Genomic DNA, 103,634 nt, shown 5'->3' with positions numbered 1-103,634 from the left:
AATAAATAACAAATGTCTCGTCGTTTTTAGATATGTTAATAAAGAATTCTTACATATTTTATCTTTAAGTCAACTTGTGCTATTTAATACTGTCTATGATAAAGCATAACTAATCATAGTTAACAGGATATATTGATTTGTTTATCTTGGTATATTGTGCACTATTTAGTCTAAGGTTTTCCTAAATCTTTCTCAAAGTTTACACCTTGAGTCAACACCAGGCCTGACCTCCCCACTAATCGTCCCTTCACCACCTCATACCTGTGCATTTCCACTAGAGCGACCCTGATTTCTCCCAGTACGAGCAGGCCATTCCACTCTCCGCCTCTACTTTCCTGTCATGTTTCTATCTGCCAAGGCTGGTGCATCACAATGGACGCCTGTGCCTGCTGACCTTCTCCCTCACACAGCACCCCCCCCACCCAGCTGAGCGGGAAGCGGCGTCTCTGCCAGCCTAATAAATACAAAAACAAATTGCAGCAGGTCAGAAGTATGCAGCGTGGGCCGGAGCTGTTAATGTAATGAACTTGGCTTCGTGGAAATACGAGGCAATTAAACTCCCACGGTGCCTCCCTCTGGCCCAGACAGACAGACCGAAGGTGGGGCGCTAGAGACCCAGGAGGGAGACAGAGAAAGAGAGAGAGAAAGAGAGCCAGAGAGCGAGAAAACGAGGGGGGAGAGAGAGAATAGAGCCATTTAACAGGCTCACAGGAGTAGGAAGTGTGCAGGCTGTGATTGAGCTTAAACACCAATTAGTCATGAGGCTGTCTCGTCCGGAGGTCACGTTGGGCCCACAGGAGCACCGTCCGACCATCGCTCACCCTCCTGCTGTTTGTTTTGCTTGTTTGCCGCCCTGATTGGCCTGATTGCTGACTGATTGCCAGCCGGGTTTAGGTCGTTCAGAAGGGGAGAGAGAAACAGGAAGACGGCGTTTAGTGTCACATGTTGTACCTACAACTCAATGTCTGATCGTGTATTTTTCCAACAGTAGTCTGGTGATTCTTCTTACAAACAGACAAATTGTACTGGAATCAATCTTTTACCGTCTGTTGAAAGAAAAACTCTTTACACTGCTTTCTCAGTTACTGTTAAATGGTATTCTGGGACATGCAGGACTTCACTTTCTTAAGTACAGGGGACTAGGTTGAGGCAAGGTGAAAGAAAGTTTACTAACTTTCACTGATTCAAAAAAATTATATAATCTATTGAACATATATATATATATATATACATAGGAGTATTTATTATAGTATGTATTTACACTATCCAGAAATGAAGCCAAAATATCCTGGATACAAACACTGCCATCTTTCACCGATGACGTAATTTGGAGTGTCATGTCGTCCAATCTTTATATCCAGAAAATGATTTCTAGCCAGAAGCCAGTTAGCTTAGCTTACATGCTGTAAAGAGTGGTAAGAGAGGAAAACAGCTAGCATAGCTTTATATTAGCTTTGCCTGACAGAGCAACTAAATCAGCATGTTTACCAAAACATTAGACTATTCATTTAACATGTTTTTCGATCGACATGAGATCACAACTGGACAACACAAACAACCGGATGACACAAGCAGAGAAACTCTCATGTAGACCTGAATCAAATGTGAGATGTTGATCTGGTCCAATCAGGAAGGCCTGATCCCACGGCTTTGGCCACATCTGGTTTGTAATTGGACGTGCTGCTGTAAGGATGATGCAGAGGGTTGAATGGGCTGTTGAAGGCTTTGTTGTCCTCCATCCAGCCAGCTGGAGGAGGTTTATGAGGGAAGTCCAATATCTGCTGCCGGCCCATCCCAGCGTGGCTACTGCAGCGTGGCATCTGCCTCCTGAGCCACGCGGCCTGAGTTATTCTATATCACTCTCTCTCTTCTGTGTGCTGTCTTTGTTTGTTATGAATATAAATATTGGCTGGCATTTGCCAGATGTACAAGAGAGGGAGAAAGGAGGAGGGGCTAAATGATTGAAATTCTGGTGAACCCTCAGGAAGTAATCAGAACTAGGACACACAGGAGAGAGGGGCGCATGGTTTCCGTCTTCTTCTTCTATTTGCACCTGAGCTGAGTTTTGTGTGAAATGAGACGGTCTCTCTGCCACATGGCCCACTCTTCTTTATTGGTCTCTGTGGATATATCAGTCCTGGTCCACAGCTTATCGATGTCGCCGCTTTCGAAATATCAGCACGGGGCATTAACCCAATCTCCCTGCACAACACAAAACATCTGTGCTGCTGGTTGTCATAAAGCCGGCTGACCACCTCAGTGAGAAACTGCGCTCATGAAAGCTCTTTGGTTTGAGGGAGCTCAAAACATCTGCCGTCTTTGAAGCTACCAGGAAGCCGTGCTCTCACTCAGCACTGATAACACTCAGGCCTTACAGCCAGAAACTCACATCCATCTGCTTGCTGCAAGCAGGAAATGAAGAAAATGTGATGAAATGAGTGTGGAAAGCAAAGAGTGTGAAGTTAGAACCAGTGCACAATGTGGCGTCTAAACAGGGCTTGCATCAACTGTGGACTAAGAGTGATGACTTAGTTTATATGTTACACCACACGCTGGATAAATGTAGAGCAGATGGCAGATATGAGGTTGCATCTCTTTCAGATGATAGTTAAAATAGCAACAGGTGGTAGAGATTTTTTCTTCGTCTTTATTTTTTAAGTTTTTCTAAATGTTGTCAGAGACATTTCCCTATGCTGTTTGGATTGAGCCACTTCAAGCTACGTAAAAACCTGTGTTTATCATGATGCTTTTGTTCCTGTGTTATTTTGTCTACAAGCCACACAAAGCCATCGATTGAAGTTGGGGCACATTAAGCTGCATGTGCCGTTTCATGTGCACAATTGGAATTAGAGTGGAAACCAGCTGGTTCAAAGGAGCGTGGCGCCAGTTGAGCTTTGGTGTGTATCCTTCATAAACTCCACAAAAACAATATATTACATATACTGAGGATGATAATACAGGGAATATTAAAAAAGATCCAGGAATGCTGTCTTTAGTACAGTAAGCCTAACTCACTCCACATTTATACCCTTATGATGTAAAGTGGCTAAGTTATTTTTTACGTTTAAATTGAAGTCAGATTCCCAGTGTGGCAGTGGTCAGCGCTGTCGCCTCACAGCAAGAAGGTTCCTGGTTCGGCTGCGGTCTTTCTGTGTGGAGTTTGCATGTTCTCCCCGAGTCAGGAGTCAGTGTGGGTTCTCTCCAGGTTCTCTGGCCTCCTCCCTCAGTCCAAAGACATGCAGATTGGGGGATGGTTGTTGTCTGTTAACCCTAACCCTGGGATACGCTGGCCACCTGTCAGGGGTGTACCCCGCCTGTCGCCCAATGTCATCTGGCATTGGCTCCAGCTCCCCTGCAACCGTTACAGGGTAAGCGGTGTAGATAATGGATGGATGGATGAAGTCCGATTTTGAGAGAGAAGAAATTGAGTCTTCGTTAAAGGCATTTGATGACCACAATTTGTGTCTTTAATAGATTCTGGAATCAGTAACATCACCAATGACAATCCCACAATATACACATCACTTCATCATTACAACAGGACATAATACAAACACTGTAAGAACAGAAATCACACTCCGTATACTGAAATCATCGTCTCTCCTCAGGAGATATGAGATGTATTTTGAAGTACAACACAGGCCAATGGTGACGCTCCCCTCTTCTTATGGCTGAATCCCAGATGAGAGTGCGATGAGGACCTGACAGCAGTCGATTCATCATCCCTCACAGGTCATCCATCACCAGCGGCAGGCGTCAAGCTGGGTGAAGGCTCCAGACTCGGCTCCGAGTGCCCCACTGGCTGCTCAGTCCAACATGTGCTTCAGAGAGCGTCCTGTAAGGCAGTGATTTATCCACACTGAGCAGTGTCCATGTGTGGAGGGGATACATCGGTAAAAACCGAAAATGGGCAGTGGTTATAGCGTATATATCTATTAAAGTCATCCCACAGGCAGAGAGGTGCAACGTGAATCCATGGCGACAAATCAGACAGTCACATTTTAAAGGACTGAATTTACTGGGTTATGATTCAGATTCAGTCGGATTATCTGATTTAACTAACTTTCATCTAAGAAATGAAAAAGACAGAAGAAGATAAAAATATGTTGGAAGCAGTAGAGGAGGTCTCAGCTGAGAAGCTTCTGTTCTCTTTCAGATATAAATTGCAGGGAACGGTTAAATTCATCAATACATGAGACCATCAATTTTGTTTTATTTATAACTGTCAGGTAATGTGGTCTCTCCTGGATATCATTCATCACCAAACTTTTTATGCAAAGTTCAGTAAATGTTCATCGATCAGTGTTAAAGTCTCCCCGGTTCTCTGCTGTCTGATCAGTTTGCTGCTTTTCAGAATGTATGTATGTATGTATGTATACGCAGTATGTGTGTGTGTCTCAGTCGTATTCCCACCTGTCTGACCATCCTTCCCTTTGATGCTTGGCAGTGGTGTGTCATCCAGATGTGGCGGCAAAGGAGCTAAGAGTTCACTTAGTCCCCGGGGATTTCCCCCCCTGAACCCCTCGCTGGGATGAGCAATATAGCCGACGTGTGTGTGTGTGTGTGTGTGTGTGTGTGCGTGTGTGCGTGTGTGCGTGTGTGCGTGCGTGCGTGCGTGCGTGCGTGCGTGCGTGCGTGCGTGCGTGCATCTTACAGCTTCTCCCTCTACCGCTCCTCATCCTTTCATTCTTCTTTTGACTCTCACTTCTATAGTTCTTCTTTCTAATCTCTGCGACTCCTTCATTTTACCTGCTGCTCCATTTCTAATTAGTAGTTGTGGTAAGATCTACTGTACTGGATTAAACCTTCAGGATTCTCTCCTGTCTGCATCACTTCACAGTGTCTTTCCTTCTATGTGAACTCATTAGCAGTAAAATCTTGCTTCCCCATTTTTCAATTTGTCCCCGTCTCATAGCAGGAGGAGCACAGATCTAATTAATATTATCCATATTACTCAGGACCCTGTATTGTGCTCACTATCTCACAGTTTGGCTCAATGAGAAATGTTCGTATCACTAGTTTCACCTGTTATTTTCCTGCTTTGGCAAATCTAAATGTCTGTTGTTGGTTGAATGACACAGAAAATGGTCTCATGAAATATACAAAATGCTTGTAATCCATCGCATTTACACAGAGTGGAGGAGCGAGCGTAATGAAAACCAACGTGCATGTGGCAGTTATGAGCCGAGCTGCAGACGACTCTATATGCTGGAGAAGCATGGGAAAGAAAAGAGTGAGAACTTTCACGTAGAGCCCTCCAGGCAGCATGTATCACCCACAATCCCTCTCTTTAACGGCTTACAGCAAAAAGCGCCCAAGCTTTCGGGAACACATGTGTCTATTTTCACTCAAGAGTCAACCACCACCACGCCCGTGTGTGTGTGTGTGTATTCTAGCTTGTATTTGAGTTACTTTTTCTCATTATATCTGGCAAACAATCGAGGGCAGCTGCAGAGAGGGTGCTCCGACGGTCACCGACGTTATTGATGCAACAAAAAAGTGCAGGACTGTAAAAACTGGAATTCTTCAGCAGCAGAAACAGGCCTTTAGCTACATGATCTGAGTCCTGTGTCAGCAAACCTTTACTGTGCCTAAAGTGCCCGTGAGCAACCAACATGAATCACACACTCTCACGTCTGCTGGGTAGGAAAAATAGATGCAGATAAACAGAGAAACAGGACATTACAAAGAATTGGGTGTAATTAAATGTGTATTTATATTTAGAGAGTAAAACAGAAATGATGCATAGTCTAAAAATCATCAGTGTCATTTTTTCATCGACGGCCATGCTGCTGCCATGCGCCTGAAGAGGCGAGCACTGGTTCGGACTGGAAACAGGATGTGGGCAGGAGAACTGGGCATCTGCCACATGCCATGGAGCCTCTGGAGCTCATTTGCATAGGTTATGTATGTGTGTGTCTGTGCGTGTTTGTATAAGAGTTTAGTTTGCATCTGGGTGTCCATGGAAATCCCTGTGTGCATGTGTGTCTGTGGTATTGTCAGTTTGTGTGTGCTCACTAATTTCGGTTCCATGCCCCTAATTAGTGAATTGCTTGTGTATAACAAGTGTTTATTGCGTGTCTGTGCGCACAAATGTGTGTCTGTGTATGCTGCCTCCCCCAGTTATTGCGTAGGATTCTTTTCCTGGCATTGCACCATGCATGGCATCCCCTCTGGCACTGTCTTCAGCCCACCCTGGAAAAGTCAAAGAGAGGCAGCCAGGCTGTCTGTCTCCTTCAGTCTGTCATCGGCCTCACCTCTCGATCTTTCCGCTCCGGCAGTGTGCGCCTCAAAATCTAAACACGACGACGGTTAGGACAGGAGCTACGTGCACTAAAACTATTTACCCAATCAAGTGCATGAATCTTACTCTGCAAGCGCCATAGGTCTTTTAACAAAAACAACCGTTCAGCAATGAATGGATAAAAAAAAAAAAACCACTGGTAGACTTGCAGAATATGATGTGAGATTTGACTTGGAATTGACTGTTGTGAGTTACATGAGATTTTAATTCTCAAGTTTTTCAAACTTTGATATTTACCTCCCGCCGAGGAGGTTAGGTTTTCTTCTGCTTGTTTGTTTGTCTGTTTGTGTCTTGGCAGGATTACACGAAACTACTGGACAGATTTGCAAAGCTTGGTGGAAGGATGTGGAACGGCTCAGGGAGGAACCCGCTCAATTTGTTTGTGGATCTGGATCAGGGGGCGGATCCAGGAACTTTTTTCTATCTTTCTCTAACATTGCGATACAGGGCGTTTTCCAACATTTTCGTTGATTTCTCTGAGAATAATTTATGGATCTTGATGAAAAAAATCAGGCAAAGACAAATCCAGATGTTGTGAATTTCAATGTGGTTTTATATTGGGAGTAGTGAAGGTATGCGCTCTACTGAGTTCCTAGTGGCTTGTATATATAGAGGGGACTTGATCTTAGCTACTTTATATAAAGTGAATAAACAAAACAACACTGCTGATGAATACATTTTTTACTTTATCTTATTTATCTGTCAGCACTTAAGGATCTGAAAGGATTGCTGAAGGAGTTGTGGCCTCAGGGTGTCCCCGTCACAGTTGTGATTTTCAGCTTTTAACAGCTCATATTTTACTCAAGCTTCTCATAAATGAGACCTAAAGCATATTTGTATATTTCCAGGCTATTTTCTTTTTTTTACATTGCATGGAGCTATAGTAGCTGCATATTGGGCTGTGGAGCCAGTTACCTTTGTTGCGTGTCTTTCTCCCATAATCATCACTCTGCTGTCAAATCCATCTGATAATCAGCAAAACACATTAGAAAAGAATTTCCCCTGGATGAAGGATTTGACTTGAGACCTAGTTTAACAAGATATAAGACTCGACCTGTCATATCCAGAGTTTTCCCACCACACTTTTAAAAAAGGCCGACCCCTCCAACATATGAAGTTGATGCCACTCTGGAATCAAGAAAATGTAAAAGCTTGGGACAATGTCAAAGTCAAAGGTATTTTCTTTCTGTAAACAAGGCCACATCATACAAAGTGTGTACATAGTGTGTGACATTGTGTATAAGCTCTAACATAAAAATGTGACACAAACCAAAACTCATTTCATGCAGTGAAACCATTTTGTGAAAGTTTGGTCTTAGTCACTGAAAATTAGGGTTTGATCCCAGTCGGTCACACTGCTTCTTAGCTTCAGTCTGGCTCAGTCTGCTGGAAACTCCAATCGCCTAAGACTAGTTTAAATAAACAAATAACTCCAGAGGGAAACTATGAGAATTACAGGCATTCATCAGCACCTTGACTTGAGTAATGAGCACCCATTACTGACTTGAAAGATAGCTTCTTTTGTGCTGAGACAGCATCACCTCATGATCCATGATTAATGTTGTCATGCCACATTCCGTTTTCATCTCGTGAAGCTTTGCTCTCAGAAGTGTTAATTAACGTTGTGCAGTTTTCAGAGTGGGTAGTGATTTCTTCCAGTCAGGTTATTATTTGTTAGCTTTGAGAAATTCCATCTCTGAGGTTTCTGCTCCAGTACAGTGGAGGTCAATAAAACTTGACTTGTGCCACTCAAAGTCTTGAAAAACTACTTTGAAATATGTCTGACGTTGCACCTAGAAAAAAATAGAACATAATAAACTATATAGTTGTTACACTGAACTTTTAAAATCAAATATTAGCCTCTTTAGACATTTAGCTCTTATGGTGCAACATTAGGGTTAGGGTTTGGGTGGGGTAAGGGTTATTTGGAGTTGTGTCGTTGTCCGCTTGTGCTATAATCCTTCTCCTTTTAGCTCTGTTTTTGGTCTCCACCGACGAGTGGAATATAACCTTCTCTGTCTGCTGCTTGGTGCTGGGCAGGTAGGTCACAGTAAAGCTTTTTCACTGAAGACAGCAGATATGGGATTGATGAGAGCAGTGAGAGTGAACCAGAAAAGTTCGAGTAAAGTTGAGCGTCGTAAAAACAAAAACTGTGAGCTGTTGCTGTAATATAGAAATATTGCTAATGCAGCTTTAAGCACCACAAACCAAATCCCACTCACCTTCCTTCATTGCATTGTGTTCGAGGCAGCAATCTCAGGGACAGATATCTCAAAACCTGCAGGTAAATAACACCTGACATCAGCATGGTTAGATTCCATTAGAAGACATTGAGAAAATGTGTCATTGTGTTGTTTAGGGTGTTTATCTGTCATTTTTGGGGGAGAAACTCTGCATCATTAGCCTCCTGTGCTCAGAAACAGTAAAAACCAAGCCTGGACAAAAAGACAGTGAAGTCAAATTTTCTGCAAGGAAATGATAGGTTGCAGTGATAAGCTGTGAGATATGAAACGGATGGATGGCTCCAGGAACATTGCAGTGGCTGCAGTTCTTGTCCCCCAAACTGCTTTTGTAAGATATGATCTAACTTCAAAGAGAACACGAGAGTTTAATTAATGAATGTTATGTCTGGACATGTAATACTCTTTGAAATACAGTCTAATCTTTGCTGCTGCCCTCTAATCATCTTAGATTTACAGCAGAGAGCAGTTGGAGCCCCGAGAGCCATGTTGCTATACCTCAGCAGGGACATCATAATGATGTCCCTGCTGAGTTCCTTTTCTTTTCTTTTCTTTTTTTTTTAACTTGTTGTCACTAAAGATGCTTTTAAACATACACTGATGTCCACACGTTCTCCCCAAAGTTTCTGGAGGGGCGCAATGTGAGAGTGCAAATGTCCAAGTCAGTTGCTCCAGACATTTTCCAGCACTTTTCCTGCCAGCTTTCAATTAAAATGTTCGGAAAATGTCTGAGCGAGCCCATGTGGGAATACAGCAGAAAAATTTCTATCTAACATCCGATGGGCGGAAAAAACAGAATAAAAGATTGCAAATATCTCAGAATGAGAAAGAGGAGTCATACACATAGAAGATGCCAACAAAGATCGTCAACTTGGAAACACAATGAGAGATGAGCATTTGGTCGAGGCCAGTGTCAATGTGCTGTAAACGAAAACATGTGATTTCCTCCTTTGAGTTTATATGTCTTGTCCTGAGTTCATTTCTGAAAACATATATTCTGTAGTATTTTAATAACACCAAACAAAGTTGAGTCACTTTCGTCCAGACGGGTTTTCGGAGAGACGGAGAGTGTGCGGCTGCAGAGTTTTTCGAGACACTTCAGCAGGACAGAAAATCTTTTTTGGACACACTTGTGGGGATAAGAATCTGTGACTTTCTGCTTACAGGACGCTCTCTGCTGGGCCTCCTGTCACTCTCTAGTGTCAGACTTAAAAGGCCAAGTCCAAAGCCGCTGCAACGTGCCTGCTGATGAAACACTCTTTGTTGACAGAGTGATTTTCTGTGTTGAACATATTGATGCCTGCTCTTTAGAGACAAGAGTGGATGTGACTTTGTGACATCTAACATTTAACATTTCTCTAACATTTACTTTTTCATATATTTCTGTGCTACAAAACGATTTTGTAAGAGGAATTAGATCTGAGTGATTTTTTTCTGGCGACATATAAATGACTTGGGCTTACAGGTGTTTGCTAGGACCCTTCCCGTGAACTACAATTATTCAAACCACCTTAGCAACCGTAGCTAGGCACAGCATGGTGGAAGTGGGGCTTTAGTAAGAGCAATATTGTAATTGTAATTGCAGAGCCCTTTTTAGGATTTAATAAAAGAATACTACGGCAAAAATGGACTAAACAGTGCATCTATCTGCTCGTTTGCAGCTCTGTCTTGCTCTTAAACAGATTTCAAAACATTTACACTCCAGCAACACTAACACATGTTTGCTGACCTCATGTTACAGACTGGTTCGTCTTTATCCTAAAAGCCTTTTGTCTTGTCATACTAAAACTAATCTAATCTTTGTAATTTTAAAACTAAACATACTTTTAGAAAATATGGACCAGAACTCTCTAATAAAATAGTCTGGTCTTCAGACTAACAAGAACAAAGCAGTTATTTATATCTCTGCCTTCATGGAGCATAAACTGACTTTTTACATGGAACATGCAGCTTTAGCTCGAGTATTTCAGCACATACACATTTACATGTATGTAACCAACTGCACATCTAAGACCATTTTTACGGGATTCTCCTCTTGAAACGGGCCGGTTGGAAACATTAAAGTGTCAACCAGTGACCGTGTTTTCAATCAAGTCTTATAGCTAACATTAGCTTAATTAGCTGTCGTTGTTACTTGCACAACTGATAGTTTCTGGCAAAAAATGTCTGCCTCTGTTTGGAATCAAGGACCAACTTGAGATATCAAATGGTAAATTTGTCAGTGTTATAGATTACGTATGTGCTGCTGTGCAAGAATGGATAGCTTGATCGTCACTAGGTACTTAGCAATCATCAAACCCACCTTATTTTGAAATAAAAGTACAAAATCAAATGTACTTTAATCAGAGGACACTGAAACCTTGCAGCTAGAAAAACGTTAATTACTTATTATTGCCATAAACTATCAGGTTAAATCTATTTTTGTTGTTTGATTGGTTCTCCACTCATCTCCTGCCGCGGCGCAGTGGACCATTAGTTCTGTAATGGCAGGTAAACATTTGAGACAATCACAAGGCAAACAGAGAAACACAATCGATGCCTCTCAGCCTCAAGAAATATGATCCTTCATCTGGACTCCATCAAAGCAGCCCAGCACCTCCATGAATGAGCGGAAAGACAGACAGTGTCCCTTTAAGGGATAACTCACAGAGGAAGAAGAAAAGCTGCAAAGAGGAAAGGAGAGGAGGTGTGTATGTGTACGTGTACATGTCAAACTGATAGACACTTGGGAGAGAGACAGAGAGAAAGAGAGGGAGAGGAGAAAGAAAGACAAAGACGGAGAGACACAACATTGCATTAGTCACTAAGAGCCATTCCTCGCTCGCTAAAGGCTAATGCAATTTCCACAATAAGAGTTTCTCAGCAGAGGCTGTAAAAAAACTAGAGAGGGAATGAAAGAAGAGAGGCAGGGAGGGAGAGAGGGAGGGAGGAGGGAGGGAGGAGGGAGAACTGGCAGCGCTGCTTCAGGCTCTCATATGGACAGTGGATCTCTTGGGACAACTGCCTAAAAGTCTCCCTCTGTCTCTACTGTTACTCCTGGCTGTGTGTGAGAGGCTGAGTGGGTCGCTGCTCTGCTGTGTCTCCAGAGTGATTTATCAGGTTTTCAGGGAGGGGAGGTAGGGAGAGGGGGGAGAGGAGGGAGACAACTCCGGTGGCAGGCAGGCAGCAGTTACCAGCCAGCTGGCTGGGTGTGTTAACTCCACATCTCCACATCTGACCTCTATGGGAACAGAGCAGCCTCCACTCCTCTCCTGGCAGGCTGTGGGAACGAGGAACAGGTCTTCATTTTTACCCCCCGAGCCCCGGGGAACCAACCCCCGGACAGAGCAGGACATGACAGGACACCTTTGGCACGAAGAGCCCAGTTGGAGACCTGGGCTCTGAGGATTGCGCTGCCGACTGACTCTTGGATCTGAGATGGCACAGTTGGCAGATTTTGGTTGATAGTCAGGAAGTCGTGCAGTTGTCCAGTCAGTCAGTAGGCAGTCAGATGGTTAGTCAGTCAGACAGTACATTGGTCTCTTGTGTCCTTCCCAAAGGGTCAACTCTGCCACTTTGTGCATATTCTCATCTGAACTCTGAGGTGACTCAGATCTACCGAGTAGCAACAGTGGACCTGTGGGCATGGTGAGTGGCAACCTCTCTCTCTTTATCCCTCTCTCTCACACACACACACACACACACACACACACATTCGCCTTTTTCTCCCATTTTCCCCTCATGTGAGTCATTTCATTTCCAAATTGTATTAGTTTCGCTATGTTGTGCCTCATCCCTTTCCAGTTTCAGGGGACAGACACAAGACGGCAGATTTGATCAAAACGTCAGGGGGATGTTATGGAGTTTATTGATTGATCCTTTGTTGACGGTAATGGGGAACAAAATGTTTGTCATCGCCCACAAAAGATATTTCACATGGGTGGTTTAATCTTGTTGTGTATGAGAGTCAAATGACAATTTTTTTTACACAAGGTTAATTTACAGGGAATTATATTATAGTAAAAAAAATGCTAAATCAATAAAAACTACACAAAAGTTGAACAAACCTCTATTTCATATTTGATTATGATCTTTGTGAACAGAAACCAGCATGTCTTAGGGACACCCACCCACACAAATGCATACACATGCACACACCTGCATGACTTTAGGCTGCTGTACCAGCACTTTTTCCCAGCAGACTCATGACTGTGGGTGGTTTTGTAGAGAGCCATAATCTCACCACTGTTTGGAAAAGGAGTTTGGTTTGATAAACTAACCCTAGTGTCAAGTGCACAGAACATTTCTGAACAAATAGTTCAAATATTTGAGCACGCTCCAAGGTTTTATCTGGGTCTGCTAAATCATTAAGTCGTTCTCGTGTGCAAGAAACATGGACAAGAAGTAAAAGGGTAAGGGTTAAGAGTTTCATACTTATGGGCAATAAACTGTGACAGCACCATATGGAGGATTTTATATACATGCATAAAACTGCATTCAGTGGTACTTTGGCACAATGAAACAACTGTGTAGTGTGAACGGGTCCATGAATGACAAACAGACCAATAATCCACATCCAACTCAGCAGCCCTTTTAGCTTTTACTGTATATGGTGCAGAAGCTAAAGAGGTGACTCTCTTAACTCTCATCAAATCCTCCAGTATCAAAGCATAAGCAGCCGTTTACAACGTGCAAAAAAAAGTCCAGCTCAGACAAGAAAAATAAATAATGTTTAATTAACTACTTTAGCATTCATGACCTGTTTATGTTTTCTCTGGAGTCAGTGGGATGGATTAAAGCTGACGAAAAGTAAATATTATATAAATGATATTTCTTCATAGGAAATCTGGCTCCATCATGTGTTGTTCCGTCTACTAAAAGTTTATGAATTATTAGCCATAAAGACTTAAAGTGTATAAAAGCTTTCTTTCTGTTACTTTCTTCGGGAGTCTATCTGCCCCTAGTGGCCAAATACCACATGATTCAGCTTTAAATCTCTTCCACAGTAGGTCTCTCCATCCGTGGCCCATGTTGACATGGGCGTTGTCTCCAATACAATGAACAGATGTGTGTTATTTGGGCTCGGCTGCTAATTTTTCCATCATCAATCATGTTTATGTGCGCGTGAGGTCGCGCATCATTGTGATTTCGTACCTTTGTGTTGCGTGTTCCCCTGCATAAGTGCACCTGTGTGACTCCACAGTAGCTTGTAGCAGTTGTATGTGTGTGTCACTGCCCTATGTGCAGCCACAAGGCCTCCTCATCCTCCTCCTCCTCCTCCTCCTCTTCCTCGCTCATGGTTTCCCTGCACTTTGTGTGTTCGCTGGTTCCCCTCTGATCAACTGCGGAGAGTTTAAGTGCACAGGACAGCATGGTTTCCCTCAGCTCTTTCAGCCCGGCCAATGCGTCTACCACAGAGAATTTCTGTCTGAGCCCTGGCAATTACAGCACATATCCAAATCCATCTTAGCCAGCGACCAAATGAAGGAGCCTTTGATAGGCCCCGGCTGATGCATATTTACTTTTTATGACCAACCAAGTAGTAAACAGCTTGCCTTGTTGGCGCAGGAGTGAAACTTTAAATATAGGCCTGTTCACACACAAACATGCGAATAAACACACGCACATGGATGAAAGCTCATAGACAGGAATAGGCAGACTTTTCATGGAATGAAATAAAGCACAAGATCATTTCTTCATCTGCCAAGTCAGTGAACACCAGTGACCCTGCCAGTCCTGTTGCCAGTCGTTGATTTCATAATCAGGTTTGTCGAGCTATGTCTGGTTGTTTTCCTTTCCGAGCTGCAGACACAGCAGCAGCAACAGCAGCAGCAGCAGTAGCCTCCGATTGAAGCCATGTGTGGTGGAAAAACAGGCCTCGGTTTGTGGAGAGATTGCATGCTTGGAGTGGGAGGGAGCCTGCCGGTTACAGAGGTCACAATCCAAACACGCAAACTCCTCCTTGTCCTTCTCACACGCCATGCTGACGAATGCATCTCAATAGACGGGTGAGGAATCTCTCCCCAACCTCCTTCCCTCCCTCCTCATCTTAAAAAATGAATTAACCGGTGAGATGTATCTCCGTCTTCTGCTGCAAGTATCATGTTTTGTTTTTAAACTTTAATTCTACAACTTGTATGTAATGCCTTTAAGAATAATACAGAGCAAATATAGGCAACCAAAAAAGGCCTTTCCTCCAAGGTGGTGCTTAAAACAAGGTGCTGACTAAATCGACAGGAACGCTGTGTTCAGGGTGTGCCACGGAATAAAAAGCGGTTGGTTTAGTCGAGTCTGGTATGAACATTTATTGGAGTCAGCACAGCGCTTATGCATCCCAGTGTCCTCAGATGAACCCTGCAGTGCTTTATGTTGTTGTGTCTGAGCGTATCTCCTCCATGCATCCGTATGTCATCCGAACCCACCGTCACACATGTACACTCTGTTATCAACTCTTCCATCTCTTTATACCTCATTTTAGCCTCTTTTGTGTTTGACTCTCTCGTTGCTCTCCACCTCCCGGTTCCTCGGGCTCTTGCTGAGAGTCTCCTCCTCTGAGTCAGACTGTTATCAGGATCGCCACAGCTATTAGCTAATAGCTCAGATAGTTGCTACTATCAGATTCAGAGATAGCCAATGCCAGGCTTTAATGCAGCTGTGCCATTTCCCCTCATGCATTATAATCGATCACGTTCCTGTCAGTGCTGGGATCCAGATCAGTTTTTCATCTCCTCATTGTTCCTAATAGAGGTGAGTCATTGCCTTCCGATAGGTAACAATCACAAAGTACTTTTTGAAAAATCTTAAATCCCTTTAGTTTCAGGTCTTATAATGTTTCACTTCTAAGAAAAGGTTCGCAATTATTGATTTGGCATGGAATTACATCCCCAACAAATTGCATTAATGCTATGCAAAGTGGATTATTGTTAATGGGGCATGTGAAAAAGCTGCTGCTTAGATGCCCACTTCGTTCATCAGTCACATGTGAGCGCTGCTTTATCGAGACTGAGGGATCTAATGAGCTAAATAATGAAGCCCAGACCCCACAAACACCGGTAATGACTTTTTAATGCTCATGGGGTCTTTAGCTACCTTCAAGAGGTGTGATTGGTGGAGACAGGTTCATGTTCTATCTCTGATCAAGTGTGGTCTATATGTGGGAAATGGTTGAAGATATTGTCTCTAGGCTATCTCCTCTTGTATAAGGGTGAGGGTGGGGGCTCCAAACAGACCGTACTGATTAAAGCTGCGATAGAAAGGGGAAGCTGTAATAATGGTGCACACTTTTGGACTATATTTCCTCAGAGGCATTCATGATGTTAAGCAGCACAAGTGCCACAGAAATAATTTTATGAAGACTGAAAAACAAAGCCTGGCTCCTGCCTGCGCAGCTGGCCATTTGGTATGTGAAGTGGGTGTGAATGCCAGATCGTCAGTTATGGAAAGTTACAGATATTGTTGGCTGCAGCCCCTCAGTTCTGACGTCAGAAAGGTATACAGAGAGGAGGAGAGGGTTCAGTTGCTGTTCAATGATTTGTCATGTGCTTATTCTGAGGCTGACACCTTAAAGATGGTGGGGTACTTGAAAAGAGCCTGGTCATACTACATCAGAACACAGCAGTATTTACAGCTGTTCCGAACAGCCACAGTCGAAGGTGGAGTGAAAAGCAGGCAGATATTCAGAGAGACGTCATATTGTTTGAATATGGGGATATGAGAAACATCGTCATGAGGCATTTCGAAGTAATTGATCTCATGAAAGGTGAAGATTTGCATCCAAACAAGCACTTGGGTTGGAGCATACTGCTGGAAAACATCAAAAACTTTCCTCCAAAGAGGTAAAAAGAGTTTCATATTTCATAAGAGCTTTAGACTTTAATTTTGCTAATGCATGTCGGATATTATGAGGGGCCACCGGGGACATTATTCAGAAATGCACATACACATATGAAACAAAAGTCCTTCACATATACTGAAAACCTCACACATACACAACAGAGACGCTCTCACAGCATCAGCTGAAGGTTTGGTTTCATGTGTGTTTACGCATGGTTACTCTGAATAATGTCCCTTACGGCCTCTCATAGTGTTTCACTCTTTCTCACGCTCAAACACATACATTCTCACACGCTTACATTTCGCTCCGTCTATACTTTCTCCCTCAGCCTCTCAACAGTTCCCCTGTGTTTTATGAGCAGGGTGACAAATCTCAGTGGCACCTACGTGTGAGATGCAGGGTGACGTCAATGCTCCTTGACTTGGTTCAGATGCAAATCTATGCGCTCGTGGCCACCGCCGCGTATAGCTCAACATCTCCTGTGCAAACACTGCCAACTGCCAAAAGAGGAATTACACGAGAAACCGCTTTTCAGCAAATGGTGTGTGGCTTTTGTCACCTTAGAAAGAAAAAGGAGGGAGAGCCGAGGAACATACGTGGATTTGTGTGTGAACATAACAATGTTAATAAAGATCATTTTGTGGCTACTTCTTAGCTTTTTTAGGATTACGCCACTTCTGCTTTGTGTTATTTTCACTTTTGCTCTGCTTCAGTCTTTTGCCCAACAAGCAGTTCCTCTTGGCTGCGTGAATGAGGTCATTCGATTCATCTGAGAGTGCAAACCATGCGCTTTCTAAATGCGGTGACTTGTTTGCACGTTTCGTCATGTGTACGAAAAAGTTTCACCGGGATGTATATTGTGTTCAAACTGGAGACGTGACAATATGCTTTCGCAAACCACAAACAAAGGACAATGAAAAAAGAGTCAAGTTGCTATGGATACATGGAAATTATGTCAAACGAGCACTTCGCCTCAAGTAGGTTAGTATAGATCGTTTTGTCCTGATGCTATAGACAGTTTTTTTAAAGTGAATCATTCCTTTTCAGTTTCCTCTGCAGTTGAGAACAAGGTTATATCTTCACCCATGTCTGTCTGTCTGTCTGTTTGTTGGTTTAGTCATTAGAGGTTTAATGCAAAAACGACCAAGCCAATTTCGACCAAACATTGTTTACTGTCTTTCACACTGTAACATATTGCATTTTTCAACCTTATAGGTACGAGATAGGCTTGGAAAGAATTAATCAAATTTAGGGGAAGATCTGGATCAGGGGGCAGATCCAAGAAAACATATTTTTTACTTTCTTCCACGTCTTTGTTGATTTCTCAGAGAATAATTCATGGATGTTGGTGAAAAAAACATCTTGACATGTTTAGGGGACTGATATTTATGAGAGTCAAATAAAAATCCAGTTCTAGTGAATTTAAATGTGGTTTCATAAGCGGACTGGTGGGCCTTGGCAGAGGTATGCAACAGAGAATTAAACTGCAATTTAATTGGAAATCCATTAAACTTCTCAAATGCGAGGATTCATATGTTAACATTATCTGATATTTTACAGAGGAAACAATCAAAAGATTCCTCCATAATCGAGATAAAATGTTACTTGCACTGCTTATTCAGCCTCTCTGGGTTTTTTTGAAAGATTTTTCTTGCATGTGTGACAACCTGACAATCAGATAACCAGTCACCAATCAGTCATTTATCACTATTGAGCCTCCACACCCTGCAGACAAACACTGACTACTCCCTTTTATTCGCTCTCACCATTTTCTTCTTTTGTTTCACACACAACTCACATCAGCTCAAGCATGCAAATGAAACAGCAAAACACACACACACACACACACTAACATGGGCACACACACACACATACACAAGCAGACCATCCCTCATTCCACTTTACTACAGCTGCTCCGTGAAGCACAACTTTACATTCCACGTCTCACAACCTAGACAAACATATTTATTCATGATTCCTGTGCAGGGAGGGGCGGACTGTTAACGCTGCCTGACAGGACAGGCATACTTTTCTGTCTGAAAGGACTGCTGTACAACATGTACTGTGGCTCTGCACATAAACGCCAGTGCTGACACCCGTTTCCTTTGTAAAATGATGCCCTGATGCCACTGAGCCCCCGTCAGCAGACGCTGTAATGTTTTTAATGTGCATGCAAGTGCAGACAAGAATACCTGTGTGACTTTGAACAGTCTCTGTGTATTTTCTTTGTAATTATCAAGATTTGAGCTAAATGCACTGATGGTGGTGCTTTCAGACGGGCTCTGTTCTCCCTGCTGTGATGATTATAGATCTGTACAGTTTGTCCTCATCTCTCCTTCCATAACTTCTTACTGACATTGGCACAGGAGTTACTTAATCGTTGGCATATGTGCTGTAAAAAATCAGGGGAGAAAAACAGCACCATCAACACACATGTTTTAATATTTGAAGAATTGTTTGTGAATTTGGGAAACCCACTTTTTTGCCTTATGGGAGATTTTACTCTTCTGTCTCATTGATAAACACACAACAAGCAGCTGGTGAGCTGAGCTTAGCACAAAGATTCGGACCAGAGAGAAATGAGCCACATAATCATAGCGTCCACAGTTCAATTCTAGCTGTGGCCCTTTTCTGCATCTCCCGTCTCGCCCTCCACTTGTTTCCGTTCTGCCTCCTCACAGTTGATTATCGAATAAAGGCACAAGACAAAACACTTTGTCTCGCGATCAAAAAAACATTAGCAATAAAATGTTATTTCTGTTTTTTGATTATTTGTATTCAAAAATGAGCAGTTCTCAGTCAACCAGAGGGGAGACCACAGGGAGTTCCATGCTTCCAGCTAAGTCACCGTCCAACACAGTTTTGTTCAGATTAAACAAACGAGATGTAGCTGATCTGGGTGTTTTAGAGCTGTGGGTAGAAGGATTTTGTTGCCTTTGGACGGGGCCAAGCTAGCTGTCTCCCTGTGTTTCCAGTCTTTGTGCTAAGCTAGATAGATAGATAGACTTAGGGATAAGCTAACTGGCTTCACATTTAAAGGACACATTTGAGCATTAGTCTTTTCATTTAACTCAGTGAAATTATTTCCAAAGAATGTCAAACTATACCTTTGTGCTCACAAATTATACACAACAACATTATATGCGTCTCTAGACATGATCCAATCATTTTGACTCTCAAATTAAGGGACAAATTAAGTATGAAAAGTGATCAGGGATAAACCTTTGAGCTCTAACTTCCTCCTCACTGCTCAACAGTCCTGTCATTATTTTTCTCCCACCTGGGTGGGCCTGAAAAACGGCACAAACAACAACAACAAAAGATAATAATACCCTTGGACCTTCTAATTTTACAAGGAGGAAGTTGTAAAAAAGAGCTGGACTTTGTTTTTCCTGCGTGACCAACCCAGCTGAATCACATCCTCTACAATGGGGAAAACAAATCCAAAAATTCTCTATGACCCGAAAAACCCCTCGTTTAATGGCAGTCAAAACAGAACCATGTCGAATCGTCATAGTTTGGTCATTATTTGCTTAAAAGAGCACAGATCTCCGTGTGGTGCCTGTTCTCCTCGGCTGACATTTCACTGTGAGAGTGTTACAGCAGCGGCGCTCAGTTTGCGCTGCTCTTGCCATTTCAAACAAGCAGTGGTTTCTTCCTGCCCCCAACTTGCGTTAAACAAACCGACCAGGTAGCTGGCTCTGCATGTTCCGACTAGACTCCACATCTGCTGCATCCTGCTGATCTGTGCAAGAGAGAAGTCTGCAGAGTCATTCCTCTTTGTCCCACCAATTTCTTTTCTTTGTCACAGAGATAAGTTGCATCATTTTTTATTCTAGCCTCACAGGAGTGGTTTAAAGGGTTTCATGAATTATTATCAGATCACTTCAAGCGTGAACGTATAGGGGTCCTGTTTGGACTCTCCATGGAGTAACGTGTCTCTCTTTCTTTGTCTCTCTTTCTTTCAGGTCACAGGTGCTCCGCAGCTGCGTGTGGAAGAAAGCATCTGGAGCGCAGGAGGATGTTGGAGAAGATACAGCGGGCAGGGAAGGGCAGAGAGGTGCGGAGCGGGATCCTGCCCCTGCCCCGGCTGTGGTGGGGAGGGTTCCTGGCACGGTGATTTGATGCACAAAGAGAAACAAAAATCACATTGCCAGGGATTTCCACTCCTTCACAGCTCAGCAGATGACCCGATTGCCTCATTATGTTTCCACTGGCGGATGTGTGGTTCTGATTTTTCTAGTTATCTGACACGGGATGTTGCTATGGAGTCAAAGAAATAAATATTGGTGGAGGTTAGACAGATATTGTGATCATCTCTCTCAGCAGACTTCAAGACGTCAACTTGTGGAATTAGATTGTCACACGTGAGACTGTCTCCCTTAAGAAATAGTCTAAAAGCATTTCAGGCTGCAGAGCTGTTAACGAGTAAATGTGAAGAGCCATAAAGATTTACAAGTTTTACCAGGCGGATCACTTTTCAGCTCTTGGATTTTAGATTTAAAAACCAAGGAGACGGTTTTCGATTTCATAAACGCTAGGATCCTCCACTGGCTGCACAGTGAAACCCAATATGAATGAGCCCTCTTGAAACTGAAGTAAACCCTAAGCATCGTAAGAGACTTTGCAACCAGCCAAACTTTACCACTGATCACGTAAAGGTCTGCGTGAGTCTCTGTTCCCTCAGAAAGCCAGCCACCCACTTGCTAAAGGCACAGAGCTTAGCTAATTGGTGAGCATTGATCCCTGCTATGTGTTGTTCACAGTGGCTAAGTTCAGTGCCTGAGGTGAAATAGTTGATTCGACGGTGGGGAATTTGTTTCAGTGAATGGAATGAACCTGATGATCTCGGATATGAAGAAAGGAGGAGGGAGGAGGAGATTAGGTAGCAAAAGAGCGAGTGACGCTGGGAGGTGAGAAGACAGACACCCGGGGGATCAAGGTCCTATATGGAATTAAACCTGTTCTGTGGACCGTACGCAGGTCTCGATTGTGCAACGTGGTCCAGACGTGAGGAGAGCTGTGTGTTTTTTATTGTGTGCCTGAAGCAACGACTGAGTTATCTTACCTTTTGCATCTGGCAAGAATCACTGTGTGCGTGTTTGAAAGCGTTTCACTGAGACAGTTTTACCGAGGTTTATTGTGGACTTATTAAATGCCACGAGTTGTGCTGAGATTTTAGGAATGTGGTGCTAAATGTCAAGCCTGTCCGAGCATGCCCGGCTGAGTCAGCTCAGGACCAGTGTGCCAGTACTCGGGTGCCACATGGCAGCCGGGACTTATGTGTTGAAGGCGTGGGTGCGATGAGAGTGTAGGCTAATGTTAGCAGCTACATCACGCTCTTCATTACCCTGCGCACCGACATAGCCGGGCAATCAGGATATTGTTTTCACCTCTGTGTGTGTGTGTGTGTGTGTGTGTGTGTGTGTGTGTGTGTGTGTGTGTGTGTGTGTGTGTGTGTGTGTGTGTGTGTGTGTGTGTGTGTGTGTGTGTGTGTGTGTGTGTGTGTGGACAAAATATCTCAACAACTCATGGGTGGATTTCCACCAAACTTGGATGGAATATTACTTGGGAGGGTATCACAAGATGATTTACTTTTGGAGCTAATCTGTCAAAGGTCACGGACCGCAACAGTAAAAAACATGGTCTGAAGAGAGACAATGAGGTTTATGCTGATCAGACATATATCCCCCAGCAATTGACATCATATCACAAAGAAGTCAGGAAGTGCATCATATTAAACGTATGTGGATAAAAAAATGATTTAGCTTCCTCTTGACGTCATCATGAAGTTAGTAAGTGACGTCAGTTAGTTTAGTGCTACCAATATGATTAGTAACACATGCTACAGTTTATTTAGAATAACTAATCATGTTGAATCTGTAATGCATATTAAAAGAATCAGTCCAATAGCCTACATCATACATGGGTCAGTCCAGGAAAGGCAGGCAGGCTAAACAGGTGTTGCAGCAGTAGCAAAAAGGAGGGACAGGGGTTAAAGTATGTTCTTACTCTGCATGTTACCATCTAATCTTTTGTTGGATTATAAAAATGCCGGGTGTCTCAGCTCGCACGCTGCCCCCCCACGCTGCCCCATGATCTCTGGGCTATGCCCTCCCGTGCCTACTGAACTGGTATCAGTGTTTAATCTGAAAACTGGCTCAGTTCAGCAGGAACAGGAGTGGAGTCCTCTTACTGGCAAGATCTGTCCCGTGTTACATCTCCAACCCGCAGTGAGCATGCAGCAAGGCAGCCCAGCCCAGATCTGGCATTTTGGTGTCGCCTCGTTCCTTTGACCACACCCAGAGATGCACGGGAAGTTAGCCTCGAGCCACTGGCCCTGGTGAAAAGTAAACGTGACCCATACAACCTGTCAGACGACAGCACTGAACCTTGAAGCGTATGTAAAGCAGAGCAGCTTGAGTGTAATCACTGTCCGTGTCTTTGATAAAGCATGAATGTTTCATAAGCAGATTTACATTTTCTTTGCGTATTAGGTCGGCCCTGGCGTCCCGAGCTGTTGAATACTGTCACTGATGCAGTCGATCTTTTTGTTCTGCTCAGCCTTCATGTTTATTTGAGCATTCTTCCATCGACAAGGCTGCAAACGCGTCTCTTACACTCTCACGCCCGTGTCTCTCTCTCTCTGACTCCTTCTGTCTGTGTGTGCTGTCAAAGGCCAGGCGGAGACTGGAGTTCATTGTGAGGTAATTCCAGTGAAATGTGCCTGTGTGTAATTGATGTCACCCAGCAGTCTCCATTATCTGTGATTGGGAATGTGCACAACGCTGCTTCCTCCCAACTCTCCAGATAATTTGCAGCCACCAAAGGAAAAAGCGCTTCATCTTGAAGATATTCATACCCACAGGAAAATGGAAGCTCGTTAGCAGATGTGATGAATCTGCTCTTATCCCGCTACTCCGCCGATCGTGGTTGACACCATAACATTATTTTTTATGTCTTTAGGAGATTACCAGCACTATAGTTAGAAATTTTTTTTTACATTGTGTCAGTGGTGTGATGTTGTCTTCAGGGCATTGTTCAGCCAGGTGTTACCGCTGACACATTAGCTATGAGTTATGTAAGCACTTAATCTGACTAAATGTTGCATGAGCTTTATTATTGTAAATGTCACTAAGTTTCCAACTACTTTCCTATCATGAGGAGCGTGATTTATTTTGATATTGCAGGTGCAACCAATGTTTCATTTAATCACTGAACTTACCACAATCTAATAAAATACACTTTGAATGAGTCTGAGAAGGAATTCAAGCATTTTTGTATCCAGTATCTCAAGATAACATCATTTAGAGGCGAACATGCTGCGACAGAAACGACCCAAGGTGGAGAAAGAAGCATTACAGGTAATGCAAATGTGAGAAGGTCCCTGTGGTGCTGAGAAAGTATTAAAAGATGGGTTTATAGCACAACATTTGCATATTGTTGTGATTTTTCAGTTGCCGTGTCTATTAGTCAAGGTCAACTGAGGAGACATGCAAACAGACTCAGTTTTTAATAAAATGGAATAACCCTTAAATGATAACATGCTGTTGTGGGCTGACAACATTCCAGCCCACAACAGATACAAAATGCCTAAAAACTGTAGTTTGGAGTTTAACAAATTTTGACATTGTGGTGACATGTTGACATGACTTAAAAGTTGAAAATAAAGTTTATAGACGATGCAACTGACCAATTAACTGAACTAGAACTCACTAGGCACTCAGAGCATGTCCCTCTGCCAAGGCCCAACTGTCCCATAACTTCGATCAATTTGCACCGAATATCAAACACTCAGAGATATCATGTTTCCCAATTTTTACCTCCGCCAACGAGCTTATGTTTGGGGTGGGGTATATGTGCCAAGAAAAAACAGGGGACATTTGGTGCCAATCTAGATAATGGTCCAGCTGTATCTCATGCGAAAAAGGGATGTGCTGGCAAAAGGGGCCCTTTTAGTTTTGATCATGTATTTTTTTGTTTAATCCTGCTGTCAAACAAGTCAACAGGGGTCAACACATAACCTCCTTAGTCGAGGTAACACAATTAAGTGTTTTAGAAAATTATACCCTGTATGGTAAATGAGGACATAGTCTCCAGAATCACTGCTACTTGTTGTCATTGCTGTAGCAGATACATTTGACTACAAAAGGTCAAATGTTCAAATTTCTACTTGGGTTATACTTGTTCCATCCAGCTGCAGGCTGCTGTTTCATGCAGTGAAATCAAAACCATGACAACACGCAGTCTCTGGTTTTCATGAAAACTCGCTGACACATCCAGCAGGCTGAGGCGGGTACCCAGACCAAAGCCTCCAGTTCTCCTTTTAGTCTCCATAGCGATGTCAATACCCCTTTCATCTTCAGGCCTCAAAGGCTGACCAGATTTCGTGATGTGGCGGCTTTATTGAGCCTGATCTGCTTTTGTTTCCCCCTCTGCCATTCAATCAGCATCCGTGCAGCTCTGGCCCCGTGGCTGTGAGCTCGCCTGCGTAATTTGGTTTAGAGCTGAGCAGGAACATCTGTTCTACAAAGCTTCGGCTCCTTCCGTTCCTCAGACCTCATGGAAAAATACCGAGGCCGGCGGTGAGACCGCTGCTGCAGCACCGGCCCACGAAACCTGCGAGTCACGACCTTGTGTCCAAACCCTTTCAAAAATAATCCGAGCAGGGACAGAAGAAGAGTGACGGCTCTTTGAAACACGGGGTTCAAATGTGTGAGGTGAACGCTTAATTGATTTCATATGTACAGTAAGGGGGTTTAAAACAAAGTGTTTCATTCAGTCGGCTCGCTCACATGGAACAGATTTATAATGTGAATACAGAGAACGTACTGTTACTACATTCAATATAATCAAGGGTCTGTCAATCTGTTTGACTGCACACAACTTTAAAAAATGGGGTCTGTTGGGAATTATACATACACACCATAATCATTTATATATATTTTTTATATATTTTGGGAAACATGCTTATTTGCTTTCTTGTCAAAGTGAGATAACAAGATCTAAAGCACAAGAACTGTATAAAAAGATGGACAATGTATAAATCAAGCCAAAATTCAAATGCTTCATTTGGAGTCAGTGCAATAGAAATCAGGGGATGCAGTCGAGGTCCAACCAATGTGTTCGACCGATCGGGAGCATCAAATAATGAATTCAAACCAAACTTATCTGAAAATGAACAATCGTGATAAATTTTTTGAAAAAACTGTTGCTCGTGACACGCTTTAGCTTCACTTTTGTGGAGCCATCATGTCGTCCATCTTTATACACAGCCAATGGTCATACTCAGTAGTTCAAAGATGGTGAACATAGGAAACATTAACAGGAACATGTCAAAACTGTGGCTGTGAACACGTAAGCACACTGACGTTAGCATTTAGCTTTGAGCACAAAACGCAGTACATTCTTCTAGAGCTGCTAGCATATACAGTTCTTAGCCTCGTTACCTGCAGAGGCCCTCTTAAAGAAAACCTGCGTCTTCACTTTGGAAACTTTTAAAAAACTAAAGCCGAATCATCAACCTCTTCCTGGAACATCTTTCCCAACACAATTAGTTAAGTGGTCACGGTGCTCAGCCAAAGCACAGCGAGAATGAGAGAGGGGATTAAGAAAAGAAAAAGAACAGGCTCCCATGCTGCACCACGTTTCCCAAGGTTGAGAAGGAAGTCACTGCAGACGGACGACATCCATCCCTCAAGAGAAAACTTGTAGTGGTGATAATTGTGTGCTATACAGTGAAAGAGGAAATAGAACATGTTGGTGGAAAATGTTATTGATATTTGAAATGGGTAATAACAGAATTTGTGCCGATGGTGTTTCCGCCTCCATCAGTTTATATCTTATAAACTCTGATCTCTTCTGTCCCACTGTCTATAATCTGATAAAGAGGAAGCAGCTGGGTCCAGAGATGGTGTAGATTTTCGGATGTACCCAAACTGGCATCGGAGTAAATGTCTCTTCTGTGAACCTCTGAACTATTGTTCTGATACAAAGAAGGAAAAATGCAGAATGAGGATAACTTGGTGATGCTTTCCCCACAATTAGGAAAAAACTGGACAGAATTAATTTCTCCATGTTGTTCCTTTGTTTTTCCACTTCAGCTTTTCTCCCCCATCTGTCTTCACTTTCAAAACACATTGAATGAATGAAGTAAAATGTCTGATTCAACAATAACAACAACTAGAACTACTATTACTACAACTACAGCTACTAATGCTACTGCTACTTCATGTTTTCACACGAAATGTGAAGCAAATTTTCGTGAGCAACGCAAGATAACACAACCCGCGATTATTCACCCATTCTCCTCAGGAAAAGAGGAGGATTTCCGTCTGAAGTGACTTAAATTTCTGCGTTATACCTGTTGTGGTTACGCCAGAGATTCCAGCGCCATCATGTGTGAGTCCACATGATCACACAGCACAGCACACAGCTCCCAGAGCTGCATTGAATGACGTTTCCAGCGCTACCAGAGGCCGACCAGTGGCCAGTTTAATGACCTGCTGGCTCTGGTGATATTTATTCTCAAAGCTGATTGGCTTTCCTAAAATCAAATCACACAAATGTTTTAACGTTTTTAATGTTAAAGTTACGTGAATTTCCAGACGATGGCGACTATCATGTTGAGTCCATTCATTTCACATATTTGCATTGAGTTAGTATGTAATCTCATGTTGCAAAAAATTTGTTTCCCATTTGGAGTGACCATAATGGTGTCACCAGGTGCCTGCGTGTATAGAGAGAATAATACGAACCGAGGTAGCTCCCTTACAACAGATGACTCCAAGACTATTGTAAAACTTTTTCTTTTACAATGTGTGTTTGAACGAGTTTAACACACAAATCCAACTTTTATTTGGTAAATCAGGATCAACCATGGAAGAGAGTAAGAACTTTCCACCAGAGTTTACTCGAATTCGTCAGCCAGGTGCAGTCACATGAGAAAGTAAAGGGTCTTATATGCAAATGTTTGATTTGTTCGTGTGGACATAAGGAGAGTACGCCTTTCCTGTTCTTTTGTTCTCCTTATTGGCTAGAACATGGAAAGTGGCAAGCACACTGATTGATTGGGTAAGAATGGAACCACAACATTTGTTCAGCCATTACCGATGTGTGAATGTGGAATGGGACGCTGTGAGTTTGCCAAATAAATGCAACGTTCTCGCGGGGAGTTCTTCCCAGGGAGCGAGTCGACGGTTTCAAGATAAAGAGTTTCCGGATGTTGTCAGTTCATGAAACGTCCTCTGTGTGTGAGTGAGAAAGACCAGATAACGACTCACTGACCCAACTCACACCTGGGGGTTACTGTCTGTGTTATATCAGCTGTGTTGTGGGAACACTGTCACTGCACATCCATGAATGTGCACAGCTGCCCAAACACGTGCACACTTGAAAACATACAATATAAATGCCAGCTGATGCACTGTTAGGCTGCATATATGTTAAACTATTCAATTATTCACACGCCAGGCTCTATTTCCTGTTATATTTAGAAGGAAATGGAAATGACAGCAGCAAATTATTAAAGTGCTTATAATGTAAGATGTCCAATATGCAAACAAAATGTATTTCCATTATATTAAATCCATTATGGCTATTATAAATGTTTCAGTTCTAGGAATCCATGAGCCATTATTTCTAAGCTATATACATTCGGCTATAGACTGCAGTGCAACAGATCATGCAAATGTTTTGTCAGAGAGACTGTCTCCGCCTCTCTTTACCAGGAGCTATAGGTGCAGCTGAAACCCAAACAGACTCTCTCTTTTGCAGTTTTCCGTTCCCATGTGATCTGCATGTATGTTCTTGATCTAGCCTGGGGTCTCCTCCTCCCGGTTTCACATGTCCTGTAAACCTCCAATGGATCAGATAGCATCCTGACTAGATGCCCGAACCACACCTATGAGAACGTGGGTCATATTGTAACTGGTCTGAAAACATGTTGACCTCTGCCCTGAAAGAGCAAAACCACCTTTCACGTCTCCAGAATGTAGGTTTCATACTCACACAACGTTTCAGTTTTACTCCACAATTAAGCTACTAAAATGTTATTATAACTCATGTCCTCATTTAAGTTTAGAACAAAAAACCTCCCTTTTCCTTAAAGACTTTTTTCGTTTCGCAGGCTGTTGTGTTACATCGCGTACTCGTGCAGCACACGTGTCATGGAATTGTCGCAGTGCTGATGGCAACATCTTTCACTCCCACGTGTAGGGGCTGTGCGCCTCACCCGTTGCCTTCCCCTTTCCTCAGACAGTACATCATTAACTGTCTGCTGAACACCTGGAGGCAAAGCCAGCGAGGTAATTATTGAGGGCATAGCGGCGTCTGCACGCAACCATCATTAACCCATCATACCTCATTTAGAGCGGAGAAAAGCCCTTGTTGTTGTAAGGGGAGAAGGGGAGAGAGCGACGTGGACTGGTGATCAGCCGCTGACATGTCAGATATGATACAACACATGTCTTCTGAGCCCTGAGCTAATAAAGCCTGGAATTCGCTGTTGCTTTTTCATCAGGCACTGGACCTGGAGATGTGCCAGGACGAAGGATGAGGGAGGCTTATCCCCTATACCGTAAAGATGCAGGAATTCATGAGAAGGGGAACTCACACAAACACACACACTCACAACCAGCAATGACTTGCTTGCTTCCCCAGCCACAAAAAACAGGAAAGGATTTTGAGGTGAGCCAACCACAGAAAACCTCACCTCTTAGAAAACTCATAAACGACTGCAGAGACCAGATTTAGTGTGTGTGTGTGTGTGTTTGTGTTTATTGGGAATGTTTGTATTTTAATGTGTGCACATGCATCTTAATGTGTGGACTTATGCATATGCATTTTTAGCTGAGTATGTATATGCACAAGATTTAAGTTGCTTCTGTGTCATGTGTAAATAAAGAATAAGTGTGTGTGTGTGTATGTGTGTGTACGCATTTTGTTTCATTTTCCAGCATCAACACAGACCTCTTCAGGACCAGTTGACGTCATGGGGACCAAAGCTCGGTCCTATTTAGACAAAATGTAATTACTGAGGTCCTGGGTCACAGTTAAGAAGTGAATGGTGGTTAGGTTAAGGTTAGTGTTAGGCATTAAATGGTCATGGTTAAGTTCAGGGATAAGGTTTAGGTTAGGCTGTCCACAATGTATATGTGTGTGTGTGTGTGTGTGTGTGTGTGTGTGTGTGTGTGTGTGTGTGTGTGTGTGTGTGTGTGTTTAATGGCAGCTAGAGTGCACGTGGCAGCTGTTTCACGTTAAAGTATGAAAGCTGATGTCTTCGTTTCTCACCTCTACACCTTATTTCCTCCTTCCCGTCGACAGTGACGAGCCCGTGCAGCTCACACGCGTCATGTACAGGAATGCCAATGTGACAGACTGCCAAGATAGTGGAGCCTCTCAAAAGTCATTATTGATAAGCAAGTGAATGGTTTTGTTTTTTTTCGCATCAGGATGACTTGCAGTCGTTGATTTGTTTGGGGCCAAGCTGAATTGTAAAGCAGGTCTGCCTGAACAGATTGAATTTGCTTTCATTGTTCTTTATTATTCATTATTCTTCGCTTTCACTGTAGAGTTGAAATCCCAGATTAACTTCTGTTGCACTTTCTTTTATACACTCATGTTTGTTTTCTTTGTTCACTGACCTTTCTGAAAAACTAAAACGTAACATCAGGTTTGCACGAGGACTCGATGGATCTGTTGTGTTATATGATACGGCCTTTTTTTACCTCTACTTAAATGAAAAAGTGCTAAAATCACAATGCACAAGCTGGTACAGTAGTGAATACAGTAAAATACTTTTTAAAAACCCCTTCATGAGATAATAGACTTCCTGCGGAGGCTAATGGGCCGAGGAGTGAATGGAGATTCAGTACTCTGGCTCTCAGGGACACGTTAAGGTATTTGAAACAATAATCTTCAAATTCTGGTTTAGGAAACTTCCACGTTGCTTAATCTCGTTTATCATCAGCGTGAAATTCACTCACATCACAAAACAGCAAAAACTCTTATCTGTGCCTCAACTGTAATTTGTAATAATCATTCATTTCAGCCATAACCTGTTATAATGCGTCACTCATTGTTAGAAAGCCTGGGATTTCCTTGTTGGTTTAATGTGGGTGAGGTTTAGTTGATAAACAGGTGATGTTGTGCACTTCTGAGCACCAATCAGCTTTGTCACTGTCAATCATATCTGATCATGCCACCACACCACCCTGCAACAAATGATCTGAGCTTTTGATTGGTGAAGATTGAAAACTTAAAGCTAACAAAACAAAAAAATAAACTGCCCACTGAATAATAACTTTGGATGCTTTTTTCTGAACTTTAACTTTGTTTAGTCTTGAATATTTAAGGGGCTTTGTGATGTAAAATGTCTATTCTTTAATGTATGATATGAGAACTGGGCCACTGCATCCGAGAGAGTAGAGACACTTATTACAGACACAGCGTATTATAGTATTGAGTTCTCACAGCCTGTACGACTGCACCTCGTGGCTGTGATCTATTGCATTGATAGTTTCATGAAATACGTAGTGAAACTTTCCATTTCCGCCTTTGCAGAGTGTCAGATCATTGGTGTTTTTCCCGCCTCTAATCTCAGCTCAAGACAAAAGAAGTTGTTCCAGTGTGCAGCAGCCGTACAGTACAGTAGCCTGTACACTCTACAATGCATACTATGTGCTCAGCCTTATCTATCTAGCCTGCCAGACAGTCATAATGAATTTATCAATTAGCTCAGACTGTGTGTACCCTTGGGGCTGCAGTCCCAGTCCTCACCTCCTTAAATCAGTCATCTTGTCAGAAAACCAGAGAGGGGAGCGTAGTCTGTGAAAGGCATTTTAAGAAATCTGTTGGGTGTTAGTCATAATTTCCCTCGAAACTATAGTGAGAACGATTTCATATTTTACTGAATCAGCATTAAACTGATGATGTTTTAGCAGAAATTGAAATACATCATTTAAATCTTTTGGAATGTGTCAAAAAAATTGATATGGTAATTATCCAGTATTTGTGGTTAATCTATATTAGCAGGCTGGGGAAATAATACATTATTTTGAATAATTTGATTCATCTGCAGGAGCCAGTCAGTGAGATGTCTCCCTCTAGAGGAGAGCTCAGGTACTACACCCTTCATGAAAACAGCACGCACTCGTACATACAGCAAAATAAACTTTATTCATATATTCATAACATAACTGTATACAGTCAAACATCAGGCTTGGTACAAACAGTTAAAATACAATGCATTAACGTATGTACATATTTTCCCAAACATTCCCATGTTAACTATTGTACAGATAACTATTCTTGTAAATAATCTGCCTTAAAATACATTTAAAAATATTGTCTTCTTGTAAAAGTAAAAAGTAAGTACAGTGCAATATCAGATCAATCCAGTAAATGTGGCAAATACATAGAAAAATACAAAAAATAATGCGAAAATCCTGTGAAACAATTGCAAACCTGAGGATAAATTCATATTTTTATTGGGTTTTCTGACAGTGCGTAAACATCGCTGCAACTACCTGTTGGCCCGGCAGTGAACATTCAAACCAAAACTCAGAGGAAACGGTTTGATCTGTGTCAGTGCACACAGGTTGTGTTCGCTTGGGAGGGGAGCACGTTGTGGTTTAACCACTTGAAACTGACAGGCAGCTGGTGGTGGAGCTCAGCCTGTATTTTTTTTGCATCCTGCGAGGCTTGCTTGGCGTTGGCGGTGGAGAGGCCACACTCAGATTCCTGACCTTGTTGAAGCTGTTCCTCAGACTGTCCCGCCTGCTCTCTGAGGTGCTGCTCGACTCCTTGGATATGAATGTGTCTGGGTGACAGAGGCCGGCCCTCAGGCAGCAGCAGCACAGCAGCTCGGCGATAGCCTTTCTCATGTCACTGCTGCCCAGGGCGTAGATGATGGGGTTCAGGCCAGAGTTCAGGACAGCCAGGGAGATGAAATAATCAGCGCTGAGCAGCAGTGCACATTTGCGGGAGACGCAGAAGAAATCCAACAGTAACAGCAGGAAGAGTGGCCCCCAGCAAAGCATAAAGACCCCAACAATAGTGATCACTGTTTTAAGCAGGGCTAAGGAGCGCTTGCGACTGCGTTGGGGGCCCAGCTGTGAACTCCTGTGCACGTGGCAGTAGATGGCACCATAGAGGACACCAATAGCCAAGAGGATAATGAAGAAGATGAAGAGAGCGAAAAAGATGTAGCTCTTGGAGTATAGAGGGAGGAGCGTGGAGCATTTGTCCAGGCTGCACACACAGTTCCAGCCGAGCAAGGGGAGGAAGCCAATCACCAACGCCAAAACCCAACAGAGTACCACCAAGCCGTAGATCCTATAGTAGGAATTCCTGGCTGACTTCTGGGGCAGCGGCTTCATCATGGCGGTGTAGCGCTCCACAGCAATCAGCAGCAAACTGAATATGGATGCTGCCAGGGCCACGAACAGCGTCCCTTCCCTGAAGAGCCACAGAGCAGGGCTGAGGCGGAAGGTCTTGCTGCCAGACATGCAGATGTTGACCAGGTAGGCAGCGCCTGTGAGGAGATCACTGAGTGTGATGTTGGCGATGCAGACGTAAACCCAGCGCCGGCTGCGGCGGATGCGGGAGATGACGGCCATCAGCACAAGGAGGTTCTCCAGGATGATGAAAATGCTGAAGCAGAAGAAGACGGCTTTGGAGACACTGATGTGGTTCACGGTGTTTGAGATGGTTCTGTTCTGCAGGCGGCCGGTGTGGTTGTAATGCCGCAGGATCACGTCGTTGAGGCCACTGGTGTCTGACATGGTGGCGTTGGAGAGGTGACTGGGCGAGTGGTACAGGTGGAGGCAGGAGGAGGGGGAGGTGAGGGAGGAGATGATGCTCATGGCAGTGGCTGGGATGGTCAAGATCAAGGCCTCAGGTGGGAGCAGGCTGAACTGAGCTGGTACGAGCTGCACAGGAATTAGTGTGAAACTCCTGCGATCCAGCAGGCTATATCACACTCTAACCACGGGAGCTCTACCTGTGCTCAACACACCTGAGGAGACAAAGGAAATAAGGATAAGAAACAAACTAAAATGGGACCTATATGAAAATCAAATCAACAGAAGGAAGTACTACTACTACTACTGTTTGTATACCCATAACGGTACAATTTAAAAGGCATGGTTTAAATGCCTCCCCCATGTGCCGCAGCACTCCACCTAGTTGTGGTTAACCGACACAGGATGAGTGAGCTGCTGCAGCGGGGGGCATTTAAATCACACTCTGAAGGAAATAAACATATGATAAGAACGCAAGAAAGGGGTTTCTTAAATTTCCCAGGCAGCAATGTTGACTGAATTACTGCACAATGATAAATAATTGCAAAATATCAAAACACATGTTAAGTTTCTTCTTTTTCCCCTTCAACTTTTTTTCTGTGTAATCAGTCTTAGTGAATCAAACAAAAAACGAGTTAAGAAATAAAAAGCATTCTTTCAAGGTTTATTGAGTTCTAAATAAAAGCAAAAGCTGGAAAAAATTATACATTTTCCTGCATCGAGCCACAAGAATCACAAGAATAAAGTGGAAATTCTCCAATCTGTTTAAAATTTGAAATATCTTTTTTCTATTCAATTTTGACACTTTTTCTAATGTTATTTTCTTATGCATGTGTCAATAAAATTCCAGGTGATTATCAGAGCTGGAGATTGAAGTGAGCTTTTTGTGGTGGAGAGAACTTACCGTTTCTGCTGCTGGTGATGCTCAGTGCACTTGTAGCTGACTGCAGATTTTTGCAGCACATGGGGAAGTAAGTAAGCCGGACAAGGTAGTGTCTCACCACACCCAAAACATGTTACACATCACACACACAGACACACACACACACACACACACATCAAGAGATTGCCATCGCTATGTTCCATCACCTCGAGAAGAGAAAAAGCAACTGTGACAGTTTCACAGTTACCATATCATTTTAGATTTTCAAAATCAGAGGTCAAATTTAATTCCATTCAGTTTAAATAGTGTATTGCCAAATCAAAACATACATTATCTTACATAGTAAGATCGAGACCTGACAATATCACAGAGAAATTGTTGTTTAGTGATTCTTTACTATTGCTCTGTGATCTTCAAATTGCTTTTAAATGTTTCTTATCATTTGCTTTTTTCCCTATTGTTTACCTTCAATGTTTCATGTAACTGTATTTTGCAGTTCATTATTATTATTAAGTTATTTCAGAAAATATTTTCTCATTGTACTTAAAGCCACCGTTTTCCATATTTGTTCTCGTGCATCATGTTTCCCAAGGATATCCTGCAGATGTTACTACCACTGCACATTAAATGTTATTTCTCAAGCTGCCCCATGATAACTCATACGGGAAACGCTCTGATGAAAGACACACACTAGGCCATGTGTAAATGTTATGTAAAAATAACATGACTCAACTTTTTTTAAGGATATGTGGCAAGGGTCTCCACTTGCACTTACAAGACCGTGGTCCCTCGCCAAGCCCCGAATTACAAAATCTTTAAATCAGAATTTATTTTTTCTCAATCTTTCTCAGAAAATACAAGAGAAAAACAGGAACCTCTGAGTGGTGCCCCTCCCTGCAGATAGAGGGTTTCACTTGTCTCATCGCACAGCTGTGGTTGTGGCTTTGGGTAAATAGGCAGGACACAGTCATAGTCAGTCCGTGCTCTTGTTGTCACCATGCATGGCACTCTTCACTTCCCAACATCTCCAACCATGTGCCAGCAGACCCTCACCACACGCCACAAGACAGGCGGTGTCACTGATGCCACGACCACTTTCACATCAACCAATAAACACACAACATACTGAGAACCAGCATATGGATCATCTTGCCAGAACCAGAAAGTGAGGCCAGACCCCGAAATCAAGAAACCACTTTTCAAATATGAGCAAAACCAGAGCTCGTAGCTGAACACATTGGCCCTTAGAGTGGAGTTTTCTAAGAGCTATGATTATATATTTAAAGCTTTCAGCCAAGTAGGATCTAATTGTATCGCTGTACTATAATTATCATTTATCAAATACTTCAAAAGCACCCTCGTGTGGTTTGAAAAAAGGTCAAATGAAACCTTTGAGAAAATATAACTGTGATCATGCCAATGCCCCAATGTTTTTATTGGAAAATATTGCTTTTCATGCTGATAGTAAATGCTGTTATTTTGGAAATAAGAAAAATGACAAGTGGTTATTATCTGTCTTCTTCCATCACATGTCCGTCACAAATATGTTTCTGTGGTTTTTCCCAGCAGTTTTCCATTCTGCGTGAGTCAGGAGCAACTCTTTGCATGTAAATTTACTACAATACAAAGGTTAAATAACTTCTAGGCACTTGACCCACATTGTGTGAAAATGTATTGAGGCATAACATTCATGTACGCCCACCATGAAACCAAGAAACTACTTTTAAACACCACTTCTCCTTTTTAGTCTTCAGACATAAAAGACAAGAAATTCATGCATCAATATTGATATTATGAGTCTTAAGACTTTTTTGTGAGTTTTGACCTGATATATTGAAAGTTTCATAAATCTTGGTGACACGCACCACGAGAGCTACTTCGTACAAATGTTCTCTGTGTAAAAAAAATTGTAGAGGGCGTTAGCAAGTCATCTTGTCACTCCAAGACCAAACAACCCCATCATGTTGCACACTTTGGTCTGTGACACATTTCAATGCATACCCGGCCTCTCAAAAATAGCAAATTGTGTTTCATCATGGCTTCGTAAAATATCAAAAGCTTCACTCTGGAGCATCATCAGGTTTCAGGAATATTGTGATCTGATTTGAGCAAAAACTGTGTTGGACTGCTGACATGTCAAAGTAAGAAATAGACAATTTTCCTGTTCCCAGTCAAGGCTTGAAGACATCTTTAGGTCAGGATATGTTCCCAATAGGGGGGAACATTTTTTTCCTAGTAGGTGGCGCTACGACCAAGAAAACACTTTGGCCTGTAGATGTCTTCATGCCTGGACTTTCATCAAACATGTGAAGTTTCAGAAAGATCTGATGATGTGAGGCAGAGTTACAGTTTCTTTGATCGTGGCATGTCGGCAAATTATCGTCTGGTTAATGCCGAAGGGAGACAGCTAAAATAACTAACCTGCAACAAGGACTTATCCAAAACATGAACTGAAAATGAACAGTTTGGAGCTCACATCACAACAAACTCCTGCCACACGAGGTGTCAACAACACCCTTGTCTGTTGAAAACGCCCTTTCTTTGAAAATTTGACTTCAAACAGATCCATGACCACAAAGTACGTATACTGAACCAAAAGAGTGGGTGTTTTTCACTTGATGAGGCCCTGCAGGTTTCTACTGTAATGGCTGTAAACAAGATTGTGCTTGTGCCTTCCAGTCAGTCCGGTGATATTATTGTTTCTACAGTAAATATCAACCAAATTTCTCTCACAACAATTTTTTTTAGATTTGCATGTAAACTCCACTCATAAAATCTGGAAAAGTTATAGATTACATATTATTCAAACAGATCAATTACACATCCACTGCATCATCAACCCTTTGACTTTGGACACAACCACTTGGTTCGTTGTTTATATGGGAAAATGTTGATAAGTGGAACTTTTTCAACATTTAGGTAAACAGCTCCAATCCTGATGTGGGTGTTTGACATGAACAAGGACACATATCAGAACTGTGAGATTACGGGATAATTCAGTCAAAAGGCAGAAAAAAGAAAAGGAAGTAATAGTATGACTGCTGGTCACAGCATAAACGTCTTTTACTATAGTGACACCCCCTGGCCTGGTTTGGTATTTCAACGGCAGCATTAAAGTCCCTTTTTTTTACCATTAGAAATGTACAACAATAATAATAATAATTATTATTATTACTTTTATTTAATTTTATATATTTAATTAAAAATTTTATATTCTATTTTATTTAAATTTGTTTGCTTTTGTAATATTTTGAGAATGGCTAGTAGGGAGCCTTTGACCGAAGCATTTCATTGCCAGCGACTGCTAAATGTAATTGTTTTGGACATTAAAATAAAGTCTTGAATCTTAATCTTGAATCTTGTTTAATAAATGTTAATTGTCCTTTCATCAGACTGTATTATTATTGCTGTTATGTTTATGGAAAAATGATTGCAGTTGCTGAATATGAACAACAGGGTGTAGCATTGTCAACTTTATCTGTTTAATTTGACCACATTTATTATTCTGTTCCTCTGCTCATTCAGTTTCTACCTCTGCAAGTCTTTTTGATGTACTTAAAAATGTTTTATTACCAATTAAATATAATCTTCTCGAAAGTAACCGGTAACTAAAGCAGCCAAAGAAATGTAGTGGGGTAGAAAGAACAGTATGTTCCTCTAGTAGAAGTATAAAGTACTGTATGAACACTTTTCGTCATGGTTTTTGTGGTCTTGTCTTCTGCCTGTGTGTTTATAATTTTGTACTGTTTTGGATGGATGCCTTCTCTTTTTATTGTTGCAAAACAAATCTACCTACGGGTACAAATAAAGTAACCTTAACCTTAACCTTAACCTTAAAATAGAATAACTCATGTAAAGTACAAGAAACTCAAAAGTGTACTTAAATGCTGAATTTTTTTTTATTGAAGTATGAATTTTTCTACAATATATGTCAGTTTCAATAGTATCATATACATGCTCTACATATAATGGAGTACAGAATGTAGACAGCTATACAACGTGAATATACACAAGCATACTGAATACTTTTGCAAAACCTACTTGAAAAATCTGGTTTAGCAGTTATCAGTGAAGATAAATAAGATAGGGTAAACACATGAGGTGGTGCATCTGTGGACATTTTTAATTGAAATATTACTGTTGTTTTTTTTTTACATTTGAAGAATCTGTCACCATTTACTTCAATTATATTGGATTTGGCTGCAACACTGTTTACCCCTGAAACTCCAAAAGTGTTTTGTTGACTCAACCACTTCACCCACCCTTCCATCGGCATAATGGTGAATGGATAATGAGTGAATTTTTTATTTTTGCGTGAACTATCCGTTTAAGACCTATAAAACAGCATTTAGCATCTTGACAATAAAATATATTGATGCATGAATTTCTTATCTTTTTTATACAGTATCTGAAGACTAAAAAGGAGAAGTTGTGTTTAAAAGTAGTTCCTTTGGTTTCACGGTGGGCGTACATGAATGTTATGCCTCATTAAATTTACACACAAGTGTCTAGAAGTTATTTCACCTTTTGTATTGTAGTAAATTTACATGCAAAGTCTTGCTGCTGAGTCACGCAGAATGGAAAACTGCTGAGAAAGAACCACAGACACATATTTGTGACGGACATATGATGGAAGAAGACGGATAATAACCACTTGTCATTTTTCTTATAACCAAAATATACCTCTACACCCAAATTAAAAGAAGATTTTCATATTTATTATCAATTACTTATGTCTTGGATGTTGATGTGACAACTTTTGAACTTCAAATGTTAAATAGAAAAACTCGGATTGGACGGGAATGAGGTGTAATACCATGAGCATGAAAAGCAATATTCCAATACTAATCCTCCCTCGGCATAGTGGTGAGCAGATCATGAGTGACTCTTCATCTTTTGGGGTGAACTATCCCTTTAAAAGCCAGAGGGCTTGGCGCCACCCCTTGCAGTGCCACCGCAGAGATTCCTGCAGGGGGCGCTGCTCTCTAAAGACGCCCCTCCAAATCAACAGGGTTCCTTCATTGTATAGAATCTGGCTTGTGCTCAACTTTTTTTTTTTTTTCCGCCGCTCACCACTGCTGCTGTTATTTCGGCAAAGAGAAAGGAAGTAAGGAGAGGCTAGCAGCTAGTTAGCCGCGGTGGAACATCACAGTCTGTCAGCGCCACAGACCGTTTCTCCTTTTATCACCTCACACGCTGGGGAAGGGGGGGTGGGGGTTTCCATGTGAAACAAGCGGACACGTTTTTTTTCCCCCCTCGGTTGGTTTTATTTTTTTATTCGTTTCTACTCGCTCCGGTTTCAAACTCTGAGCTTTGTCTGTGTGGGACTCCGGCGTCGTTAGCCTGCCTGGTACCGTCCCTGCTTCACCCCGAGAAGACGAAGAAGAAGAAGAAACACACCAAGAGAAAAAACCCGCGACTTTATATCTTCCATTAATTAGTCCAGGGTTCGGTGGAACCGCAGGGGGATGCAGTGGAGGATTACACCGAGACAATGAGACAACCAGCCGGGGAAGGTACGTCCAACACGGGGTTTGATTCACCGCGTCGCTTTGTTACCAGCTTGTTCTGTAAAGAGAAGTTAACGGCAGCCAGATGAATCTGTGAAAGTCACCTTGTTCATTATTGATGATAAAATACGTGTTTTACTCCCGCGGCTTCCAGGCAGTGTGTTGACAGAGCCGCAGTAGGAAGTTATTGTGAAGTAGCCAGTGACTGAATATCTCCTTCAGCCTTGTGTTAACTCCTCTCTTAGTGTTTTACTCCCATTTTTAAAAAAAAAAGACAAAATGGAGCCACTGGATCAAACCCTCATGCCTCCTGTGTGACTGTGGTTGTAACAGACATAGACAGCAGCAGCTCGTCTGTCTGGTCAGACACACACAGCAGTGGTCGCATCCAGTGTGTGAATGGGCTGAGAAATGTCGGCTGACTTGTTGCAGTGCACTGTTCCCCAGGCCCTGCTGCATAATGCTGGCTGCTCCAGACTCCACAGACCCCAACATAAATCCAACCAGAGACGACCTGTCAGGGCGAGACGATACGGCGATGTTACATCGAGATGAGAGAAAATTATAATTATCGCGATAAGCCGCTTTTGTAATTTGTTGCAAGTTCGAAGACAGATGTTTTCGCTCCTGAGTGAAGCTTGCGGTTTTAAACTCTTATGTACGAGGAGAGAATCACAAACACTTGACAAACAGCAGAGTATTTCATAAATCTCACATAGATCAATTATGTGTTATACCTCTTCACTGTGCAAAACGCAAAAGCAATATATTTATATACATTGGACTGAGAATTATATTGTGATCCTCGTCTTCAACTTTTTATTTGCACGGCATAGCTTAAATGTTGGCTTTCCCCCAAACTGAACTAACAGCTGCTTTGAAGATAACTGCCAAAAAAAACTTCATAAAGTGGCCAGTCTGGCTGAGTAATATCAGACTGCCTCTCCCTACTTTTCCTGCCATTGCACAGCAGTAATTGCTAGGAAGCAAAACTACTGCCACCTTAAAACATTGTTTTGTTTTATAGCTCCGAGCTCTAGTCTTGACCTCTAAATTGATCATGATATTGAGTAAATTCCAGGAGGGCAGGATGGCCATGAATGATGTCGACATAAACACGTTTATATCAGTCAATGGCGGAAGTATCGTGATACATGTCACTTTATTGTTTCTTGTAAGTTTAAAGATTGATTGTCTAACAGTTAAACATTTTACCAATCTGGGATCAATTATGTGTTGTACCTCCTCACTGTGCTTGCAAAATGCAAAAGAATTACATCGATATATATGTTGAACCATTGGTGTATTGCTATAATTATTGATATTATTCTATTGCCCAGCCCTACTATGATGCAAAACCTTTCTCACCATATCAATTTAGAGGTCTAGCATTAGAAGTATGAGGAAACCAGATCTCCTAGTTTTACTTCTTGACCTTTAAACTGATCATGATATTGAATATACTCCAGTGTCATTAAATATTAAGACATGGCAAATGTATTTAGAATCAGTTTTTTGTAGCAGCTTCCTCCATACAGTAGCACGTCAGCCAAACCCTAACAAAGTCCTCCTCACAAGCTGCAGAGCCAGGGCCTTGCTACATGACTAATGTCTGGGTGGTGGAAAAAAGTAATCATACATGGGAACATTAAAATTACACACATATGCAGTTCACTTAGAAGTTCCTCTCTCTGTTTCCCTCTTTCCATTTCTGTGATTTACTGTGGACTGAATACAGTTGTGCTCTTGCAGTGGCCTAACAAGTAAATTATTTCATCATGCTGCAATAATGTATTTACACTATTCTGTCGCACTAGCAGCTCCATGGCTCCGTCAGCCACATGTTGTGAAACAGGCCTTCAGGAATAGACTGAAAGAAGCTGTCAGGCTAGAGAGTAGGAGATTATGAATTTTACTCACTGAATTGTTAAGGGGGTACAGTTAATATATGGTCTGTATTTATCTTGTCACACAGTATATGTGGGGCATCAACAAGTTGTGGGCTGGAATAGATTTCATTTTATTTGCATTATTGTTTTATGAGCAAGTTACTAATTGAGTTTAGATTTTTACCTCTGTCACCCAAGTTGTTTTCATCAGTGTTTGTTTGTTGCTTAGTAAGATTACGCAAATCTACTGAACAGATTAGCAGGAAACTTGGTGGAAGGATGTGGTATAGGTCAGAAAAGAACCCATTAAATTGGGGGTGGATCCAGGAATTTAGATTTTACATTCATTAACATTGCAACATACAGAGTTTTTCAGCTTTTTCATTATTTTCTTGGAGAATAATTCATGGAACTCGGATTAAGAAAATTCAGGCATGTTGAAGGTACTGATACTTATGAGTGTGTGTAATTTGGTGCATATCCAAATAAAAATCGGGATCTAGTGAATTTAAATGTGGTTTCTTACTGTCAGACTGTTGGGCCTTGGCAGAGGTGTGCACTCTCTGAATAGCATTCTAGTTTTATTTGGAAAAAATGGTAATAAACTGCCATTGGTGGTTTAAACGTTGGGTCAAGCAAGTTGTAGCCCTGCAAATAACAATAACAAGACAGTCTGTGACAGTCTTTTCTGATTTCTAACTTATAAAGCCTCTACATTCATTATTTATTCATGAATTAATTTAATTGACAATATATGACCATGTATATTTAGCATTTATTAATTTAACAGTCAATAATAAAGCATCATAGAGCATTACTGTTGAGAAACTGTGTGTAATGTTATCAGTGACAATAATGGTAAGTTATAAAAAAATAATAACCATCTTCTTCAGTTGTAATGTATAAGGAGGGTGACAAAGGAGGTGTGTGGGGCTGTTTGGGTGCACGGCACCTGTATGCCTGGTTTACGCAGACACTGTGCTCTGGATCAAGCATCAGCATATTCAATACAATCAAGTTCCCCATCTGTCATATTCAAAATCTAATTAACATCCCAATCCCTCAGAGAAAGCCTGAGTGTCAAATCTCCATATATTAAAAAGCTTTCAGACTCACAGTTTCAATTATAGTAGCTACTGAGAAGTTTATGGTAGCAAGAGCAGCCAGGTGACTGATTACAGATGTTATTCAGATATGAACACATAATGCTTATGTGGATGGCATTCAAATTGGCTGTTTTATTAAGAAAAATGTGTGTTTCCACCCATTGGACAGACCTGGCCTTATACTTTCAAATTATTGCACAGGTAACAGAAATCCCTTTAAATCATGTTGCAGCACAATCCATTTGACCCCATAGGTCCGTGAAGTGCCTATAAACACTCAAGCAGTCCACAGACAGGCTCTCTGCCATGTTTGAAAGAAAAGGGCCATATGGCCCCCTGCTAATGGTTTGTACTCTGCGAGCCCCACTGCAGAGCTGACAGTGTTGGAGGACGAGAGGGGGGAGGGGAAGGAAGGAAGACCAATTACATCCTCAGGTCAGCCTTGAGTTGTAATTGGTATACACGTCTTGGTGCATGCATTTGTGTGAAACTGCAGATGAAAAGATAATTGGCTCAATCATGAGCTGTGCCAGAGAGACATCCAAGGGTTTCCTCAGACCAGGCTTTAATATTCTGCTTCATTGTGTTCATTATCAGCCACTGAACTTTACATTGTGTGTCTTTATATTCTTAACATACAACACTATAGATATTATAATGTTAACAATTGTAAAAATCTTTTTTTTAAAGTCTTGGCTGCAGGGCTGTTGTTTTTTTGTTTAAAAAATATAGATATTTAGGTCTGTTGTCACTTTGCATTAACCTGAACCATATTAGAGGAACTGCTGTTGTTTCCTAACATGCTTGTAAGAAAAAATGTTCTCTGCTGTTAGCTCAATCGTATTTTTAAAGGTGTTATGAAATTGCTTAGGCTTAATTTTGCATTGCTGCCATCGTGCTATGTGTCGTGTGGTTAGATTCATATAGGCGTTTTATTTTTAGCTGATGACTTAAGCAGTGTGGTGTTGATCCTTGCGTTGCAGATAGCAAAAGCTACTTTGTGGGGGTTGCAATTGCTCTGACAGCAGTTCTGCTTAGTGTCCATCTTAACTCATGTATTTTCTGGGGGAAATTGTGCTGGGGTTTTCTACATTTCTATAAAATGTCTTGTTTTATCATTGAAGATGGAATGCAGGTCAAATTAGCATGTGTAAAATCTCCGTTTTCGAATGTTGAAATCACAAAATTGGTGCAGAAATTAATCTGATTGACTAGTTTGAAATCTAAAGATGTTGAGTTTGTGACCATGTTCATGCGCGTCCAGAATTACGCTGTTCTTGAGTTACTGTGTGCGAGGAAACGGTGACAGGAGAACAGGTTGAGTTATGATGCACACTGGCAGCCCAGTGAGTCCCTGAGCTGCATGCGTTCTCTATGTGCAGCTGGTGAACTGGGCTAAGATGATGTAGGCTACCTGTGGAATGACGCAGACACCTGCAGTCCCATGCCTCTGCAGAACAGCTTTGCTACTTTACATAAACCACCTAACTTAACTATCTTGAGGCAAATACAATGCCATTTCTCATTACTGATCTAAATGTCATAGGTTTTTGAAGATTTTAGTGTTATGTTGTAGAATATTAAGTCATTCTACATTACTTAAAAACTGTGGGGCTTTTAATGTTATTGACTAAGTGTGAGGTTGTTTGCTGCTTCATAGATAGTGAATGGCTCATTGCCAAAAGCCAAGCCCAAGAAGAGTCAAACATGTAGAGCCTTGTGCTTCTATTTACCTGTGGGCTCATCAGGAATATGTCTGTTTCAGTCTGTTACTTACACTGCTGAGGAATCCCCGGATGGGCTGGGATACGTGTCATTCTGCCTTTTGTTAAGCTGTGGGCCGGTTCATGTGAGATATTAATAAAATGTCAGGACAGCAGAATCCAAGATCCGATATCGCTCAGCCATTGAAAGAGCTGCATCTTCATATTCCCACATGGCAGATGTTGACAGCTGATTTGTTTTGGCAGCAAAGGGTAAAAACTGCACAATTCTTATCAAAGTTACCCATTGAGTCTGTAAATCAATCTGGGTGTACGAACACAGAAGGGATGAATGGAAAGAAGGTCAGAGAGGATAATGGGACACCAGTATGTGAGCATATGAGTGTCCTTTTTGTGTACATATAGTGGGTCAGTTCTTAGTCTCATAATGTGACAGGAATGCTCCAGGGACTGCCTTTCTGTGGCAAAAGACAGGGAGAGAAAAAAATGGCCCTGCATTCTGCAGAAAGCTGCTAAATGAGCTTTGCAGTGTGGATTTGCAGTGACCTGTATTTCGTCGAGACTGGACCCGATGGAGAAAGTCTGCGTTACCATGAGGAGAGGCATAGAGAGGGAGAGTGGTGGGGTTTAAAAGTCCTCAATTCCACAAACTCCTTGGTAACTTCCAGTGTGGCGAGCAGAATTTATGGGCTTTATAAATAGACCCAGCTGTAATGATAGGGTATAAGTGAAGAAAAGGCAGTTCTACTGTTTAGGGATGGCCTACTTGCATCGCATTTGTTTGTTGCGTCGTAGTCTTCACTCGGCCGTCATTGCAGTTTCTGAACAGGATAATTGGGATCAAAGCTTGATTGTGATAATTATGATTGCACCAAACCTGCCTGTTCAGATTTTGATTATAGGCACAGTGATAAGCCAGAATATACAAGCAAAGAATTTTCCATCCACTGAAATGAAAAGTGGTCTGTCAACGTCACCAAGACACATTTTCACCCACTCTCAGGCAGCTCGAGCTCACTGGTTTCATATGGCATTAATGTACCATGTTACATCTCTATTAGTAACCCTCAGCAGTGTTTGCATTATCAGGCTGTCATGTGATCAAATGTATGGACAGGAGTGTGAAGGGAGAGACCCCAACAATTGTCCAGTTTTACCAGATGTACTTTATCTCAACAGCCCTGGTTTTCAAAAGGTTTCCAGCCTTTTGTCTCTTTAAAAGTTAATGTTGAAAGAATAGTTTGGCATCAGATGGTGTGAGTTACTCTACGCTGGTGACCCTGATGCTTGGGTTTTAACTCTGGCAGTGACTCCGGTGGTTGGAGATGTCCCAGTGAGAGCCTCCAACATGGCAGCCAAAAATGAAAAGCAGCCGCACACCAGGGACACAAAAACAGTTCAGCTAAAACAACACAAAGAAAACGTCCATAGTAGATGATGACATCTTTCTACGGTTTGATTCTCTACATGGACACATCTGTAAAAACTACTTCCTGACATTTACTATGTTAGATGCATTAATATCACAACTGGTGAACAACTTAGAAACCTTTTGCAAGAAGTATAGAATCTAATCTGTGCTTAAAACTGAGTTAAACAATTGTGCTGAAGCCTTTTGTCACTTGCTATTCACAACGTCAGCCACAGTGGTCAGTGTGTGTATCTCTATGTATGTTACACCTTTTCCACTGAGGCAGTTCAAGGGCTGGCTCGGACATTTTGCCCAGTCTCGAACCAGTTCCATTTGTTTCCACAGCCAAATAACTGGATCTTAGGCAGGAAAACTGGTTCGACTCAGGGACCAACACCCCCTGGTCTACAAGAAAGAACTGCTTGTGTCGTGTGTAGTCTGCAAAGAATGCTTTTAACAAAGTGAACCAACATGGTTGAAAAGAGACACTGTAGTCCACCATTGTTGATGTTGTTCGTTAAGGCGGGGTTAGTGCTGCTGGGAAATCAGAGACGTACGAGTAACATACAGTGACATAATGCCGTGGCTCTAGCCCTTGGAAAAGCAAACTGGTTCTTAAAAGTTTAGCAAGTTGAGCCAACTCTAAACCAGCCCTAGCACTAGGTTCACCCTGGTCAAAAAGGGCTAGTGTGTGTGGATGCAGATCGACTAGCTCATGGCTGTGGTGAGTGCCATAACCTCCCCCTCCATCCTCTCTGCGGACACTTCTCCTGCCCTTGGCTCTGGATTATGGGCAGAGAGAAGGCACACCCTGAGGCTCTATTTGCTGTTGCAGTGCACCATTGCTCAGCTCTGAGGGCGACAAAACCTTATGATAAGGCATCACTCAGTAGGTTGACTTTATCATCGTTAACTACCTAAACATCCATCATCGTGACGTCCATGCCATTGTTAGGAAACACAATCTATCCATAATGCTAAGGAATTTTGTTAATAAACTGGCCATAAGAATATTGGGTCTGTTTGTTGACTAAACTTGCTTGAATGTTGACATATTTAAAACACTTCCTCAAACAAGCTGTTTGAAGAAACCCTAAACTTAATAACTTCATCTGATTTATTTTACACTTTAGTCAAACCAGATGTTCCACAATTTCCATGTTTAATTGTAAATTCCTGAAATGGCATATAGCTGAGATCATATTAGTGAATTTAAAGCTTTGCAGTTCTTCAATACTTACAAAAAAAAACTCCTGCCTGTATGACAGAGATACATTGACATTGCATGATGATTATCTAATTACTAGTGAAATTATAGTACTAGCTGTTATCTCTATTTGTGTTTCCTTATTGAAACACCCTAACCCTTTATTTACATGTCCCATTCATATTTTGGAGATGCAAGTACAGAAGAGAAAATAGTGAAGTCCCTATAACGGTCTCTATAAAGGGAATTTAACATTACCCACACAATACCATCCTCCAAGTTTTAAAGGTGTCTGTGTATTGACACAGAAAAGAAACAGACTCCAGCGCCCCTCCTTACTCGCTGCCTTTGAATTGACAGAGGAAAAAATGAATAACCTCAGTCAAACAAGCTGGTAGAGATGACAAACCATTCCCAATACATGTGCCAGGGCGGAGGCAAGCCACTGTGTTACCGAGGTCACTGGATGGCACAGTTTGAAGCACATGATGCTTGTTCTTGTGATTAGTCGAAGATGTGTATTCAAGTATTTTATTGTGCTTTTTGTCTATTATACCAATTAAAAATGTAGTTCATAACATAGTTACTGTGACGACAAGGTAAATCACGTTCTTAGAACAAAGTATGGTGTTTACTCTGCTCACATTATTGCCTTGATCATGGTTTGATCTAGTTATTTGTGTTAAGGAAGTTTTTTAATGTTTTGCCCCACGATCCTCTGTGACCAATCTTGGTTGTCTTTGTGAGAACAATGGCACATGATATATATATATATATATATACATTTTTCTGTTTGACTGGATTTATGTGGGCCTTTAACATATGCTTCCAGTCTGAATATATATATATATATATATATAAAGTAAAATACATGTGTTTTTAGGTATTTTGTGTTCAGAATTGGTGTTGAACTCTTTGTGCCGATTGGAACTCAGTCTCACCACTGGATACCTGAAAGGCTGTGGAGGGTGACAAGAAAAGTGAAATATCAAAGCACAGAGGAGAACAGATGAGGGAGGCACAGATGGGGAGAGAGGTGGAATGAAAGAGAGATGGAGCAGGAACAGTAGACCTTGGCTGTCAGCTCTCTGTTGGCTCGGCTCGGCTCTGCTCTGTTTGTTTTTACTCTATTTTTACCGAGCAGTCCGACTCCATGATGAACGACTCCATATGTAAGTTACATTTCATCTGAAAAAGTCATCCAGGATTTCTGGCACAGGTGAGAGAGGGGGAGTGTTGACAGATCTCATGTGATCTTTACGAAAGAAAAGAAAGGGATCAGAGGGAAAAAAATCTATCATTAGTATTTTCTTTTTGTATCTTAACCATCATTGGTTTAATTCTTTCTCCTGTTATTGTCCAGTCCACTTTGAACCAGTGTGGACGGGTAGATTTAGAAAAAGGTTGTTGGAGGTCTACATGAACAGATTATCCTAAGATGCTTACCATCCACACGTATGTGTGAACATTTTTCAGGCCAGCCAAACATCATCAGGACGCACCGCAGGAAAGATGCTCAATAGATTAATCTAGCTGCACTGCACACTGTATAATCTATTGTACATTACATTATGCCATTTCTCTTTAGTTATTTGTTTTTCATTACACATCTGTCATCACAAGCTCTTTATAGTTTTCCCTCCTGCTGTTATTTGTCCTGTTTTTAGGTTCAAACTGAGGTCACAGTATTTATTAAATGTAGGCTGAGTAATCTTATGAACTGCAATTTTTCTCAGTGAGTCGAACATATTAAGACACCCACAACAAAACTTGGCCACAGCAGAGAAGAGATGCTTTAGTCTGTGTTTGACAGTTTAAATCTCAGTTTCCTCTTGCTACCTGTGTTGCAGGATTTTGATATCAAGACATAAGCATTGTAACCAGGACTTTTTTATTTTGTCAGGAACAAAGAAAAGTGTGGCATGTATAACTGGTCGCAGGGGTAAGAGATTTTAAATAGCTATGAACTATTCTACTAGACTATTCTGGTGCTACAATGGAGTCATGTGTCTGGACAAGTGTTTTTTTGAGTAGGGTAGCCCACATGAGTGAGCGTGTACAATAATCCCCTCTGTGTGCCTCCTTCCCCTTGCTTCCTTTTCTCCTCTTCCTGATTTCTGCCTGCAGCTGCCCCACATCTCCAGATGGCGTCCTGTATGTTTGTGTGTTTGCACGTGGAGTTTATCCTGCTGAATAGGAAGGAAGTGTTTCCTTAACTGGAGATCATCCTTTAATCATCTTTTTTTTAATGATTGCATTTACAGTCGATTGACACAAAAGGAGATTATCCTTTAATCATCTATCTTTAAAGTGATTGCATGTACAGTGGATGGACACAACATGAATGTCTGCACAATACAACACAGTACAGTAATCACTGCCCCAAAGATTCAAAAATTTATCTTTTGCATCATTTGGAAAAGCCTACTAGCATTATCTACAGAGATAAAATGTTAAAAATAAAATCAATTTATAACTAAAACTACATTTTGTTTATGGAGCTGCTGGAAATGTTGGGAAACAACAAGAAAATGGGATATTAATGCTATTCATGTTTTCATTACACCCTATTTGTTTATTGCGGCCCTAAACTAGTCTATTAATCCAACATGGTTTAGATGACTGGTCCAGAAAGCTCTCCGGAATCTACTGTCACCACCAACCAGTGAGGAATCCCAAAGCAGCCAATCAGACTGAGCAGAGACTTCTGGGTTGCATTAAGTCAGACATGCTAAGGCCTCACTGGTCTGGTGTATTTCATGTGGACACTGCTGCTTTGAATCTAGAGTTTCAGCACATCACACTGATTAAAAACATAAAGTTTTCTATACCGTCTTGGTTGCTATGCTTCGTCTTATCCCTGCGTTAACCTCTGGAAGAAAGAACCTTGAGATTTGAATCTGTGCAATGCAGACGTTAAAGGTTGGATTCTTTTGGGGGGGAATTTGCATGTCCTGTATTTGCATGTCGGTTGCAACAGAGCAAACTGAAGGAGATAAGATTGGTTTAAATACAAAGCATTCATATTATTGTGTGATACACTCACATCTGTTTTGTTGGCATCTCTGCTCTGCTCACTGGGGGTATTTCCTCTGGTTTGACTGACTGTGTGACTGTTTAGTAAAGTGACATTATATGCAAATCCAAAACACCAGCGCATTGTTTTTCATGGGAAGCAGACTTTCCTCAAGTCTAAGCTTCTCCTCTCCTCAGTGTGGCCTGGCATCTGGACTGTGTTAAAGCAGCAGTGCCAAATGTTTGGCAGGGGGGGAGCAGAAGGGGGTGACTAGCAGGGGGTCGAAAGAGAGGCATTGGAGGGTAGCATTAGGGGAGATCCTGTGAAAGACAGTGGAATGGAGGGGAAAAGGGGCACAGTTAAGGATGCAGTTAAAAACAAAGCGCTACAAAGCAGAGGCAGACGGGTGGTGAGACACGGGGGAGTAGTGTAAGGCTGTACCCAGGCCTCTTAGATTACTGACCTGCAGTGAAACGTACATGAAGTGGGAGTTCATAAAGCTGTTTCTGAAACTAATGTAGGATCGCCTCAAGCAACAGCCGAACACACTGACACACAGGGGGGCCTTAGAGGAGTAATACAGCCACGATTTCATGTTGTTTTAAATTAGTCTGTCCACTCTGTTTGCAGCTAGCTCCAGCTGTTGTGGTTCTCCCCTCTCGCTTGACTGGGAATGATCTGCGTGTGATACGGGGTCATACCTACCTCCGAGGGATGTGAAATGAACAGCAATCGGCTTCTGTTTGTCAATACTTGAGCCAGACACATGATATTTGCAGTGGAGGATCAATGCAGTGCCATCAGATGACCATGGTGTTATTGATTACCACTGTCCCTCGCAGTCATGGTTATTTAATGTGACAGTTGGACGGCTAGCTTTAGTTTAGTTGTGGTTTGGAAGTCTAAGCAGTCACAGTCAGGGCTTTGATCAGAATCACATATCCTGATATAGCTTAGGTCATTTCATATCCACATAAGGATTCATATGACAATACAGCACGTTTTTTGTGTAAATTAAATTAATAGATGGCTATAAATAGATATAAAATGATCATGTTAGTCGCAAAAACAGACATTATCTCCCATCATCTTTGTCTTGTCATATGGTGAACTGTGGGCAAAAGCCTCCATGTCTCAGTTTGGGCTTTGTTTTGAGCACTTTATTAGATCTGTGGCTCTCATCAGTGCACACACGAGATCGATCTGTGTCACATTCGCTCTCCTCCACTCTCCAACAAAATGAGTAATGGAGCATAATTTGAAAGAATAGGTGTTTTTTGATTGTTACATTATGGAAAATATACAGCCCATGTCAATGTGATAGGGAGTTATCAAAAAAGAATCCATCACAGTCCATCTTAAATTTACCATCTATTACCTATAATATCTAACTCTGCATTTTATGTTCCATTTCTAGCAGGTTACTTGTAGAAGAGAACGTGACTCTGAGCATGAGCTTGAGCTCCATGTTGAATAAATAGGGTAATATCAACAAGTCAAAGACTGGATCCCCGTGACTCCTCCTTTTATCCTCCGCTTTAGATGGAGGCAGCAGATGCTCCTCAGCTCTGGTTTTATTGTTTGTGGTCGGCCAGCCTGGGAGCTGACTCAAAGACGGGGGAGGAGATGAGCTTTTAGTACCTTTTTTTTTTTTTTTTTTCCTTTTTTTCCTTCACTTTCTCCTCATAGTTCTCTATCTGCGTTTGTCTTATTGAGCCCAGTTGGTGTCTGCTGGATGAGTTAATTCCCTGATTGAGGTTTTGGTCGCCGTCAACAAAAGGCTGCATCTTTCAATAGGCCACATGGCTGGAGTAGGAGGGCTCTGATCCTTTCACAGATGTTTTGGGTGCATCTGCACTTCCTATAGAGCCTCAACCCTGAGGCTGATTTACCATCAGCAGCAACAGGAGCAATCTCTCTCTCACACAAGTCCTGAGTGCATTTATGAATACCTAAGAGAATACACACACCACACATGCATGGTCTGAAATCTACACACAGACAGACAAACACACTCATGCACACAGTGAATCTGTACTTCCCTTGCTTCTGCCTCTCATTGTGCCCAGAGGACAATGCAGCCTGCTCTGGCAAAGAGCCAGTCCCTCTCATCTCCATTAGGTCATGTAGAGAGAGTTGTAGTGGTGATGGATACTTCAGTGGCCCCAGCTCCCCTCTCCGCAGGGAGAGAAAAGGAGCTGGGCCTCTATGGATTTGCCGCCATGCACACAGATGTACCCTGGAGAGGCTGTAGATGGACCTGGGTATTTTTGAAATGTTTGAAATCCAGTTAAAAAACTAAATGATTACATTTAACTTGAAGACAGATGTTCAAATGATTACCCTCCCCAGCCACACAAAGCCTTTGGCTGGTCCATCATTACAAACACATGTTGTTGGAACAAGTGTAGTGTAAACCCACAGAGTCTATTTACATTTTAATCAAGCTCACCAAAGATATCAGAATTATAAAAAAATTTATTGCATCTGATAAATCAATTTATTAAAAAGAAAATGCTTCATCAAAGCCCTGGAATGACCTATATAGGACACATGTGGAAAACATTTATCTAACATTGAGGCTATTTGAGGAAGAAAATGATTGGTAACTTTTGTACTGTAGTCTTTTTAGATTTGTAACTACATTTTCACAGTTACTAATGTCTACACAAAAATAACTCGCACAGGGACCTAGTTTGCCTCCATCCACTGTCTTTTAAGATCTTTTAGCCAGTGTGCTTTTTGAAACCTTTCACACCGTATATTCGTTCACTCTGAGAGACCTTAGAGCAAGTGCAAGCCCTAACCAATCAAATTACGATAATGCGATGGAGGAGGATGAGGCATCTGGTGAACCTTGTGTGTGTCCCTCTGGTTGCGGATCATATTTCCTGTGTACTTCTTTTAAGCATTGCATTGATAGCAAGTAAAGTACATTAGTAAGACCTCATAATACCTCATGTCCTAAGCATGAAACTGTGATTTTTGTCATTATGGTGATCTTCCCGGCACCAACGGTCGGGCACATCCACCGTCAAGTTTTAAAGCAACCCATCTGGTGAGGTCAGCATTACTGACTCTTTATCTCCTTGCCTATTTCCCCTTTTTTTCCCTCACTGTATATGACTTGGTAATTAACATAATCCTTTTAATAATACAGGGAACCTTTATTTGTCTTTGTCATTTGAAGTTAGTTAAGTCGTTAGCTATGAGAGGGACGTTATTTAGTTAAGTTTTTTAATCAATGTAAAGAACTTCCGATGTTGTCCGTAAATGTGATTGAGAATGTCTGACTCCATAACGGATTGTAACACTCATTGTCATGTGAGTTACTAGTTAATTCCATGATGGGAGCTGCTTGTAGCCCTGACTCACCAGATTTAGTCCTGTGATGCTGAAGAGGGAATGATGGGAGTCACCATATCTTGGGTCCACACACACTGCTGACATCATAACTTGTTTCCTTTTGATTCACTTCTTTCTATGTGTGTGTGTGTGTGTGTGTGTGTGTGGGTGTGGGTAGGTGTGTGTATTGGAGTGTGAGACGTAGAGTTGACATCAGTGAGAAGCGCAGAGAGACAAATCCTGTTGAACTTTGTTGACCTTGTATGCGTCACTGGGTCATTCACTTCCTGTAAGATCCCAGAGTCAGCCGGTGAAGTTTCAGCACTGACTGGCTGCTCTGTTTACACACTGCATGATATATGAGTGTGAGTATGTGCCAGTCTTGGGAGGTCCATTAGGAGGAAAATTTACTGTGTGTAACCACAGACGTAGAAAATAATACTCAAGGCTTACACTCATTTTAAGTGAGATGATAAACACTACAACAACTGGCCATATAAAGGCAAAACATTTCTTTTCTCTATCCACTAATTGGCACTGTAGACTTAGTTTTGCTCCTCCTCTTCCTGCTTCTTCTATGGGTGGAGCTATTTCTTTGAAGGTGGTCGGGGGAGACAGACCTGGCTGGCTTCATTCACTGTCAGTGACCATCTATCATTTTAGCTTAGGTTATATGAAATTATACTTTTTTTTTTGACAGTGAAGTATTAACTGTGTGTGTGCATTTGATCAGAGATTGGGTACAGCATTGCCCTTTCAAAATGATGCCCGCCAGATTTAAAGCATATCAAAATGGGCCATCATTCCCTGTTGACACCCTAGATTATTGAAATATTGAGCCTCACACAAGAACATCTCTAATAGTTCCCCTGTGGCAGAGGATTGAAAATCAGAGGAGCAGCCCACACACAAACACGTGTGGCCTTAGAGACAACAAGTGGTGATAAATAAAATTTCTGTTGTGCTGATTGAGCTGAGCAACGTGTCTACATCTTTGAAATGGTGTGAAAACTTTATATTACTATTATTGTTGCAAAAATTATCATGTCACAAGTAGAGCTGGATTGGAATAGAGACGGTCGACAACTCATTACATCAAGTGCAGAGGTCGACTTCAAATGTTTGTGTTTGTTAGATGTGTGTAATTTGGCGACAGTGGATACTAGCAATTGCTATCTATAGCCAGAGCATTAGCAGCTCATGTTCTTACAGTACCAACCAAATCACCACGTTAGTCATAGTAATTAAAGATTTATACAGTACAAATACCTGTCAGGCATTTTACGGTACACCATGAAACCTGTAACTATTTCATCCCCACTTTCATTTATGTTGTTGATGACTGTAATATGGAATTAACTTACAGAACGCCTCTTCTCCTTGGCTGGATAATGAGGGGTTAGTTGGGATGAGTCCTTTTTTAAAAAAATGGTTTTAGGTGCTTGTTAATGGCTCGTCCTGGCCACGAGGTAAAGAGTCCCTCTCTACCCCTACCTGCAGTCCTGTGCTACCAAGTCTACCCATCCACCCCCAATAAGCAGCTAAAGTGCCAGGCTTAGCCTACGCAAAGCAGACAACCCTAGTTCTTATCTGTGGAATGCCGGGCATCCTCACAGAGGATCTCCTCTGCACGCAGGAAGCTGTATTATCTCAAAGCCTCCGCCTCCTTTGATTGTCCCTGGGGACCTCTCTCTCTTCTGTCTCACTTTTAGATGTTTACATTTCTCTTGGCTGCCTCTCCCTCTGTCTTCCTCTCTTTTTCTTTGTACAATTTTTCTCTCTGTCACCACCTTTTCGCTCTCTGCACAGCCACATATATTCAAATGAAATGATTTATATCATGTACACAGATGCCGTAGCTTTATATTTGCTCTTTTCAAACAAGTCGAGAGAGCAGCTTGGGAGTTAAAAGGGACAGATTTAAACCAGACAGAGCTCATGATGGAGGATAATGATGATGCCGTCTTTTGTGGTCTCTTCAGTTTTGCATGCCTTGGCATTTTACAGGCTTGCATGTTTTTGGGACTGTGGTCAGCTCGCCTGGCAAAGATACAAGCTCATGTGTCTCAAGTTGCTCTATTTTTCCTCTAATTCTCTACCGTGACCTAAATTATTCCAGAGTTGGCTATGTCAAGATATCTTTCTTGTGCAGTTCAGTATTTGATCCATTTTTAGTATAGAGGGTTCTGTGTCATTAAGCATGTGTTAAACAACTATTTCCTGTTATTGCCTTTTTAAATAAATATTTACTAACAGAAGATTAACAAGATTGATGATGATGAGATTGATGGTAACACGAGTAAATGGGTCAATTAAAATGAATCCAGATATATTGCTTGACCAACCAGTTACTAGCAGCACTAACTGGTTTGGTTTGATATCTCTTGATTGTTGTTTGTGATTGTGTCATGTAACTCTTTCCTCTTCAAAAGTTCCCATGAAGACGCAGTAGAGTAAGACACAAGACGCTATCTCTTCAACCATAAAATTCACACAGTTGAAAGGAGCCGAGGCCTTATCAATTTGTGAATGGTTACTTATGATAACTGTGCTGAGCTCATGAGTTATATCAGTCATTGGGAAATTTCAGTGAAAATAAACCCGAAATGGAGAACTTGGTTTCATAACGCATGCAAATGTGACACACTCTTCTCCCTCGGCCTGCTTATTTTGGGCATATCTCAGAGTATAACATGTCTTATTATTCAGGTTGAGAAAATAAACTGTCTTTGCTTGAATGATAGAAGTGATAAACTGTAGGCTCAAAGGACCCGTCCTTGGATCGGGTTACCAAAGCAATGCAGTCTGTCTGCCATACAGTGATTTAAACCAGGTTCCTGTTTCTCCAAGGATGGCTTACAGTTTACACAGCATGCAATGCTGATGCAAAGCCACGCTATGTGATCCATCATTAGACCAAACTTTACCCAGCTGCTGTCTGTGTGACTCACACACAACTATAGAACTGTATTAAGGTTTTTTACAGACAGCATTAACCTGGATCATATTCCTCTGGCTGTGCTCCTAAGATTGAATCAGTTCAGAAATACCTCAGCACTTCACTTCAAAGCGTCGACTTTAACCTCAATCAGAGGTGTCGCTCAGGCTTTCTGTTTGACAGTGATGATGTGAAAATGTCATCAGTCTGGCAAAATAATCTGACACTGTCAGTAAATTGAGTTTGGGGTTAACTTGTAGGTATATGAAGAAGTAAGATTGTATGATTATTTGAGTGGAAATTACAGAGTAGTGTTGGCCCTATATAGTTTTGCACTGCTACTGCACAGTAGATTGTGGTGTGGAAAGCTGCTTTACTGCCTGGAAACAACTGCTCTCTTTCAAGAGTTGGTTTTATGAGACGAGAACACGGACGTGTAATGTCACTAGAACTAAGTTATGCTTTGAAATCTTTATCTTAAACTTTAACAGAAGAGCATGTAAAAGTTCTGACTAGAGCCTGGCAGATTTATCAGTTGATTGATAAAAATCAGGTGATATGAGCCTTTCACAGACATATCAGTATCAGCGTTTATGTTTGCTGAATAAACAATGTAGAAAAGATGTGCTATCATGTTTACATTTTACTAAACAAATGTATATTTTCTTATATTATCTTTTTATTTACAGTTATTTAGAATAAAGTTTAGGATTGAACTGTAAAATATAAAGCCTCAATAACATTTCTTTCTCATAAGGGTTTCATAATGACATCTTTAGAATAATCTTTTAGCATAAATATATTGGTATCCAAAATTGTTTACTCTTTAGTATCAGCCCCAATAATTCATATTGGTCAGGACAATGTTGTCTCCAGTCAGTTTTATGGCATCGATGGCAGTCTTGTGATTCATCAGCAAGACGTTTGTCCTTTAGTTTCTTTAGAGTTTGGTACGTCCTGAAGGCGGCTTCACCTCAGAGAGGAAATCGTTGATATCCGTAGTAAGGACTGAACAAATCTCTTCTGTGTTCTCAGTTAATGGTCTGCTCTGATGCTACAAGACCTTTTGTGTGGGTCGTTTGCGAGGAGAGAAAATTAAGTTATCCATGGATAAGTTGTTGTGGTGAAGAGTTCTACGTCAAACATCACTGTAGGCGTCATTAAACCACTGTGGTTTACCATAAGTTGCTATCATTGAGCGGAAGGGTTCAATTTCTGTGCAGAATCTTCAGCTGCGACGTCAGTTTCAGTGGCGACGGTTCTGCACACGTGAGGTGATAACAGTTTGCAGCAGTGTTATTAAATGCAAGTCATCGCCACCACTGATGCAGATGTCTGAGTCCTGTACCCAGGATTATGTGCTTTCTAGAGCAACAGGAATACAACTCTGTTTTTTATTTTGAAATGGAAATTTTTTTTTTATGTCTCTGACCTAGTCTGATGACTGATGTTTATTTTTAGATGCAAGAAAACAGCATAAACTGGAAATTTGCTGCATTTAACAATTGACTTTCTCTCATTCAAATATCATCCAGTTGAAGTTTGTTTTTATCATCTTAAAATGTTTCATTGTAAATGTCATAATGTGGTGCTACTTTTTATTTTAACATTCTTGCTTCGAAATTTTTGTTTCATGTCTTCCTCTGGGCACATGTCACTGTTAGCAGCTGTTTTAGCATCAGCTGAGGAAAGTTTAGCCTCCCTATGTATTCAACTAAGATTAAAATGTTGAGATATTTATGGGTTGGGCACGATTTGACTGCAGACAGACAAATTAAACCCTGTCTTGTGTGTGTTGAGTGATTATTCTCCATGTTACAATACAGATACTGTTTTTCTGTGTTATTTAGCTTTTTGTTATCATTTAATCTCACTGATCAGACACAGTTTGGTCAGCTCTTTCATCACAACCGTTAAAATGAAATCATTACTGTACCAGTGGTTTGCAGAATTAAAGGTTATATATATGATATTCACTGAAAATAGATGTTGCACTAGCACCAGCTTCTCCGACCAAAACAAAAGCTAATCTGCAACATCTCCCTCCTCTCTTTGAGAGTCTGAGCATCTATGTGAAATGCTTTTGTGATAATATTATGTTTTAAAACTTATTTTAAGGCTGTGCGAAGTCTTGCAGCCCTGAGGACAGCACACTCCCCCAACGGGCTTGCATTGCAGCTAGGTAGCATGTCAAGTGTCAACAGTTTTAAGATGCAATACGTAGCCCCTATATTGTATAAAAATAAGTCGAAGCTGGGTTTTTGGCTTAACAGCACTGTGGTGGTCAGGTGAAAGGTGTGTGCAGTGTCCGTGTGCTCTAAAAGACGTTACCATATGGAAAAATTGTGTCAATAGTGTCATTTTAACGTGACTTGAGATAGAAGTTGGAGCCATCTTGGGTTATAAATGTCGGGTGGGGCAACAGTTTCATAGGGATGGACTCATATGCACGAACATGAATGTGTACCCGGACTGGTTACCAAAATAAACAATAAAGAGGGTCGGATATCAACACACACAGTGTGACCTAATTCTGTTCTCAGGATGCATTTACTCCACTATATCTACACATACATAGTAGTTGGCTGTTACATTAATGTTTAAAATGGAATATAGAATCATTTGCAGTTAAATAATAATATTTGACAGATCAATACAAGTCTATTTTGTGTAATAAGCAATTTTATTCTGTAAATAAATAGTAGACCCATATATGGATGTCCCTTGATACACGTCTTTTTTCAAATGATAATTTAAAGCCTAAATGGTAACCAGGGCAGTAGTTAACCAAAGGAAATTGTGGCTGACTGAAATTATACCTTCTACTCGACTAATTGATTGGTGTTATCTCTCCATTTACTAAATCAACCACAGTGCCCCATCCACTCCACCTGCTTGCCTAGTCAGTATAAATTAATCATAAATTCACATATATAGCATTTAATTGCAGTTGACAGATCATTCTAACGTGTCTTGTTGGTTGTTGTTGGTATGCAAAAAGCTCTATGCAAAGTTTCAACTGTTGGGTCATCAGCAAAATGAAGTCATACCAACAACGACCTAAACATTTTGTTAATTAGTTTGGAGCAGAATCTGGGTAAACGTTTAGTAAATGTTATAAATTGAAACATTTTAAAGTTCTGAACTCAAAATGAGAGTTTTGTCATACCAGGGCATCTAGACAAACCAATTAACCAGTGGAACAGGAGGCTACATTTGTTAACCTCACACTTCTCACAACATGGTGCTTGATTTCTCACCTTACATTCTGTGGTTTCTCACTCAATTCCTCTTCTGAAACAATTCATCTGTGATTGGTAAATGTTAGACACACTCTCAGTTTGTGTTGGAGTATATTTCTGACATTTCCCAGATCCACATAAATGTAACATCTGTTTATGATAAATCACTCGTTAGAAGGAAAGAGGCTTAGTAGAGTACATAACCTGATAGGAAACTGGCCTCAAAAATGATGTGTTGCCTATTTTTGAGGCCTGTGTCATATAAACTTTTACATTTACTTGTTTGGCCTCACCCATATCTCTCTTGAAGAGTTGCATAATGTGCCAAACCTAAAACTCAGTGTATCAGATTCCAAGGATGAGATTTCTGTTTGGTTTGAGACTTTGTTTAAAAGTCAACTATTTTGTTTGCGTTTTAAAATGGTTGCTCGGACCGGCAATGACACATTGTTTGGGCATTTGTTTAGGCTCTCAGGAAGCTGTAATGCTTTATATTGGAAACCTCTCTCTGTTTAAGATTTTTTTACTGGATTTCTACTGGCAATACACCAGTGCTGAGAGTTTAGTTGAATAGATAATGGGTGGCTTGAAAGTCACTCTTCACTCTTTTATTGACTTTTTTAGTTATAAACTCACTTTTGTCTCTATTATGGTCCAGTGTCAATATTCATACTTGTCAGACTGTTAATGGTTATCAAACAACCTGTAATTTCCAGGTGCTGCGTGGTGAGAGGGAGACATTGGGTGCGGCATGCTGAGGCCACTCCCCCTGGCTCAGGATGAGTGTCAGAGATGGCGCTGCCACCATGGCAACGATCGCAGGTGGAGGAGGAGGGGGGAATGGGCCAGCTAACCTTAACGATCACGATGACCGCTCGTACCTGCTCCAGATTTACCCTCGACTGACTGCCCAGCCCTCCAACTGCTGCAACCTCAGGTGAGTGTTCCACAATGTTACTGCTAAAGAACTGGTTTTATTTTCATCTAAAACTAATTTTCTGTATTATTTCATAAAAAACAACAACATTTAGTATTGATCAGACTGTAAATTCTTCTATCAATTAATCAGAGTGCAGAAGGATGCAACAGCAGCCTCTGTGATCACGGATGCTGCCACTGTGCTGGGGCTGGACCCTGGTCGTCTGTATGTGCTGGCGGAGGTGAAGGAATGTGGTGGCGAGGAGTGGGTGCTGGAGGCCGGAGACCAGCCAGTACAGAGGTTTCTGCTGTGGCCTCGGAAAGCCCAAGAGCAACACCATCAGAGACTCGGCTTTTACTTCTTACTGCAGGTAGAGTTGAAAGAACACACTTCACTTTTCTGTCAACCAGTGGATGTAAACCACTGAGAAAAATCCTCTCACTGCCAGACTGTTCCTCTTTGACATTTTAGTAATTTTCAGTGAGAAACAACAAACAAGTTTAACACATTGTCACCCGTTATTTTTATCTACTTCATAAAGATAGTGTGTCAACAGTAAACAACCCATTTTTCTTTTCTTTTCTCTGACCCAGGAGAGGAACCATGATGGTACTATTCATTATGTCCACCTCCCTACTGTGACCAAGGAGCAGGAGGTACAGCGGCTAGCTGCCAGGGGTTTCCTGCCACCCCCACAGGATGACTTTGCAGACCTCTGCAACCTGCCCGCCCTCAATGAGGACAGGATATTAAATAACCTGCGCACACGTTTTTACAAGAAAAAGATCTACACTTATGCAGGCAGCATCCTGATCGCCATCAACCCCTTCAAGTTCTTGCCAATCTACAACCCTAAGTATGTCAAGATGTACGAGAACCACCAGCTGGGTAAATTGGAGCCTCATATTTTTGCTATCGCAGACGTGGCATACTATGCCATGCTCAGGAAGAGAGTCAACCAGTGCATCGTCATCTCTGGGGAAAGTGGCTCAGGCAAGACCCAGAGTACCAACTTCCTGATCCACTGTCTGACCGCACTCAGCCAGAAGGGTTATGCCAGTGGGGTGGAGAGGACCATACTGGGGGCTGGACCAGTCTTGGAGGTAAGACGTGAGATGACAGATGTGCTAACGTCTGTGGTATAAAAGATGGTGTTGGTCTTGTATAAGGGCAAAACAAAACAAAGAATGAAACAAGTGTGTGGTGATTCTCCATGAGCTCTGAGCGTTTCATCCGTTTGACTCATCAGTCACATGGAAATCATCTCATATCACGTGTATCAAATATTTAGTATCCCAGAGTTATTTACGTTTTTGCTATTCATGCTATTCATGCTTGGTGTCCATTCTGCAGTAGCTTCAGTCAGGTGTGAAAAGTATCAGTGTTTTGAATAAACCAGATCTAACAATGACAGCTATTCACCAACTGACTCATCATATTCACACACACACACACACACACACACACACACACACACACACACACACACACACACACACACACACACACACACACACACACACACACACACACACACACACACACACACACACACACACACACACACACACAGGATGTATGTGTAGTGTAATCATAAAAATCATATAAAGGTATCAAAGCCCGTTCTGCAAAGAGCAAATGTATTTTCAGTGACTTAATGGCTCTTTAGCTCAGGGGCTGAGGTTATGGGCCATAAGGAAACGAGTACAGTGTAAAACCCTTTAGCATTAAGACTATGGTGTACTCAGAAAGAAGAAATGAAAAAGAGGATGGGAAGTTGCACCATAAACCTTTTCATGTGGCCTCTTGTCTTTGAAAACGCTGTGTGGGAATCTAGAGGAGACAGGGTTGTTTGTTTGTTCTCCGTGTCTCTGTAGTTTAGAGCAAACAGTGATGTTTATGAACTTATACTTCCAATCAACGCGCTAATCTTTGCCTTGTTGGCTAAATGTTCTTGGAACAATATTTTCTAGATTCTGTTTGAAAAACATAAATGTCATTTGGAGCTGTTGTTGAACAAACACTGGTGTTTCTTTGTTGCCGCATTGGTCAGGTGACTGCGCTTCTCTTCCTGCTTTGAGAAAATACAAGCTTGTACTGACTTGTTCTCTACAACCGCTGACAGGACAGAGTAAACCAAAGCTACAGACAAACTGAGACGGTAAACCTTGTGTCAGTTAAAGAGACAGGCGCTGTGGGGGAAATGTAATAGATTTTTCTATGATATTATTCTCACTGCAGTGTTAAGGCCAGCTGGCTGTTAATGTAGGTGCTCATTTTGCAGACTGTGAACAGGCAGACGCCGGCAGTCTGATCGTCTGAGTCAGACAGGCTGTTGACGTTGCTTAGTTGTCTGATTAATCACGGTGACTGTCTCAATGGTGCACAGGGTAAGGCAGCGCTAATCAGACTAATCACACCAACAGAATAAACATCTTTTCTCACTTACGACTTAACATTGAAAACACACATTTCACATTATGTCAAAACATCATAAACTGTAGGGCTGCAACTAACATTTAGAAATTACCAAAATCAATATCTTCTTATTGTTCTCTCAATTAAACAATCAATTACTTTGTCTATAGATTGTGTATTATCACGTATATAGTTTTGTCAATTAAATGTAATAAATGTTCATATTTTACAAGCTAGAACTTATTACAACTTACATTATTCAACTTTGATTATTTGTCCCTTATGCAGCACACAGTGAAACCGTCAGGGTTAATTAAAAACAGACAAAACAAATATGGGCAGACAAGAAGACCACTGTTGTTTGTTTGTTTGTTTGTTTGTTTGTTTATATTTTCAGCAGGATTATGCAAAAAGTGCTTCACTGATCTGCACCAAACTTGATAGAGGGATCTGGCTGGGTAGAACCCATTAAGCCAGTTAAAGGAGCGTTTTTTACGATTTTTCTCTTTCTCTCAGCATTTCATGTCAATAATGTTTGGATCTTGATGTTAAAAGCTAATATTTATGTTGCTGAGAATTGACAATTTGACAATTACATTACTTCCATTTTCTTTGTATTTTTCTATTGTTAGAGCTACACAGACCTGGAGGACTGTTTGGCTTTGGCGGTGGTATAAAAGCTCCACAGACTGGCATTTTAGTTTAACAAGTAATGGTTGCATCATGAGAAGTCAGTTATTACACTGCATTGTTTTGTACTTTAGTTTAATCCCTGAGCTGTGTTGCAAAAACAGAGTTGACTTTGTTTTGTTAATTTTTTTTGTCCCTGTAATGAAAAACAAGGTCTCCTCTACTTTCACATATGGAAGAATTTACCTCAGACTTCAAGCAGGGTTATTATTGTGAAGTAATTTTCAGCTTTCAACATCCCTCCCCCTCTCTTATAAGGAACAGTCCATTGTGAGAGTAGTTTCAAAATGTACTCATACAATGCATATCTTCAACACTGGACAATTAGACTGCCCTGCAGTTGTTGCTCAGATGAATTAAGCATAATGTTTTGTGTGTGTGTTGGTAGTGTACTGGGTGGCATGAAAGTGTGCGACCCCAGGCTGCACAATCATCTGACCATCATGTAGACAAAAAGCAGAAATGCCTGTACTAGTTTCAGTTCTACAGCCTTCCTTGGAGTGGAGAACTAATTACTCTCAGGCTGATCTGGAAGTAAATCTCCACATATTTTTCTGTTTTATTCACAGTAATGTAGCTAAGAATAGACCTTATAGCCAGGAAAGCCGTGAGAGGAATGTGGTTTATTCAAAGTACAAAATGTTTTGGAAAAGTGAAAAACCCCTGATCCGTAAAAGTTCACTGGAACACTCAATACTATCTAATAAAAAAATAAGGAAACAGAAGTTTGATAGAAACTGGCCACATTTAGTTGTATTACTGACAATAATACAGGGAGGGCAGCTACAGTAAGTTGCACCCATTGTGTATCCATCCATCCATCGTCTGTCATTTCCCTAGCAACTCCACACTCGCTGACTCAGTACTGCACCTTTCATTCACTGAACTGCTGCTCCCTTCACATGCATGTGAATAAGCACCTTCTGAAAGCATCGGTCCCTTGATGTGTGTCACTCTGTCAGTCCTCAGTTCTGGGTGGCTGATGGAGGGAGGCAGGGGGAAGTGAAGGAGAGATTTTCCTCTCCATCAGCAGAGTTCTGGTCCCTTTGGCAGACGCACTGCCACTCTGGTTTTCTCTCCCAGAATTGTGTGTGTGTGTGTGTTTTGCGTGTGTAGTGCGTGTATGTGTCAGCCCAGTCCAGAGCTGTGGTTGAAGGGGCAGACAGGGAGACGGGTTTAGGTTTGCTGGCCTGGTCAGTTGAGGAAGTGGAGACACGATTCCATGTCTGACCCGACTGTCAATCATCCTGGCTGCTGAACAGATGTACGATTCAGCTCTGAGTATCACAGCATCCACATGTCATCAGACAAGTTTAAGGAAGCTATTTCTTTTTCCACAATGTTATGTGCTAAGAGACCCTCCTAGATCGTAGTTGTTAAAAAAAGACTTGTTTGACAACCACCCCCAGCTCCTGCAGCACGCTCTTAAGATGGCTGACATGAAACAAAAGTTCCTTTTACAGAGGAAGCAATAACTCCTCTAAAACTATGTTCCCTGCAGTTTCTCTCCTCTCAAAAAGTCTACCTCTGGTGGTTGTTTCCTGACAACTTCCAGTCCAGACGTTATATATGGAGCGTAGATTTCTATTTTTAGACAGGTTTACTGAAGTTGAGCTGTTTTACTTTGTAGTTTATTCTTTTTGTCTTGGAAGCTTATCAGGTTACAGTGGTGGAAAATGCAAAGTGTGTGTGTGTGTGTGTGTGGATCCTGAAGCTATAGGGGAGGTCTTCAGGCCCGGGTCACATTTTGAGGAGATGAGCTCATCGTGTGTGGTGCCGGACTCTGGCTGTGGGCTGTGTTGCTGGCAGAGTGAATGGTCCCAACCTGAAACCATATGGGAAAGCCTTTGCCCTACTTTAGGGCTTTGCTGCAGTTTGAACAAATGGGCTTCTACCCGGCTAAAAATGACGATTTCACTTGTGAACTGGTCAAACTGGTTGATCATCTTTTACATGTTGTTTTTTTTTGGTGTCTCCGTTTTCATTTAACCAGGCTGTGAAGCCCATTTATTCTTTATGTCAGCAAGGTCCTCCTCGGTGAGAGAGCTGACACATGGGAGGCAACATATTAGAGTTGTGTCTGTAGTCCGGAAATTCAGATCAAGTTTTCCCTGTTACTGTGTATTTATAAGACAACTGTTTGACTAACATTTCCTTGATTCATTCCTGCTCTGAAAACTAAAATTTAACAATTTTAACTAAAAGAGAGAAATCAACAGCAGAACAAGCCGGAAATTATTTAGAAAATACTGCCCTGGTCTTTGGAGCAAATAAAAGCAAATCATCAGAAGACCTGAGTAGCTTGTTTCTAAAGTATCGGTTGTCATTGTGAATCATACGGCCTTGTACTATGACCTATTTCTAACAAGACAGGAAGTAGTTTTAGCCAGACACCTCTGACACACCTTTCTTGCTCATAAGCATTTAATGTTTGGTATGATGCAAGTCATGACTTATTTTTCATTTCTTTCTCATTTGCTTTCAAGGTCAATGTTTCCATTGATGTTATTGACTTAAGTGGTGAAGAAGAGCCAAAAATAGCAAGACTGATGTTAACATTTTTGTACAACTGTATCTCACAGTAAAGTCAAAGTTTTCACTGAGATAAACTTGACTTAGTAACTACAATATAACCTCCTAGTTGTTGCATATTTATGTTAAACCTCTCTTGCTTAGTTCCCCGTCTCCTCCATTCCATCATGTCTCACAACTTCAGACAGGAAGTTCCTATCATCCGGAACCCTCTTTAACAGGAAGCGCCTACGACACGGGAAGTAGCAGCAGCAGTTCTCGCTGCCCCTAGCTCAGAGCCTCGAGGGGCGTGGAGAGACCCAAGTATTGTATTGTTTTTCAGGAAGTGCAGAGGAGTAACTGGCCATTCTGTCTGCTGATCCATTGTTTATCTCTTAGTTATGGGTTGCACCGCTTTATTCCTCAGCTATATTTGGTCAGGCTGGGTGGCATTGTGAGTCTTGGGAAAAGCTGGCATTACTGGGTTTAAGTTGCTGCATCATGCGCACGCGTCATTCATCTCAAACACACACACACACAGACAAAGTTCTTACTGTAATCATATCATGCAGAATCATATTAAAGAGTAGAACATGCTGTTCCTTACAGGCTGAATACAGCTTACATGTAGCAGCATGCTGCAGGCCACTTCAGGGTCTAATAATGGTACCGTGACCACACCACAAGCTGGAGTTTGATGTGGGACCCATCTAGACATGGGTGGAGCAGCTTGAAATGGCTCCAATCTGGTAAAACACCAGACCACAAGAGGAGCAAAACTGGTGCCTGAAAACTTAATCTCCTGGTTGTGTTTCTTTTACTCTATTGTGAATCTTGTTCTTCTGCTTGTAACTGTGATGAAGCTAATGTTAGTGCATGGAAGCGTTTGACCTGATTTTCTGCCTTTGCTTATAATGGCTGTCATCTGTTACAATCAACTACTGCATACTGAATCAATTACAATTTTTTCCCCTCGCAACCAACATTGCCACCACTGTATTTCCACTATGCAGTTGTCATGCAACACAAGTTAGTTTGTTTCCACTGAAGTTGATAATGGCTTTGCCGTTATTACCTCCACCAAGGAGGTTATGTTTCTGTCCGGGGTTGGTTGTTCAATTGTCTGTCTGTTAGTTTGCAGAATACTGAAAAACTACTGGATGGATTGCTAGGGAACTTCGTGTAAGAATGTGATATGGGTCAGGAAATAACCAATTTAAGTTTAGTGCAGATCCAGGAATTTTCTTTTCTTTCTGTACCATCATGATCAACATCTTTATTGATTTCTAATAGAAAAACTCTAACAAATTAGGCATGTTGAGAGGACTGGTGTGTGTGTGTGTGTGTGTGTGTGTGTGTGTGTGTGTGTGTGTGTGTGTGTGTGTGTGTGTGTGTGTGTGTGTGTGTGTGTGTGTGTGTGTGTGTGTGTGTGTGTGTGTGTGTGTGTGTGTGTGTGTGTGTGTGTGCAATTTGGTGCAGATCCAAATAAACATCTGGATCTAGTGAACTTAAATGTGGTCTCATAAGGGGATTGTTAGCCCTTTTATTTGATTATCTTCTCTTTGTAAATGTGTAGTTTGTCTAGGTATGTCATTATCAGTTAGTCAGCATGAAACTCAGTGATGTTCAGTGTAAATATGCTGTATTACAGTGAAAAGCAGCAAATCCTTCACGTTTGCGATGCTTGAACAAAATTGTTTGATTTATTATTTAAGTAATAAACAGTTAAAATACTGCCATATCATTCTGTTGAACACAATAAAGAATATAGAAATATTAGTTTCTGATCTTCATGCAGTAAATTCATGAAATGCTTCAGTATGACCATATCATCAGAACATTCAACATTTTGAATCTAAGCACCAGCCCCTTTAAGCACTGTTGATGCCATTATTGTACCTCAAAGAATCAATTCTTTGTTAACAATTCAGTTGAGTTAAGCTCAAGGGGTTTAAGTGTAGTCGGTGGGATATAGTGGCAGCTTGAAGCATGGCCAAGCATAGAAGAGGAACTGTGTAGAGACGCAGTTGCATTCATTCACTGCCAACATCATGTGATCTCACCAAAGCATTTTTTCACATTCAGGACAACAACAAACAGTGATTATTTTGTCACTAAATACCATTGATGTTTGGCCTCAACATTACAGCTAGGGTGATTATATAGCTCATTACCCTCCTGCAGGGGTTCACCGGTTTATCCTGTAATTAAACAGCATATCAATATATTGGCCTTAAGGACCATGATTTATTTTAGTTGTCTGTGTTAAAAGTGTCTGCCACTGAACGAGTGAGCATGTCCATGTGAAGGTTTGATGAGTTTTCTATGCTGGCCTGCTGTTGTCCTCTGTGAATGTGGGAACCGTTTTTTGGCAGTTGGACTATTGAGTCCTTTTGTGAGTGTATCCCTGCTGTAGTGAGGTGTCGGTGTCGAAGCCTTGGCAGAGCCTGTGGAAAAGTTTAACTGAAGCTCTTTTGAGCACCACTTTTAAAGGATGCAGCAAAACCTCCATGTTAAAGTAGTAAGACCAAGTACAAGCAAAAGTCGAGTTTGAATCTGCATCCATTTGCACACACTGAAACTTCTTTTTTCATCAGGAACCATGAAGTATTCTCTGAGAAATCAATGAAAATATTTTTAAATATGCAAGATTACGCAAATTAAAAAAAAGTGTCAAATATTTCCTGGTCCCTGCCCCCTGATCCGAATCTGCACTGGAATTTAATGGCTTCTTCTACGACCCATATTGCATCCGTTCACCAAGTTTCATGATAATCTGTTCTGTAGGTTTCCTGGTATCCTGCTTACTGACAAACAAACAAACAAACGCTGTAAACATAACCTCCTAGGTGTAGTTAACTAAAAAGAGTATGGGGACAAGTGTGACGACCCACGAGGCACAAAAACTTGTTTCTGTGGAGACTCGACAGCAAATTTAATTTGTTGTTTGCTTGAACATCTTATCTTGTGTACACCATAACACTGTTCCCTTTCACATGTTCTTTTATTTGTTCCTGTTTGTGCAAGGCCTAACATTTAATGTCATTTTAAAGTATATAATTTATACTTTCACATCTCTGCCCCACTTGCTTGTTGAGACACACAACTCGTAAACTCCACTGTTCTCAAGACACTCCCGTGTGTGTGTGTGTGTGTGTGTGTGTGTGTGTGTGTGTGTGTGTGTGTGTGTGTGTGTGTGTGTGTGTGTGTGTGTGTGTGTGTGTGTGTGTGTGTGTGTGTGTGTGTGTGTGTGTGTGTGTGTGTGTGTAAGGAGGATATGATATTTATTCTTGTACGTCTGGCTCTGTTGAAGTAGAAATATTTGAGGGAGCAGGCTGCCAGAGGTGACAGCTCACCACTGAAAGGAATCAGTTAAAACAGTGTCGGACGTCATGAAATGGTCCCTAGCTATTCATACTCGCAGCATGCACACACTGCAGAATGCTAAACCACCCTGCTGTCTGTTTGTGACCTATCTCTCTCTTCTTCTTTACTTCTCACTCTTTCTTCACTCTTTTTCTTCCATAGCTACCCGTTACAGCACCCGTATTTCATAAGAATGCAGATCAGACCACGTTTCTCGCAGGACATGGTTTGGCAAGCTGTCGCTCCGTTTCCTCATACCTGCTGAGCCTTCCAGCCAATTAGATCACTCACCAATGGGCATGTTCGAATACGAATGATGCAGTGACATGTTTAGCATTCCCTCCATGCTACAGTGGTCTGGGCTTTGCAGAGATTTCCAAGGGTTTTGTTTTCTTGGCTGCAATGTTTGTTTAGTAAAGATGATCAAGACAGTACTGGGCACTGTGGGCAGCACTGAGCAGTGAGGCTCTCTGGAGAAAGAGCACCAAAACACGCTTTACTGAGCCTCAAAGCTGGAACAGTGATGGCTTTGTACCCTTTAAGCACATTTGATATATTTAGAATAAATCTACAGTTTTACACATTATGTACCTACATGCTAATGACAAAACTTTACATACACATAGAATAATTTGTGATATATACACACAGAGTAAAAAAAACGAGCGAGCAAGACATCCCAGAAAATGAGAGGGTGGGTAGGAGCCTTGTCTGAGCAAGTCCAAGTCAACTGAAGATAAAATATTCTGTTCTCTGATAAGAAAAAAATAGTATCTCTTTCATCAAGAACAGCTCTTGCCTCATACTTCCCTGAAATACTATCTGATAATGACATTTTGTTTGTACACAGAGAAAATAAAGGTTAGTTGTTATATTGGTGCAAATTGGTAAAGAGTAAAGAAAAGTTTTAGTAATACAAGAAAATGTATGTAAATCTAGGAAGCCAGGCATGCTGGAGCCGAGGAATTGAAAATAGGTCAACAGTCCGTCCTAAGGAATCTCAATCAGACCCTGTGTGTGTGTGTTTGTGCCCCCTAACTCTAATCATGCCCAACACCACTGTATCAAATTCACCCTGCAACTGCTTTTGGTAGACTCAATCTCCTATTTAACATGCACTGAATCAACTTCCCCTGTGGTGGCCTTTTGTTGAGTGTCTGTGTGTGTGTGTATCTGTCTTTCTGTAACCATGGGAGCATGTGCATCATGAAGGGGGGGGGGAAGAGTGCTATTCTGTTACCGTATCAGTGCAATAAACCCCTGGCTGGGTTAGCATGAGCCTGAGGCCTGGAGAGTAACCCTGGTCCTCTCTGTCTGCTATACAGAGAACGGCTGTCCCAACCTCATTTATCATCACTGACCTATGCTCTCTGTCTCTCTCTCTCTGTCTCTCTGCTCTTTCTCTGTGCTATCTCTCTCTCTCTGTGTCTATTTCCCTCTCTCTATCTCTCTATCTCTCTATAGCTCTCTCTCTCTCCTACTCTCACACACACACACACACACACACACACACACACACACACTGATCAAGAGAATGAGGGGGAAAGGGTCTTCAAGGAGTGAAAAGAAAGAGATGGATGGCAAGAGAGTGAGAGGAGGGCAAGAGGGGACAACGAGTTGCAGATGCTCACTCCCCCTAAAACCCCAAAGACACACACACACACACGGTCCCACCCCCTTCTGTGGTCTCAGCTGCTGTTTAAAAACAAGATTTAACCCCTGCACTATCCAGTTTCTTTGTTACCATGGTGATTTGTTGCTGTTGTTGACTCCAGTAAGGGTGCTGAAAGATCTGCTGACTCAAAGGTGCACTCAGTTTTGTTGTTGCACCTCCATGTTAGGTTTGAAACTCGGCACATTTCACAGTTGGTTTTCAAAACATCAATAGTGACCAAGGCTTAAAAATCAAGCCTGATGCGATGCTCCGAAATCATTAGCGGCTTTTATTCTACGTGTGTCTTCATCTAAATCATTTTGATTGATATGGTAAAAATATCAAGAGGTAAAACAGCTGTGGTAACTTTGCATTAGTCTGGATAAGTTGTTGATTTGTATCTGTGTATGTTTTTGACTTAATCCCTTAAATTTAACATGTGTTTGTGTCCTTTGTTGTTTTTGCTAGGCCTTTGGAAATGCCAAGACGGCACACAACAACAACTCCAGCCGCTTTGGTAAATTTATCCAGGTTAACTATCTGGAGAGTGGAGTGGTCCGAGGGTGAGTAATTAAAACCGGCTCCGTGTGTGTTTGTTTGTGTCTTTGCAATTAACTACTTTCGAATTACCATGCACAAACCTTAAATGTTTTATGTTCTGTATCTTCCTCCTTTTGCTCGTCATCACGGTTGTCTACCTCTATAATCTCTTCCTCTTTGCTCTTGTTACTGCTGGTCATGTGGTTCCTCATCTGTGCAGTGTGTGTTTATGTTTGTGTGGGCACCGAAACTTTCAACCACTAGCATGTCCTTCCTTTTTCTCAGCATTCAAACTCTGGTTAGTAGCTGCATCAAAGTCTGGTTGGCTGTGTCACTTCCTCAGTTCCTCATCAAGAGAGCGGAACAGCTGCTCAGAATAATGTCTTAAAAAAGACGACATGTTATAGAAGGGTCAGGAGAAGAATGGCTGTGGAGAACATTCTATACGCTATGTGGACTATAGACAGACAGGATGAGATTTTTCACACGGGTGTATATGCTGAAGTTTCACTCTATAAATAAAATATGATTTGAAGTGTGCAAATGCCTGTGGTGACAGCTGCTAAGCTCCACAGTAAGTGGGCATCCCCGACCTGATTATCCCCTGATGGCACCAGGTCACATTGTGCTCTATTGATTTTCTTACCCTGAGAATGGTTTGTAAACCAATCCTGAGAGTGTCTCTTTGGTGGTTGGGGCTTTTCTGTGCTACAGACTAGTTCCTCCCTGAATAACAGAGTGTGACTATGAAACTTAAGTTTAAAATTCTAGCTAATTTAGCTTCTTGCTAAGGCTAGTTTTAACTTATAAGCCTGTCACATTGTCATGTGTTTCTGTCCCAGTGTCAGTGCTTGTAACGTGGCTGCGTCATGTGATGCACAAAAATGTCACTAAGATTAAAAGACCATGTCTGAAAATAAATAATAATTATTCATGTTGATGATGCATTGTGTTAGATCCCCATTTCTTATTTCATGGACCATTGGAAATTTTCGTGGTAAGGCATAATAGTGATAACTATATTTATTTGTAATTATCTTATCTTTATCCATAACAATAATTATTGTTACTTCCATTAATGTTATTATTCGGTCAACCTTAAAGTGAACTCGCTTAGATCAGTAGTTCCCAAATGAGGAAAACATTTTTTTTGTTGAAAAAGCATAATTATTACAAAAGACAAAAGCTAGTACTTACATTTACAACAGTGCAAATAACCATGCAAATAAAAAACATATCTGCTTTCCACGTACCTTTTGTACTCACATGACCCTTCAGGTGGTTATGACTGATTAGTGGCAGTATCAGTTGCAGCAGATCAGTTTACAGCAACACAGGAAACGTTTGCACTAGGTCTTTTTTTTGTTGTTGCAAACTAGCTTAAATCAATATCCTTTGTGTCCTTCAACCAGCTCCTGTAATAATGTGGCTTGTATGTCCCTTTCACTGTTATTTCTGGGAATGGTAGTTGGGAACGTCTCACTTGGACAAGGAAATATTAAAAACTAAAACACCTCACATAGTTACCTCCAGGTTACGTGTTCGAGAAAACCTCTGCTTCACACCAGTAAAGTATTCAGAGGATCACGACAGCCCTGCTCTGTAGACTTAACAAAGACTGCCTGTCTATCTTTCCATCTCCAGTGGCAGCCATTCAGACAGTCAATAGAGGAGATTAACAAAGGGAAGGCTGCTGTTCCACTCTGCTCTGCTTTCTGAGCAGACCCACTCACTGACAGACGGGATGTTTTTATGCTCTCTCTCTCTCACACTGACTCTCTGTGCGACTAATCCTTCCTCACTGGGACTGAGTGTAATGGAGCAGGACCATGACAAGCAACTCCCACTTTAGTGGAGGTGTAAAAAGGAGCTGGTGTATGAGTGACAGATGCCTGAGAGCTAACGTACTGTATGTGTATGTTACTGTTCTCTAATCAGCTCGTATAAATAAAAAGCCAGCCTTACTTTTAGGTTAATATCACATTTACATATTGTTTCCTGTCGTGGCCCTTTGAGTTAATCAGGTATCCATCTTGTTGCTCAGAATCCATTGAGAACGACCTTCAAAAACATATGTATACTGTATATCATGATTTAAATATAAAATTCCTCCCACATGTACAAAAAACTCAAAGGAAACTGGTTCAAATTCCTTGTTTGGACGTTTTTCAAGAAGATGCAACATCAAGCAATACATGTTCTTATGGCTGATGTTTCTGTGGCTTTCTAAAAGCCTTTGATACAACTGATGTCTGATGCGATATGTTCAAAAAGTATTATCAGCTTAATATGAATTCTTGCCAGTCACTCAGGACATGCCAAAAGGCTGTGTCCTGTCTAAACATCGAATACATTTTCACCATAGCCAAGGAGGATATTTTTCCATTGGGGTTTGTCTGTTTCTAAGTTACTTTGCAGGATTGAGAATTGTGGTGGGGTGGGGGCATGAGCCAAGGAAGAATAATCCAGTGGATCCAGGATTTTTTATTTCTTTAAAATGGTGAGATAGGGCGTTAGCCTTGGTAGAGGTATGCACTCTACGATCACCCTTCTAGTTAAACATATTTTGAACTTATTCTGTTAAAGATTAATCGTAACTATTCTTATGTTAAGATCAAATGGTATTTATTTGCGTATCTGTGGTCTTAGTCAACTAAAACAAATCTCAACATCGTTAATTGACTTCATAACAGTGAAAATTAAAAATGGCCACCAGTGGATCAGTACAGTAGATGCACAGTACGTCTATAGTTGAGGCATCAGTTTTAGCAGATGGACACCGCAACCTTTCTCACAGCACAGTTCTATTCTTAGTGTATCATGACGACTGGCGTCAGTGTTGTATTTGCTTGGCTATAGAAAAAAACAACTGTGACTGATTTGCAGTCTGATTTAGACCACCTAATGACCTTGGCCTGGTGCAGTGGGTAAATACAGCTACTTTTAAAACGGCAACTCTCATGACTGCAGAGGTCTGACAGTATAAAGCGTACAGTACCTCTACCTCTGCAGCCGCCTGCCAGTGTCCCCAGTCCGTCTTTACTATACAATGGAGTTAAATAAATGAACACCAGAGTTGTCTGGTTTTTGCTGCGTGTCTGTCTGTGTGTTGCTACGTGTGTGATGTGTTGTGCCATGCATGGGACCCTATCTGAAAGCTTTGTTCACTCTTTGATTGATCCGGCCATCTGTCCTCATTTCCCCCTCCTGCTCCTCCCCTCGTTGTTTATTACCAACCCACTTTCACATGTGACCCGACAAAATCCACATACTCACAGAGAGACAGAGCTGAGTGACCCATAGTGTTAATTGATTAATCCTCTTTGTTTTTTTCTTCATCCACTTTTCTCTTGTCCTCTTTTCTTTCCTCCTCATCTTTCTTTTCCTTTATTTAGGGCTGTGGTGGAGAAGTATCTCCTGGAGAAGTCTCGGCTGGTCTCCAGAGAGAAGAACGAGAGGTGAGGAGAGACGGGCAGGGTCTTAACCCATTGACCCCCACTGACCTTCATGGGGCCCTTTGTACAAACATGGGGAGTTTCTTTGCAGGAGCCTCTGACAGTTGGATATGAAGTTCAGCTGAAGGCTGCTGTCTTTAGTCTTTACACTTGTACACCCATATATACACATACTCACATATTGTTGCTGTCAGACTCCATTTTATTATCTCCATATTTTTGTTTATGTCATAAATCAATTCTGTTAGTCAGCCTTTACCTTTGTACATAAAAAAAAATTCTTAACTAATCGGTATTAACTAGAGCTTGTGACAAAATCTTGTGGTATTCAGAATTTCCTTCACAAAATATAGTTTGGTTTGGCCTGTGATTACAGTTTTGTCTGAGTTAAAAATTACCTCGCTACACAAACAAATGATAAAGGGGAAAAAAATCCCTCTCCTGTCAGTCATTTCTGAGAGACACCGCCTCACTGGTGACTCATGTCGTCACTTAATCTTCTGTCACGTTGCTGTTACTCACAGTGACATTCACTCTGTTCACTGAGAGACAGTCTGTAAGGAAAGAGAGAAAATCCTCCACTGTGTTTTCATTTTCTGTGTGATATAATCACTGAAGAATGAATCATTACCACTACTTATTTCTTACATTAGTGAAACCAACAGAACACCCTGACCCTACCAATATACTAGAGCAAAGCCTTATTCACAACACTGTGCTTTAACTGTTACTGACACAGGAAGACTTTTCCAAACATCACGAGTTTAGTTTGATCTCTTTCTAGTTTATATTTCCACAGATACACACAAACACTCATGAGTGTTGCTCTGTAATCCTGTTATCTACCACTGAACCGCTCAGCCAGCTCAGTTGATGCTTTGTTTAAAAACACACTGTAGCTTTTTGGTTGGTGTTATTATTCAGGCGCTTCCTTTCCAGATTTCTCCAGCTGGTTTTGAAAAATGAAGTCACCTTTCATTGACAAACCTGCCTCTGTATCCTCCAGGCTATGACCAGTGTACTGTCAATAACAAGCTGCTGTTGACAGAGCTTCTTGCCTGTCGAGTCAGGGAGGAAATCTACTGTATGATGTCATCGTTTCTTAGTAATAGGTGTGGATCATTGCACTAATAGGCTGTCACCTGAGTATCTAATGTACCTTCCCATTGATACCACGCATGGAAAACTGAGATTTACCTCGCTGCGCTCCATTGTCTTCTGTCTATTAGCTTTTTACAATGAGTTTTAGCAGCAAACAACCCCTCATTTATGACCACAAACATATCCACTGATAACCACTCCCCAGATCATCAGACAAACAGCATGATGGAAGCACATATGAATTAGTTTATCCAATGAAGTGATTGATTTTACATGTATCACTGTGTTGTTTTTTCCAGGAACTACCACGTGTTTTACTACCTGTTGTTGGGAGCCTCAGAGGAGGAGAGGAAGGAGTTTAAGCTGCTGCCGCCTGAAGAATACTTCTACCTCAAGCAGGTACAGTGCTGCGCTTCTGTTGCATCACATCCAGCAGTTTACACCCAATCCATTATTTATTTATTTTTTTTAACTTAATTTCGCTAGTGCAGTGCCTGTTCTAAAAAATGCCTGTTTGGAATGGGCTGGTCGCTTGGCCTGTGGTGATGCTGGTTGCAGCTTTCTTTCTAAAACTGTTAAAATGATCCACAGAACCCCACGATGATTTGTTCACTTGTTTATTCAAAGTTCACAGAACCCCAAACTGGAAAATCAGTTGTTGTTGCTGTTGTCATGATCGACAACATCACTTTCGTTGAGTGTCAGCCGACGCAGCTACAGAGCACTGGTCGCCTGTTTATTTAGAGTTAATTAATATTAAATGAATCGCGTGTCCAAATCACAGCAAATGGGACACAACGCTGCCAAGTGTGAAGCCGATAAGATGAAAGGCTTTGCGAGATATGCGAGCTACATACAGAGATTCCTGAAATTAGTAGATAGATTTATTCTGCCTGCACTGTTTAGTCGGATCAATCTTATAAATATTCACTTCTACAACTCTAACCTGTTGTAATTCACTGTTCGTAGACCTGCTATTCATTCAGACTGTCAGGCCTCTGAATAAGCCGCTGTCTACAGTCCCTGTTCAGCGCGCACATGTGAACTGCATGTTAATCGAGCTGTCTTTGTTGTCTCACTCGTTAATATGCCTCTCTATCTTCACCTCTCTCCTTTCATTCGCCTCTGATCTTCCTGTTTATTTTTCCATTTCGTGTTATGCTTTCATTGTCTCATCTACATCGACTGCCCTACTAACTGTCTGTCTTTCCTCGCAGCAAAACTTTAAGATCGAGGATGAGGAAGATTTGCGTCATGACTTCGAAAGGCTGCAGCAGGCAATGGAGATGGTTGGCTTCCTTCCTGCCACCAAGAAACAGTAAGTGAACATGTCCAGTGTAATGTGTGTAATGCAGGAGCCTGCTATTCTTTCCCCCTCAGTCCTTAAAAAGTTATTTTGGTCGAAGCATCGAGTCATTTGACTAAAAATATAAATTACAACAAAGATACTTTTTAGCGAGTCAACTTCACAACAGTAGTTTCATCTAACAGACGAATGTAGCAGTTTATTGGAGAGAGTGTGAGAGACAAGGAGTCTATTAATTTTTCACATAAATAGATGATGAGGCCGAAGAGGAGCAATGCAGTCGCTGCATGTGTCATATGACTGATACTTAAGTTTATCTAATTCTTTTGATGACTATGTTGCAGGATCTTTTCTGTCCTCTCTGCCATCTTGTATCTGGGCAACGTGACCTACAGGAGGAAGTCAACCGGCCGAGACGAGGGGTTGGATGTGGGACCACCAGAGGTCCTGTCTACGCTGTCTGATCTGCTAAAGGTAACACATTTGTGTGTCTCTTTGTGAATCCATTTATCGCTTTGCCTGTGAGTTATGTCACTGTCAGTGTTAAGAAAGTATACAAAAGCACGCACATCTAAACACTTGGTGCTGGACAGAAGTGACGGAAACTTCCCACCTACCTGAGATGTCAAGCTAATACGTTTTTGGAAGCCTCAACTGATTCCTGTCTTCTGACTGTTGTTGGCATTAACCTGTGGGTGCCTCTCTCAGGTTAAAGAGGAGCTGCTGGTCGAGGCGCTGACGAAGAGGAAAACAGTGACAGTCAATGACAAGCTGATCCTCCCATACAGCCATTCTGAGGTGAGCACCAGTCTCTGCAACATGTCATAACAATAATAATGTTCACATACACACTGATAACGGCCTGTTTATTCCTTGTGCCTTCCTGCTTCTTCCTCTCTATTGATACCTACTGTAGATGTCTTTGTACAGTCAGTTAGTCATGTTCAACATTTGGACTTTTTGATTTTTAAATCCTCATACACATTTCTCTCTATCTGTCTTTTTTGTGTTTTGATATAGTCTCCTTCCAAAGACACACTGTCAAACTGCACCTGTGCGTCTCTTCTCTTATGCTCAGTTTTGTTCAAGTTTTTCTCACTGTTCATATCCTCCACTCCTTCTCTCATCAGGCCATCACAGCCAGAGACTCCATGGCCAAATCTCTGTACAGCGCCTTGTTCGACTGGATCGTCCTACGCATCAATCACGCACTGCTTAACAAGAAAGACATGGAGGAATCTGTTCCAGTGAGACTCATACGCTCTCACACTGACACACAAAATACATGCAAACAAATATATATATGCACATTGTAAAACCCTATAAATAATATATCTCTATGTTCGGCTGGTGTCTTGTTTTACAGTGCTTGTCCATCGGTGTCCTGGACATTTTTGGCTTTGAGGACTTTGCGACAAACAGCTTTGAGCAGTTCTGCATTAACTATGCAAACGAGCAGCTGCAGTATTACTTCAATCATCACATCTTCAATCTGGAACAGGTGAGATCATTGGTTTATGTCCCTCGTCTTAAAATAATTTAACGTGAAACTGAGGCCAGTAGGTTTACTTCCCTGTAATTCAAACTTACAACTGTTTTCACTTCTGCGTATTCTCCTGCACCATAAATGACTAAAATGATGACTCATCGAGAGTTTCTTGATCTCTGATAGGAGGTTAAGTCACATGGCAGTTATTCGTATCCCTCAGAGTTCAGGATTATGATAAGAATACAAATGAAAGTTGAATTAATTATTATAATTTTTAATAATTTAGTCAAATGTTCAACTGCTCCATCTTTTTGGCACATGCAGTACGAATATTTTGAGAGATTAATTGGTTCAATAACTCAAAAAGATCATCACGACTTTTCCATTGAGCTGGTCCATGAAATGCCCCGTCCTGTCTCACGCAGGAGGAGTACCAAGCAGAGGGAATCACGTGGCACAACATCGACTACACAGACAACGTGGGTTGTATCCACCTCATCAGCAAGAAGCCCACTGGTCTGCTTTACCTGCTGGATGAGGAGAGCAAGTAAGACACAGCTACAGATGACTCACTCTCTATTCATGTCTAAGGCATTTGTTAATGAATAAAGTTTGTTTAAATTCAGTTGAAGCCTTTCCATTTATCTCTTTTCTTTCTTCTCTGTGTTCGTGCCCCAGCTTTCCCCACGCCACAGATGAGACTTTATTGGCTAAATTCAAGCAGCAGCACCAGGGCAACAAATACTTTGTCGCCACAGCCGTCATGGAGCCCGCCTTCGTCATTCGCCACTTTGCTGGAAAAGTCAAATATCAGATAAAGGTAAGCAGGGAGATGGATAAGCCACAGGTGACACGACAATAGTTGATTCCTTTAAATTCAAAGGATTTGGTTGTGAATTTGTGTGTTGATGGTGTAATTTGCTCTATCTTTGACGTCACCAGGATTTCCGGGAGAAGAACACAGACCACATGCGTCCTGACATTGTGGCGTTGTTGCGGAGCAGTGATCGTGCCTATGTTCGGCAGCTCATCGGCATGGACCCGGTTGCCATGTTTCGCTGGGGCATCCTGCGCGCCACCATCAGAGGCCTCGCTGGTTTCAATGAGGCTGGCCGTTCCTGGGCTGCCAAAACATCCGGTACGTTATCAGTGTACCACTGTCACCCGGTCATGGGTCAAATTCGATTATAGTATTTTTGCCTCTTGTTATTGGCAGCATACACATTCCATCTGAGAATAACTTAAAACTTCAATCATTGAAGAATTAATTTCTCTATGCAACATAGATTTAGTTTATCAGTTTTACTTTCTAGTATTCAAAAAGTTTCATATCATAGCTGTGTCCTCAGACCACTACTGCATTTTATAACAAACCTCCTGACTACTGCAGTTTCTCTGCTGTCTGCTGTGGTCAGCACCCAGAGGAATATGTTCAGAGTTCAGAAACGTGAGGCTTTAGGAGATTTTGACATTTTCGCTGCAATTCTCAATCCTCCAGACTATTTTTGTGCTCTCAGACACAGCCCATTGACGTAGGAGCCTTTTTATGTGGATTAGCAAGATTAAATTAAGAGAAAAAAAGAAAACAACAAAAACTGCTGCAGTCATGTGCCTCTGATCAACCTTTATGGTGCCAGAGAGCCTGCTTATGATAAATACACTGTTTCACTTGTTATTCTGTGTTATGTTTCAGGTGTTGTCCGTCCAGTCTCCAGAACTCCTTTAGGAGAGCTTCAGCGTTCCAATGCCCCAATAGAAAGACTGTACAAGTAAGTAATGTACATAACTGAATATGAAACGTGTCTCACTTGATCTTCTTGGTTTTGGTTTTCTAACTATCAGGTCTGTTTCCTTTGGAGGAGTCGGTCATCTATAGATCTTTGGGAGGTGGAGCAGACTGTCCTGTTCATTTTGTGTTCAATGTCTTTGTTACCCCTCACTGTCATGAAACACACACTGATTACATTCCCAGTTTGATGGTCCTTGTTGATGGTGAAGGAAATGTTTAAAATGGTTGGTGAACTGTGGACCTCCTCATGTCTTTGGTGCTGGATGAGATGATGAAGAATAACGTCCGAGGTCTTCTGCAGCTGTTTATCTGAATTATTAAATCTCATTTGGGCTGAATCCACAAAAACGCAGTTTTTAGCATCACCCTGAAAGACAAATCTTCTCTCACCTCATTTAAGTCACCAACGTCCTCTCCACCCTTTGGTGACCCCAGTGTGTGCGGTTCTCTCCTCTCCCCTCCACAGACGAGCTTCTATGCTCGATTTCTACTTTGATCCCTCAGAGGAGCGCACTCTAGAGGCCTTTGAAGACATCTTTGCTAGCTATGAGAGTAAGAAGTAAGTGAATTTGGTGGACAAGGGAAAAGGATTGAAGACATGAGGCTTGGCAGGAAGGAAATGTGCTCTGTTTTGGGTAAAAGATACAGGTTTCCTTCATTCTCTGAGTTTTCTCCCATTTAAAAAAAAAAAAAAAATCTGAATCTTAATTTATAGCTGTTTAATATATATATGGATCTGTTTCCTTATTGGAAATTCAGTACAGCAGTATAACAGAGTACAGCAAAGATTTTACCTTGAATTATCTCTCTACCTTCACTGTAATCTCCGTCTTTTCTCTAGCTCGCTCTCTCCTTCCTCACGCTTGTTATTCCGGCTATAGCGCACAGGAAGGTGTTTGTACTGGCCTTCTCTGATTAGCCACCCAGATTACTTACATCATCTACAGACCGCTGGAAACACACGTGTATTCATAGGCGTACAGGGAACCCAAGCCAAATAGACAAAGTAAATTAGAAGAGCCTTCTCAGGAGGGAGAAGACCCATGGGGAATATCAGTGGGTCCTCTGAACCTCGACTTTTCTACCTCCTGCTTCCAGATCTGAAACTGCTGGGTTATGATTTTGAGGACTGATACCTCAAGTGATTGTTTAACCTTTAAGCACATAATTGAATCATCCAGTCTGTTCCAGATCTGCAATAACTGAGCAGTAGAAGTCAGATTCACTGTGACTCACGTACTGTATATGTTGCCCATTTCCTTCGCTGCCTCGCCTCCTCTGTCTTTATGGTTATTCATGGTAAGTATGGAAAAGCATTGCATGGACAAGCTCTGGGACATGGAAAAAGTCCCCCATATTAACCTCATCAGACTCAGTGACCAGTGTAACACCAGCTCTATTAAAGGACCATGAATTAAAAAAAAAAACAACCTCACCAGTAACAACTTACAGTCACACAACCAGTAACAGCCCCAGCATGGAAACAGTTGGCCGACCACACTGAACGTCATCTAAGCTCTGCATGTTAACTACCACAGTGGCAGGGATATGGGCGTGAATACGACCCAACATGCCCCAGTGACTCTTTGTGTGCGTGCGTGCGTGCGTGCGTGCGTGCGTGCGTGTGCGTGTGCGTGTGTGTGTGTGTGTGTGTGTGTGTGTGTGTGTGTGTGTGTGTGTGTGTGTGTGTGTGTGTGTGTGTGTGTGTGTGTGTGTGTGTGTGTGTGTGTTTAAAGGGATATGGCAGCATGGTTGGGTGGTCTTGTGGTTTCCACGTACATAAACACAAACAGTGTGTTATTATGCTTTGTGGGTTATTCTTCACGGATGAAGAAAGAGTGAAAGCTAAAGTTTCTCTTGATATCAGACCCCCAACTATCCTGCTACGTGAGTTCCTCTTTTGGGTTTTTGCGGTGGTGTGTTTTCTTCTAAGGTGTGCTAACAGTGATGTTCTATCACTCCCCCGCTTCATGGGTGTTTTTCTCCCTTTCCTTCCTCCTTTTGTCGGCTTTTCAAATCTTTCTCCTAATTTCCCCCTCCCTCCTCCCTCCTCCCCTCTCCCTTCCCTCTCCACACTTGCTGTGTGTGGTTGCGGTGTGATCAGAGACATGCATGCGGAGATCATCAGCTCCATTAAGAACTTGCAGCTGGACGGCGAGGACCCGCGCAAGCTGCTGCAGTCCTGGGGTCGTCTCCGCTTCCCGCGACACGTTCTCCAGTGAGTCTGCAGACAGACGCGGCATCAGCTCTTCTCCAGATCAGTCCAGTCTAGTCGGGCTCAGGCAGAACATGCCCCTGTTAGATTTATTATTACAAACACAACATCGACTATCTTTGATGTATTTTATTGTATTTTCAGGTTTTGTTTAATTAGTTTAACTCAACCTGCCATGCATAGTTGTAGCTGTCATGTTTACAACCACTTCTCTGAATGGAACACTAACGTCTCATGTGATCGTCACACCAAACACTCTCCTGCTCCAGTAGCAAACATTACATGAGTGGCTCCGTTTGTAGATAGTGTCTAGTGTTCTTGAAGGCTGTAGCCGAAACGCCTTGAATACATCACTTTGTTAACTGCTGCATGAACATCATCAGACGTCTGCAGGCATGTGAGGTCTTTTGGAGCATCTTGTGAAAATATGTGCCAGCGGCCTTCGCAGCATGTTAGAGTTTACAAGTTCCTGCAGTCTGACACTTAGCAACATAGGCAACATGAACATAAATTCCTGGCTCTGTATGTGATAGTGAAAGCAAGAGTGCATGGCTGTCTGTATGGTGAGTATGGTGTTTGTTTAGATTTTGTCATCCCATCATCATCCTCTCCTCCATCATCATGTTCCATCACTCGTTTGTGCCTTGCCACTGCCCGTCATTCATCCTTCTTCCAGGTTCCAGCCTCGATTTATCACTGACTGACAGCGCATGATGAAGTCGCCCGTCCCTACTAACCCACTTTCTCACACTAAACCAGCTTCTCTTCTCCATCCCCCTGCCTCAGCTTTGAACACTTCACGCCATCTAACTCACACTGTGATTTTTTTTCATCTTTTCTACAGGAAGAACAAGAGCACCAAACAGAAGCAGGTCATCCCCAAGGTAAACCTGAGTTTAGTAAGATCAGAGATTAGGGACAAATAAAAAGAAAATGCTGCTCTAGTCATATAAAGCATTCTGGTGAATTTCATTAGTTTGCCCTCATTTTGATAGAATCATAATAACTGAATGCATGTAGAAAATCAATTCACTCTTGAATGCATGCTGTGCAGAGTTTGCTGGATTCTCGGTCTCTGAAGTTCATTGTGAGTCTGACGCTGCACGATCGCACAACCAAGTCTCTGCTGCACCTGCACAAGAAGAAGAAGCCCCCGAGCATCAGTGCCCAGTTCCAGGTATAACACCTCAACCAATCAGTATCGTCATTATTTGTTATATAAATATTCTCATTGTACACAAACACTCCCTCCAAACAGTCGCCCTGATGATTCATGAAAACTCTTTTCTGTTTCCTTTAGACTTCTCTGACCAAACTCCTGGAGACTCTGAACAAAGCCGAACCTTTCTTCATTCGCTGCATCCGCTCCAATGCAGAGAAGGTGAGACTCTGTCTTATCATTTGATCTTAAATATCCTCTGTTCAAATCCTGAAATTTTATGAGTTTATGGTGCATTGCAAGATGAAATCTTAAGTCTACTTTTATGTATTATCTAACCCTTTATACACAAGTCTGTTGCAAAATGAAAGGAAAAAGGTCAAATAAAAACCTTAAGTATGAAAATAACACACTGTCTTGAGCACAATTCACAGGTATGGTGAAAATGAGCATTGTTTAATTTTTTTATCTGGGTATCTAAATGGTAAGAGCATAACAAAATGTGCTTTGTGTGTCCTTACATATGAGCAGAAGGAGATGTATCTGGACGAGGCCTTGGTGGTTCAGCAGCTGCGATACACAGGAATGCTGGAAACCGTTCGTATCAGGAGGTCAGGCTACGGAGCCAAGTACACATTCCAGGTACTGCAAAGTTACTCCTCTCTTAGGAAAATTTCACTTGATAATCACAATCTATTTATAATGTCACACCAAGCACAGAAGATATAGTGTTTTGATGGTTTGTAGTGGAAACTACAGCCTGGTACAGTACCACAAACACGCAATAAGTCACTGTCAAAATAAAAGTTAGGCACTTTTTTACTGCTTTTGCATATTTTTTATTTTTTTATCTGGAGATAAACATCTCTATTTTTTTTTCTTGTCCCTGCAGGAGTTCATTGAGCATTTCAGAGTTTTGCTGCCAAAGAAGGCGACTCCCTGTAAAGAGGATATCTCAGTGCTGCTTGGCAAGAAGATGGGCCTGGACCCCACCACGTATCAGATAGGCAAAACCAAGGTACGCCACTAAACCCTATCACTAACCCCATGGCTGCATTAGTTTCTCTACCATTCTGTATGTCCTTCATCTAAATGTTTGTTGCGTTTGTCTCTGTGCAGGTGTTCTTGAAAGAGCTGGAGCGACAGCAGCTGCAGGACACGCTACACAAGGATGTGATGCGTAAGATCCTCTTCCTTCAGCGCTGGTTCAGAGCTCGTCTGCAGAGGAAAGAGTTTTTGGACATGAGACAGGCAGCCATCTTGATCCAGGTAAACACAGATGCAACATTTATTATTGAGCTGTAATGACAGTATATTAATTCAGATCTGGGTTTTTCCTTTCTTAACATTTGTAGAGAATAAAAGTACATTCCTTGTATTCCATCTCTTCTCTCTTAGCGTTCATGGCGCAGGTACTGTAAAGAGGAGCAAAGGCGACGTGCAGCCACTTCCATCCAGGCTTTGTGGAGAGGACACAGACAGAGATTAGAATACGGCCGCCAAAGACAGGGCGCCACCAAGATACAAGCCCTGGTCAGAGGCCATTCAGCCCGCAGGAGGTAAGAACACACACAAACACTCAGTGACAATGTCGGTGTCTATATAGAAATATATAAAGTTTCATCCTGAACAACTTTGCCAGATCCCTGATAGACATGTTAACATGTTTTGTGTTCTTACAGGTGTCACTCCATTCGTCAGGAGAAACAGAAAAAGGAGGATGAGGAAAAAGAAGCTCAGAGGAGGGCAGAAGAAGAGGAAAGAAGGAGGAGGGAAGAGGAGGAAGAGGCGAGGAGAAAAGCGGAGGAGGAGGAGGAGGCAAGGAGGAGAATGGTAGAAGAAGAAGCAAGGAGAAAAGAGGAAGAGGAGGAAGCGAGAAGAGCAGAGGAAGAAGAGACAGCTAAGAAAGCCCAGGAAGCACAGAAAAAGAGCGAAGAAGAGGAGAAACAAATGGGGCGAGAGCCTCAAACAAGAGAGGATCCTGATATAGAGCTGGTCACGGAGGAGATGCTGGATGACAACCTCTCTCTCCAGGAGGAGGGTAAATCAAACTCACATACAGACGAGGAGGAACTGGACAAGGATGAGGAGCTGGAGGATGAGGATGGGGAATCAAGTTTGGAGTCCAACGGTACCCTGGCTGAGGCTGGACCCCAGCTGGATGAGAAAGAGGAGGATGAGGAGAACCAAACCCAAGGACAGCTAGACTCAGAACCTGTTCTGCCCTCTGATGGGGTCACTCCCAACGCACTTATATCTCCAAGTCAGGTGTTAGATAAACAGTCTCACAGCACTACCTCCACATCTTCCAACGTTGAACAAGACAGAATACGAGCTCCACCTCTTCACAAGGGCCAGTCGTCCCGGAGCCAGGAGAAGAGAGAGCAGAGGAGACGACGAGGGCTGGAACACAACCAGAGAGAGACCGATCGAGCCGCCTCCTCCTCCCTCTCCTCACCCACCGACAAGGACAAAACATCCCCGCCGAAGAGCAAAAGCCAGGACACCTCCAAGCTAAAAGAACGTTCAGATAGCAAGGAGCTGGACCCGTACACATTTGTGGCCTGGAAGGTGAAAGAAGAGAAAGGAGGGAAGAAGGAGGCAAAATCTTCTTCTCCTCCTGCTTCTGGTCCTGTTCGTCCGTCTTCCCTTTCCCTGCGGCCCGCTGACACTGTTTCTGAGAGAAACGGCCTTGGGGACAATGGGGGGGCGGTGAACCTGCAACGCCGTCCTGGGGCGATCAAGGAGAAGCCAGAGAAGTGGAAGGGGAGGAGGAGTGAGGGAGAATACCCTGAGAGCACCAGCACTCTTCCACTTCACAACCGGGAGGAGAGGAGGAGAAAACCCCTGTACGTCTTCTGTCATTGTCATATTCTCCGATCTACTTTTATGTTGGAAGCCTGGTGATATTCTAAATTTATCTTTTTTTTAATATAAATTCCAGCGCAATTAATTGATCCTGATAATAACTATGGTCTGTTTAGCCAAAGATTTATAAACCTCCTCTACCTCTATTGTTGTCAATAAAGTATTAAAACACAGAACACTGTGTGATTTTAAATTTACTATAGTAAAAATAAAGAATATCACCAGCCTTATCCTTTAAACTGCAAGAACTCCAGTTCTACTGTTAACACACTCAGATAATATCAAAATATCATTGATAAGAGATGGAAAGTAAAATATTTGCTTATGTAAGAAACCTCTCAGTTGTAGATATCTTTCCATATTTGTGTCTCATCTATATTTCTTTGTCCGTCTGCAGCAGTGAAACTTTCTCGTCATCAGTTGACAGTTTGTCTCCAGGCTCTGAAGGAGCTGGTGCTATATCAGCCAGAGAGGTATTTGATTTGTTCATCTATTTTAATGCGAATGTCTTGGTTTCATAAGTTCAGATATACACTTTTGACCATTAGAAATTGTTAAACTCTATACTAACATTACACATACTTCCTCCTTTATTAAACCAGTCTTAATTTCATACTTTTGTTTTCTGTCCTGCAGTTGATTTCCCCCTTAGACAGTGATGGATCAAGAGGAACCTCTATCAGAAGGAAGCAACAAGATGCATCTGGTTACCAAGACTCGGCCCACTCCATCCCGTCCACACCAGACAGGTAACACGCTGCAATACGCTGAACCGGCTTACACTGTAGACACAGGCTTGAAGTGGAATAAGCTGGAATTCTGCCTGATGCATTTGTTTGAAGAGGTGAGATGAGTGGAGCACAGTTCACTGCGTCTGCGAGGCAGCTGTGTTTATAGTATCTGTGAAGATAAGTTGTTAGGAAAACACTTTGAATGATTATCACTTTGCTCTTATAGCCATGTCTGTTTGAATCACATCCATGGGAAAAACGTACGTGTAACCAAACTGTCCTGAGCTCCTTGGGTTGATTTCACAACAGAAATTCCTGATGACTAAATTTGCTGCCTTATGAATATTCTTTCGAGCTTCTCGTGTGTCTGTGCTCTGCAGGTCAGGTGGTTTCTTCAGCAAGATTTTGAAAAAACGACCCCACAAAGAAGCCCAGACTCCAGACAACGGAGAGCTGACACTCGCTCAGATTCTCAGTGAAAAGCCAACAGGAGTGGAAGGTAAATAAAACACGTGTGGTCATAGGATTACTTTATCAAGGTGTATAATAACGTAAGGATTTGCAGGAGGAGGGAACATTTTATATATTCATTTAATTTAGTTTTTCTGGGTAACACTTGCCCAAAGCTGATAGGAAAGTATTTCTGCTGTATACTTAATATCAAACTGTATGAATTTCATCATCAAGAATTAAGATATTGTGGTAATTCTGAGATCAATGTTAAGCACAAGAACTGCTTGTATGCTGCAGCTCACCTCGTGATCACTGAAGGAAAACACGGGTGTATTATCATTTATTATTCCCGGATCTTAACTTATCCTGACGTTTGCTATCTGAGAAAACACTGACCCGTGCAGGGTAATGCTCACTAATAAAAAGATAACTTTACTTTGGGTTTGGTTTCATCAGTCGTACTTTCGCATAGTTGTACATTCTGCATTAGAAGTCTGAGAGAAGTGAGGTGGAGAAGTGGTCCACTTACGATTCTAAAGGCCTTTTTTTCATGTCGTCGAATTCTCCTTTTCAGCCCCATCATCTGGACATTCATCTCGGTCTGTATCTCAGTCACATGGCGACCGTTCCAGTAAAAGCATTGGCCGCAACCCCTCCATAAAGATCAGTCGCGCCACGCGGGTCTCGGAGCAGTGGAACGCCTCCCTGGACCGGGAGATCACCAACGCAAACGAGCTGCGGCACCTCGATGAGTTTCTGGGCAATCAGGTAAATGAAATACAAGAGTTTTACCTGTTGTAGGAAATACTTTTAACTTATTTTCCCACAAATAAATGTTTTGGTTGTGTTTCTCTTTAGGTCAACGATTTCCGCTCCCGCGGGAAGTCGCTGTCGGCCACGGAGGCCATCTTTGTAGCAGCCACCATGCAGTTCAGAGAGAATATCAAAGCCATGTATTCCCTCACAGTAAGTCGGTCTGCAGGCACACAACACACACATAATACAAACTGATCCACGCTCTTCATCAATAGTCTCTCCTCTTCCTCATTTTCTCTCCTGTCCCATAAACTTCACCAGAAACCCACCATCGGCTACAAAGGTCTGATGACGGGCTACCAGAACAAAGTGGTCCTCCTCGCGGGCGACAAGCAGAAAGGAGAAGTCCAGCTCGTGGTCAACTTGTTCCAGTCGGTGCTGGACGGATTCATCAGGGGAGAGATGAAGAAAGAGGAGGCCGAACCTGCAAAGGTGAAACACTGAGATTTATTATCTGACACAATAATTTGTCCAAACGTGAAAATGCATCATATTCACACCTCTGTTTGTTCTTCAGCCTGCTAAAGCTCGAAAGAAGAGGAGGAAAAAAGATAAAAGTGTAAGTGTGCAGACTTTGGAATTCAGTTGTTTAAATTCAACATAGATTAAGATTTCTAATTGAGTGGCTGTCTGTGTTGTAGATGGAGAGTCCCCTGGATCATGTTTTCGTCAACTATCAGGTCAACATTATGCAGTCGTGTGACCAGTGTAGTTCTTATATCTGGGGCATGGAGAAGGCCTACATGTGCAGCTGTGAGTTCACAATGAAACAAAACTCTTTCCTTTTCCTCATTAGTGTTGAAATTACAAAATGTTGCACCAATGCGTGATTTAAGTCCCTTTATTCATTTCTGTCCCTTACTAAATCTTGTCTTACAGATTGCAAAATGGTGTGCCACAAGAAGTGCATCTTCAAAATAGTCACTGACTGCTCCACCTTCTGTGCCAAAAAGGTAAGTTTTTATTCTAGAAAACACAGATTGACAACAGCCTCTGTTCCAAAAGACTCAGCTGTATTTTTGTATTCTTAAGATGATTGTATCAAACCCTTTCGACTTACTGACTGTTCAAACCTGTCTGAATTCACAGCTTGACGAAGACTCCAGTGGTCTGCACTTCGGCGTGCGCGTGTGTCGCCTCGTCAGCGAAAAAAACCCAGTTCCCATGGTGCTGGAGACAATGCTGGAGCATGTGGAGATGAACGGCCTCTACACTGAGGGCATCTACCGTAAATCTGGTTCTGCCAACAGGATGAAAGAGCTGCACCAGCGGCTGGAGACTGGTTAGAAACCTTACATACAGTGTTTACAGTTCACTAATGATTAACTGACATGTTGATTAACAATGATTAACGGACATAACATGCAGGTACAAACTCTATCGTGGGTCTTATTTATTGATGTGATGTTGTTTGTGTGTTTAGACCCCCACCTGGTCTGCCTTGAAGACTACCCCATCCACACAGTGACGGGCCTGGTCAAACAGTGGCTGAGGGAGCTGCCAGACCCACTCATGACCTTCACACATTACAATGACTTTCTACATGCAGTGGGTGAGGAGGCTATTCCCCACCAGGGGGCAGCATTTTACACAAGACAGTAGTCGCTCCTTTATCTGCTGCTGGGCTGTAGTTAAAATGATTTATGACCGTTTCTTATTTTTAATGGTTAGTAATTAGATGAGGCTGAAAAAAAGGTGAAAAGGGTTAATATCACACATGAGGGATAAGGAAATAAAGACATTAAAAAAATTATAATAATTATTGGATGTGATTAATTATGCATTTTCTCCTTCCTGTAGAACTGCCAGAGAAGCAGGAGCAGCTTCAAGCCATCTACAACCTGCTGGAGGAGCTGCCCACTGCAAACTTTAACACGCTGGAGAGACTCGTCTTCCACCTCGTCAGGTTGGGATTCTCTCATTGTGGCCTTTTGTATATTTTGATATGACTCCTACATATTTTCATTATCAAAACAGATGGAATCAAAACATCATACTCAGTGGATTATTTTTCTTAGGTGGTGGATATATTATGTATTGCTATGTACTATTTAATTTACCTCTGTAGTGAAGTCAGAATATGGATCATATGTACATAAATAAATTCTAATATCTGATGACTTCTCTTGTAGGGTTTGTAAAGAGGAGCCTCACAACCGCATGTCTCCAAACTCGTTGGCCATAGTCTTTGCCCCGTGTATCCTGCGCTGTCCGGACAGCGCTGACCCGCTTCTTAGCATGAAGGACGTCGCCAAAACCACCACGTAAGACTGCCATGACAGCAGAAATTGCTAAATCTGCTCTTATTTTTTAATCTGGTAATACTTTTCTTTGCTTGTACCTGTTCTCATTAACTGTACACGCCTGTTGATTGGCGTGCAAACTCCTCATGTACTCTCCTCCCTGTGCAGGTGTTTAGAGATGCTCATCAATGAGCAGATCAGACTCTACAACGAGAAGATGGAGGAGATCGAGCAGCTGGAGTACGCTGAGGCTCTGGCTGTTAACCAGCTCAAACTCAAAAGACAGAACACGGTGAGGAACAGAATCCTGCCTCGCTCCGGATCACCTCTGTTCAGTTTTCTCTCCCAAAAAAACCCCCATTGCTTTACCTCAAACCTGGATGAAGAAGAAGGAATATAAAACATTTAAAAAGTCACTTGTGAATTATTGTAAAATCCACTATTCTAAGATGATACAACAACCCCAGTGTCAGAAGCTGTTGTTCTTCAGTTACATGGGTAACATGGCCGATGTTCCTTGTCTCTCTTTAGCACTACTGGCATTTACCTCTCAGGTTCTCAGCTCCTTACAAAGGAGTGGTGGTATGTATCACTGAGTTCTCCTGGTTCAGTAGATTTACTAGTCGTAGTGTGTTGTAGTGTGCCATGTAGAAGCACCTGTGCATGGCATGTCAGATGTGGGTGGCGTTTGATGCTCTGGCTCTTTTTTTTTTTTTTCTTTCCTTAATCCTTTTTACTCTTCCTTACTAACTGGTAGCAGTTTGCATGTTGCATTAGTCCGGTTTAGATCTCCTGCTTGTGATGTGAAGGATATGCATCGTTCTTGTTCTGTCTGTGAGGGGAGAGAGATGGCTCTGGGTTGGTGTTATAATTACTCTCTATGGAAGAGAGTGACCTAACTTGATATTAATTGATATTTGTCTCGTGTTATGTTCATATCTTATAAAAAATGTTTACTGAAAGAAAACCTCAAACCTCTAACCAATCGGTAGCTGGCTGTTGAGTGGGTAGACCTGTGTGGGTTGTGGTGATGTGTCCCTCAAACCCCTCACATCAACACTGAAAGGGTGGATGTGTTTATTAGCTTATTTTTTTATCACTGCATTTGTTTTGCTCCCTTTTATATTATTGTTTTTCACAGAAGTGCTACAAGAATTATGCATGAAAACTAGAGGCACCATCCACCCTGCTCTTGCATTTCTCACTAACAAATCTTGGAATTGGTTTCAGATTTGGATCGAAACCATTTGTTATAATTCTTATATTCAGTGCATAAATGATAATACGTAGAGGACATGTTGAGTTGAGGTTTGAGTGTGTGATGTTCTGTCTTCTGCAGGTGCATGAGAAGGTCAGTTCTGATCTCAGCGTGGTTCCTGAGAACGAGCCTCTTGACTCAGACACTGAGGCTGAACAGAACCTGGTGGAACGAATCAAGTCCATCAAACAGGAGAAGTAAAGAAATCCTCTTAATCACTACCTCTGTGTTCAGTGAGGTGCAGCATCTCACTTCTCTGATGTCCTCCTTCTGTTCCTGTGCAGAGATGATCTGGCCTGTCGACTGCCGGAGATGGAGCAGCCCGGTTCAGACCAGGAGAACCTGGACTCCGAGGCCTCGCTGAGCTCCGAGAGTCTTTTGGACGAGCAGCAGCGCTCCTCCGCCCACAGCTCCGAGCCTGAAGGTCAGTAGTAAGGTACAGTGTGGACTCTTTCCTTCTACCTGTTTCTCTCACTCACCTGCGGGTTTCTGACCAGACCATGGGGGCCACTGGGTTGGGCCCTTCCTGTGTTTTATGGTGCAGGTCTGGACCAGTGATGGTGATTGGGCGTTGACGTCTGCTCTGTAACAAAGCAGGTTGGATGAACAGCAACCGTGTTTGTGTGTTTGTTTGTGTGCATGTTAAGAGTATGTATGCATGTAAATGCATGTGTGGCATGCTCAAGGGTGCATGCTCAAACTCTCTCCAAATTCATTAATTGAACATCTAGCTCAACTCAAATCAAACGTTTGACCATAATTTTTGGTAGATAACATGGTTGCATGATCTTCCCTTTGTCCTCAGCCTCTCGTGTTGCCTATGTAAATCTTTGATGAAAACATTTCTCCTACTCTCCTCTCTTTCTTCCCTCTCTTCCAGGACAAGGTGGCCTCCAGCTGAGGAGACACAAGCCAAACTGTCCACCTAAACCTGACCTGGCCCAGCGACCTAAAGTCCTTGGCGGACGCCACTCTCTACCAAACCTCACCCCTGCTAACTCCACCTCCTCTATATCCAGCTGCGCTTCTTCAACCTCCGACACATCCAACAGGCACCCGCTGCAACGCCGCAACCCCGTCATCCCAGCCACGGTAAAACTCCCACCAGGCATCCACGCCCACTCTGCGGCCTCGAGTCCAAATTGCACTCCTCCTGGGAATCGAGCATTCAAACACAGAAGGAGGGAGCAGCCGGGCCGCCGCAAAGACAGCACTCAGTCCCTGTACATCGACAACACACAGTGTGACTTGTTGTTACACTTCTCCTCCTGCCCTCCCTCCACTTCCTCCTCCACCGTCTCCTTGGTGAAACCTTCTCCTCCGCACCAGCACCACGAGACACAAGCCCCGAAGGGCCAGAGGCGATTTTCTGACCCCGATGTACCGTACACGGAGGAGGATGTGTGACTAAAGATGGAGAAGTGAGGAGGATTAGTGTAACAACCTCAGAGTAGAAGAAAGGTAATAAATAGAAATGTCGTGCCACAGATGATAATGATGGGATTGTAAAAATCACACAGAGGAAGAGAAACATTGAACACGATGAAACTCATTTTCATTCGCCACAGTGGCTGTACAAAGATGAGCAGGAGTGAGACTATGTTCCAGTTTCTGTTGTCAGAGGGAAACTAATCAAGGAACTGTTCATGTGTTTAAAGTCTTTTTGTCCTTTATGACAGTAAAAAAATAACTGGACAAGATGTTGCCAAGCACCTTTTCTATCTTTTTTCATATTTTACGGTTACTCTCAGTGAATTCAGCTCCAACACAGGCTGGGTTTTATTTGTAGCCTCTTCTTTCTACTTTTTTTGTTGTTTTTCTTCAAACACATTTGTGCTATTTCGAGGAAATAATAGCGGTTCCAGTCGCACTTTTCATTTCTTAGTTCTCCTATTGAGCAATGCATGCTCGCTGAAATGTTAGCTAGTGCCTTGATAATGTACAGTAATTTGAACAAGAAACTCATTGCTCATGTCATTGTTATGGAAAAGTACTCATAGACGGAGGGCGGGGGGGGTTACCTGGGATAAAGAGAGGGTTCCTTTGTCTCACAGTTTTGTGTTTATTGTACTGAACCAATGCAAGACATGTTCGAAACAAGGACCTCAACATGCACAGTGTGACTGTTGTTCCAAACACAACAGTGATGTCCGCCTCCACCTTTGTACCTGCCGCACAGCACAACACCGATACAAGTGTCAAGAAGTCATCACCTTCACATAGCAAAGGGAAAACGGGAGCAGCACACGCCACTTTTCTCCCCCTTGTTTTTTTTTTTTGAGACGACAAAAAACCACAAACGCAACATTGGCCATTATGCAACAGCCGTGCCACAATGTCTTAAAAGCTCCAAGAACTCCTTGAAACTCCCCCGACCCTTTTCTATAATGAACTTCTTGGCTTCCCCTCAGCTGTGGACAGTCCCGTGATGAGCAGGTTCTGCTGAAGAACATTTCAACTCTGTCTGAAATGTAATACTAATGTTCCTCTCTGACTGCTGTCGAATGATGTCTGCTAGTTTGTCTGGATCCTGAGGAAGATGTGTAATGTGTAACAGAGTGCATGGTTGGGACTGAATGTTATTAGTATTAACGTGACAATACAGAACCTGATGCTTGTAACGTCTGCTGCTGCTGTGTGATTCCATCGGGGACAGTCGCCCAAGTTTCTCAAGTGTTGATTTCGGATACATAACATGTTTTTAAATGTCGAAGATAAAGAAAAGTAAAGAATTTTCAGGTTATGGACATTTTAATGCAAAATATGAAACATGAGAGGTCATTGAGAAAACTCCATTAATTGGTCTTCTCCAGGAAGCACTGAAACTATTTACACCAATATTGTTGACTAATAATAAGAGGTGAGTAAGTAGATGAACACAAATATATTCAAAAATAATTTCACCATATATTTTGGGCATTTACCTTCAGGCAGGTAAATCTCTTCATTGTTAATTTTGGAAAAATGTAACACTTTACACACACACACACACACAGATAATTGTCTGTATATAGTAACTAAAGACTATATAAAGATGGCCGACATGACTTTGCACCAAAAGTGAAGGCGTAGCACCTCAATCATCACCTGGTGGCTATCATTAGTATAGGCATAAGTCCTGCCTCCATGTTAGTGGGTGGGACACCGACCAAACTAAAAAGTGAATGTACATGTCAAATTCATTTTTCTCATAGATGGATTCTGTCATTTAGCTAGTTATTATCACACTGGTTTACTATTCAAGTGTTTATTTTTCCAATAAGTTTGATTTTAATTAGTTATTAGATGACTGTCATGATTGACAGTTGATACTGACTTCCGATTGGTTGAGTGTGTCTATCCACGGGACCGTGATCCCATCCCCTGATCGCGACTTTGCAGACTCCGGCTTCAAATGCTCAAGATGGCAGCGTTCATTTCTGGGATATTTTGGCTTCATTTCTGGACAGTGGGAGGAACTGGAGACTTGCCATCCGCCTTTAGATACAGTCTGATAGGAACACAGACTGTTGTTTCTTTAGTTGAGAATAACTTTAACAGGAATTCAGAATCAAAAGAAATTGCGAAAACACATTATATAGTTGCTGAAGCCTGTGCCTTGCTGCCTATATATAGTTTTCTTTCTTAATTACAAAAACAAAACGTTTTTCACCCACATTCATTCATCAGGTCCAGAGGAATCACAGGTAATAATGATAATAACTTTATTTATAGAGCACTTTTGAAAATCTGAGTTACAAAGTGCTTTACACAGGCAACAGAATAAAACAGACTGGTCATAAAATCATGAGCAATGCAAACATTAAGGAATCACAAATATTAAAAGACAATATTAATTTAATAGAACTCTTAAAGACATACAATTATTTAAATGACCACAGCGATAAAGTCTTTGCTAATGTGTCTAAATTCATCATCCAATAAAAAGCTTATTGTTTTAGTCCCTTCACAGCTCGTGTAGAACCGGTCAGGTTTATATGAACTGATCTGTGGTTGGGTTTTGATGACAGAATGAGTTTGACGCCTGTTTCCAGTGAAGCTGCAGGATCGACTGTCGATAAACCCGAGGTCGTCTCGGAGGAAAAGTAAAGCTGTGTCTTAACCTGACAGTTAAAAAAGTTCAATATTTTAATAAATAAATGGGTAACTGTCGAGATGAGATACCAACCCTCAAATGTGTTGTGTTCACCGACACATTGCACCTTGTTGTGTGAGGCAGGTGAATGTGCACAATACAAACCAGAACTTAATGAACAATATTGTTTATTGTAAAGTCAATTTGGATTAAAACTTATTTCTGTGGAACATTTCACAAGCGATAAAGTGTATGAGTTTAGATGAAGACAAACAGCTGTGATCAATAAGGCAATAGGTTTATTTATAACAGCACCAGTCAGACACAAGAAAAATGTTTTATAGTTGCATGAAAATATATTTAGAAATTGGACATTAATAATAACAATAAAAACATTATTTAAAATTCAAACCTCACTTAAACACATTGTTAAATCGTGTTAAATGTCACAAATACAGACTTAAGGCCGCAGAAATTCACATTCACGTTATTTCTCTGCGTTAACTCGTTTTTTTATAACGAGTAAACAACCATCGGAGGGTGTGACGTCACAACGCTGCGACGGTGAGTCGGCTCCAAACATGGCTTCCAGACTGGAGATAAATTTCATCCGGCTGTTGTCCCGCTGTGAATCCATCGCCTCCGAGAAGCGAGGGGAGGAGGAATGGAGGCTGGAGAAGGTAAGAGCACACGAAGCCGGGGGACATGAGGTCAAACCGCCATTAGCTTCATGCTAACGCCTCTGACGCTGTTTGCCAGGAGCTGCTGCTGCTGCTCGTCAGCCACGTCGTCACTGAGCGAGCAGCAGAACAGGGAGGTTTCACCTTCACTGTCAGACATGGACACTCATATTCATATATTCACATGTGAAGTGGAGCTGCTGTGTTCACTGAGTGACAGTTGTTATTCTGTGTGAGTGACAGTTTGGTGTCGAGCTGCTCGTCACAGACAGAGAAACACCACAGTCCAGCTACAGACGTTTAAACACTGTTTATAGAAACACACACATTAACATTAAACACTGATTCTAGTAGAAACATTAGACCTCATCTTTGTTTTATTCATTATTAACATGTCAGATAAATGTGATGTCACAGATCAGAGTTCATCGCAGCAGCCATGTTTCTGTGTGAAACACTCGTGAGGTTGCAGATTGTTTAGAGGAGCTTTATAAACAGGATTCACATTCACATGTCAGTGTCTTGACAAATGCACTTAAAGATGATAATCTTGTCTTGTGTATTTTAAAGTATCATCAACTGTTTAAAATAACTAAGTGTCTTTGCTGTCCTGCAGTATGTTGGTGCTCTGGAGGAGATGCTGGTGGCTCTGAGGAAAAGCCTGAGGTAACATCACCGCCTCATGTGACCTAATGTTTTTATTCATGCTCACTTGTTACACATTTAACTCAAATGTTTACTTTCACCTTCAGTGTCTTTGCAAAGCAACTCAACTTGCAAACCACAAATCTTCTGATAGACGCACATCACTTATTTTTTATCAAATTTCCAATGATTTTTGAAGGAAGTACTTCTATCGCTGCTCTTGATAGTTTTTTTTTACATGGTGAATATTAACGAAGTAAGTTAATACAGAAACCAATTATTCCTCCATGCAGCAAACCCACAGCAGAAGTCCTGACTGATTACTCCAGAAAGGTCGACTTCCTGAAAGGACTCCTGGAGGCTGAGAAACTGGTCAGTGGCCATATTGTAAAAAGTCTTTATTTCCCTTTTTGAAATTATACATCTGATGTGACTTTAAATGTTTGTAGGAGCTTTAATCAATTGTTCCTAGTCATTTGTATAATGTTAAATCTAGATTAACATTAGAACATAGAAAACAATTTCTTATTCCTCCTCAGATTTCTTTTACTGGTCTCTTGATTTTCCATTCCATCTTTTGGAGCAGCTTCCTGATGTTGTGGGTCTTTCCTGTTCTTCTTCACAGTCTTCACCAACAGAAAAAGCCTTAGCCAATCAGTTCCTTGCTCCCGGGCGGACGCCGACGATAGCCAATGAGAGGATGCCTGCCACTAAAACTGTCCACATCCAGACGAAGGCCCGGTGTACGGGAGAGATGAGGAACGAGCTGCTGGGCACGGTACGACGAGTGTCTGAGTTTCCTTTAACATCAAAGCAGCTGTGAAGACGATTGGGAGGTTGATTCAAAAGTTGTTTTCAATGATTAACTCATAAATGTTTCTCTTTGGTGTCATTACAGGTTTCATCAGGCAAAGGTAAGAATTATTCAGTTTGATTCAATATCTTTACTGAAGAATAGTAACTGTTTTTTTTAACAAATTAAACGTGGAGGTAAATCTCTGTACCTCTCTCCTCTCTCTAGGAACATCAGAGACGGACTTACGAAACAGAAGGTAGAGCTTTAAATATGATTTCTTATAATTATTGATACAGTATATTAGTCTAACATCAACTGATCTCCCCCAAAAATGTTTAGGTTCATTTGTCACTATTCACTGTTACATACTTTCACAAATTTAAAGCTGTTAATAAAACCGCCCCTCGCTGTGCAGGGGTCTTCCTCTGGATGAGCGCCAGTCGGCTGCAGAGCTGGACGCCGTCCTGCAGCATCACCACAACCTGCAGGAGAAACTGGCCGAGGACATGCTCAACCTGGCCCGGAATCTGAAGAACAACACCATGGCTGCACAGAACATCATCAAACAGGACAACCAGGTAACTGGAGAAATACATTTTTTTTATTATTTATTTTTCCCTTAACTTTTTCTCCTCCGAATGACGCATGTCTCTGCTGACTCTGTCCACTAGTTGGCAGTATAAGACAATTAATATTCACAATCAGCCTTTGAATCCACATTGTGCAGAAGAATTGATCTGAGTTATCATTTCTTTCTTTCTTTCCCAGACTCTGAGTCAGTCCATGCGCCAGGCGGACCTTAACTTTGAGAAGCTGAAGACGGAGTCGGAGCGACTTGAGCAGCACACCAAGAAGTCTGTGAACTGGCTGCTGTGGCTGATGCTCATCCTGGTCTCCTTCACCTTCATCAGCATGATCCTCTTCATCAGAATCTTCCCCCGACTCAGATGATGACCGCAGACAGTCCTGAACTCTTTTTAGTCCTGCGCTCTCCCGTGTTTTTACAACATGGGTCTCTGTAGATCTCCACCGCCTCTAGTGTCTGTACGTGTGATGCAGATCAGTAGCGTTCAGAGCCAGAAGCAGCTCAGGCTGAAGGACTGAAAAGTTTGCACTTAAAACTGAAATTCTTCCTCTTAACAGGCGGATGAAAGAAAGATGTAGATGCAGGAACTGGTTTGCAGCGTCAGTATTCATTTTTTTAAAAACAGGACAGAACATGAATCGCGGTAACGTGATACTCGCAACACAATCTGAATACCCAGACAGCCGAGACTGAGCCTTAATTCATTTAGTCCCTCATCAGCTCGGCCTCCCGCTCGTCTCCGCCTGCACTTTCTCACGTGGTGGGACTAAAGTCAGTCATTGTCTGTCAAACATATTTCCCATAAAACGTGTGTAGCACATTGTATATTATAGAGTTTATGAACCGTCCACCATCCAGTGCACGTCACCCTGGATATCCACAGTTTAACAACCTGATTTCTGACCTGAAACAGTTTGGTGACACTTTACTCTAACTCCCCTGTTGAGTGTTTATAATTTGTTAATATACATGTTTAATGAAAGGTTTATTACACAGTGTGAGCAGATACAGACATTTGAAGCGTGCTTTAAGATCTATTTTGCACTATTACAACTTGATGATATTGTCTGTCAATACATCAGCTTCCACTCGTGTGGGGGACTCACAGTTGAATAAAAATACATTTATAAAATGTCGTATCTGTTTGCAGCTGAGTTATAATGTGTATAAACCTGTGAGATGTTGATATGCCTTTGAATGTTAAAGTGAAGTGTTACCACTTGTTTCTCTTAAACAAACTGTCATTACAAATTACACTTAAATTTATTCATCTGCTGGTTTAAGATTTTGAAAGATTCATTGTCAACAGTTTTGGATGTTGTGATATTAGATTTATTTCATCCCTCCACCTGTTTCCATCGTGCTCAGTCCTGTTCGTTGTCTGTATGGTTCGGTGGCTGATTCTGTAAATGTTCGTCCGGTGATGATGTAGTTTGATGATGTCGCTCGAGGCTGATGATGCTGAATAAGTACGTTTCTTCCATCCCTGCATTTGGGAGGAGCTGGAGACAGACCCAGTGAACATTTGTGCAAGAGGAAGGTTTTGTTCTCATTAAATGAGTGTAACCTCTCAGTCTGTCGCTTAACGTGTGTGTGTGTGTGTGTGTGTGTGTGTGTGTGTGTGTGTGTGTGTGTGTGTGTGTGTGTGTGTGTGTGTGTGTGTGTGTGTGTGTGTGTGTGTGTGTGTGTGTGTGTGTGTGTGTGTGTGTGTGTGAGAGAGAGATCACAACAAAGTAAACAGACTCCAGAGTAAATTAACGTCTTCTTCGTTTGACTGAATAATAATTGTGAGAACTGGATGCAGGAGCTGTTTCTTGACCTTTCCACATCAACTCAAACACCAAACAGCGCCCTCTGCCTCTGCCTTTGTAGAAATAAACTGATGCAGTGACTTCCTGTGGCCGCTGTGTGTCACTCCTGCTCTGACAGTGTGCGCACCCAATGACCTCCGTGACCCTGATGGCCTGATCAAGCCATGAATCTAAGTTAACAGCCCTCTACCCATTTAGAAGTGATGTGAGTCGGCTAAATAAAGGCAGTCGGCCACCAAAATTAAATCACACGGCCATCACATGTGACTCTGGGAAATCTATACATCTGATATATTCTCCTCCTCTTTATTTTAGCCTGATGTCCACAGGCCGTCAGTGATTTAAGACTATTTTCCACAGGGAAGAAGCTGCTTCTCACAGGTTAACATTCCTCCCGTGTTGTTAAGTCTGAGGCCTGTGGAGCTGACTGGCTTGCCCGGGCTTGCAGCTCTGCCCCTGGCCCTTCCTCTCGCCCCTCTCCCCGCCCCGCTGCACGGCGTGCAGGCTGACTGGTTGACTGGGCCCAGGCCTGGCCCGCCGTGTATTTTGGGATCCCTGGGGGGTATTTTGCCTGCTGGAAGCCGAGGTATGCAGGCCACCGGGAGACCAAATGAGGTTGTGTCACTGCGCAGGATCATCATCGCTCAGTTTAATCACAGCTGTTTGCGCCTCCATTCTCAGGCCTTCAGTGAAGCTCAGGCTGTGACGCTGCAGCTCTGCTTTTCAGCTCAACGTGCGGGACATGACTTCACCAGCGGGGCAGCTTCCCATGTTCATTATAGCTGTATTACCCCATTAACTGAACGAGACTGTTACCCAGTTGTGTGGTAGTTTCCCACATACACTCCAGAGTCTGTGGTGTGTTCAGTGTGAGTTCATATATTCAGCAGAAACGTCTCCTTTGGGTTCCCTGCTAACATCTGCCTCAGTAAACCTGAACACATTCTTTCCTGAAGACGTTTTCCCACGGGGCCATCTGAAAATAGTTTGGCAACTCTTTGCAAAGTTGTAAATTTAACGTCCCATAATTTGGTACAGCTTTTTCAATAAGGTACCTTTAATGGAGGAATCGTAGGTCAAACAAGTGACAGAAACTACGTTTAGTCAGTAGTTATTTTGACAGTCGTTCAAAAGGGGGATTAGCTCATAAAATGTGATGCTCATATACAGTAAGTATACAGGATTGTTCAAATTAGCTCCACCCACCAGCTCCAGCTCTAAACAGCTGCTTCTTACACAGTAAATCATTAGTAATAATAATCTGATATGATATAAACCATTGTGACAGGCCCCCTTCATTCATCTAATGACTACTACTCTTACTCTAAGTACAGTATTTTTATTTTGTGCCTTGCTACTTTTACTGCATCTCAATATTTCTTCTCACACTGGTCGTAATGAATGACTGTAATAAATCTGTTTGTGCTTTATAGATATGTATAAATCAGGTTTGATTTATTGATTAGAATTACACTAAGGTTGTCGGCTTGTAAAAATCCTCTTGGCCGATTGGACCGGTTGGAGAACTGATCTGAAACTAAATTAATAATTTACTGTTGTTAATAGCTGCAGAGTTGATGGTTTATTAGACAGTGAATATGACGGAGTGGGTCCAACATATTCACAGCTTTATGTTTTTGTTATGTTGATGGTAGAGATATTATATAAGTGGAGGGAGTGGTGGTGAATGACAGACACCAAAGTTCTCCTGGTTAAACACAAACTGCAAACATTGTGATTCATGGTTGTCAACACGATTACATTTATAACCAAGTCAAGTTAAATTCATTATCCCATCTGAGGGGAATTGGGTTGAAGAAAGGCATTAAAATCACACACTTGACATTTGACAGGGACAAAACAACCAAGATTTGTTGTCAAGAGATTAAATCTGTGATTAAAACACAACAAAAACATTACTTATTCATCCTTAACAAGCCACTAGTTACAACTTTTTTTTTTTTTTTTAACACAAATTTACCTGTAAGCAGTTGTTAAGATGTTTCTGTCCCTAGAATACCCAGTGTACATAAAGACAGAAGACAAAATCCCTCTAGCAGTTACACAATCGTATCTGCACTGCACACACATACAAATGTACATATTAAGACATATTTTTTTGTGCTTTTCAAGATAAATCTTCATGGGACCTTTGTCTCCCCCTCAGTCTGAATTCCAGCATTTGCCTCATGTTGTGTGGCTGCTGCTGATGAGACGTTATCCAACCATGGATGTAAGAAGCATCTTTGAAATAACAAACATCCAGCAGCGTTTTACTGCCGTCACACGAGTGAGATACAATTTTTATTATGACCATGATCAATTAATCAAAGAATCATCGTGTGTGTGTGTGTGTTTGCTCCGAACAGTGGAGAACAGAGGTACAAATAATTGCGAATGATAGAACCTCCATCTCGTCTCAGAGCAGCGTTGCGCCTGTTAAACACTCGGGTCTTTTTAATTTGTTTTTTGGCTGCAGCTACAGTGAGGATTTAAGTTGCCTACAGAGATCAAGGAGATTTCTCTTTCATTCTCTTTTTTCCATCTACTTGCTTTAGGGAGCAAAAGGCTAAAGAGGCTTTTTTCTTTCTTTCTTTTCTTTCTTTCAGCCTGAAGTTTTGAATGTGCTG

The 103,634-nt window shown here is 41.9% G+C and overlaps 3 protein-coding genes and 1 long non-coding RNA gene across 11 annotated transcripts; 3 read left to right on the top strand and 1 right to left on the bottom strand.

The window, feature by feature from the left end:
- Nucleotides 1-11,511: 11,511 nt before the first annotated feature.
- LOC118121452 lies at nt 11,512-23,612 on the top strand. The gene is made up of 2 exons (XR_004698335.2): nt 11,512-12,171; nt 20,326-23,612. It is a non-coding gene; the product is annotated as an uncharacterized LOC118121452 (long non-coding RNA).
- A 7,903-nt stretch (nt 23,613-31,515) lies between these two features.
- On the bottom strand, nt 31,516-34,126 carry s1pr4 (sphingosine-1-phosphate receptor 4). Its single transcript, XM_035175834.1, has 2 exons — nt 34,064-34,126; nt 31,516-33,374 (listed from the first exon to the last, which is right to left on the bottom strand). The coding sequence occupies exon 2, from the start codon at nt 33,220-33,222 to the stop codon at nt 31,990-31,992; it is 1,233 nt and encodes a 410-aa protein (XP_035031725.1). The 5' UTR covers nt 33,223-33,374; nt 34,064-34,126; the 3' UTR covers nt 31,516-31,989.
- A 4,888-nt stretch (nt 34,127-39,014) lies between these two features.
- Nucleotides 39,015-95,032, top strand: LOC118120868 (unconventional myosin-IXb). Of its 8 annotated transcripts, none has more exons than XR_007034811.1 (44): nt 39,015-39,558; nt 60,147-60,367; nt 60,500-60,719; nt 60,943-61,452; nt 71,457-71,551; nt 74,924-74,986; nt 76,384-76,483; nt 77,302-77,402; nt 77,735-77,864; nt 78,099-78,188; nt 78,521-78,637; nt 78,757-78,891; nt 79,305-79,426; nt 79,558-79,699; nt 79,822-80,017; nt 80,573-80,648; nt 82,773-82,886; nt 83,728-83,767; nt 83,938-84,060; nt 84,184-84,264; nt 84,574-84,684; nt 84,935-85,060; nt 85,162-85,311; nt 85,441-85,601; nt 85,725-86,891; nt 87,308-87,383; nt 87,547-87,659; nt 88,022-88,140; nt 88,669-88,862; nt 88,953-89,060; nt 89,172-89,342; nt 89,428-89,469; nt 89,552-89,663; nt 89,790-89,863; nt 90,000-90,192; nt 90,334-90,462; nt 90,711-90,816; nt 91,043-91,174; nt 91,322-91,445; nt 91,685-91,735; nt 92,493-92,608; nt 92,696-92,847; nt 92,956-93,008; nt 93,292-93,379. XR_007034811.1 is itself a non-coding variant. In XM_047342871.1 (44 exons), the coding sequence occupies exons 2-43, from the start codon at nt 60,210-60,212 to the stop codon at nt 92,967-92,969; spliced, it is 6,342 nt and encodes a 2,113-aa protein (XP_047198827.1). In that variant the 5' UTR covers nt 39,015-39,558; nt 60,147-60,209; the 3' UTR covers nt 92,970-93,008; nt 93,292-93,433. The 8 variants fall into 8 exon arrangements, 7 of the variants coding, with proteins under 7 accessions (XP_047198827.1, XP_047198828.1, XP_035032169.2 ...); XM_047342871.1 differs by having other exon boundaries at nt 92,696-92,835; nt 93,292-93,433; XM_047342872.1 differs by lacking the exon at nt 92,956-93,008 and having other exon boundaries at nt 93,292-93,425.
- Nucleotides 95,033-97,026: 1,994 nt separating this feature from the next.
- Nucleotides 97,027-100,766, top strand: use1 (unconventional SNARE in the ER 1 homolog (S. cerevisiae)). Its single transcript, XM_035177282.2, has 8 exons — nt 97,027-97,166; nt 97,783-97,832; nt 98,105-98,183; nt 98,437-98,589; nt 98,710-98,725; nt 98,833-98,863; nt 99,023-99,185; nt 99,376-100,766. Exons 1-8 carry the CDS (start codon nt 97,068-97,070, stop codon nt 99,556-99,558), a joined length of 774 nt encoding a protein of 257 aa, XP_035033173.1. The 5' UTR covers nt 97,027-97,067; the 3' UTR covers nt 99,559-100,766.
- Nucleotides 100,767-103,634: the final 2,868 nt, after the last annotated feature.

Source organism: Hippoglossus stenolepis, chromosome 14 (genome assembly GCF_022539355.2).
Source record: "Hippoglossus stenolepis isolate QCI-W04-F060 chromosome 14, HSTE1.2, whole genome shotgun sequence".
Classification (NCBI taxonomy): Eukaryota; Metazoa; Chordata; class Actinopteri; order Pleuronectiformes; family Pleuronectidae; genus Hippoglossus; species Hippoglossus stenolepis.
Note: the sequence above shows the minus strand (reverse complement) of the source record. Positions and strands in the feature narration are given on the sequence as shown.

What these genes read in the sequence shown, in the direction of transcription:
- s1pr4 (XM_035175834.1), bottom strand. Translation starts at nt 33,222, where the DNA reads ATGAGCATCATCTCCTCCCTCACCTCCCCCTCCTCCTGCCTCCACCTG.
- LOC118120868 (XM_035176278.2), top strand. Translation starts at nt 60,210, where the DNA reads ATGAGTGTCAGAGATGGCGCTGCCACCATGGCAACGATCGCAGGTGGA. An exon ending in GAAGGCCTACATGTGCAGCT is followed by an intron (nt 89,664 to 89,789) that starts GTGAGTTCACAA and finishes CTTGTCTTACAG; the next exon opens with ATTGCAAAATGGTGTGCCAC. An exon ending in CCACAGCTCCGAGCCTGAAG is followed by an intron (nt 92,836 to 93,291) that starts GTCAGTAGTAAG and finishes CCTCTCTTCCAG; the next exon opens with GACAAGGTGGCCTCCAGCTG.
- use1 (XM_035177282.2), top strand. Translation starts at nt 97,068, where the DNA reads ATGGCTTCCAGACTGGAGATAAATTTCATCCGGCTGTTGTCCCGCTGT. An exon ending in AGGAATGGAGGCTGGAGAAG is followed by an intron (nt 97,167 to 97,782) that starts GTAAGAGCACAC and finishes GCTGTCCTGCAG; the next exon opens with TATGTTGGTGCTCTGGAGGA. An exon ending in ACGGACTTACGAAACAGAAG is followed by an intron (nt 98,864 to 99,022) that starts GTAGAGCTTTAA and finishes CTCGCTGTGCAG; the next exon opens with GGGTCTTCCTCTGGATGAGC.